The 144179-nt window shown below is 46.4% G+C and overlaps 4 protein-coding genes across 4 annotated transcripts; 3 read left to right on the top strand and 1 right to left on the bottom strand.

Moving 5' to 3' along the window:
- Positions 1-46670: 46670 nt before the first annotated feature.
- LOC131281598 (ficolin-1-like) lies at positions 46671-47360 on the top strand. Its single transcript, XM_058310944.1, has one exon. The coding sequence runs from the start codon at positions 46671-46673 to the stop codon at positions 47358-47360; it is 690 nt and encodes a 229-aa protein (XP_058166927.1).
- Positions 47361-51466: 4106 nt separating this feature from the next.
- LOC131282865 (uncharacterized) lies at positions 51467-59214 on the top strand. Its single transcript, XM_058312409.1, has 3 exons — positions 51467-51686; positions 52075-52185; positions 56624-59214. Exons 1-3 carry the CDS (start codon positions 51621-51623, stop codon positions 57722-57724), a joined length of 1278 nt encoding a protein of 425 aa, XP_058168392.1. The 5' UTR covers positions 51467-51620; the 3' UTR covers positions 57725-59214.
- Positions 59215-61538: 2324 nt separating this feature from the next.
- Positions 61539-66605, top strand: LOC131281576 (ficolin-1-like). Its single transcript, XM_058310922.1, has 3 exons — positions 61539-61646; positions 61737-61745; positions 65760-66605. The coding sequence occupies exons 1-3, from the start codon at positions 61539-61541 to the stop codon at positions 66603-66605; spliced, it is 963 nt and encodes a 320-aa protein (XP_058166905.1).
- A 6100-nt stretch (positions 66606-72705) lies between these two features.
- LOC131281555 (uncharacterized) lies at positions 72706-141765 on the bottom strand. Its single transcript, XM_058310900.1, has 9 exons — positions 141450-141765; positions 141161-141347; positions 125618-130964; positions 80906-81510; positions 80605-80838; positions 80364-80539; positions 76958-77089; positions 73155-74045; positions 72706-73106 (listed from the first exon to the last, which is right to left on the bottom strand). Exons 1-9 carry the CDS (start codon positions 141763-141765, stop codon positions 72706-72708), a joined length of 8289 nt encoding a protein of 2762 aa, XP_058166883.1.
- Positions 141766-144179: the final 2414 nt, after the last annotated feature.

Genomic DNA, 144179 nt, shown 5'->3' with positions numbered 1-144179 from the left:
TCCGAAGCATCGAGCGGAAAGCCCTAAACGATCTGTTGCCAGGGCTACGGCCAAAGTCGAGTGAGTGAAGACGCATCGCAGGCGCAAAATAGTGAGATCGCAGTGAGCTGAGGAAAGTGCGCGGAAGTAAAAGAGTTGAGTCAAGAAAAGAAATCGTTTAAAACCAAACCAGGCACGGCCATAGTATCGGGCCATCTTGAAAGCAGCCAACCAGCAGTGAAGAATAACCCTGTTGTGCTGTGTGTGCGGTGCGTACAAAGTTTGTGTGCCGCCGGGTGCAAAGAATAGGGGTGAAAGCAACCGAAAGCTGAAACGGAAGAGAACGGAAAATGTGTCCCCGCCATTCTGCCCGTGTCTGACTTTCTTCCAAAGCGGCCGACGAAGGGTGTCGACGGAAGCCACGGTGGTTTCCTCCAAACGGCGGTTCTGGTTGGGCTTCTGGTATTCTCGAATTCTCCCCATCAGCCTTCGCAATTTCGCCGTTATCGCACCGAACCGGCGCCGTTCGTCAACGGTTTCATTTCCGAGGATATCACCCTCTCGTCACCACCCGTCCCCGCGGGCAGGCGGAAGGGTTTGCTTTCACCTGTTCGGATGCGGAATAAAGTGAGAACCGGCTCGCGTATACATAAATAAAGGCGAAATTAAATAACTTCTTCCCGGAGAGACGGAAACCCCTACCCGAATAAAGCCATCGCGGGCTCCCGGTGGAAGGACCTCCTGTGGATCGTTGTTGATTTTTGTGCGTTGTTTGAAAACAAGCGGAGTGTTTGGTTCGTGTTGATTGGCGTTGCCCTGGACGCGGCAACCAACGGGCGTTTTCGGTGTCTTCTGGCGGTTTTGTGAGGGATCCTTGGGGCACGCGAACGTTTGGTGAAGACACGCGCCAACCTTGGACCAGGTCGAAAGCGGACGCTTTGCGTAAAGGTGAGTCAATCCTTGTCTAATTTAAATGTTATGGCTCGTTTCATCATCATTTGGGCAATGCTCGTTCCTTGCGGAGTTGGCAATCGTCGTCCACGATATAGAAGGCACCCGGGTTCCTTTTGTTCCGTTGTGGAAAGGATCGGCAAACTGAGCCTTGATGATGATCGGTAGGAAAGAAGGCCACCGAGCCTCCGACCATCGCAAATTGTTTCATAACTGATTCGGGTTGCTTTCTACCTCTACATACTGAGAAGGAACGACAAGATGAGACGCACAAACAGATAAACAACATATGACACGGTTTTTGTGCGAGTCTTTCGTCACGATTAGCATTCGCATGCATGCGTTCCCAAAAAAAACAGATGCATTATGCAACAGGCTTTGAATAGCACGAAAAAAATCCAACAAACCGAATTAACGGGAGTCCCGATGTGCAAATACCTGAGATGAGCACGACGATGGCGTTGCGTGCAATCAAGTTGGTCAAGATAGTGCTTAAAGTTCACACCTTATGCCATCGGTGTAGGCTTGTTTTTCCTTGCTTCTCTTATGTTTCGTGGCTTAATGTCTGCATTCTTTCGCTTCCCGCTAGGCCACGAATCTCTTGTGCGTATCTTTTTTTTTTGTTTGTCCGCTGCTAAATCGACAACGGCTCGTTGGGATTGTAAATGGTTGGGAAAGAAATCTTGTTAATTTTGCCGAAACGATTGTGGTTTGTGCAGTTGATAGAGTGTTTTGATAGCTACACGTCGGTAACGATGGGCAATGATGTAACATCTTGTCGGGGTAGCTGATGCTTAATCGCACCCTAATTTAAGTTTGACGAGAACAGATAAGAATGGAATGGTTTTTGGCATAATTTGCAGTTTTTATTGATGTTGTTAACACAAGTTGTCATCAATCAAATATTAATTTCACTGGCAGTTGAAACTTCATTTTGGTTTCTCATGTTTAAAACATACCTGCGAAACATTCCCTTTTGAAAGTCAACATTTTTTGGATAAACCCAGAAACTGCGAATGTTGTTGAAACCCCACAAAGAACAGTGATCAATGACAAAATGGGCTCTCTAGAACACGAATGTTCCATTTATCCATCTCGAAAATGATGGGGGGGTCGCATAAAACGCAGCACAAAGAAGCCATTTAATACTGTGACAGTTTCGCAGGAAGCACCACGAATGTACTTAACCCACGAATGTATGCAAATGTATGCAGCGTTGGCAGCAAAAGGAATAAACTGACACTAAAAGATGAGCGAAATAACCGTCACGGGTGATCAGTTGCAGCTGCTCGATCATGCGCTCTGGGAAAAAGTGGAACAGAATATAGCGAAATTGTAATATTTTCATAACGACTCAAACTGAGGTGCAGGGTTGAGCTTCTCGGGATGATTCGATTAACATTGTAGGGAGCTAAAATGTAGTTAATCGAATTCTTGATTGAAACTATGGGTACAATGTGAGGAAGATTGTGTAAAGTTATAGCCGTACCGGAGAAGTGAAGCTATAAACCGTACCATAATGTGATCCAACACTGTCTACTTGCCCGGCCAACGTTGGTTCCCCTCCTGGGCTCATTTGCCCACGCGGTGTTTAATGTTTTCGTTGTTTTCCACTCTTCGGCGGTGTCCAAATCCGCCACACTTGGCGTCCCCATTCTCATGCGACACTTGCCAGGCCTTACGTGAGTCACACGAGCATTATGTCGTTCGTATGCGCATATGTTTATATGCTCTCCGTTTTGGCCCCGTGCTGCAACTGCTGTATGTGTTTCGAGTTTACCCTTGGCTGATTTACCCCGTTGCCCCCCTTTTTGTTGTCCCAGGTGCAAGCAGTTGTATTCTCTCTCTCGATGCTTCGATGCCCGTTTGGGGTTGTGTCCCGAAGCCCGCACATTGACATTGGTCAACTTCTGCGGGTCGCCGTTGGCACGATACGATCGTATTTGGGTATGATTTTTACGACTGTTTTATTATCCACCGTTTTCCGCTCGGGGCGACACCTTTCCCTCCAGGCCAAAAATAGGTTGGAGCTTCAATCTGGGCCTTGACAGTGTTTGGGGTTACTTGGAGCTTTATTTTCGTCGTAAGATGAGCGAGACTACGCATCACGAAGTAACCGCTATGTGTCGGCATGTCAAACAGTATGGTCAGCTAATGGTGGTACGCAACATATAAGCTCGCGGGAACGTACGAGCACGTTTTCGCGTGCGTGTGTGTGCGAGTTTGATCGACTCACCTATCTCGGAGCAAGAAAAGAAAAACGACCGGCTCCACACTTGGACCGCCGAGTGCCAAAAACCGTTTGGGAGCAAACCGGGCGGCGGCGGCGGCGCTGTTCTGTTGGAGTTGGTCCAGAAAGTAGGCCAACTCCGCGTTTAATCGAACGCTCGTTTGAAGCAATTGGTAGCGTTGCGCTCGTGGATAGGAACGCACCCGTTGATAGGGCCACATCGCGCATACGGGAGAAAGGGAATCCGGAGAGTGGGTTTGCGGGAGAGGAAAAGCGGTATCCATCGCGATTGCCGTTTTTCCTCCACCGGTTAGGGACCTACCGGAGGTTGTTGGGTATTTTTACCTTCGCTGTTTACTTTCATCACTGGATGTCTGCTTACGAGAGGGCTTTCGGATGGTTTGGGAGTTTTCGCCCAAAGCCTCCCCACCTTTCCCCGCCTCCTTACTCCTCCTTCTTGTTTGCTTGACGGAAGGTTTTGCTCTCGAACGGTTCAGAAAGGTTCAGTTGATGGCCAGTTTCGGTAACGGACGTTCCTCGGAGGGAAGTTGAAAAAAAAACAAACTTTTTGGGAAAATTTCCCCAAAAAGCTCTCTCACCCAAGCACGCCGGTTTGATACCGGTGCTTGTTAGGTTTTTTTTTTGTTTCGTTCGGCACTTCCCAACGCTGAAGAACTTCTGCAAAAGTTACTGATTGTTTCTTTTTTTGTTGGCGTTTTGTTGGTCGAAGCTATTTATTATTCACTCGAAAGGTGCTCGATTTCAGATCGATCTCTAACGAACCACCAAGAGCCGTACAAAACCACTCCTACCTAAGGGGGAAAGCCCTGATGGAAAGCGGCGCTTTTCCCGGGTGGCCACCGAGGGAATTGGGGAATACTTCACGCAAGCCGTGTTATTGTTATTACGCGCAAATGGAGAGAATTTTATTCGGAAAAAACCACTCGCCATCCCATCGGTAATGGGGTCGCCTTGGAGAGATTGCTTGAGATTTGCTCGAGGGGCTTTGTTGAGAATCTGCCTTCAAGATTTCCTTCCACAATGGGGCACAATGAAAAGACGAGATCTCGCCGTACACGCCGTTGCACCGTCGAAAGGAAACCTGTTGAGTTACGAGAATCATCCGATTTCCGCCGGTTTTCTAAGGGAACTTTTCCCCGTCCGGAGTTTGTTGATTCTAGGCGAACTTCAGCCGAGCGGTTTATGGCATACCGATGGGATGGGGGGGATCTATCTGGCGATGGGGAATGGCATGCTACCGCTCGCATTTCCATGCTTCTTAGGGGATTAAGACCCACTCTCCATCCGTCTTTCCCTTCAGCTCCTTTGAGGTTTAGTGTTTATTTTACCTTTATAGTGCGGTTGATTGATCGGAAACTTACCTCGTCCGGTCGAACCATGCGGCCAAAGCCAGTGTGAGCCATGAACTGGAGGTATCGGATTAAATCTTCCCAGCCTCACCAAAAACCGCCCATTCATCGGCATCGTCTTCGCCTGGTGGCTTATGATCTTGCCACCAAAAGTTGCTAATTAATTTTTGATGTGCGATGATACTTTGGTCTGGTCAGCTCGGGGACTTGTAAAAGAGAGAGATTATGCCCAGCCTACAAAAGTTATGGCCAGGGCTTCTAGCTTCTCACGGGTGTTCGGTATAAGTTAATCCGTCATTGGGAGGATTTAGTTTTTTTCGTAAAAGAAGTTATTTTTTCTTTCCCAGCCGGTTTCATCAGTTCTCCAGCTTCGAAGGCAGTTCGACACAAAAGAACGGCGCTTCAATAGCCCGTCTTCCCTGGCCGGAAATGGGATAAGTCTCCGGTTATAACTAATGGGTAGTAAAAAATCAGCACGGTCAATCCCGTCACGATCGCACGCGAGGCAAAGCTGAAAGCTGGAGAAATGGGGGAAGAAAAACGGTTGCCACCCAAAACGGTAGAAAGGTTCGTTGCTTACGCCTTCCCACTCCCCGGTAATTGGACGGCCAAACCGGTCCAGTTCTGTGCACCGGTAATAATGGCAACGTTTGGGAGTTGGCAAAGGTAACGTTTGAATTGACCTTAAAAAAGTAAACTCAGAACGGGCGCGCACAGAATTTCTTAGGTACTTAGGCGTGGCGTGGCTTCTGTTGATACAGTTTTTCTTCTGGCGTGCTTTCCCAAAGACCGATGCGGCACTCATTGCTCTGGCATCCTAACGGAATCCGCCCATCAATTGTGTCGGAGTGGGAAGAAAAGAAAGAAAAGAAAAACCCGTGCGGTAGTCACATATTGGGGTCGATGAGAGAGTACTTGCGCTGAAGAGATGATGATTGGTAAAGCATGTTGAACTTTTCGTGCAATCGCTTACCACCGATCCCACCCGAGGGGGAGGGGCCGGGTAGCTAGAGGCTCCGATGATGATGTTGATGATACAGTGCAGTTTCGGTCCTCCAAAACACCACCGTCACCGTCGGAAATCAGCAAGGGCAACGCGTAACCGGGTCGAAGATACCAACGCCGCAACGGATGGTTACCTTCTGAGAGGCTGTGGGGGCTTTCCCCCCCGAAACGGATCTTCTCGCTTTGATGTCGATAGCGTGGAGTTCTACTTTCCCAACTGGGAAGGAACCGACGGAGACTCACGGAAGCAACGGAAGCGACGACCAATCAAGTAGGAAAACCCAGAGTTTGCTACCGGAGCGCAAAAACCCAGCCTCCAATAAGACGGCACGATGTGGTTATGATGTCCCGCCACCCTCCCCCGTATTTCCTCCCTGATGACATAATGGTGGCCGACGTCGACGAGGTCTTTTTATCGGAGGCAGCTATGGTCCATTTCGATCCAGCCTTGCGATGACGATGACGTCTCTAACGATGATGGCGGTGGTAGAACGTCGGGTGGCTTCACCCGATCAGTGTTAATGATGTTTGTAACACCCATGCCTGGTTTATGTGCCACCCGCTCTTTCCCTCAGTGGAAGTCACAAGTTGCTTTCTTCACTGGCAGAGGGTGGAAGAAAAATCCCAACCACGAGAGCTTCGTTGGGTTCGCTACCGCACCGCTGATGGATGGTTAATTAAACTATTTTTTGGGATGAATGCCCACCGCAAGTTCTGCTGATCGTTATCAGATTAGTTTTGATGCCGGTGTTGTGGAAGCGTGAAACGAGATTGTTGACTTAGGGCTGGCATGTTGTTTTTGAAGGCTTCGATAGGGCGTCGTTAAGGATTTTATCAAATAACCGCAGGACTCGATACGTTCGCCGTTTAGGAATCAAAATGTGTACCGTTTATGTTTATTTTTAGGTTAATAAGTCTTTCAATTGGTTCTCTTGCGTTGGGTACATAATTTATATGAAGAATAATATTTGCTTTTTCTCTTTCAACACTTTTAATACCTAAATAAGTTTCTAGAATGTTATACTACTCGTTTTAAAATACTTTTGATTGGTGCATTTAATAAAAGTAGTGGAAGCAGGTCTGAATGATTAGAAATATTAGTCGAGTAAGATATAAATTCTATTACTAGAATATTTATTAATTATAAACAAACGGTTTGGTAGATTAATATAGCATGTTTCATTGTTACTTTATTGATTTATTTTAATGTGTTAAAACTCGTGTCCGGTTGTTATTAAAATGATTAGTACACAATAATGCATTCCTTAGCATTTTCAATAACTTGTCAAAGTTAATCCATATTCAGGGTTCGCGCAATAGACCAAAAAGTAAACTTTCCTCGAACTTCTATCCGACGGTAGATCGATCAAGCTTAATTTGACATATCGTTTTCTTGCTCTTTTATGTGCACTTAAGCAGTAACATGGTTCAATGGCAACAAATGGTTCAGGATCCACTTCATCTTACGTTAGTGACGCAAGTAGCAAGAACTTTTCCATTTTCACATTCTGTACGCGGATCTTTTCATACGAGAGTGTGTTTCCAAAATCAGACATAATTCTCCTGACAGCCGTCGACGGCTTTGATTTGATGGAGCATATTATCGATTATGTGTTTTATTTAACACCCCACGTTCGGTGATTGCCATCGGGATGATGGATCGAGGTTGGGCATTCGGGATAAATCCCCGTTTACGAAGGATTAATTGTACCAAAGGACGCATAAAGCGTGAACTGATATTGGATTTGTAGATTACGATCCCTGGCGGAGGTCGTACCCTTGAAGCCCTGGAACTCCGGAATGCTACTTGCGGGTTAGGCAATGGTCGTTCGGAAACCCGTGAAATAACCTCCGGGTATCGCGACGGATCGGCGCAACAGGAGAGTAATTTGTTTGATGACACCGATCGGCCTGCGCCAGGAAGGTGGCCAGCTGGTCCCGGACACGTATTTGCTCAGGATGTAACAAGAAACGACCGCTCGGGTCGTCGGTCCGATTGTAGTTGTTGTTTCCGCTCCCGTCCATCTCAGTCTCTTCCTTTGGCAGGTACCACATTTCTGGATCAATTCATCGTCGACTCCTTTAACAACGAGTGAGGAGCACTGGAAAACCCGGGATGGTACGCAAGCGATGTCGGGTCGGCAATGATACGGTGTCTTTTCCGCCCTCCCAGGAAGGGACGGAACCGCATCCCTCCGTGGCATTGTTTATTTAACACTTCAAACCAACTCGCCGTTGCATATTTTATGTCCCTCGGCGTTCTCCGAGGCCGCGGCCACGAGCCGTCGGCTCTTGTTGCATGCAGATATCCTGTCCGACCTCGAGCATGCTGTATTATGTTGCGGCGATGTTGTTGTGTTCGTTCGGCCGTTCCGACGTTCGGGAACCCATCATCAGACCAGGTCAGTTATGCGGCAATCCTTTGCGGCTCGACGTTTGGGTTTCGTTTTTCCCGTACCGCTGTTTATGTTTGCCTTCGCTTATTCTTATCGGTTCCATAAATGAAAATGAGATAAGTCTGCTGTCCGGGAAACATATTTCCAAGGGAAGCCTACACTGTTGCGCCAGAAGAATTCTCTGTCGACGAAGGATCCGAAATAAGAAATATCCAAGGGTATGCTGCAATGTTGGAATCATATTTATATTGACCTGACCTAAGAAGACCCCCGGTCCGTTCCATATTTTCGGCACATTTCGTGCAATAATATGATGCCCAACACCGAAGTGGTCGTGTTTTGGTGGCTTAGAGGTTCGCCGTGTTTTTCCTCTTCCCGCGTAGTTGGACGCTCGCATCAACCGCACCGTAAAAAGTATATGAAGGAAATGAGGGCCAATAAATCTTTCACAACCTCCACGATGTGTAGCCGTCCGTGCACCAAAGAGGGGTTTGATGTGGTCCCCATAACCACGACTTGATGGGGATATGCTTCCAGGCGAGTGCATGTCATCCGAGGGAGGGAAGCGATGTGGTCGGTGGAAGTAGAGGGTAATTGTTTTTTGTTGTTATCATTCATTCGATTTCTGCTGGAAAAGTGCGTTCGCGTCAGTACAGTGTTATTTTGCCTGTTTTGAAAATGGCGCAGTTTTCCACCGCCGTGGAAAAGCTCGCACAGGTGCGAATGATCCGATTTGTCACTTAAGCTGCAGTTGTGTTAAAGTTAAAATTATGTTGAGGCTTTAAAAAAAAATGTAGCTTCAAGTTATACGACCATTTAATTGAACAAGCAGTTTGAGGCTTCGGTAATAAGCCGGGTACAAAGTGGTCATAAATTAGTTATGATGATGCAAGCTATTAATCTTGCATTTAACTCGAACATTTAGCTGTATAATATTTATAGTGCTTCGATAAAAATCTCGATTTCATAACGCCAATCATAACGCCTCGTTGTTTCGTTAACATTTAACGATTGTAAATGGTTCGGTTTGTTAGTCTTCGATTCGAAGTGAGCCTGACACCATGATTTACTCTAGAGCATCCCATGTGTGCTTGAGTGCTAATTAAAAACGTTGTTTGTTCATCTTCCAGCAATACTTTGTCATCATGAGAACATCAAAAGCCTTGAAAAAAAAAATGCAATCAGTAGCACAATGTTTGTTTTGTTGTTTTATTTGCACATGCCTGGGATTGGTTTTAAGTTTGATCTTTTCATGCAACAATTTTTTTTATCTTCCCCCAGTTTGTGCGATGATAGCTTTTGGGGCTCCGTTTGCTTTTGTGTCTAAAAGTATCCCAGCCCCAAGTGTCCTGCTGCGCGTACAAAATCGATCACTGTTTGACACCGACCGGACCGCGTCCTGCGTCCTTGTGCGCTGATAAACTTGAAGGGGAAAAAAAATGTATAAATAACGTTCACCGTGCAATAATAAGCGATAAAAAACCAGGAGTTGAGCGTAAGTAACTAGACCGCAAAGTCATTTTTCTCACGGAACTGGGTAGTTTAAATTGACAAAAAACCACGAAAAAAAAGAAAAGAAGAGAGGGAAAAAAATCCCATCCCAAACCTGTCAGCGCTCGCGCCGGTGCGCTGGTTCAAGGTTGGTGTTGATTGAGCTATTTTGGCTAGAGTAATAACTCAAGTTATTACGTTCCTACACCCCAATGGCGGTTCCCATGGTGCGGTTCTAAACCCGGTATCCACCCTTCCAAAACCTAAGAGAAGAAGACGAAAAAAAAACGGCGTCACCTTGTTCACCTCTTCTCGGTGAAGTAGTTGACCGGGAGTCAAAAAGAGCACAAAGTCAACGAGCTTCCATCGTTGCGACGTTGTCGCCGTCGCCGCGGACGTCATCGTGGTCGTGTTCGAGAGCTCAAGCCCATTCACCACGGTTCGGACCACCGCTGGGCTTGGCCGGATGCTGGGAACTTTTTTCGTCCGCGGTGGCTTGTTGGGCCGGTTCTTTTGTGCTTGTGCCTTATCTAAATCATCAACTCAGCTTGCGCGATTGCCATTCGAAGCTTTCCGCTAGACTGATTCTACCAAAATTAGTCCTCGGAAGAATGTAGAATGGGCTGGGCTGGCGGGGGAGATGGGTGGGGGTTTTCAATTTAAGCTAACGTGCCACTGCTTGCGGCACAAAGATCCTGGAGTGCAAAAAAGCCGGTTTGTGCGGAAACAAACTCCTACGCTTGACCACCCACAACCCGTCCGAGGAATGGATCATAAATTGACGCCTTTTTAACCTCCGTCCAATGCTCCTCCGCTCTACCCGGTGGGTAGGTGGAACAAGAACCTATCTCGAGCCCACGATCGGTTCCGGTAGAGAAAAGCCTTAAACAAGCTTTCGCCATTGCAAAAGGCACCGAAGCGGTTGCGTTATTTGTCTTTGCACAAAAGGAATCTTTGGGTAGTTATTTTTTTTTTTTTGGTGCGGATTGCTAAACCGAAGAACACCGAACGCAACTGCCGGCGACAATGGGGCTCTCGGGCTCGGGGAAAAGGCTCAATAAATAAATGTGTTTGTCCACTGAATTTATTATACGGATCGAGATTCGGATGTGCGCCCGGGAAGAACCTCCGCTGGAAGGCTACAAAAGAATGATAAATATCATTCAGCACGCACGGGTGGAAGGTGTGGCGAGGTGCGGAGGGGTGGGCCTTCTTGTGGCTCTGCACGTGGGGATGCCATAAATCACCGCACGCTCCGGCCGCTCGGATGCAGGCTGGTCTGGTGGTCTCCGTAGAACCGGAGCGATTCCTTTCCGCGACACACTCCGGCGTCGTGACTTCGAATTTTCCCGTTCAAACGGTAAAAGTTGCAAACGTTGATTCGACCAGTGCTTTGTTCTTGCGGCAACGCGGGGGAGGGGGGGGGGGGAAATTCTTTGACACCGAGGCCAAACCCTCGTGGAAAGCAAACGGAAAAACAGAAACACACGGACCAACGGTACATTTCGGAAGGTTACGGAATCAAACTGGGCAGCTAATGGCGAGGTCGTTCGAGCGTGGAAACCGGTGGAAAAGATTTCCACCGCACCGATAGTTGGGTTGTGTGTGTGTGTTGAAGTGGGGACATGTTTTCTTACCTGCCCGTGCCGGAGGATCTCGAGCAGTACGAACAAAACGGTACAACAAGTTGGAAGGGAAAACGCGTGACCCCGTGTACCGGCAGTTTGTACATTTTATGCAAATTTTCCTCCACCAACCGTGGGTTTGAACCGTTCGGTTCGTTTGCCATTTGGTCCCTGACAGTGGTTCGTGGAGGGTGGGGGGGGGGGGGAAAGGTTAACGATGAACGCCCCCTAGGACGCCGGGAAATGGATATTAAGCGACGGGATTAGACCGGTCGTAATGGCGGAGCTACATCCGTATTGTTTATTTTCGCTTTATCGTCCCCGATGGTTCGTTCGGAACGGAAGATGCTGGAAATCGAGCCGGAGGTCGAGTTGTTTTTCGTTTGATATTATGCTGCTCGTAAAGTGCTAGGAAAAATGTGCGCGTTCGCGAGTATAGGTAGTGCATAAACTACACGTTATGGAACGTTTACAAGGGGTTGTACGAAAATCTTACGTCCCCTTTGAGGAGACGAGCGAAAGAAAGGAAGGAGTCACATAATCATTGGGGAAAATGTGAATATTCTCATGTGAAAGAGAACCTTTCTACTGGACGATTATTTGTCCACGTTCGGTTCGATGCCCTCACAAATGAAGGGAGCAATATTTATTCATTTGAACCAACTTTTACGACAGTTCTTGCAACGCGACGTTGGGCGAATAGGATTTCTCAGAAAAAGGCACGCATTATTTTGATTAAAACCATCACCATCAAATGACAGAAGGAACTAGGAAGGAGAAATGTAAATGTGAAGGACATGTTTTGCACGAAGTCTTTGATCATTTCATTTGCTTGATGTTACGGATGTACCTTTTCTTTCATGTTTAATTCGAGGAAATGTATTTACAGTATGTAACCTGTATAGAGCATCTAATTGGATTCTGTTGGTCAAATCTCGATCCAATCATGATAAATTTAATTTGTATGACATAATGGGGATGAAGTTTTAGCTCACAGAATATTTAAGAATATTCTTTATGAACTTTTGGATGCATTATGACCAACGAACTATATAATTACTACAGTAGTACTTATTAAGCTATCAAATACCTCGCCAGTTAAATAGTTTTCTTCATGGGTCGTATTTTTTTTATAATATCTAAGCACCTTAAACATCGTTTGAAAATTCTGAAGAACAATGTGAATACGTTCGTGTGAATACATTTAAAATCTGTTAGCCGTCTATAATTAAACCATAATAAACCTGAGTTTATTAAACGCCAACATTGAAATACTTGCTCGGAAATGGGTACGTTTAACTCCGAACGAAATCCAATCCCAAACCTCTGACTAACCTCCTTTCCACGATCTTTCGAAGGTCATCTCTCGGAGTACGGAGTACGAAATAGAACACGGCTTTTGATCCCACCCTCGGATGGGTTTCACTTCCCACGGACGACGTTCCGGAATGTGTCGAGATTGTCTTCCGACACCGGGACTGATGTCTCCGACTGGGTCATTGCGTGCGACGTTGGAGGTAACGGTGTGATAATACAATATCTTACTCGGATTGAATGTCACCGTGGACGGACCTAGAGTTCGATTCCCGAAGGGCTTCTTCACTCCGTGATGGACGGTGTCGGTGATGAACCATTTCCGGGTTTTGCAGGAAAACACATGCCTCTCTTCCCTATCCCTGTTACTTCTCCCAATCTGTGGGGTGATTTGATATTTCCAACCGATTTCGTCAAGGATTGACGGGCGAGTTGATGGTACTTTCTGAGCTTTCCGAGGTGCCGCGTGAGTTCGGCCTCACAAATCGTTAAATGGTTCGAGACAGCGATGGGATTAAAATTTCAAATGGACCGACGGAAAAGTTGTGTTTTATTGCGTCTCATCGTCACGGGGCTCCGGGCCTTGTGGCGGTAGCCGGGCCCGTTGGATGTGGGTCACGATCTATGTCTTCATAAATTTTCCTCACAACCGACCACGAACAGAAAATGTAAGGTCTACCTTTCTAAGCTTCCGAGCCCAACGGCTGGCGAAATGGAGGACGGCGGTTGTAAAAGTTGTACCGGGGACGAGGATATTTTGAGGGCTTCAAACCATCAACCCATGGACTGACTTCTAACGCGGGCGGGGTGATACCGTGAACACGGTTACGGGTTGCCGCTGGATCATTCGATCCGACAACCTGGGCATCAATGTTCGACCGGGGCGGCAGAGAAAAAGGCAAATTGTGCGATGGCTGTTTGAAGTCGCTCCCACATCTGGCGCGCTTCCTCCCCGTTCCCTTCCAGAGCCCGAAGTGGATCGGACGACCACTCCGTGCTGCCGTTCCGCTTCTTTTTCAACGCGAAAGTCTTCGTCGAATGGAGCATCTCTCCAATGTGCGCAGCACAGCGGCTCGTCGGCAAGTAGCAGCATCTTAATAAGCATAAAAGAATGGAAGTTAAGCCATTAAAAGCGGCCAGCGTGAGTGAATGGGCACGGCAGCATTAACAACAACAACGACGACGATGAGCGCCCCCTCTGACGCCGAGCCTGGCAAAGAAGTCACGAAAAAGCGATGGCGCTCTTTCCGTTCCGGCGCGTCGTTACTTAACCGTGTGGATTTCGGGGCGTTCGAACCGTCCGGCGATGGAAGGCAAACGATGGAATTGGTTTTGTGCGTGGACGCACCAAGTCGTCTTCAAAGCTAGCTCTCGTGGCGAACAACAAATGGGAAAACAGCTCCACAATGTGGAAAAAATAAACCGAGTGCTTATGCGTGTACATTTGCCGTTTGGTCCAAGACCCCGATTGCTATCGTTCTGCTACTGTGCATCGCGTCCGAAGGAGTGCCGATGATGCCAATCGGGCGCCGCCAGCGTTGAAAGCGTTTTATATCCCCGGCTACATCTGGACACCTTCCATAGTAGGATGTTGGACAACACTTAAGTGCCTTTTTAACGGCATGTAGCGGGCCTATGTTACGAGCTCGGGCACAAGTGTGATTACTTGTCATTTTCGGCGTAAACGGCAGAAGTCGAGCCCGATGACAGGAGAATCTGTTTTGCGACAGGCTAATGAAGGACAAATATTTGTGCAAAGAGATTTTTGGCGAATGCATTAGGATGTAAATAATACCATTGGGGTCTGTTAGGTAGTTTAATGAATGTATTCTGAAAACACGGAGTTTGTTTAACCATCGAGATAAATGTAGATTCTTTAGTTATTCATAAAGTATCTATAGCCAAATTATACGTTTCATAACTAACCTCTAAAGTGGATAAATTGGCATACAGTTCAGAAATTTCAATCAATTTGGAAACAAATTATGCTGAAACTACCTGATACGACACAAATTGGATTCATGTCAATCTTGATAAGCAACGATTCAAACTCGGTTACTCGGTAATAATCTCGTAATTGCTCGTGGAAATGTGATACCCGCATGTAAAGCATGGGACTAACGGAACATTTCGTAGCGTTCGATATCGTACCGTTCCCGATGGCATATTCCACCACCGGCTGCCTATAATTAGCTGTTGAAGCTGGCGCACTGATTAGCGACCCGCTCGTTGGAGGGAGGATTTTTTCTTTTCCCAGCCCTGCCAAAAAAAAGGAAAAAAAACCGAAAGCCAAGCGAATGATCGGAATCCCGAGGCCGGAAGCAGAACAACATAATCATCATCAACGGCTTCATTTTGATTTAATTACAAAACTGTCCCATTTTGCCTGCATTAATCAAGCGAACTCCGACGCCTTGGTGGACCCGAAGGAAGGGAGAAAACCTCTAGGGGCCCTGGGATCGAGCTGCTGCTCCAACTCCATTCGGGTCCGTGTTTGGTGGTGAGCGAAAATGTGTGCCTTTTGGAACCGGTTTGACATTTAAATATAGGCCGCTTCCTCGGGCGTTCTGCGCCGTCTGTCGCGTGTTCCCTTGGTCGCGTGGTCTGGCGTGGGGCGAAGGGGTCCGGGGGTGGGGTTCGAGTCGGAGAAATGGTCGGTGGAGGTCTTGCAGTACTGGTTGCAGCGGGTAAGAACGAGTTTCAAGCCGTGTTTTTTTCACCCCTCCTGTAAGGTGAATCGAACGTTGGACTTTCGGGGCGATGTCTATTGCGGAGGACTACCTCAAACCCCTGGTGGATCAGGGGTGCCTGCTGCTGCCAAAGAAGGTCGGTACTCCTGCCTCATGGGTTCGCGTCCTTATGGGTCTGAGGAGACCCTTGGGTGTCTGGGTGGACTGCGCCATTGCATGCTCCGCAGCAGTGCGTATTACGCAACAAGAAGAAAGAAACCCGAAAGAGAACATAGCCATTGGGAGCTGCGTGCTAGGGGTTTTGGAGCGAAACACAATCCCATTTCGATCGATCGGGGGTCTGATGTTGGTTGTTTGTGCAGTTTGCTGTAGCTGTAAGCTGTAGCTCATCGGCATGAGGGCTATGAAGCTAATAAATTTGATGTCTACGCCAGTCGGTGACCAGGCGAGCCTCGGGTTTCTTCAGACTTCTTGTGGCAACGGCAGAATTAACCGTGGCAACGATAAAAAACATAAACATCCAAGTGGCTGCAGTTGTCCGCCAATGTCTGCCTCATTCGCTAACACGCGGGTCAGACATACGTAGTCAGTCAGTCAGTCAGTTGGGCAGTCAGTCAGTTGGGCAGTCAGTCAGTCAGTCTGTCAGACATGGTCACGACTCGGGCGTATTAGTGCGTCTAACAGGTATACGGACTGCCCTTGCAGATCGTGCGACCCACGGTACCTCATTTGCGCCAAACTGGATTTGGAGTCGTCTACACGCACGGGCCCATCAGAGGGGTCGTCTCCGGAGCCTCGGACGAAGAAGAAACTGGCGACACTATTTACCCAGTTTAATGCCTCGCCAGAAGATGTGGCAGGAGATGGAGATCGGTAACACCTCATGTGTCAACATTTGCCAGGAATATCCAACCAGTTGCCCGAGAGGCGTACTGGCTTTGCTTGATTGCCACCACCTCAAGGGGTTTCCTTCGTTGCACACGCGGGGATTCTGCGGACGTTGGATGATGATGATGATGATGAGCTGCGAGCATGAGCATGCGGGGAAAGATTTATTATGAAATCGCAAGTTACAAACCGGGTCAGTAGTAGTCGTAGTCGCCGTCTTGGTCGCCGACCGCCGTCTTCAGGGTGCCAAGGTGCGAGAGTGCCTACGGCCCCAACGGTTGGCTCGCAGCAGAAGGAGTAGCCCCACACTTCAGCGCAGCACTGATTGGCCATCTTCATCTCTCCATCCAGCCAGCGCCGTTTCGTAGCTTCCAGCGTAGCATGACTCGGTCGGCTCTAACTGGGTCGGGCAGGAAATGGGTAAAACACGCGCTGCACCCTACACTGCCTCGGATCGAGCGAGCTGGCGGAGATCGCCAACTATGTTGAGGGGTTTTACATCGTTGCTGTCCCTTCCCATTCGAGACTGTGCACGATCATCATCGTGATCGCGCTGGGCTGCGCGAAACGGAAAAAGGGATCGCCGTTCGCTTTGCATCTTTGGTACGGTAACTATGGATACTGAGGCGCTGTTGACTCTCCGCTTCACCTCACCATTATTCCCGCCGTCCGCACGGTGTGTTGTTTTTTTTTTGTTAAAATATTTGCCCGATCGATTGACTGATCGATTGCAACGCAAAAAAGTAGGCAATTGTGGGTCGTCGTCTGGCAACAGCGCGCGGTTCGTTTGGTCACGAGAAAATTTTAGCGGGTCGGGGATGGACTTGGACTGCCTCGAATATTGTTCGCTCCAGTATGGTTAGCTGGGAAAAAACTCCAGATTTCCACCCTGGAGTCCAGTATGGGAGATGTCAAGTTAGTTTTTTGGACAATAGAAATTGATTCGCCATTAGTCCAAACCATGGTCAAATTGGACCGAATAGTTATTGGGTATCTTTGTTGGAGTTGATCTTATTTTTTCCCCCACCAATTTCAACGTCGTTGTTTGATTTTTGTTATTCAAATAGAGTCTGTGGGAAAACGGACCGATTGTGTGCAGCATTTTGATTCGTTCGAAGAGTGTATTTCCATTTTCGCCCCGCCGCTCGATGGACGTTTATGGATGCGAAAGCTGCCGGGGAAACCCGCTCGTTTTTCCAATTAACAGCCCAACTAGACATCGGGCCCGTTTTGATCTCACTGCTCGGGCCGGCTTTATTTATCGTAACTCCCTCCCAAGCTGCAATTACCAACATGCCATGGAAAGCGATTTTGATTGACGGTATGATACCTACGCTCCGGCTACGGATTGGCCATACGCTGTACTACGTAATAGGTACCGGGGTTTGGTTGATATGCCGGCTCGAATTTAATTACGTATTCCATACGTCATGCGGGGAGCTCCCACTAAACCAGGCATGTATGGGATATTATGTTGCGTTTTGTCAAATAATCACGCTATCGTTGCGTATCCTGAATCTATCGTTTGGAGGATACTTCATAGATGACGATCGCCATGTTCACACACCAACAATGGAGGGTTTGTACATATGGTTAAATTTACTTCTGCTTATTGTTTCGTTCCAGGTAAGATTAGCTGGATACCCGACACACCACATTGATTGACTCCAGCAACATGGAGGAGCTGTGGAAGACTCTGATTACTTACGACTAATTTCGACAAATCACTCATTGCGGGCTCCCATTGCGTCATCACCCGGTATGTGTACGCGTGTGTGCAATATGGCAGACTGAAATATCAAATTCCCCTGCCCGAACATGTGAGTAATCTTTTCTTTGTCCCCCCCTAGCTGCCACATGCAGTGAACCAAATTAAGTTCCTTGGATGTGCCTCACTTGGAGCAGCATTCCTTTTTCATCTATGCAATGAAATACGATCCTGGACCCGACGTGGGCCACCATGTGCAGCTCCAGTAAGGAGTCACCTAACGCCGCATTGTGCTTCATGTGGGGCGTATTTTCCTTTTTCGTTTGCTGATTGACCCGAGGACTTTCGGCCCCGTGGGAGGATGCTTCGTAAAATATCACTTTGTTTGACTGTGGGCTGCCGATGGGGGCCCTGGCGAATGGTTCCCCTGGTTCAAATCTGGCCAACGCACCACGTTCGTGAGGTTACTGTACCTACCGTTAGGAAAAAAAAACTATCCACAGTGTTTCAGCAGAAGATCTAAAACAAAACACACAAAACGTGCAAAATAAATAGATCATCTTGATACGGCACCCAGCCGGGGTTGTTCCCACGTGAGGTTTGGAAAATTTGAAAAATGATCCTGCAAACATATCTTCTTCATCTTTCCGAGGTTTGCCTTGTACCTCTTTCCAGTTCCCCAGTCTCTCCCGCGAACCCTGCGTGAGATCTCCTTCTGTGGCGTCCGCGAGGCATGGAAAGGTGTGAAGTGAATAATTGGCTTTGTGGAGATGCTCTCTAAACTTGACTCCGAATGCCATCTCTTTGGCCATTTGAGGCTGCCTGCAGCGTGAAGGGAAAAGAAAATAAATCGCGAACGAAATTGGACGAACTTGGTTGCAAAGGAGTGATGAATTGGATAGGATATCTGATCCGGTGTGCCTTCCCGGGACCGGTGCTTTGACTGACTGACTGACTGACTGACTGGCTGACTGGCAGTTTGACTGGTGTCGCCTTTTTCTCGCTTGTTTCAAAGCTAAGAAGGCGAAAAAAAAACAAAGAAAATCCGTACCGAGAAGCAGATGGTTGAAGGACTTAATAAACTTAATACTTTCGCAACAACGTCGAGTGGAACATGAAACAAAAACCCGTTCCAACCGAAGGCACTGACACTGGTGGTGGACAGCAAGGAAAAAAAAGGAACTTAATAAGTAAATAAAACCTTTCCCTTACCAACACCAAGCGCTCAGCTGAACCCGCGTGGAGTCGGTCATCCATAGAGATCTCAAATGTCAATCGAACGGAGAGTGTACATATCTGTCGGATTGTAGTTTGCGCTCCTTCTTCGGTGGAAGGGTTTGATTTTTCTGGCCTTGTTTGCCCCGCGGAGGGAGGAAGGAAAGAGGGAGCGGAGGAAGAATCAACGATGGGCAGGTTGGGTGCAAGCTCCTACCTGCCGTTTTTTTTTTTTGCTGTCATGTTCCACTTCAGCGCATCCGCCCGGGCCCGCAAGGTGTTCGCCGTGTACGCCGCGGGAGCTCCGGAAGAACCTCGACAGCAGCCTGATTTGCATCTCGTTGTAGCGCGTCAATCATATGGCCGGTGTTCGGTCCACGGAGCGGCTCGATGAACCGTGTCGACCAAAGCCATAGGCCATCCGGAGTGCAACACTGTAGTGGGGCCGCTTTCGCCCCTTTTCGGCCGCGCGGGAGACACAATCTGGGTGGGATACCCCGGGGGAGGCTTAGGTTCTTTTTTATACTGTAGCTACTTCCTGGCAAGACGTGCGCTTCCCAGGAGGGCCCGCCCATCACTCCGAGGGCAACAACTCCACCGTTTGGGATGTCATGGACGGTTCTCTTCGCCTATCGACAGTTGTCGAGAACGTTCTAATATGCAACCTGCATGTTGTGACTTCGCTGAGCCGATGGGGGTCCTTTGGGGGTGGATTGAAAATAAACAAGAAATCATCAGACTTTTGTGAGTTCAGTCCATGTCGCTTCCTACCTGGACATTTGATACGGTTAGATCACTGCTTCCAGAGGCCGTTTTTTCCGGGTTGGTCTCAAATAGCGGACTATATCAACAGCCTCGGTACGGCTCGGTTGGATCACATGACCATCAGCCTTCAGGGCCTGCGCGTGATGAATGAGTTATGAGTTACTTTAGAGCACGTCCATCGCAAAAATGTTTGCCCACCAGTGGACCAGTTCCCCAGTTTTTGTACTCGTAATTGACGAGGCGAAGCATACTGAAATAAGTTTCAAGACTCCGTTAGTTTGGGTCAGATTTTTCACTTCCCTCGACCTTGCACGGTCCTCGGACCTCGGACTCAGCTATTGGGTTTAATTAGTTTCTTTTTTCCCGAACGTTCCCCGCCGAGAAGAACGGTTAAATTCCGGTGGTCATGTGTGCTGGAATGCCCCATGCACTTCTTCCGGGTCTCTCCGAGCTTTGATTGACCAAAGAAATAGAAAAGGAAAAACCCTTCCATCATGGGAGAAGGTGGCAAATTAAAATATTTCACGATCACCGTTTCGCGCAGGCAACGACAAGAATTAACGTTCGTCAAATTAACCGGCTCCGATCTGATTCCCGCTGGTTTATTTTTTTTTCGTTTTTCGAGTTCCAGTCCTCACTCCAGTGGATCATCGTTTCGGTTTGGGCACGTGGTCTCTAGCGGACGTTCACATCTCTCACACCGTGGAGCAGCTTTCTTTTCCTTCGCGCCTGATAAAAGCATTACGCCAACTGCGTCTAGCCAACCCGTTAGGAGGACGCCGTGGACTCCGGAATGTGGATGTGGTCGGGTGGATTTGTGTTGGAACCGGCGGCTCTCGGGTCCCGTTCGGTCGCGTATTAAAAAGTCGCAATGTCAATCATTGGCCCGGGTGCCGACCCGACCGCGGTGTATGACGACGAGCAGTTTGATTAAAGTGAGCTTTCATCCCGGGGTTCGCCTAAGCCGTCCCGCAAGCCGTAATCTACCGTGACGGATTGAGATGGCGTCTAATTAGGAGTCCGTCCGTTCTGGGCTGAAACGTGCTGACAAGAGCGTTATTGCGAAATGGTTGGGATGGATGTTTAGAACGGGAAGAAAGGAGGAGTTGGTGGTATGTTTGCTCCGGCCAGATTGTGGTATTGAAGGGTTATTTTAAATGAATTTTCCGAATCAACAGACGCGTGCCCTTTTCAGCGAAGCGAACTAATGTAAACAGAGCAGAATAAGGTCATCCAATGATCTGCGAAAGGTCTCGCTGGATGTTCTTTTCTTTCTTTTCGATTTTCCCAACGGTATGGGTGGAAAATCTCAACCAGCTCTCCAATGGATCCTCGGGGAGTAATTTAAACGGTTGCCTTTTCCCTTTTGCGATAAAATGCCCCGCTAGAGATTCGAGGTCGTTCGATCGGCCTGGGAGGTGAAGAGACCTCTCGCTCCTAGATAGCGGAAAAACCGGGCGTTCGGAAGCGAACGGAACCGGTTCGGTTCGCTGTCGACAACAATTAATCTATTATTTAACGGTAATTGGGCGATGGGGTGCAAAAGTCATGCATACGAATGCCGCGTCGGAGCGAGACTGTCTGGGACATCGCGTTGAGTGTAGGTCACGCTACAAGAAAAAAACGCCCGAGCGGGAAGAAAACTCGGGCGCGCGAAAAGAAAGTTGGCCAGCGTCGAGGTTGGTTTGGCCTTTGTTACCGGACCGGGAAACGCTCGTTGTCTTATCTTTTGGGCCCGTCCAAGCGGATTGTCTTTTTCACCCCGTACGGTTTGGGGAACGGGAGGGATCAGAACAGCGTGGGGAGGCTTTTATTGCCCGATCTTGGTGCGGGTCATGTTGGAACCGTTCCCGAGGGGGGAGCGAAAAGGGGGTTAGAGACAACACCAGGGCTACACCTGGGGGCCCGAGATCGATCCGCGCAGATAAGCCGTTGACTTTTATTAATGGTCTCGGAGACGTGCAAAATCGGGATCGTCGCGCAGATCGCGCGAACCCGGGAAGGGGCGGGAAGTGGAGGACGTTAGACGGGCAGGCGGCGAGGCGGTCGAGAAATTTGTTCGGTATGATACTCGTTGATTTATGTTCCGGGGTGCTTCGGCGAGGTAAACTTTATGACGCCGGGCAGGAGGGGGGGATCTTGCGTTCTTCATTTGCAGAGCGGTGTTGTCGCTTTGATTCTGCTCGCCCGCCATCTCGAATGGGGCGCGAGATGTTATGATTAGCATCGTCATTCTCCTCCAAAAGGATTAAACAGGGTGTTGGGGAGGGGGAGGTGAGTTCCCTTTCCGAGAAGGGGAGAAACAACGGACCCACCCGTACCTCTCGAGGAGATTTTGCAATCGATTCGCACGGGCTCGGGTTCGCGGTCCGAAGGGGAGACTAAGGATTTTGACATAAATTTTATGGACCACGCGGAAGAGGCTCGAATGCAAAGGACCACGGAACGCGTCGGATGATGACAAAAGGATTTTATCGCCGTCGGAGAGAAGACACGCTCACGGCCTGATTAGGTAACGGGGCGGACCGATGTTATGTTACCCCGAAACTCATAAAGATTATCGATAACCGATCGTTCGCTCATGGAGGTTATTTGGTTCTGCCCTCCGATGTGGAAGGGTGTGGAAGGGTCGCGGCATTAGCATTGGCTAAAGGGGCTTTGGACTTACCAGAATCGTGTTCGAGTGGACGGCCGTGCTTTATTGGAAGTGGGACTTTTAGAATCGAAACGAGATTGTGCTGTAAAGGTTAATCATCTTGAATCGGTTCCGAAGGTTAATGTCGTTTCTCCTTCTGGTGGATCATCAACTAATGAAGCAAAACGACCGACTTGAGTTCCACGCGTGGGTGGTTCACGGGGATAAACGACGATGCTCGAGCATAAAACGAACACAATGTCAATCGTTTAACTCGGTCGGGATCTGGTATTGATAAATGTGCCACCTGGAATTCAATATTGGCCCGCTTCGATCGTTTGGAGCGAACGTGAGAAAAATGCAATGTAATCTCTCGCCCACCGTTGCGGTGGAAGGTGGCTAAACTAGTTTCATTTTCCAATTTCCTCCCCCATCGGTGGCAAAGCACCAGGCGTTTCCGATGTAACGGTCGTTCGACCACTTTGACAGCGTTGAGTGCCACAGTTCGACGGGTTTATCAATGATGTTCTCAAAGTCTCTTCTGGTCGTGCTGCTGCAGGAAACGTTCCCGTGGTTTCGCCGGGCCAACCCGACTAAACGTTATGACGTTAGTGGATTTAATTAAATTTCAGCTTCACCGCGCTGTTCACTTCTCGGGCCGCGATAATAACGCGCCGTGAAGAATGTTCCTCCCGGTGCAGTGTTTCCACTTACAGTTTTCCTTCCGCTAAAGCCCAGCACGGAATGGGGCGTAAAAAGATGGTTCTGTCCTTGTAGCCGCCGTGTTCCCACGACAGTTTGATCCATTACCCGAGCCAGAGGAGTGGCAGGGGATAGAATTCCGTAGCGAATGGTATTTTGCTGCTTGCGTCGCTCGATGGAAGGATGGCACGTTTTATTGCTTCAAGGTGCGGTGGAAATCAAAGTTAGTTCGTTCGTACGCGGATCGAGTTTATCAACGGGCGGGGGTAACAGTTTGTAGCGAAAGATTTTCAACGGAAATTGTTCTTCGAAAAACTAAAAACAGAAAATCCCTTCCCACAGTTTTTAATGGCTTTGGCTCGTTCGAACGTAAAGAGTTTGGTACTTGAAGACAAGGGAAACCTTCTCGACTGGATGAGTTTTGTAAACAAAGAAAATTACATTTACAAAGCGACAAGAACATTCTTCAAATGCTTTATTCTTTGTCGATAATAGTTGTAGTTTGAGAGCTGATTTTAAGTTTTAAAATATTCCATTTCTAATTTAACCTACTTTAATGTTTTGTTTCAAATCAAATATAGATTTAGATAAGCGCCACAACAATGTGATGAGAGAAAACTAAAGTATGATCAACATCAAATGATTAAAACCTAGATTAAAAAACTGGCATCTCGCCACGTCACCTATCATTTTAATTCATTTAGGCGTGCCTCCCTTTCCGAACGACGTAATCATTTTAACAATAGGTTGCGGAAGTAAATATTGCTCATAATTTTAGCTCAAGTGATAGGCAACGGTTCGAAGTCAAGAAGAAAGAAAGAAAAAATGCTCCCTTGCCATAATATTATGCTAACGGAGTGGAAGGGCAAAGAAAATAGAACGTTTATCTGTTGAAAAGTATCCTCCATCTGCACGACCGTCGACTGTGTCGCACTTCCGCTTGGAAAACTCAATTAAATCCCTCCCCGCCATCCTCGTCCCAGTTCTGCCCCCCGAGTACATGACAGTCGTTCGTGTTCCGCAAACAATCGGATACTAAATCAGTTGCACAATCAGCGTGAGCCAAAGTCGCTCGACGTACTAATTTGTTTGAACGCGACGGTTGGCCGTATCGGGCGGTCGGGATCGGGGCCTTCCACAGATTTTCCTTCTGTCAGCAGAGTGTCAGCGATCGGCGAACCGATTGGCCCCAACCGGAATGAAGGTTAGCGGAGCTCATCCATCCGGCAGGGTCAGGAACGAAGCTGATCTGTATTATGCGCCAGAGAAGTGTTGTGTCGTGCGGTTGGAAGTATCCGTAAAATCGTGTCCCGCCATCAAAGACCGCAGGGTTCCAAAAGCGAAAGTTTTGCCTTCAAATGTTCCAACAGCACGTCGGCTCGGATCCGTTTCAAGCCCGAAACTTCGCTACCGACACGAGAATAGGGCACGTAGCGCGATTTGGGTTCAATTTAAAAGGTAACATCTACGGCAATGGACAAATAGAGCTGTTGGGGAGTAGAAAAAGTAATGCGATGTTCGAGAGGGACAGGAAGGGTTCATCTCGTCCGACGTAGTAAAGAGCGGCCGCGGGCTTATCCCGAGGAACCAGCCACGAAGTGGTTGCGGGAAAGTAAAACTAGAGCACTTCAGCGAAGTCTTCCTTCCTGTCTCGTGAATAATTTATTCGAAAAGGGCGAATCGTGCGGGGGAGGGCTGGCGTTTCGTGAGTGAAGCCCTCCGGAGTAGTCGCCCCTTTCACTGCGAGATGGGCTCGCTTCTGCTGAAGAAGTGCTGACCCTTGTTTGGCCACAAAAAGCGCTCGCAGGCGAAAGAAAGGAAAAGGGTTTGAGACACACAACACGCGGGTTCCATTACCAGATTTGTATCAACCACGAGTGAGGTTTGGATGTTTGTCCGGAGGACCGAGGCTCGGCTCGTGCTTCACACAACTGGCCTTCGATTGGTGGCCCTGGGAATAAAAGGTGAGAGAGCACGAGCATCCGGAACTCATTAAACGATTCCCGGGGAAATTGAGGCTCCCTGGGATTGTCGTCAACGCCGGTGGCAGGACGACGGTCGACAGGGCGCTCGTCCTTGCGGCGAACGACTTGACATCGCAGTGGGTCGCAGGAGTCTTTTTGCGCCTTTTGGCAGTTCTCCTGTCGTTCCGCCTGTTGAACCGTGAGGCAGTTTCTGAAGGTAGGGTAAACGGTGAGAGAGAGTTCACTTTTTGCGAGACGTGGAAAGTCCCAACTTCACCGAATTTTGCATGTTATCTACATAATAAGGAAAAGGACGATGCTTTGGTGGCAAGTTTTGTGTCCGTAAATAAACTGACAGTGATTACACGCACGGAATTTTGGCGCAAAAGTTGTCGTCAACATGTCTTGACGGAACTTTACTAAGAAATTGTCTTTAACATTGTTCTCTGAAGACGGCCCTTAACAGTTAACTATAACACAAAAGTCATAAAATGAAAGTTTAAATTAAGAGTAGGACACCAACATTGGAATTGATTCATTTTAGACTCTTTCAAAATTATAGAAAAAGGTTAAGTTCATCATATTTTTTATACTTTCTAGTAAAGTTAAAAAAATATGTTGTCATGAACGTATAATTTAAAAATAAATGTAAAAGAAGAATTGATAAACCGTTAACCAAAATTCCTTTCAATAGAAATTCATGGCAGAATGTGAAGGTGCGCTTGTAAACTTGAAAGGAAATCACATGAAAACAATAAACCGTATTACATACAGTTTGAGTTTATAAATGTTGAAAGTGAGTAAAATTTAGAATATATTTTAAATTGAATTGTGTCAAAAAATATTTTTATACAATTATTCTGGAATTTATTCTTACTTAAACAATCCCACTAAACTATTCGTAAGCTATGAATTTTTTCTTGACTTTTGAAGCGCTTGCGTCTTCTTGTTCCTTTCCTACACCATTCCCGAGCTTCCTTTCCGGCTCAAGTTGATTCGCACCTCTGGCGTCCGCCCGGTCCGGGTTTATCTTATGCCACATTTATGTCACACCCCCGGAGAGTGCTGGCCGTTTGCTGATGTTGCCTTTGCGGATGCTGATGCTAGCAAATGTGTGTGTGTGTGTGTGTTTGAGTGTTGTTGTTTTTCGCTTGTTCGGATCGGTTTTTTCGTGTGCACTCACTTTCTTCTACAGCCCACCTATCTACCTTTCTACCTACCTAGTTGACCGGGGGCGCAATTAAGGCATGTTAGTGTCGTCGGGCCGTTTTTCTCGGTACGCCTTAGGCCCGGGGATGGCAGCAATGTGTGGTAAAGCACAAGTACGGCCCCGTTTCTTCGGAGCCACACCCGAGATTCCCCGCGGTGGCCGGTCGCTACGGAGAGTGTGATGCTGGCGACTTCGACTGTCACGCTTAGTTAGGGAAATAATTAAGAAAAGTTGAAACGGAAAACAAAAAAAAAAAAAGAACGAAAAGCAAAGTTTATGTGTGTGTCAACCTTCGGCCCGGCAATCGGCCCCTGGTCGTCGGTGCGCTTGTCAGAGGCAGATAGCGCGCCAGACGATACGAAATGGATAAAGGACAATACGTCCTACGTGGCGTCTGCCAAACTGGCGAAGGTTTTTCATTCTACCGAAGCAATCTGGCGCTTTAATGTATGTTGTTTTTTATCGTTTAGTTTGCCCTATAGCGCACATAAGCTCGAAGGTGTTGCGGGCAGTTTAATCCGGCGACAGAAGTGAAATCGTCCAGATTGCATGGCGTTGTTGGCGGCCAGTCTTCGACTGGGTGACACTGATTGCTGGTGGTGCGGGGGATGGCCGCTCCAGAGGCAGTCCCTTGCGTTCGGACTTGCGAGTGGGATTTGTGCGGCTTGAAGGTAAAACCGTAGGAATAAAGTTATTTGTTATGTCTCGCTCGGGTGACCGCTGGAAGGGAAACGGTTGTGGCCCCGGACTTCGGGCGATAAACTCGCTTCGTGGAACAAACAAATAAAATTATTCACCAATCATCGTACCGCCACTGGGAAAACTGCACAAAATATTTTCGATGAAATTCGGGTCGAATTTAAATAATAAATTATATGCTTCCACCACTCGAGCGCTTCGGGCAGTAAATCGAGCAACGGGTATTTGCACATCGATCGTAAACAAACAACAGCATCATATACAACCAATACATCAGGGTTCACTTCCATGCGCAAAGCCATGAATATTTGAGAAACGCCACTTGTTTCTCCACACGATTTTCCAACCGTTCGTTCGGTGCTTCACGTTATCGCACGGTGAGCCGTTTTAACGGTAATAAATATTGACAATTGCCGCGAAGCACAGAAAAACATTTATCTTCGTTCGCAGAACCCTTGCGCCCGGAGATAGCGGTCGGTCTCTGCGGACCTTTCTTCCGATTCAAGCTCCTTCCGGTGTCTTAATCCTTACGAGAATCCTTTCCAATGCACTTGATCGAGTTACGTAGCTCTGGTTCGAATTCGTACCCAAAAATAACGCTGAACGCTTGTGCTTCATCCGATAGAAAAGGGTTACGAAAACTCCTAATGGTACTTTGCTGCAGCGAAGCCAAATGGAAGCGAAAGAAACTGAAGAGAAAAGAAACCCATAGGGTGCTAAGTAGCAAAGGGGTTTCGTCAGGGTCATCAAATATAGAGACCTTGAGAGGTTTCGGTACTGATTTATTTTCCACGAAGGAATCTTTATTTTGTTATTGATATTTCTGAATTCTATTCGTTTTATAAAGAAAACACGCTTTTGATTTTTGATAATTCTCAATTAATTAATCTTGCGTTCTAGTTTTCGTTTCATACCTACGCTTTATGATCTTTAAAAGACTATAAACATACAACATTATTTTATACGTCAAAGAAAAGGAAAAACAGAAAATGTTACTTATGCAAAAAGGCTGATGTAAAGGTGGCGCTCAAGGGTAAGGCAAACACTCGAGAGGAGCTAAAAATATCGGCTTATGCGACGTAAATGATCGATTTGTGGACGCCCTTGAGAAAATATAGGAGAAGGTTAGATCAAAGCACTGACCTGTCGATATGCTAATACCGTCCGGAAGGAGTACTAACTTCTAATAAGGCCTACGAGGGAGGAACATACTTTTACCTTAGTTTGTCAAAGTTGTTTAATCTAAGGGGTGCCTTAAAATCAAACATTTTAAACCAAAAGTTTCTGTGAAAAATAGACACACTTTTATGCCATTAGAAAATATTTTAGTATGATAAGCATCGGTGCTTTAGGAGATGAAGATATTCCACGATAAGACAAGACTGAGAAAAGAGACCAACATTTCGTTGTTTTTTATCATACTCTCGGGATCGCTGAAGAAGTTTTATTAACGCACCCTTGTGATTTAATAGCGCTCGTTGAAAGATTCTTAAAACATTCCGAACAGTTGACCAAATACTCCCGGGTAAAAGCTTTAAAAAGTTGGGCTAGGCATGTGTCGTTCAACCTGAAGAGGGGAATAAACTTTTTTTCGCTGTTTCAAAGTAAATGGCTTCTTTTGGTCGGCATTTGTTTGCGATGTTGTTATTCCTTTGCAGTGCAAATAAGAGTTTCCTTTTTCGTTCTCTCTCTTTTTTTTTGTGGCGGACGTAACGGCTGCTTTAATGTCCTGTTTATCTGGCCTTATTTTTTAATTTTAATCCCCTTGCAACCCTGCCTCGGTGTTTTTACGCAATCCTCACGCGACGATGGCGCATGGAATGGTTGGGGTCGGTATAAATTCCATGCCTTGGATAAGACGCAACACCTGGCGATGAATAATGCGCGGGATCCCGGCGTTAATTGCTGACCGCAACTGACAGCGGCTTCTTGCACATCCGGTGTAGGGGTCGGAAGATAGTCATCGCCAAGCCGTTTGGACAGGCTGGACGGTGCGAGAATGGGGCGTAACCGGTGGACACGCCAGGATAACTCTTTTTTCGAGCAAAGAAAGGGAAATGAAAAGCTTCACGAAGGGCTTCCGTCGGGTGTCGGCTGGACATCGCTATAGGGTTCCCGGATTTGGGTCACCTTAGCGTGCGGTGCCCTCCCCGTGTTACAACCCTTCAAGGATACAGGGAAACAATAAGCGGCCATACACATGCTTCGGGAAAGTTTCGTTTCCCCCCAACGGGCACTGCGTTGGGAAGTCGTTTCGCTTGCATTGTTGTACGTTATTAATATTTCATTTATACGGTATAAAATGAATAACTCACCGCAAACCGGGCCGGGCACGGGAAAGGAAGCATAGAAACCGGTGTTTCATTTTCCCCAGGAAATGTCTCCGGCGTGTAGAATCCGACAAACGGCCTTCCACAACCGTCGGACGTTCGTACTTCCTGAGGCTTCTATTTCTGGACCAATCTTTGGTGCCTGGGTAACGCACACCAACATAATGGATATTTTCCGAACTGGTAGGCCTTTTTTTTCGTTATCTTGTCTCCTGTTCGTTACTGTTTTTCATCATCGGCTGCCAAATAGCACAGCAGCTGAGCAAACATTTTGTTTTCTGAAGCAAAATATTAATTAGCTTTTTACGATTAGCATCCGTCACGTTTTGTGGGAGTTTCTCCTTTCTACCGACAGAAAGCGGTTGCGCAGATGTTTTTTTCTCACGTTTTTTTTCTAAATAAGCCTGTCAACCATTAATTGACGTTTTTGCTTACGATGGTCGGTTTTTTTTTGTAAAATCGTAAGGATTACCTTTTCAATATAGTAACAATTGGGACGGGCAGTTCTTTTTATGTATTTTTGAAGAATGTAACTTGTGTAGGTAAATGTTTCCAATAATCGGATTAATGTATTCCACTGCAATATCGTCATGTTAAACAATACAAGATGAAACCATCGCTTCGCATTTATGGAACAAACTTTATCATTCCAAACAATGAGACATTTGAGCTTCGATTTTATTGTTGGTGAAGTTCAGATCCAGCTGCACATGGCTGGTAGTTTCACATTTAATCACGTTAGTCGAATCATCATACTCCTTAACTGTGCAACGGTCGTTGCTGGTTTCTTGGGAAAACTATTCCCCGCAAACGTTGGGAAAGCTTGCAAAGGGAACCAAATGTCATAAGATTCTTATCACAAGAAACGACCGCATATGTAAATTAGTGCACGTTGCGATGGAAGCCAAATTAGTCATGCGTTTTCCTCCTCCATTGCAACGAACCGAAAACCAACGTGGGGATTTTCTCTTGCCAGTGTGAGATAATTATCTCACCGAGCCAGCAACAGTGCCATGTTAATTTTATTAAAAGCCCCATCACAATCATCTATATTTCTCGTTTTTCGTTTTGCTTGTCTGTTTTCGCCTATCGAGGGATCACGCTGCCGATTTCACGGCGTTAAAATTTTTCCCATTTTGGTAGAGTTTTTTTTTCCTCATTTGCATTTCCTTCTGGATAACGCACACCTGCGCACACCACCCGTTGGGAGGAAAATCGCGGTACGTTTGTTTCTCGGGGTTTTTCCCCTCCACAACCACAACACCCGGTGGTAGTAATTGGTGAAAAAGTAAGCTTTATGTTCACCCATCGGCTTGGGGCGCATGAATATCAATGTTGCGGGGTAAACAAAATACCACCGTTCGCCGCTGGTGGAGAAATGGAACTGAAAGTGGAAACAGAGCGTTTGCAACGGAAAGGAAAATGAGTACGCCGCGTGCCCCAAACGCGAGTTGTTTGGTGGAAGGAAGGCAAAGGAAGCCCGGTCAGTTCTCGCTGATTGTGGAGCAGTTTTCGCAAATAAGCTGCCTGACGGAAACGTGCCGACCGCAGGTTGTTTATTTGCTCCAGTTTTGTTGGTTTTTGGGCATACAATGGAAAAATAAACAATGGCCGTAACTTCGCTGTTACTCTTCTTTGTTTTTTTGCATGCGAATGCAATCCTTGATGATGTTGTTCTGGCATATTTCAATTTCAGTTTTGTGGTCTTCTATTTGAAGGATATGTTTTCTAGCATGAAGTGTGTAATTAATTAATAAGGGTATTTAAATTTGCCAAAAATGGTTTAAATGGTCGGTTTGAAGTTATGCTATCACACATTAAACTTCGAGATAACAACCAGTTCAATTCAACAGAAAAACATGCAACTCGTGTCAGGCTTCCATTTTCGAAACTTCGAGCCAATCAAATTAATTCCAATGTTTGCGAGTTTCCCCGTAGCCCCATTTCCGGCGAGAGAAAGAGCCCTCCAATAGCCATGTCAAAGGTCCTCAACGCAAGTTAATGAGGGCAATATTTTCGTTTCATTAACAGTTTGGAGCTTTTGCGGCAAAGTAAACACAATCCACTCCGGAACTAACTCACTCTCGCGGGTCGTGTTCGTGTGCGAAAGCTTTCGTCAAAAGTTTGTTCCGCGCGAAACGCAGACAACCGCCACCTCCCCGGTGGCCCCAACCACCACCACGTACACGGACCCTTTGGGTCTTGCCATGTCAATGTCTAATTAGCTGAAATTAATTGCATTATAAACTGTATTTACTTCTCTCTCTCCTTCTCTGTTGTTTCGCGTTTCCTCAGCATCTCGCCGGAGTGAGCAAATGGGGGTCATATTAGGTGTTTTTTGTTTCGGCCCCGTGAGCGAATCCTTAGCGAATTCTCACCCATCCGGTCCCCCCCCGAGGGGCGTCACCCGGCCTGGTGTTTATCTGACGGACGGGCGTTATTGCGTGATGGCGCTTTTTCATTAAAAGTTTTGCTGGCGCACGATGCGAAGAAAACATCGTTAGCTACCGATGGAAAGTTACGAGTTCCGCCGGGAAGAATGGAGGGAACTTGTTGTGAGGTGGGTGATTTTTTTATGAACCCTTCTTCCCGGACGCGGCCTTCGATGTTGGACAAACAAACCACTGGAAAGCTAGCGATGATAATGAAGATCACTCTGCTCCGCGTGGGAAATCTACCGGACCGTCTGGCAGGAAGATGTTCTTCTTTTCCTTACGCACCAGGGATTTGATTTTCAACGATTTCTAGCAAAGGAAAATCCAGCATACGGTTCCCTTAGTGATCCCCTTGGTGGCTCCAGTTTTCAAAGGTGGACGGACTCCGGACTGCTCCGGGCAACGAAAACCCGGCTGGCTCGATCAATCATTCGACGATGATGATGATGGCGTCTTCTTCGGGAGCAATAAAGTTCCGTTCCGTTTATAATCTCATTCCCTCCGTTTTATTGGTGGCAGTTAAGACGCTCCACTTCAGGCCGGGGGGACGCTGTTCTGGAAGATTTGTGCCGGTGGTCTCGCGTTACACACTACAAAGCGAACGCTTAAGGGCGTGCGTTACTTCAACGGACTGTTTACGGGAAACGATAGACAGTTGTGTGTTTGTTTGTTTGTTTTTTTTTATGGCTCGATTAGTGTGAATGGTTAAAACTTTTGTCGGTAACGGTAAAACTTTCGCCATCTACAAACCAGTTAATTTATCACGGAATACCAGTTGAGGGTGAGCAGAAAATTGACATTTTCCAATTGAAATGATTGCTTTTCGAGGCGTTGATTATTGCGTAATGTAACAAAACTTGGCTCGAACGTTTGGAAATTATTCCAAGTAGTATTGGTTATACTACTAAGCATATTTTTCTATCAAAAACAAACAAACGGAATCCTTGAGGCGAGGATTAAAATGATATTAACTTGAGCAAAAGGGTGGAATTTTTCTCTGGTTTATCATCATTCCAGTGTTTTCTGGTGTGCCATTTGACGATGAATGTTATGTTAGGTTGTGGTAACATTAATTTCATTCTTCATTCCTTTTGTTCCAACGGTCCATTTTCGTACTGCTAACGACGCTAAACTTTATTCAAAACAGCTCCCTTGTTAGCACGTTAATAGTGCCAAAGTAAGGCACATCTCGAACAACACTTCGCCAACCATCTCATTTCTTTCTTCCATGGTTTGGGCGCTCGATTTACGTACACGACCGTAAATGGTTGCCGCATAGTATTATGAGCCAGCGATGACGGGGTCGGTTGGTGCTCACACTCGCCGAGGAGAGAAAACCTCCTTTTAACCGGTCTCATCAATCACGCAAAAGCCTCGGTAATTAGCCCGTGGAAGTGGATTGTATTTTCGCGCCCTGGCGCGGGGGCCTCATCGACTCACGTGGCTCATTTATTATGCACCTTATTGGGCTTTGTGCAGCGCTTCAGGTTTGCGGTGGTGGTTGAAACATTTGAAGCTTTTGCTCCTCACTCGAAGGTGGGGCAATGGTGGACTGGTGAGGGGCAGGTCGTGCAAACGATAAATTTCAAGCATTGAGATCCACGAAAATTGAGAAAAACAACCGTCAAACAAAAGAGAAACACACTTCCAAACAAAAGTGTTGCATTAACAGTCCCATACCCGGTGTACATCGGTGGAATGCTGGCGATGTTTCCGTTACGGCGCCTCGGCACCGGTAGGCTTTTCTTTCCGCCGGCCACCCCCTTTGCTAATGGGCTCGATTTATGATCGCATACCGAAAATTGCCAATCAGAAAACGGTCCCATAAAAAGGCCTGGCGGGGCTGGGGGGTACGTAAGCCTGCGCAGCATAATAACTTTCCCCTTTTAATCGACACCTTTTTGTTCGTGGTGAAGCTAACGTTCCTGAAGCGGGAGGGAAAAAAAACATTGCAACTGGTTCATTAGCGGAGCTGCTTCATCCGGACCTCGGGTGCTTCTTTTTAATATAAGATTTCGAAATCAATGTTTTCTGATTCACAAACACACACACCCACCCGTACACACGACATGCGGATCGAACATCCTCCCATTCCCACGAGATGATGGTTCGACACGAGTTCATGCGACTAATCCTGAGTGCTGGTGCGACCGTCTGTCCACTATCGTCAGCCATGCCATGGGCAAGTTTTAATTGGGTAAATAAAATTTAATTTCTTTCTATATGTATTTTACCACGCCGAGCATGCCATCGGGAAGCTGCCGGTTCGGTTGGTCACTTAGCGGCGCGTGAAGAAGTCACTGCGGGTCCATTTCCCTCTCGGCACGCGGCACTCCTGGTGCGGATTAGTGGAAGCCGGAATGGGAATAAGGACGCGTTGGACGCTTACCGGTCACGATGAAGGCAGAGTTCGAGATCGAGGACATCGTACAGACTTTATTTATGGATTGCCTTTTCGTGTCAGCTTTTCCGTGAAGAGACAGGGAGCAAGTGAGGGTTTGCGAGGTTTCGTCCTCGTTCCATTTTCCGGTGGATATTAAATTATGCTTTAATTATGAAAAGTTTGACCACCTCACTGCACATCGGCACCGTTGACGATGTCGGTCTAGGTTGCAGTCCCATCTTCCATGCCCGATTTTATCTCCCTTTCTCACGTTTTCCCTTTCCACGACATCGCATCGAAATGGCAGACGTGCCGATTTTAGCTCTACGCGATGCGATAAAATCGTAATGATGGGGATTTTTCCGCTTCCAGGTACTTGTAATTGCACTCTTCTATTTGCTTTTCGTCGGCAAAACTGCATGCAAAATGGAATGCAGTTCACTTGCTAATGAATACATGCCACTCGAAATTAGGTCGATTGGAGCGATGACATTTCTGGTGGAATTTTTCCGTTCGATATTCTTCTTTTCCGGGAAGGTTATTTTCGAATCACGATACACATTTCGATTCTGATGAAGGTATTACATTTACGAACATAGTTTTATTTACAAATATTTCCCGACGTTCGCTGAATGAATTGGTAAGCGTTGTCGAATCGAATTAAGCGTGTCGAAAACATTTTTCCAACGAAGCGAAATGTGATGATTCTAAAAAAGTAAGTGGTTACCCGTCAGCAATCGGACACAGTTACAGCGGGCCGAAACTAATTTAGCTACGCTCGCAACTCCACACATTTTCCTCTTCAATGGAACCGTATGCAAAGCAATACATAAAAAAAGAAGACTCCATATTGAACGTTGGGGCTGCAAAAAAAACGTAAAAAAACCGAGATGCATTCGTTGCAGTAAAATGGTTTAGGCCTCCATGTTTGCAGCACACACACATTCCACATTCCACTCGAAACCGTTGTTTGGTGGAGCGCCGAGCAAACGGAAAAAAATGTTACCACACTCAGCGAAAAGGAAACTGTACTTTTCCGTGAAGGTCGTTCGCATCGACACAAGCGTCAGGTGTCTTCCGAACCGCATGCCACCGTTGCATGAATGAACGTGAAGCACGGGGTTCGCAAATGCGCCAACTTTTGCACACACATACTTTAGTTTTCCGCTTTGTACCCTTTTTTTTCGACTGCGAAATCATCCCGGTAGATGGAAATGGTATGCGAGCAAAGGCATCGGTTTGATTTACCGATAGTGTTCCGGTGGCCCGTTGGCAGGATGTTTCCGTTTCCGATGGTGGCGATGTCATCCCGCCGGCAGGAAATAATGGAAGAAAGGTGTATAATACTGTCAAGTGTAGTAGAATGTGTCGTGCGCCATTTTCGCGCACCATCTTCTATACGCCACATTTCTCGTTCGTCGTTGTCACAATAAAATGGTACCGGGTTTTAGTTGAAGCTCTTCAGCATTCTACCGAGGAGCTTGAGATTAAAGCCTGGATCAGCTCGGGATGGCACATTTTCTCAGCCACACAATGCCACCGTGCGCGGGTGAAAAGATTTTCCTCCCGATTTTTTGCTCAAGCCCCGCTCTGGCTTGAGTTGAAGGTAGGAACTGCCAACAATAAATCACACACCATTACTGGCTTTTGCAAATGGCGGCAGTGAGCTGTCCTTTACGGTTTGTCTCCGGTGAGATTCCTTGCAAGATCCATTTACTTTCCCGGTGGCCGGGAATGATGCCGACCGGGAAAAGCTCCCGCATCGTGATGCTATTTTTATCTCCCGCCCGTATCGGTGTATTGTGCAACAGAATGGTTCCTGGCTGTATTTTTTTTTGCTGCGGTGAAAAGGCTTTTTTCACATTTGTTTGCCGGATTAGAATGGAGCTTTACAATGAAGTTAAATTTAATCCTTGAAACGGTAGCTAGAAGTAGCAGCTTGCCACTTACTGTCCGCTTTGGAAGCATATTTTATGCTGAAGCCCGACCACCAGTAGCAACTTTCGATGCGAAGTTCCTTAAGTCCGACTATGACGGGTCTTGAATATTATTTTGGGATTAGATAGACCGTTCTTGGAACCGGTTGGAAAGTTTCTAATTCCCGTTTGAGGTGGCTTAGAGAAGAAGCCGCAAAAAAAAACGAATGCTCGTTTATCTCCGGTCTTTCGGAAAACTTTAATTTGTCTCGCCAATTTCTCGATAAGACTTTCCGCCCCCCCCCTCAAGGTGTCCCTGTAAAATCATTACAGTCTTATATGGTTTCATCAGACAGTTGTATAAAAGTATTCTATTGTTGACGGCGTAAACGGCATGTAATTTATTCATTACGGCACAATATTCATTATCTCTCTGTTTTTTGCCCGCTTTCTTTTTCCCCTCATCAGCACAGAAAACAAAGCTCGCGCCCTGCAGAAGCTCGGCAGGTCCATCCCTGAGGCCAAAGGGAGGAAGAAAACAACCCCGTGGCGAGGAAGCAGCAGATTAAAGTCAGCAGAAGAAGAGGCGGTTGTACGGAGTTTGGCGTTTTTTTTTCTTCCTACCCTCCCGCCCCATCCCCGGCAGAAGCTTTCTTTCAAACGAGCGAGCTGCCGAGACGACGCCGGTAAACACGGGAACATTATCCGTAAGTAAAATGTGTCATTTTTGTTATTATGCTGCCTGTCTGCCGGCCCGCGCAGGTGGCGGAGGAGTCGGCCGTCTTGAGACGGTTCGTTTTGGACGGTGTCGGTTGGGTTCGTTTTGTTTTTCTTATTTTTTTTATAACATCTTCCGTCTTGATGATTGTGCAAATGCGTGTGAGCAAAGTTGACAAACTGCGTCCAGCGCGAGGGCAGACACCCTTCCCGGAGGATGGCACGGGGAGGACGGCGTCGGTGGCGACGACCCGTTCCGGTCCGACGATTTTTCCGGCGTGGTTCCGCGTGACTCGCACCGACAAACGCGGCCCGGTGTGTGTGTGTGTGCCAGCGCGATGTTTGCGACCCAACATACATGTTGAGTGCGTACGCCGGGACGTTCGGAGGACGGCAGCATTCTTTAATGGCATTCAGTTTAGGTCGTGTTCCACCAGGCTGGGTTCCCAATCCGATTAGTACCTTCTGCCGGGAGGGGATCCCGGAAAGGCCGACGTGCACCACGCGCACGTGTACGGTGGTGTGGTTTACGGGTTTGGGTTTACCAGGGAAAACCACCCCTGGGTAAAGAGAGACATAGAGAGAGTGAAAGAAAAGGTTGTGGCTTGTGCTGGATGTGTCTTCAGGCCGGCGGAACTGCGCGGTTCTGTGTCCGGGCCTAATGAAAGTGGAAGATTTTTTGGTCTAACTCTCTTTCTTCGTGTGTTTTCGTTGCGTCCAACTCCGACCGCGCTGGATAATTGGGTATGTTTGCACTTTCCGTTAGAACACCGGTTCCTCCCCCCGGGCGAGCGTCGTCGAGCTGAACAGAACGCAGCACTTTTGGGCCCGTCATCTTCACTCCCCACGTTCGGTGTCACGGTCCGTTTGCCTCCGTGCGTTGCCATCTTCGTCCGTCCGTGTTCTTCGGAAATCCCTCCCCCCATTCGGGTCAATGAGCCAACGATGCGGCACTCTTATGCTCATGAACTTATGCTCATCCAAGGCTCGTGAAGCTAAAAACTCGAACGTCAAACAACACGCACAATACTGCTCCCCAAGGGACATCGTTCCGATCACGATTTCGGACTCTCCAAACGAAAACACGTTTGATCGGTCAGTTAGACTCTCTGCCTCGGCGTGGCTAGAAAATCGAGTGCATCGGGCGTGCTTGTTTGCCCAGCCGCCGGAATGCAAATGTTTGCCCGAAGGCAGAAGTCACCGAAGTGGCAGTCAAAGCAATGATGCTGGATTCCAGCATTCCAACCTTTTCCCAACACTATTTGGAGATGGGCTTTCAATGCCGTCGAGTGTAAATTGATTTGTGAAAAGCATCTGAAGGGCATTGGAATGTAAAAAGCAAACGTATCAATAGGAACCGTCCGTGAGGAAAATATGACAACAGTGAACGTATCTCCGATGGTTTTTGTGTCAAATTTACATGTATTTCTCTCCATGTTGTTGTATGCTAAAGGAACTAAAGGCACGCAATGCTCAAAACAGCAGAAATAATCGATCGTGTATAAGAATATCGTGATGAGTACCGTTTATGAGATTAATGCATAGGAAAATATTGTTTGCATGAATGTTGAGTCCGATGTTTCGTTTCGTGACCTTCGAGCCGTTAAATGCTGTGGAATTTTGATAAAGCTTAGCTTAAAACTGTGTTTACAACATTTGTTTAAATTTAAAAACAATCTATAACCATTTGCTCTGACTGTTTCTATTTTATTAGGTGAAAATTGTACAAGGAGAAACGCTCAGTATGTAAAAAAATAGAGCCAGAAAGGTGAACCTTCTTTCCTTTAATAAAGCCAAAGAAAAAGAGCTAAAGAACTCAAAGAGATTATTACCATTCACATCAAAAATAAGTTTGAGTAATTTAAGTACAGATTAACATATCTAATAGAAAGATGAGTCTCTAATAAAAGTTTGTTAATTACTTAATTTTTTTTTCCTTAAATCGAGTGAGCAGAACAACTTTGTGGCAGAACTTGCAGTAAAGAAGCAAGAACATAGTTTTGTAAAATCTATCTAATCACCTATTACCTCCTTTTACTGATTGCTGTGATTTTCTTCTGCAAAAAAAGGCAGACTGAAAACAAAGATAATAGGAAAAAGTGTCAATTTGTCACACATTCAGTCACCTCCAGTGCGGAATCCAACCATTCTGCCGTCCGTTCACCGGGGGCTAAAATGTCTTAGTCATCTCTTAAGCGCTCAGCAGGACCACTTCGGCGGTTTGCGATGCGATCTTCAGTTTAACCCTCGGTCCGATTAATCTATCGTCCCCTGCCAGCGTGCCTTTGACCTGTCCGTTCGTTGCTTCCGGTCAGCCGGCATGGAATGGGAAAAACTTTTCCAGCCACCCACTTTCAGGTGCTCCACCATCGTCCATCCTTCGGACGGTGGGACAGACATAAAAAACCATCAAAGCTATGCGTGGGAATGAATGGCTTTGGTCATTCGACCACACGCACAAAATCAAGATCACAGAGTGGAACTAAGCTTTGGCATTTCTTGTCATGCAAGGTTCTTCGTGGAAGGATACATTTAGACGGTTCATGGAGCGAGAGGATTTGAGGAAGGATTGCAATTTGTTTCAAAGTCTTACGAAGCATCTGTTGACATACTTGTGGAAAAAACGCCGGTTCAAATCGTTTGTTCTTTCTGTAAGCCATACAACAACTCCGAAAAGCTGATGATTTCACGCTGTACCGAGGATTTCATTTAGATTCCGAATGAAAAGCCATCCCACGCAGAAAAAAAGTTTGATCCTTTGAGAAAACAAAAAGCGACAGAGGACCATTGTTTGGGTATGTTGAGACAATATCGTCAGCCACAGGCTCGCATTGTGCCGTGCGTGCTCCTTCGAAACGGAACAGGATCTACGGAATGGCGTTGGAAAGCGGCGCATGTTTATGTTAGGCGTAGACAATGGTGCACTGTTCATGAAAGGAAATTCAAACAACAGGTCCCCTGCTGGAGAGTATTTTAATTGTTTTTCATCAAGCAACAGGATATCTAGTTCAGCACAGTTCTGTTGACTTTTATTCAGTTAGGTGCTTCTTTTTTGATTAACATATTTCGAGGGAGGACACTAAAACATAGAAGATATTCTGTTTCATTCTCGCAGGAGGGATTTTCTTGGAAAGAAGCCCAAGAAATCAAAACCATAAACGTTGTCACTTTCGCTAATGCGCTTTTACTACATACTTCAAGTCGACGGCTGCCATTACTGTTATCGTAAATCCTAGCGGCTTAAAGTAAGGTTTCTCCCAATTTGTCCACTTTGCGTTATCATAAATCCATCATAAAACGTTAAAGCCCACTCAAACTTTTTCTGCGTTCTTTCGATTGGAGTCGTTGTTTAAAGGGGTGTGCACACGTCGTCTGCGCGTTCTTCGGGCGCGGCTAACGCGCAGACGAGGTGTGCGGATTAGCTTCGGCAAAATGCGAAAAAAACTACTGCAGCGAGAGTGAGCAGCAATATACTGCTTTCCTTTGCAACCGTACAGGAGGCAAGGTAAATTTGGAATATTTACGCATACTACCTTATAAGTAACGTACATCCCTAGATGCGCATCTTTGGTTTTTCTTTAATTGTTTGACCATGAAGGAAATTTAATCATTTTGGTTGCTGTTTTCTCATGAAGAACTACAATGTCGGACACAAGTTGTACACCACATCCATTTCTCATTTTTGAGCCTCTGTATTTCCCATTGCACGGCTTATAGTGCATATTTCATTAAATTTCGTCAAAGCCGCTTAGCTAAAGGTAAAGGTAAAGGTCCTACACTCTAACCCGTAAAGCAGTCCTAGATCATGATATACAAACTGTGCCGACGGGTAGCTCAAATCGTAGGTCATATAGCTTGTTCCGGAGCTGTCTCACATATGTCATACCTTGAGTTCATCACTGAACAGCACATTTCGCTAATGGACTACACCTTAGTGAGCAAATTCAAGCCGAGCCTGGCAATGCTGCACGCTGAGCTTCGACTGTTGCTAGAAGGAAGCTGCTTGATTCGGTAACCTCTGACCGATGTTCTCAGTGACGGACAACTGCAGTTCCATTATGACTCGCGCAGCTGAGGAATATGGTTCCGTTCTATGATCAATGCTGTCTTCTGAGTATTATAAGCAACACTGCGTAGGGATTCAAGAAATATAAATTTTATGTCATGTAAATCTTTTGTCTAAAACTGTTGCAGTCTTAAGAACAAACGTTTTGTAGCTAGGACATTTTAAAGAGCTAACGAAAATAGGCGCTCTTCTAAACTCATAGCAGCAAAATAATAGCCGCGGTGCTATAACACAACGGTTCCAACAGATCACGTGCCAACTGCAAAGTCGCACTTCGAATTAAGACCCCTTGGAGTACGAAAGGCCGACTACGGTATCTTTTTAACGAACTTTCTAAGAAAGGGACATACTAGGAGACCCATAATTTAGCGACATATCATGAGAAACAATTATAATACTCTTTCCTTTCCTGCTCCTCCAACAGTAACAGAAAAAAACTGGCAGCAGCGGGAATGGGAACTCCGAAAACCCGAACATTTTCTTATCCTGTCGCTCTTCTGGTAGGCAATGAATAACACGAAGGTTGCCGAAACCGGCGCGAAAGGTTCCGAGCAATTTTTTTCACTACCACTGCTTTGATTTGTGTACGTACACGAAATGCCGAAATCGTTACTTCTCTCTTTATCCTATGGCAATTTTTGTTCTTCCATCTTCCTCCGATGTATGTTCGGCACATGCAAAAAGAACGAAGTACTGAGAAAAATGCCGATGAAACAGTTTCGAGAGAGAAGGAAGAACAAAAATGATTATATGAAAAAGGGGGACGCAATGAGTTCGGTGTTTCGTATACGTACACAAATCAAAGCAGTGGTAGTGAAAAAAATTGTTCGGAACCTTTCGGGCCGGTTTCGGTAACCTTCGTCTTTTCCATTGGCTACCAGAAGAGCGACAGGATAAGAAAATGTTCGGGTTTTCTGAACTCTCACTTCCGCTGCAGACAAGATTTTCTGTTACTGTTGGAGGACCCGGAAAGGAATGAGTATTACAATTGTTTCTTTTTTGGCGCTAAAGTTGCTGGTTGCTGTTGTTATCTGACGGTGTATGCAAACTTTTGAATGGCCTCTCGTACTCCCGTGGGTCTCAAGTTGCAAGTCTGCCCTATTTTGACATGACCTTCAGAGGACTTTTTGTATGAGTACGAAACGGCTCACACCAAACTAGACTAACGCTAGAGCAAAATGCCTCAATTTTGTATCAGCCGCAAGGTCATACAGAACGATATAATTGGTAAAAATAGCGCTATCTTGCGATGTAGGATAACCAAAACAAACATTCGTAATAAACTTATAAATTCCGTTCTTTAACGAGAAAACAATAGAACTAAGGAATAAAACACATTTATATTGATTTACAGTTACCGACCATACGATTCCTGTATCGGAAAACCTGTTTGATTGGTATTCTAATGAATACTTTTATCTGTGTATCTATATCAACTTCAAAATTTATTCATTTTTGTACCCACTATCATCTAAGTAATATACATGAAAAGCTGAGGCGATCCAACTTGTAGTTGCAGTAATGTAGGCCAGCCGTTTCGGGCTCATACAAAAAGTCCTCTGAAAGTGATATGAAAAAAGGGCATTTGAGAAGATTGGTTGCACGAATGTCTGAAGGGCTCAACCTCTCGGTATTGTCCTCCAACCATAATGTTATGAGCCCAATTATTTTTATTTTACAGCAATGAACTCATGACAGTGCTTATGTTTTTCGATAACGCTTTCAAATGCCCTTTTCTTAAAATGTTTTTCATTGGTCTGTTAGCTCTACAAGAAATAACAGCTACCAAAATAATTAAAATTTCTCCATGGCTAAGCCACTAGAGAAAACCCAAAGCTGCGCATCTAGGGATGTAAGGCGTTTTTAAGATTGTGTGCGTAAACATCCTAAAATCCGGAGTGCAGCTCAGATTTTACGTTGCTTTCTGTACGGTTGCAAAGGAAAGCAGTATATTGCTGCTCACTCTCGCTGCAGGAGTTTTTTTCGGGGAGGAGTTTCGCTAACCCGCGCACTTCGTCTGCGCGTTCTTCGGACCCGAAGAACGCGCACACGTCGTCTGCACCCCCGGTAACACTTCAATCTGTAAACGTTCGCCAATAATCGTCTCTCTCTCTGATTTTGTGGGCTTTTCCTTGAAAGGAGTTCTTCTTGACCGCGTGCATTAGTTTCAGGTTTGGTGTTGCTTTATTTCTTTGCATTATAGGTTTTTTTTATTACCTTCCTTTGGGTGTACAGATTTGAGTTGCTTGCTTGAGGTGGGTGTGTTTTTCGTTTGTTATTTCCAAATAAAAATAATGGTCCTTCAGAAAGTGAAACGATTCGGTGGAAGCTGTGGTAGGACATAATGTTTGATTTTGATTGTTAATCTCTTCGTGCAGGAGTAACATCGGTTCGGAGGCAGGCTTCAGTTTGATTAATACCCTTCGGATACACCTTATCGCCGGTGGAACCATAAATCACCACCCAAACGCGGTGCGGAGATTTGCGCCCACAGTCTTCTTCGCGAAAATGGGCTGTGTCCTACACGGGTTTGCGGTTAAGGTTCTTTTTCTCTCGCCGATCTTCTCCGTGTCAGTGGAAGGAAACCTCGCACGGATTACGTGCCGCTTAAAGTTACCGTTCCGAGGCGGACGAGGGAATAAATATGACATTCGGTACTTTACGCCGCGTGCAAATAGTATCACGCACGGTCGGGGAAGGAAATGGTTAGCAATTTTTCATCTTGCCATAGCCTTCCCGGTGGCTTGACGGAGGCTGGTCGTGTCGGAATTTGGACCGCGCGTGGGGTCAAATTATCCGGGCACGTGTTCCGAATCATTATCCGGTAATAGATGAAAAATTAAGCACACAGCATTCCGAATCGTTCCGAAAAGGGGAATTTGTTGCCCGTGTTTGAAATGTTTTCCATCGGATCGTTTAATGAAGGCTTTGGAAGTGGAAGAATGTTTTCTCTTTCGTCCCATGTAATTAAATTTACTAAAATTGGAGATGTACCCAACTTTTTTCCTGCGTTACAAACACTCAATATTATTTTCACAAAAAAAACATGCACGTCAGAAATGCACAAGTAATATTTAGCATCCACCTATCCCTTTCTTTCTCCATTGGAAGCCCCCCTGAATTGGACGTTTCGATTTACAATGAGAGCACAAATCGTTTGACAGATGCATGGCGACGTTCCGGGCCGGCATAATTGCACCGATTATGTTACGAATGCATCCACGACGCCGAAGCACATTGTCATGCCGGAGTTGGAGTGCTGTCACACTCGTTACCGTAACTGCTGAGCCCCGGGAACCTCACACACTAAGGCACTCCGCCTCAACTCCCTGTTATCTCATCGTGCATCGTGGTGGATTGTGTTACTGCCGGTAACAACTGCGACGTATGAAATATGTCACGTCAAATTAGATGATGAAACAGCCACCCGGTGGCATTTGGTTCTTCCCTCCCTCCCAGTCGATGGTCGGCACTCATCTGCACCGGAGTTACTGCACAGCTTTGGCCCAAAAGTCGCTAGCTTTCCGTAGAAGAAAGGCGGAACCAACGCAATGTCCAATATCAGTCGTAGAAAATCACTTTGCGTACCGTTCGGGGAAATAGGGCAAAAGCTTTGGGAAAATTTCCATCTCACTGCCGGGCCCGGCCGGGTGGGGGTGTTTGGGGGCGAGGACGCTACCATTTCACTGCACCATTTGTCGAGTGGAATAAAAATACAAAACGAAACACGGTAACTGCCTCCAAACGGGCCCTGGTGCAAGGTGCCGAATGTTATTAGTACAGTCCAACCTGGGGGCTGCCGGAGGATGCTGGAAGCGGGGGGTTGGGGTGTCGGCGGGTGGGAAGAGCGAAATAATGACCGCTAATGCAATGTATGATTGCAGCTAATTGAGGCTCGGACGTTGCGCAACCGCGGGCCAGTGAAAGCGAGCTTTACCGGGCGCGAGATGATGGCCCGTCGACGGATATGTGTGTGTGTGTGTGTGTGTAAAGGAGCTTCTGGAAAGGGGGCTCGTTGTTGCCACTGTTATTGTTAGGGGAAATTGTTACTGAAAAGCGTCGCTCGCTCGAAGCCGAATCGTTAAAACGAAACAATTTTAAGTCCGGCGTTTCTCCATAGTTCTTGTGTGCTTTGGTATGCACCGATCGAAAGTTTCTGTTATTGCCGGCTTCCCGCTAACTGCGTGGAAAACATAGTATTAGAGAAGAGTTAGTGAATCTGCAGGGACGATGCTGGGGTGTATACATGGTGGATGCAGCATCACGGTTTACATTAGTTTTGATGATCACTTGCCGTCTGGTTTAATTCATGGTTTTACATGAATTCAAACGGATGCTGCAGAGTGATTCACTGCGTCGATGGTTTTAAGCTGAATACATAATAGCTCCGATTAGTTCGGATGAAGAAAGTCACTTTTCTCGCTTGTACATGTTTGAGCGAATGCATCCAATGGATTTCACAACCACGCTAATTCTAACAATATTTAAAATTTTGAACAAAAAACTAAAAATTATGCAACAGGATTTTAATCATCATTCGATGCAGTGCTTGCTAATGATAAAAATATTAGTTGAAGCAAACTTTGATTAAATAGCTGATATGATAAAAGTTTATACAGGTTTTTTCAGTTTTCATGGTTGGCTGAGATAAACCATTCGGCTTTAGACGCAATCAAACCTAACAATCCATGCATGTAAATATTTTGGTGAATTTTCTTTGGTGAAGTAACGATCGTCGTCTATTAATATCGTTAAGTTCTCTCGTACCAGATCTCGGTTAGGAATCGGACCCAAGTCGTCCAAAAATCTAGCGACAAATTCATGTCACGAAAGATACTTATTCAATTTCTGCTTTCAATGCTTCGAAATTAGGTGTGTATGAGAAGACCATCGATGTTATAATAATTATCAAACGGCAATGTGAACGTACACGCATACGCCTTGCACATGATTAATTGTGAGTAAAAGAATAGAGAAACCATAATCGAAAAAAAGAAAACGCAAATCTGTTTGTGGAGTCAGAAAGTGAAGCTGGGAATAACCGTTCGAGATAACGTTTAGCATAATGAGATCATTCGGGTTTTTGGTATGAGCCAATGTGTATGTACCACAAATACTGTAAAATGATGATAACAAAACAAATGCGGGGAACAATAATGACTTACTTGCCGTATGACCAAGAACATGGTTTTGCAAAAATCTCGGTCGCGTTTATTTTTGTTCAGTGTTGGGAACAACATTGGGTTATCACTTAAAACAGATGTTCAACAATCGTTCCTTGTTCTTTCTTGCCATTTCGAACCAAACGAGTGCAGTTCAGCCTCAGTCGTCTTCCATCATTCGTTCTGGTCGTCTGTTTAAGACCTTCCAAAACAACCTGAAAATCATGAATAATTATAGTTATATGTTAGTGCTGTGTTTTGGTGTAGTTTTATCAGCCCGGCTGACAATGGCAATAGGAGGTTTCGAGATGGAGCTTTTGATGACAAAGCTGGACTACTTGCAAGACAAACAGCAAGAGATAGAGCAAACTATGCAGGCAGCAATGGAGGTGATAGTTAAACTTTCAACTTAAGTTAAGTGAATACCAGAAATTAAGAAGAAATATGACGATATTTTTCAGAGAATGGAACAACGTCTTGTAGAGAAGCTAACCAAAAAAATCGAGATGATGGATAATAAATTTCAGTCAAAAATGATCACAATGGAAGACTCTTTGAAAAAGGTGAGGAAGCGTGCAATTGATGTTGTAAATTCAGTTATGAAGTTCAAGCTGGTGGTGTTTTTTTATTGATCTTTGCTTCTTTTGCAGAGTGTGAAGACAAGCGAAGAAGAAGTGAAGAATCAGTTGATTTCCAGGATAGACAATATGCAGCAGCAACTGTTGACTGAAAGAAAAACCATCCTGGAAAAGACCCAAACTGAGCTCAAGCAACTTGGAGAGAACAAAAAAACTCTTGATATCTTGGTACATTCAGTACGAAATATGAGTACACTGACGGAAAAAAGCAATAAGATACTCGAGGCTTACTTTTTATATGCTGGTTCTTCATGTCGTCATTTGGGTAAACTATCCCACCGACACATGATCCATGTAGCGGAAAATTCAGAACCATTTGAGGTACTTTGCGAACAAACTAAGTTCGGAGGTGGCTGGACCGTGATCCAGCATAGGTATGACGGTTCAGTCGATTTTTATAAGAACTGGAAGGAGTACCGCAACGGATTCGGGAATTTGGATGGCGAGTTCTGGCTCGGGCTAGAATACCTGCATCAAATTACCAAAAACCGACCCCATGAACTGCTGGTGGAAATGAAAGATTTCCATGGAAACTACGGATACGCTAAGTATGGAGAATTTGAGATAGGCAGGGAATCTGAGTTGTATGTGTTGAAGAAGTTAGGGACATACTCAGGGTCAGCAGGAGATTCAATGCAGAACCACAAGAATAAAAAGTTTAGCACATTCGATCGCGACAATGACGAATCGGATAAAGGGAATTGTGCTGATCGTTGGCACGGAGCCTGGTGGTACTATAAGTGCCACGTTTCCAATTTGAATGGACGTTATCAGAACACAACAGACGATGGTAGTGCGATGGTGTGGGCCTATTTAAAAAACGACAGGCGTGGTATGTCTTACTCGCGAATGATGATTCGCGACATCATTAATTAACACAAACATAAAACGATTACCTCACCAGTGATCAGCTGCATGTTCATCAGCTGCAGCAACTTTGTTCCTCCTCCCCCTCCTCTTCTACCAAATTAAAGTAATAACACAGAATTTGATACAAGCATTACTATGCACATCAATTGTTTATAAATAAAAACAGATCATTTTATAGGAAAATGTTTGTTTTCATTCAAGGATGGAAAAGAACAAAAAAGATCAAAACAAGGATGAAAGAAATTTAACCAAATAAAATGATTGGGGTAAATTGGAAAGACATTTTACATTGGAGGAATGGCTTTATTCCGTGACATTTTGTTTCTTAATAAACTAAAGTGGAAAAAGTACATGATAGCAAATATTGGTGTCAGCCCAATTTGTCACAACACATAACCCTTTCATGAAAACCCCGTAGACAAGAGCATTCGACGAATCAGAATGCAAAGTCGGGAATCACCGTCCGAGATAACATAATCAGTTCACGCTCTCGCCTTAGTTTGTGGTATAAGATGAGGTGTACCATAAAGTTATTGGTCACACAGGAAGAATGTGTGTTTGCCAACATATGTTCGCGATCAGTTGGCTCAGTGTTGGTGATAATAGTGCACGAGGCTCAGAACACATTAAACTCATTACCCTTTTTTGATTCATGTAAGTTAAGCCAACTTATTGGAACACATTTCCTTTTACTTTCAAACCAAAGTCTTCAACTTGTTGCAGTTCCCAGTGAACAAAGTTTATTACTCACCTCTCCCATTCTGAAAGCGATGAGTTCTTCCACTACAAATAACAATTCCACTTGACTGCCCGAATCGGGTTTACTTTGCTTTATGAGCTTTCGGACGTCCGTTCCCTTTCCTCCACCACCATGCGCAACGAGACTGAAATTGGTTCGAGCGATGCAAAACCGTAGCTATCGTTTCGAAAGGCGTATGCCGTAAGTCAAAAATCGGAAGAAAAGTCATAAGTTTTCTTTCTTGCATACTTTTGCCGCATTTGTCCCGGGCGTCGGACGTTGGCCGACGAGGAGAGGTGGAAGGCTGGGGTAAAAAATAACATCCCAACTCGTTAGGGGTATTTCTAGAGAATGGAAATGGTACAATTTTAATGAACAAAATTCCATCTGGCCATTCTACCTCTGTATTTTTCCCTCCACTACCGCTCCGGGAACGAGCAACAGGACCTTCGGCGAGGAAAAGGTATGAAAATCTCACCATGTGCAACAGTCACGGTAGCCGATTTGCGAAAGGCAGCTGGAGTTTTCCGGAATCCCCGACCGCAGTGCAGCCAAGCAAGCGCCGCCGGATTTGGCTTTGCGAGAAAAACGAGAACGAGGGGAAAAGTAAATAATGGAAATGGTTTGGTGATTTTCCCGAACAAAACGTCAACGGAAGCGAAACGGGTTCGGGCAGCCTCTCCGCGTTCGGTTGAAGTTGATCGGGAAAGGCTGAAGCTCGAAGGAAGGAACGTCTTGCACTCGAATGGCTCGGCCCCTCTTGCGTCGAATTTCCCGGCGAGTTTTTCCCCCCTGTTTCTGCTTGATCGGGCGCATTGGAAATGAAAGGGCAGTGTGTTGATGTTATTCGTTCGGACGCATTCGTATGGAATTTGTTTGTTCGAAAGGCAAATGTTTTGAGAGCGGGAAATCATAAGCCAAGCTTTTCCACTCGGTACACATTTCATTCGCTGTAAGGTACATTGTTTATCAAAGGTGAACGTTTCATTTCTTGTATAACAGAAGCAGAACGGTTTAATTTAAATCCGAAAGATCTTAAAATATTTTTTCTCAGTTTGTGAATCTATTTGACAGCTTTATTTATGTACTTCTCATGAATTCAATCATGAACATATTATCACAATCAACACTCGAAGGTTTTTCCTCCCTCCGTTCGAAAGCTGCACGGGGTCATTAAAATCCAATAATTGTTGCTGGTTGCTGGGAGGGGAAAGCTGTGGTTCGAAACAGTTTGCGCTTTCGGGCATTGAACAAAGCGTGTGTGTGTGTGTCCAACCACGTCAATCGATAATGTCCCGTCTGGAAGCTTCGAGAGGAACTTTGCGGTGCGGAGAGTCCTACAGAATTTTGTTCCACCATCGTTCCGCTATTTGCAGATCGTTGCGAGTGCTCCACACTATTAAAAGGATGCATGGAGGCACCCGGGACGCTGTAGGACGAAAGGCCACCCCCTGACAACTGATGGAAAATCAATCGAGAGTCCTCGTTTGCGTGGCGAACGAAAAGCAACTCGCAAGCCGGGGAAAAGAACCATAAATATCAACGCCACCCCGTTGTCGCGTGCTCCGGAACGGTCGTTCTCGCTCGGGGGTGACAGTTGGAATACGACGGCTGTTCAAGGTAACTGATAAATGGTTGTATGAGGATATTGATCGCCGTTGGAGGCAGGTATTGAAAAGCACTTGTGCGAAACCGTGCGCGAGTGCAGTGAATTTCCACATAATTGACATGTTTATCTTTGGGGGATTCCTTTGAGAGATTTTCTATCGTCTCACTTGAGCATGGTCGTGTCGTTAGCGTGTATGTAAATGTGCCAAACAATGCCGACGCCCTGAGGACGAGCATAAGAACGACGGTTGGAACGGGTGGGTGGTAAAGAACAGCTTCATTCCTTTCCAGGGCGAACCGCGACTCGTCGAGATGCCACCGGATCATGGCGATATTGTTTGCGCTTTCGTGCCACCGCGCCCCGGCCGATGAAGGTTAACAGCCTGGCAGAATGTCATGACTTTATTCGATAACGCTACTCCACTCGGGACGCTAGAGGGAGGCGGGGCATTTACCTACACCGAGGAAGAAGAACGAATGGCTTCACGATTCGATGAAAAACGAACATAATGTCACGTTATGGTGCGTTTATTTGGAACGCCATCGTTGATATTCCAGCGTGATCTTCCGGTTGATGATACATGCTTTAGAATCGTTACCAGCGTCAGATTGTACATTATCGCGGCGTTGTCGATGTGCTGCTGTCGTCCGCATTTTCCGGCACGAACTGAGCAATGGGAGCAATATTTGTCTTCCCTCGTGCGGTCGTTCGGAGCTTCAATACCCTCTAGCTTTTCTCGTGCAATCTGCTTAGGTTACAAGAAATATTCTTTGAAAGAAAACATCCCTATGTGCAACGCACGTTTTCACCATAGAATTTCCTTTTTCTTTTTGGGGCGGCAAAGAAAATTACACATCCGATCAACCGGAATTCCGTCGAGCGGGGATTTGGTGGCACGTGGGTTTACTTTTGAGATTGTGTTCAAATTGTCCCATCCCCCCCCCCCCCCCCCATATTCATGTGTATGTTTTATTTTTGATCGAGTGAGCGTCATTAATTTTGTATCCGATTTGCCGTGGTTCCGCGGAAAAAGGGCTGACTTTGCACCGGCATGCGTGCTCGTGTATGATGGATTGAATTTCTAATGAAAGACCGCTGCGTATTCTTTATTGAAATCATTTCCTCCCGGGAGCTGCAGTAGAAGAACGATTCTGCGAAGGACGGCTGTGAGAGTCGTACACAGTACAATTCGCAGAAGAGGAATTGTAGGAATTCGGCATTTATAATCCCGTGTGCGGCGTAAAAAAAAGTGGGACCATTTGGTGAAGCACAACCAGTTGCGCAAGTATGATAAAGAAAATGAAATAAAAAGAAACAAAACGACCCAATAAAATCAGAATAAAAGATGTCAACTCGAACCGGTCCCTTACTCTCTCTGTATATCTTCTATTTTATTAGGCAATTTAGGGCGAGTGGGCCACATCATCATTTCACCCGGCCCTAGACACTTGTAATTAATTTTCCCTTCATTTATCTATATTTCCTTGCAGCACCGGTTCGCATTTATCATATCTTTCCGTTGTTTTTGCCACTATGCGCCACCGGCTGCCGACGCCGGAACACGGGATGATTGATAGTGCGGCCTGGAAGATCATGACCAGCGGTTCCAGCGGCAACAGAGGCAGCAGCGCAGCAGCAACAACCGATGCGGACTTGAAATCGGAACGAACGTAGAGCAAAAAACCACTCGAGAGCGCGGCAAAAGCGGCAACAAGTGAAACCGGCACGACACCGGGGTTCGGGGAGCTTTTTGGGAGAGTGGTTTGGAGAAATTTGGCAGGCTAACGGTGACACCATTTCACGGCAGGGGCACTGGAAGTGGTGGGCCCCGGGGAGGCGCACGGAAGAGATCGCTTGCGCGACGCAAGCGAACCGCAAAAGAAATCAATCATCGACGGAGTGTCCCCTGAGGAGCAAGATGCCGGCGACTACCGTGAAGAGTAGTGAGGCGACTGACCAGCAAAACAACTGTGATAACGAGGAGGTAGGTACGCGGTTTAAAGTGAGTGGCAACGGGGGGCGAATCGGCGGTCCTTAATTAGTGTGGAATATTTGATTAGCCATAAGGATGGATGTATCGAGATAAGCCTGTGTTTAAAAATGGATGTATACTATCGACCACTTTCTACGGAAAGGATTAAACCCCGGGGCGCAACCGAAACGCGGGAAACCCATCTTCTAAGCCTATGAACTCGTTAGAACCACTTGACTGGGTTTTCCTGCTGCTCAAGTCACCTCAGCAGATAATCCAATTAGGCGTTTGTTTACTTGTTTCGTAGCAGAAGTCAAGCATTAGTAGCACAAAGCTACTTATCCTTTTCCAACTCTTCTAACTTTTACTTCGCTGTTCTACTTTATTTCCCTTTTCGCAGGAGGAACCAAAAGACATGAAAAATGCGCATCTCATTATCAACGAGCTTCGCACTCGGTGCCGGAATCAATCGGAGCAAATCATGGCCTGGAAGAAGGCCTACTCGCTGCAGGTACGGAGGAAAAACCCGGTGGCGGGAAGGTGACGCCGCGGACAGGAACTCCCTTCGGTTCCGGAAGGAGCGGAGTGTTAACGAGGGTTTCGTTTTGCGGCGAAAGGGATTCTATTTGCCGCCAGTACTTCATATCATTACGTTAGCCTGGATGCGCTCAATTTAACGCAGGAGGACCGAATTAATCCATCAACGCCATTATCATCATCCGGCATCGTTCCGGAGGTTATCGTTAATGGTCGCCTAAGGACCTCCGGCCCGTTTTCCAATCGGGTTGACACCTCCGGCAACGTTGTTTGGAGCCGCAAGATGGAGATACAAAAATCGCTCAAAGAAGATCCGAATGTGACACCATCTCTTCCCATGGTTTCCAGGTCGGAAAAACCCGCTTTCCACGATTCGCACTCTCCACACTCTTTGAGGCGGGGGGAAGTAAAAAAGTCAAAGGTTTTTCCTGCCCATGGTCGCATGTGTGTTTGTTGCGAATGGGCATGATAAATTATTCCCAACGACAACCGGCACCCGCTTTTCCACCGCCATCTAATACGATTACCTCCGACCGGGGTTCGAAGGTTGATTGGGAGGTGACACCTGCTGTTCCGGTGTCACTCTGTCCGTGAGCAAGCCGTGCGTGTTATACAATGGGTGTTTTTCCACATATACGAGAGGCGATAATCGTAGATCGGTTGCATAGTGGAAAGGTTTTTCTTTTTGCTCGTACCGTGTCTTCATTATATCTTCCGGTACTCCATTGTAGTACAGGTTTCTCTTGTATGGTCTTACAATTCTATTTTCAATCCTTTTCAAATCAGTTTAACCATTGTAAGGTAAATCTTTTATTCCAGTTTTCAAGTTGGTTTTTAAAGTTAAATTGTTGTAGAGAAAAACTTTTATGATCTCAGTTTTTTTTAAATTATTTTTGTATAAAATCGAAGACTGTGTCATAAAAAGATTTGAGGATTTAAAACCTTACTTTTTGGGTTTAAAAACATAAAAAGAAAGAACGTGAAAGGTGCGTTTCCTACACAAGAATATACTGTATTACAAAGCAAAGAAATCCATCTTACCTAAGTCAATTACGTCATAAAGTTTATTCAATGTTTGTTTTTTATTTGAATTCCCTCTTTTTTCGAAAAATATTACTATTGATCATTTTCTATCTTCAATATGATATTTCTATTGAATTGAACATATCTGTTAGGCAATGAGTAGTTTTTAATTTGAAAGTTAATTCAAAAACAGCGGAGGAATACATCACATCAAAAGAAAAAAAATTTTAAAGAGAAATATAATTCGTATCTTCGAGAACATCATCTTCGATTGTAGAAAAATGTTCGTCACGTTGGAATTTGTACAACTTATCAGAACGACGACGTACGGTGTAATAAAACTGCTCGCAGACTCCCACGAGCAATCAAATGGTTTGGAAACATAATGTTTTCTCCCGTGGGGGGCTTACGGTTTCCGAACGTATGTTACCAAGCAAAAACACACACCAGACACCCACCCACACACCGGCATAGCGTAATACAACATAACTAAATAAAATACTGAACAAATGCTTCCGAGCGAAAGGTAAATCCAATCAATTTTTCTAACCCCATCAGCAAATCTCTGACATCCCGACGCGGCTGATGGGTTATGATGTTGGTGGGTTTTTATTTTTCCTTAAACACAGTTTGAGTGCTCTCTTGTTTTTCACCTTGGAGCGTGTACCGGTGTTCTCACTCCTTTGGGAAAATCGCCCGGGACGTGGGAGGTGTGGGTGGTTTGGAAGGAATTGGTAACATTTCGAGGGTTTTGGTTTCGTTTTGTTTCTTCATGGAACTCAATATAAAATCCCACGCTGGGCGACCTTTTTCCCATTTCTCTCGCTTCTGCCGGAGCTAATCCTCGGCTGAGCGTAGCGTTAGGTTTTTTTCCCTCCCCTCCACCGCCAAGCCATCGAAAGCATATTTCTGACATGAAAATGCCACAACATTCGAACATGGAGCGAGCTGTGTTCTGCAACGGTCGTGTGTCGTTGGATGAGCTGGGGCTGAGGACGGTCGCGGATCGTGCGGTTGAATGGATGGGTTCTTGTGCGCCCAATTTCGCTAGTTTTAAACCGCTCGTAAGTATTCGGCAACAGGAGGATTACAGACCGTGCTCGAACCGCACCACGCAACCCGAGTCAAAGGATTGTGGTTTTTGGACCGTGAGGCGATGACGGCCGATTTTGGGGGGGCGAGCACGCGTGTAAGGGTTTTCGCTATTTGTTCACGCCCGGCACGTGGTTGATGTGGGAAAATTAAATTTTACACTTTGACACCCCACTGTCAGTCGACTTCATCGTCTCCCGTCGGGTCGCAGGTGATTAATAAAGCTCGGGAAAAAGGCACCGTCGACACGTTTGAGGGTTAAATAAAAGCACTATAAAGCTCGTCGACGTCTTACTTGCTCGCAACAGGTCAATCAGGCAAATGGTGACGAAAGTGTGGTGGTGGTGGTGGAAACTTTCTTCGTTTGTCGTTCTTGGACCTGAAGCATAAGAAGTAAACGATAAGACTCCACCGGGAAAAGGTTGGGGCTTGGAAGAAAAACTTTTGTTCGCCGATAATTTGGTTAACTCCTTGAACACTCACAAACCAACCTTGGGTTTGGAATGTTTCATGGTTCTGAGAAATGGTTCGACTATTAGCGAAAGCAAGACTTAGATTGGAACCGGCCGGCTGAGATGGAGGCTGTTTTTTTTCTTTTAGGTGAGGTTCACATCTCTTCCACCCCCTACCGGGGCCACCGTCGCTCACTTCCAGACGGGTTTGCCACCAACGACAACGCATCTGCCAAATTGTGCCTCATTAATTTTTTCCTCACCTCCGACGGTGCGCTGACTTTCGCCATAAATCAGTGCCGATCGGCTTTGGAAGTCACCTGGAAACTGTGTTTTTCCCAACCGACCCTACCCGGGCTCCCGGATCGCTTATCACAAGTCAAACACGTCTCGCCAAAGGTTCTGCCGATCGATCCACAAAGGCCGGGAGAACGATTTCATGACTAAAACAAACGGTTCGCCAAAACAGAAAGAGAAAAAAAACTACGGAAAACAGTAAACTGGACAGAACGAGTCACAAATTAGATTTTGGAATAAGCCAGGGTAAATACGGTGGCTGGGGGTTGCGCGAAGACTTGGGTTCTCTCTTGAGTAATTCGTTACAACCGGTTCGATACGACCGAGGTGGAAGGTTTTTGTTTAGCTTTTCCAAACGTCAAACGGAACAGAGTCACGCCGGCCAAACGTGCTGGGAAATGTGTTTTTCCTCGCTGTTCCGGGTTTGGAAAACGAGTTAACGAATGGTAATTTAGAAAACGTGGATTGATTGCCATCGGCTCGGGGGAACGCTCCGAGCCTCCGGGAAGCGGTTATAGCGGTTCTCATCTGTTCCGAACGAGGTCGATCTATCAAGCGTTAATCGAAGGTAAAATCGGGTTGTGTTTTTTTGTGTGTTTCGGTAGCCTTACCAAACCTTCGCACTGGCCGGTATTTTTGAGTCACTTATTTGTCATAGTTTTTTGTTTAAAATTGTTGTACAATTATAGCCATTTATCGCTAATTATGTTAATTAATGAAAGTTAGTAGAGTTTTTTGTGCGATAGAGATGTTTTTACAAGGTTTTTTTTCATTCATTACTTTCCCATTGTTTTTAAGGCATCCTTAAAAAAGGGGTCAGCTTAAACATTTCAAAGAAATACCCCTTCAAAAATGGTATTATCTCAACCTCTGTTCGTTATTCGACGCGGTTGCACTGGGAATCCCTCATCAAACGTGCTTATCGACAACGTTCTGAAAGGTATTACAAACCGATTGGATGAAGCTACTGAAAAGTTTACGCTTGAAGGAGGAGGAGGAAAAGGCATAAACATGGAACATGCTGCTCGTGACCCCGGACGAGTTTCCATTAGCCAGGAAAATCCCCGGTGTGCTTGGGGTAATCTATTTATTTCGTTACTTGCCCTCGCAAGTATGGAAGGAGCAAGAAAAAGAATGGCAAAACTCTATGGCTACTTTGGTCGACAGAAAAGTACAAGAATCGATCGTGCTTTTTCTAATGCGCCTCACGTGGCGTTTGGTGGAAATTGCAAAGCGCGGAGAAAGCGAACAAGCTGTACATACATTTTAAACGAGATGACTTATTTTGCAGAAGGTGCTTCATTAGAGGAAATGTAAAGAAAATTCCATGAACAAAGGTGGAAGTATATCGTGGGTACAATTTATTAGCTCTCTCTGGTTTACGAACCACGAAAGCTTTTCTCCTACGATCTATAATGAGGTTAACTGTGTTTTGTTAGTGGGGAATGCTACATAAAATAAAAGAAAGGATAGTTTAAGGTTCTTTGTGAGATTTCAAGTAACTCCTTTGACTAATGGATTTTATTCTCGGTTTTCTTCAACAAACAGCAAGAACAAACCCACCGAATGCAGAAGGAAAAGGCGGAGCAGCTGAACTATCTCACCAGTCAGCTGCTGCTGCTGGAGTCTCGTATCATGCGCAAGCAGAAGCAGGTTTCGAACGTCATCTACCAGCGCGAGCTGACGATCTACCGGCAGCAGAAGATCATCGAGGCGCTCACCAGCCGGCTGATCGACCACGGCATCATGGACGTGGGCATGGACGCGCCGATGCACAGCGGAGGCAACAGCAACGACCTGGACTCGCTCAACGACTCCGATTCGGCGGTGGTGCTCGAGGACGTCGATTCGGACTGCAACAGCTCGATCTACTTCGGTGGCGGCGGAAGCATCATCAGCGGCGGAGGCAGCCTCAAGTCCCGCTGCGGCTCGAACAAGATGTCGAACGACGTCACGATCGTGCGCTCGATCTCGGACGCGATCGAGACGAACCTGAAGTACAACAACACCCGGCGCTCGAACTGCTTCCTGCGCCGACCGGAGATCCTCGAGACCGTGTACAGCGTGGAGGAGGACCCGGAACCGCAGAACGCGGCCGCATCGCAGGCCTCGACGGGTGTGTCGCCCACGACGGCAACGTCGGCGTCGTCGGGGCCCGCTTCGCCGAAGCCGGATGCGGTCACCGAGAAGCGGGACAAGTTTAAGAACCGCACGGAAAAGTGCATCTCGACGGATCAGCCCGAGCAGCAGACGACGACAGCGCCGGTGATCATCACCAGCAGCAGCTGCGACGTCGACTCGGACCGGGACTGCGATACGCCGTCGGCGTTGGTCGGCGGCGGCTGCAAGGGCCAGGGAGCCGTCACCAACTTCAACCGCGTCATGTCGAACCACCGATCGGTCACGAAGCCGAAGGACGTCAAGTACAAGCGCATCAACAAGGCCAAATCGAAGAGTCTGGAGGAGCTGCGCGGCCGGCTGAAGCACTGGGTCGAGCGGGGTACCTGCAACGTGAACCTCACGCTCGAGGGCAGCGGTGGCGGGGGGCCGCACCATCTCAGTGGCCACCTGGCGGAGCACTGTGGCGCCGGAACGCTTCAGCAGGCGCAGGCGCAACAGCAGCCCAACTATGCCCAGAGCTACGCGTGACCGGAGCCGACGGCCCGCGTTCGGGGCAGCATTTAATAGGAGTGCGCGTGGTCGGTGGTTCCAGCGGAAGTGCCCCGCGACCGCCACCACCTTTCCCCGGTCCGATCCCGTGTGGTCGGCGTTTGTATAGTTCTGGTGGCGATCCTCTGGATCGTCTCGAGTTCCATCGTGGCCGCTATCTTTCGCTTCCTGAAGCCGACATTTCGTGGGCGGCCGCAGTAGCTGGCCTCTCGCCTCCCCTCCCCTTCCCTCCCAGCACAACGGTGACAAATGTATAAAATCAATTGGAACGATCCAATGCTCTGTGCTCCCGTACGGCTGGAACGCTATTTATTGTGCTTGCTTAATTAGAGTTTAAGGGATCTCGAACGTCACTCGAAAGCGGCCGTTGTAATGTATTCGAAATGAATTTTCTGACTGAGTCAGGTCGTACCTAAGAAAACACTAGAGCAGAAACAAAAAAACAGATAGAAGCGACAGACGATGCTGTCCAAAAATCGCGCGACGCGGGACGGTCGAATCAAAACAACTGAACAATGATGTAACGAAGGAATTGCGCCATCGACTAGCGATGTCGGCAGAGGAGCGAGTACCATCCCGTCGGCAAATCATTGATTGATTGCTCGCCCGGATGCGCACGAGTTATCACTACAACTGTTCTTAGTATTAAGACGCGTGTCGATACGCAACAATTGGCTGCTTCAAGCCCTCTTGAAGTAAGCAAGTAGCTGATGTTAGATGGTAGACACTTTTTGTACACCATTCGAATCGAAAGTGGCTCAATAAGCTAGGCAGTGGAGGTGGAGTTGGAATTGAATTCACGTGTGGAAAAGAAAACTCTCTTGTGTATAGTAGTAGCAGCCTCTCCTAGTAGCACCTACTTAGAACTACTCGATGCGTTTAGTGATGTGGTAGTTGTTAGTGATCTTCCCTCCCAAAGTAAAACTAGAGAGTGTATGTTATACCTATCCTAGGGTATGATCGAGAAAAAGAATTACATCAGAACATTATATACTTGATATCGAGAAAGAGAGAGAGAGGGAGAGAGATGATAGAAAATATTTAACAATGAAATCTTTGCACCAATCTCAGGTTGCAAAACGAATGTTCCTTTCCCGAAAGGAGTCGAGTTTCCGATCTCCTTTTTACATTCCCCGAACACTCATCGTGTGCATCATCCTATCGTATCCATCGTTCACTCATCGTGCACAGGTTTCCTCCCTTGAACGTTTGAGCTTTTCTCACCCGAAAGACTTTTTCCGCTGGTTTCACTAGAACTGTAGCTCCGTTTTTAACTGCACCCTTTTACAAACAACTCTCTAGAGCTGGCAGATTCAGTTCACCACTCTATACTTCCCTTTCTTTCCCTTCAGGGACTTACCCTTCAGCGTAGCTCGTAAGGCTTGTACATAAAACCAATCGAATTATGAAAAAAAAACATCGATTGCAAAGTAAAAATCAAAGTCCGCGATCCTCAGCAGCGAGGAAAAGATTATGAACAATTAATTGTAAGTGAGACCGGCCTGCGCACCGTGTACCGCACGTTCCCGGTGCCCCCCTCGGATCGTTGCGTCCGGAGTGAGCACTTTTAACGTGCGGGATCACGAGGGCAACAGCCAGCAGGGTGGAGTTAGCGATACGAAGAGAAGTTAAAAGATTAGAAACGGGGCAAATTAGGAGTCGCTTACCGCGAAGGGCGGGATTTTTGGAAGAAGCCAGGAGCTTCGAGCGTAAAAGAAACGTATACCAGGCGGTATTTAGAGTAATGGATAGGTATAAGTGCAGTAAGTAATTCAAGTAAGTCAAGCTTATCTTCTGTGGAGACACCAGGCAAAGAATACAAACAAGAACTCACCATTTTAAGCTAGCAAAACTCCGCAAGCAGCAAAACAAAACGCGTAATGCTGGAACATAATTCGCATAATTTCTGTAATTATTGCTTGAAATATAAAAAGTGCGATTCACAATTTTCAACACTAAAATCTACGTGATGTTGTGCGGTTGAATGTTTTATTTCTGATGCTTTCGAAAGAAATATGGTGGAATGATTCGATTTACGCACAGCTCAAAGATAGAATCAATTTTTCGACTACAATTAAATAAATATTTTACAAGTTCAACTGTTTTGCTTGTTGAGCAACAACCAATTCACCCCGCACCAACACATAATTTAACTTCGACTTATAAAACTGTTTTTGCAAAAAGTTGTTTCCCCTCACTTTGCAGTTGGTGTTACCGATATTTTAAACTTTTATGGCATCATTATCGTAACGAGAACGCGAATCGTCGAGAACGACGCATCAACCGAATACTGGTAAGAAGGGTGTTGAGTGTCACAGGAAGTGTTGTCACTACTGCGAAACTTTTCCTACGATGGCGCCGGCAGTCACTCGTCATTGTTCGTTTGTCAATTGTGTCCCGGGCAATAGAGCTGCCCTTTGAGAAAGTTTCCGTTGGTAAGTAACTTTGCTTGTTGCTACCTGATGTAGTGCTATTTTTACATGTAGTTTTGTAGCCGTGCAGGATGATTTCGACTATTAAAATTTTTAATGAAAATGCATTCTTTTAACAGTTTGAATGGATGTATGAGACAGATTTCTCTTCTTATTTTGAAAGATAATTTTTCAACCCGTAGGATGAACAAATCAACCTGTTTTTACAAAGCTAAATTTAAATTACCGGCGAGAATTGGTTGCAAATTTTAGTTTAAAAAAAAGTTTACACACTTTTCTTCGTTAAATAACACATGTTTTAATTGACTTTGGCTGGCTACCGAGAAAATGAAGTACGAAATTCTCTTTTGCAAATAAACTTACTCAAATGCAAAATGCTAATAAATTGAGAACATCTTAGTTTACTCACACATCGAATTGCAACCTTTCGCCATTATCATCTGGTTGTTTGGTTGCACTATGGCCGGGTTTTTTGCTTCTTGTTTTTGCGAAATTAAAAATAGCGATAGCATGCGATCTTGTAAAAAAACAAACACGTGCGTTTGTTGAGTCGGAAAGAGAAGCCGCGAATAGCCATACGAGATAACGTCCAACATTGCCTATTCTTTTTCTTGACTCAGATTGTGATATGAACTCACGAGCATGCTCCACAGGGTGGTGCAATACAAGCGACGCAATGTTGGAGCCTGCAGAAAATTGCATTTAAATTGTGTAAAGATTCGTAAATTGGAGAGACCAAAATTTGTTTTTGAAGAGTGGAGTAATTTAATGCGAATGATAGCAATTTTAGCTTTATGCTAAAAAACAAGCCATTTAAAGCAATAGAGATCATCAATTTATGATTTTGAAATCCACAAATTGAAGAGAATATGACTAATCACAAGGCAGAAATATATTTCTGACAAAATGAGGTTCCGAATATTTTTAGCCTGTGTTGGTGGTTACCGACTAACCGTTATCGCTTAGAACACATGTTCAATAAACGTTCTTTGTTCTTTCTTGCTTCTCTGAACCAAACGAATCCTCACGATCCTCAGTCGTTTACCATCTGTCGTTGGGACTGTGTGTTTTAGTGCAATAAGCCAATTTGAAAGACATGAATAATAGTAGTTATATGTTGGTGCTGTGCTTTGGTGTAGTTTTATCAGCCAGGCTGGCAATGGCAATAGGTGGTTTTGAGATCGAGCTTTTGATAACAAAGCTGGACGTCTTGCAAGACAAATTGCAAGACAAATTGCAAGAGATGGAGCACACTATGAAGACAGCTATGGAGAGTTCGATGAAGGTGAATCTAAATTCCCAGCACAACTTAAGTGAAAACACGATGATAAAGAAAGAAAAATATCGATTCTTTGTAGGAAATGGAGCATCGTCTACAGGAGAGGTTAACCAAGCACGAAAATAATATCAACGAAAAGATCGAGACGATCGAGGCCAGAATGCATGCAATGGAAGAATCTTTTATCAAGGTAAGAAAGTGTGCAGTAGGCGTTGGTGTTACAATCTTGAAAATCATACCAGTTCAATTTTGTAAAATTCTTAATTTGGCTCGTTTGCAGAGTGTGAAGGTAAGCGAAGAAGAAGTGAAGAATCAGTTGATTTCCAGGATAGACAATACGCAGCTACAACTGACGACTGAAACAAAAATCATCCAGGAAAAGATTAAAACTGAGCTGAAGCATTTTGGACAGAACAAAAAAACTCTTGACATGTTGACACATTCGGTACGAAATATGAGTACTCTGACGGAAATAAGCAATAAGATACTCGAGGCTTCCTTTTTATATGCTGGTTCTTCATGTCGTCATGTGAGTAAACCCTCCCACAGACGCATGATCCATGTAGAGGAAAATTCAGAACCATTTGAGGTACTTTGCGAACAAACTAAGTTTGGAGGTGGCTGGATTGTGATCCAGTATAGGTTCAACGGTTCAGTCGATTTTTATAGGAACTGGACGGAGTACCGCAACGGATTCGGGAATTTGGTTGGCGAGTTCTGGCTCGGGCTAGAATACCTGCATCAAATTACCAAAAACCGACCCCATGAACTGCTGGTGGAGATGAAAGATTTCCATGGAAACTACGGATACGCCAAGTATGGCGAGTTTGAGATAGGGAACGAATCAGAGTTGTATGCGTTGAAGAAGTTAGGGACATACTCAGGGACAGCAGGAGATTCGATGCGAGTCCACAAGTATGAAAAATTTACCACATTCGATCGAGATAATGACAGATTGACAGATTGGATCTCAGTAAAATTAATATAAAATACCGTATAATATTGCATAAAAAAATTCCTACAACAAAAGACACAAAATAGTTCAAATTCAATGTGCAAAAACGATCGGACGACATGCAGAAATAACATTTTTCTATTTAATAGTTCATTTAACCAACTGTATTAGTAATGTGTATGTCCTCCTATGTTCTTAATAACTTCCGCCAAGAGTTTTGGCATGGATGCGACCAAGTTGTTAGTTGTTTCTGGACGTAGACAGTTCCATACAGCTTCGATCTCCTGCATCAATTGTTTTCTGTTGGGGATTTGTTTGTTTTGCAGTTCTCGTCCAATTTTATCCCATAGATGCTCGATTGGGTTTAAATCTTGGCTTTGGGGAGGGTGATTCAGCACAGTGATGTTTTTTTGGGCTAAATACTCCGTCACATGCTTCGGCTTATGCTTAGGGTCATTGTCGTGCATAAACACAAAGTGGCTGCCCAACCGAATTTCCTGGTAGATTTAGAGATATTACGTTCCACAATATCTTTGTAGTCTTCTTTGAACATAATCGCTTCAATGAACTCCAAGGTGGCCACTCCAGCATAGAACATACCACCCCATACCATAACTGATCCGCCGCCATGCTTAACAGTTCCACGCATATTCTTTTTTTCTAGAGAGCTACCGTCAGTTATCCAAACTGTAACACGTCCATCTGAAGCTCTCACGTTGAACTTACTTTCATCAGTTCATAGTACTTTTTTCCAGAATGACATTGGTTTGTTTACGTGCTCCTTGGCGTAGGCCAAACGCTTCATTATGTTCTGCTCACTTATGAATAGTTTTCCCCGAGGTGTACGACTCTTGATTCCTATTTCATTCAAGTCTCTGCTGATGGTGAACCGGCTTAGAGGTTTTCCGAAGATGGATTCCAGATCGGCAGCCAACTTTTCGCCACTAATGACGGATCTTTTTTAACAGAATGTGCCGAATACCGCTTGTTTTGTTGTGAAAGAACCGGTGGACGCCCACATCTGGGGCGATTTTCGATCCCACCAGTGGTTTTTTGGCGGGAAATGATGTTCGATACCATTGACTTTGAAATATCAAGATATTCAGCAATTTTACGAATAGTTTCACCGCGTTTGTGAAGTGAAATAACATTACTTCGTTGAATGACCGATGTTTTCTTCCTTTCGGCCATTGTGAGCTTTCAACTATTGTCAAAAATAAGGACTAATGTTTTGTAGTAGTATTAGTGACATTAAAATTCATTTATGCATCAATTCATACACTGAAACTAGTTTAATCATTATTATCGTTTGTTTGTGTGATGGTTTCAATGGGTGTCCGGTGACTTATGCACAGCGGTTTTCAAAGCTTCGTTGAAAAAAATTTTTTAGCAAAATATTACACATTATAAAAAATTGATTAATGATGAACATTAATGTATCGAAGGAAAACGAATATTTAAAAAATATAAATTGGAGGGAAACAATTATAAAACAAGTTTAACGAGCGAATCAACGAAGCTATCAGATGTGTCCGATCAATTTTGCACCACAGTGTATCTAAGAAAATTGGTCCCCTTCATGGCTAAGGTAAATAAAACACGCAACCCAGGAGTACTTTTATTTGAATAGCGAAGGTAAGTAATGTTCAACATAATCAGCTCACGGACTGGACGCTGTTTGTGACATAAAATCAAGTATATTCAACAGCGTGATCCATTGAAAGTTGTGTTTTTGAGATGTTTCAACTAACGAAAAAAGATTTCTATTAAATTCTTTGATGCTTTGTTTGAAAATCTAATAAATAACGCAAAGAATGAAACATTCGACAAGCTGAACCGACTGCTGGTGTTATGATTCCCGTTTATGAAACAATAATATTATGTTGAAACAAAAACATTACAAGTGAAATCATAATCACTTATGAGTCACCCAGTGAGAACATGTTTTTGTCAAAATAGAGTGTATTTTGGTTCGCGTAATCGCGTTTGGTTCAGTGTTGGTGATAATATTTGAACCATAGCTAAGAACATGAGTTCATCATTCGTTTCCTGTAAATTCGGCTGCAGTCGTATTTCATCACTCAATTCGATTGTGTGTGCAAGTATAACAAGAGCCATGAATATTTGCGGTTACCTCGTGGGTTTGTGTTTAGGTGTTGTTTTGTTAGCTCGAGCTACCACGGCTATAAATAGTATTGAGTTATATAAACTAGTGAGCAAACTAGATAGTTTCGAGGACAAACTGCAAGGTGTAGAGCAAAATTTGATTGCAACCATGGAGAGTTCGCTGAAGGTAGTTGACTTACATCGTCAAAATAACTTTATTGAAGATGACTGACAATTAAGTCTTTTTGCAGAAAATGGAACAACGTCTGCAGGAAAACATGCTCATGCACTTCGAGACAAGAATGCAGGCAATGGAGGATTCTTGGAAAAAGGTAAGTTGACACGAAATAACAGTGGATGAAACAATCTTTCGAAAACAAGCTGCTCAACTATGGAATACTGTTCGAATGCTGCGATATTGATGTTTTCTTCTTTGTAGAGTGTGAAGGCAAACAAAAACAATATAGCGAACCTTACTGTGTTCAAAAAGTGAGGTGAAATTGGTGCTCAAACTGTGCGCAGGTATTGGCGGATTGTTATTTTGTTTATTGTTGATAGTTGTGTTTTTGACTTCTCCGGCAAGTTTCATGTCAAAATATTCATCCGGATAGCAGATACGAAATATGCTTACAACCCTAAAACAATCGATCAATCGAGTAAATACCGTGCCAGGAAAGAGCCAGGACCAACAAAATTTAAAGTAGAAGAGTTTACGTGTAGAAGCTTATAAAATAAATCGCATCTGCTATCCGGAAGAATATTTTGACATTAAACTTGCCGGAGAAGTCAAAAACACAACTATCGACAGTTACAAAATAACAATCCGCCAATCATTTTGACGCACACAAGATGGAACAAATTCAGCAACAACAGTATGCTCAAGGCAAAACATTCCAGAAAATGTCGTACCGTAAGCTCATAAAGTTAGGAGAGAATATGGATAATAAGGTATAGTATAGTAAGTATAGGTACATACTCAGGGACAGCAGGAGATTCAATGATGAAAAAACAACTCTTTTAAATTCATTCAAGCCCTGTTTGAAAATCTAGTTTATGAAATAAAGAACGCAAAGAATGAAACATTCGACAAGCTGAAGCGACTGCTGGTGTTATGGTTCCAGTTTATGAAACAAATTTCAAATTGTTTAACTGAATATTGTTCGGTACAAACAATAATATTATGCTGAAAAAACATTTTTGTTTGTTTCGATTGTATTACATTTATGTTTGTTTCATTTGCAGAGTATGGAAGCATCGAACGAGAATACCCGAACCAAATTGGAGGCGTTGAAGAATCATGTGATACCCAAGATGGAGCATATCCAAGAAACGTCGGATTCTGAGCTTAAGAAAATAGGTGAATACAAGAATACTCTCGACATGCTTATCGATACGGTACAAAATATTAGTATGCAAGCAAAATTTAACACTAGGTTATTTAAGTTTTTGTATCCAGTAAGTTCATGTCGGCAAGCTCTCAGTGTATCGGATACTTACATGATCAAAATTGAGGTAAACACCGAACCATTCGAGGTCTTTTGTGAGCAAAATAAGTTCGATGGCGGCTGGATTGTTATTCAGCATAGGTATGACGGTTCGGTAGACTTTTATACGAATTGGACGGAGTACCGAAATGGATTCGGAAGTTTGGATGGGGAATTCTGGCTTGGGCTAGAATACGTGCATCAAATTACCAAAAACCGAGCGCATGAACTGCTGGTGGAAATGAAAGATTTTCATGGAAACTACGGATACGCTAAGTATGGAGAGTTTGAGATAGGGAACGAATCGGAGTTGTATGTGTTGAAGAAGTTAGGGACATACTCAGGGACAGCAGGAGATTCGATGAAGAACCACAAGGATCAAAAGTTTACTACTTTCGATCGCGACAATGACGAAGCGGATAAAGGGAATTGTGCTAAGGCATATCACGGAGCCTGGTGGTACTATAACTGCTACCGTTCCAATTTGAACGCGCGTTATATGAACGCAACAAATGATCTTACTACGATGTCGTGGAAATATTTCAAAAACGACAGGCGTGGTTTGTCTTACACGCGAATGATGATCCGTGATATCGTCGATTAACACAAACATAAAGCGATTACCTCACCAGTGAAGATGTTCATAGTATCTTTGTTTCCTCTCTCTCTTCACTTCTACCAAATTAAAGTAATAACAGAACATTTGATATAAGCATTACTATGCACAGCAATTGCTTTTGAATAAAACCAGATCGTTTTATTGTAAAATGTTCGTTGTCATTCAAGGAGGAAAAAGAACCATAAAGAAAGAAACAAAGGTGAAATAGATGCAACCAAATAAAATGGTTGGAGTTATCTTATGAGGTTGGTATCTTATGAACGAAACTACTCCAATTGTGCTTTTGGAATGAAAAATATATTGTTGTGATTCCGTTTCCCTCTGCTATAGTTCTTTTACGGTGTAAGAACAATCTATTCTTTTAAGCATCGCTGGTAAACACAAACACATTAATAGGAACTAGTAGTACATTAAAACTTAAATGATGTCAATCTTACGTTCACCCTCCTTCGAAGGGTCCGTCACATATTTTACTCGTGGAAAAAACTATATAACTGATTGTTCATCCTGCGTTAAATGGAACAAGAGGAACACAAAATCAACATCGATAGAGAAGCATCGAAACCAAAAAATTTTGTTTCGACTTTTTTTATGTATTGAAATTCATGTTTAGCTTTCGTCCTTCCCTCGTTCTGTTTCGGTTGATGAAAATATAGTGATATTCATTACAAGACACTTTAATGTACACTGTTTCATCCGATGAGTGTGTACTTTGGCGTGATTTAGTAGAATTGATGGTAGAAAGCGGATGTTAGAAAACGACTCCGATTTGTGGCTTGTGTTTCATTCACATTTTGGTGCCGGTGAAATACGGTATGCTGATTGGGAAGCTGAAGGTGAATAGATGGTTCCAATGGTCTAGGTTTTATGTAAAAGATAATCGGATGCTGAGAATATTTTAACAATCAACCTAATTAAGCACAATCAGAAGCTTTGTTTACAAAATATAACGTTTATGAAATGTAATAGCAATCGAAAGTAGTTGATATTGGCGATTTAAATAATATACCATGAAGAATCGTCGATTTTGTTCTACCATACTTTTATAAGTGAATTAATTGGTTGAATAATTGATTTCTTTCAAATAACTTATAAAGCTGGCGGATAAAATGATTAGCTAATAATAAAAATTAAAGAAGGTTTCAAGCCATTTGTTGCCTGTAGGGTTTAAAAATAGTAGCAACTAGAGAAAAACTAATGCTTATGAAAACCCATATTACCGATGTGCAATTTTTAACAAGTATTATATTTTGTCCGGTTTCCTTATTCATTAGGTAATAGTAAAATACAATATATCTTAATATATAATGGTTTGTTGCTGGGTTTATTTGCTCTTCTTCTATTTATACTCGCGATTTTCAACATGCCTCGGGCCTCCTTTCCTCTCTGGCTAGCAATCCTTTCGACTGTGAGTTTTCCATTGCTGGCGATTTCATTTTATTTTCTTTGCTTCCTTCTGCATCATCCCACATGTTGCACTTTTAGCTGGCGTAGTTTATCTAGCTTAGAATACAACGGACCGTGAAGCATCGATTTCCGGTCCGGAATGTCCTGTTTACTGAGGGCCAAAGGGGGGGGGGGGGGGGGGGGGGGAGATTCGTGGGACGTTATGTACGAGTCTATTATGTTGAATGCAGAGTTGGTTGACTTTTAATATTTGTTGCCTTCATTCGCTTAGTTATGGAGAATTTCGTTTAAAGTTTTCAAGATTTATTGCTAAATGTGTAACGAGTTACCGTTGATGCGTTTCCGCGTCATCTCATATCCTCCTCGTCTTACCACAAATGCCAACAGTTGAATGTATTTTTATGTCTTTTAGAAAATATTAAATAAGCTTTCGACTTTCACTTTCACGTGCCTTTGCTTAAAGCAACTCTTCTTCCTAGCCTGACGAATAATTTTAGTTATTGGATTCTCAACTATCGCAATGACCTTACTCTGAAAAACAATGCAACAAAGTTTTATGAACCCTGAAATGGACTGACGAGGACAAACGACTTGAGAATGTGAATTTGTTTCAAAAAGTTTCGTTTTTCATGTAGAGCAGTCTCCTACCGGAATGCTAAACTTGTTTAGTTCATAGATTTACAAAATATTTCGGCTTACAGTTGTGATGTGTAACGAAAAACGGAAGCATATCGAGATTCTTTGTTTCGTGTAAGCATCGATTAAAGCTAGGCGATGGAATTGAATATTCTGAACAAACACACGAAAAACACGTGGGTTTTTCGATCTCTCGTTAAGGTTGTTACTGATGTGTTGTTTACATGTTCGTTATTCTAAAGCATGGCATGGGTAACTAAATTCAATAGTTTCATTTGATATATAGCTGTTGTGCTCGATACGATGCAATCAAGGTAAAATGAGAGGAATGTTTGATAATTTACATTAAAGAAAAATGTACATTTTATCACGAAAAGGATATTGTTCGCGTCGTACATCGTTTTTATTCATTCGGCATGAACGGATGTATTTTGTATGCATCTTTACTTATTGTCTAACTCGAGTTAATGTTTTTTTGATTAGTTTTCCATTTTGAACTGAATATGTTTAGTTTTCCGTTTTCATGTTTTGTCTTAGTTTTGTGTGATTAATGCCTTATTTATTTTGTTTGATTCCTTTCCTTCCGTGGTAAAACTAAAAGAAAATGCTTTCCCTCACAGGCTCGTAACCGCGTGACTGGTATCACAGCCGATGTAACGAATGTTTGAGGAAAGCTTTGGCTAGCTGTTGTGTTATCTTAAGCTGATTTCGCGCGCCCCGGTTTTTCTTCATCGTTAAGAAACAATGCTTCACACGTAGTAACATTTGGTTGGTTAGGTTTCGCGTCTACTCGAACCACTTTTCTTGTGTTAGCTGCTGCAACTTGCACCTTTTTTCCCTTTTCTGGTGTTTCTTCCCTTCCTATCCGAATAATAATGCTTCTTACACACGGTTGTTGTGCGCGAGCTGGTTGAGGCTGCTCCCATCTGGTACTGCGTTCGTTGCAAAAGCGGAGTGTTTCATTTTCGATCTCGTCTACACCGATGCTTTCAGCGGACACGGTGATAAGAGGGGCCCAAACCGGGACCTCACATTCCAGTGTTGCAACGTACATTCATGTTGAGCTTGAGGGGGGTTACACCGCGAGAACTTCCCATGACTCGCGCTGAAATGTCCCACCACTGCACCGAAACAAGCCAAACCGGTGCGTCCTTCGCCCGCGAGGATAAGGAAGGGAAAATAAAAACAAAAACAAGAAGGGGATGAAAGTGGCCGGGGACTAGCTTAGGTCGCCGTGAAGGATGTGTTGTTGGAATAGCGCATATAAAAGCTGTGAATCGTGGAATGGGTTAGTTTGTGGTATTTGAATGCTGTTGTTCCGGCGTTCGAGCCTGATGGCGCAATTTCTGCAACCTTTCGTTCGCCCATTGCCATCGAAACGGGCTGCAAAAACAGGGAGGATGGGTTCACCCTTCGTGTCAATCAAAAAGAATTTCAATGCCTTTCGGAGGTGCGGTTCGTTTGCTGGGAGGTGCCAGGGTTGGGTGTCATAAAGTTGTTGGTGGTCACGTTCCTTTCATTTCAAAGATGTTAAGAAAGGATGACATAAAGAGAGAGTGAGAAATTAAAATATAAAACATTCTATCCCATAGTTTATTTATAATTATTTCCCGTTCCGTAAAGTATCAGACAGTTTTTCTTATTTGTTTGCTTCCTTCATTCTTCAGTTTTCAGTAAAATTGTATTTTGTTTTGTTTTTGTCTTTCATCATCTTTGTTGTTATTTTTATGCCAAGCAGTATGTTTTGAGTATAATAAAAACAAGACTTACGCTTGGATGTAAATTGGTTCGTTGGCTTAGGGCTGCGCAATTTTTCTTGGTTTAAAAAAACCTTAAAAATAAGTATCATTGCAAGCAAAAGCAATAACAAAAGTTTCATTGTTGAAGGTGTTAAAAAACTATTTTTGAATCGCCAAATATTGTTCATCCTTCCTTTCCTTTATGTCGTTTCTCTGTTTCTGTCCCGGAATAAGCTCACAACTGCCTGCACTTACTCACTAGAACACACGTAGAAAGATATAAAATTGGTTTTATTTATGTCTGCTGCGCGTTTTCCTTTTACTTGCTATGCTCTTGCACATTCTGCACTATTTTCTTTATAACTATGTAAGATGAGAAAAAACGGTTTCCAATTACTAGCCACTAGCGGATGGGGAGGGGGCATTCACTAGAACCCTTCCGAGCAGCAACATCAGAAAGTTAGAGATAGAGTAACAGAGAGAGAGAGAGAGAGAGAGAGAGAGGTCGAGAGTATGAGTTCAGTCAATATCATTACGGGGTTCGTTTTGCTGCGACGAGCTTTAAAGCCATTCGAACGAGAAAAATGGAGCGAGATGGGAAAATGGAACGTAAAGTTTCCACGCGGCAAGATTCCCAAGCGACAGGCGGAAAAAGGGTAGAGGAATGATTTTTGGTTGGTTTTTTATTAAGTTAATGTTAAGAAGACATCGTTACCGACCGAACAGTGGCTTGTTTGCCACGATACTAACGACACCGGAGGGCCGTTTTGTTATTCGTTTCATTACTTGTTATTTTTTGCTAGTGTTTGTTTGGTTTATATGTTTCTAAGCTACAGAATTCGGTTTATCCTACTTCCGCTAGGTATAAAAAACTGGTTTCTCTCTTTTTTGGCGTTTAGTGTCGATTTTATTGAGGGGTTTCTTGCTTTCTTTCGCTATTCTTTTTTAACTTTTTTTTTAAACTTCCACCTACCTTTGACTAGCTACAATACAGCCACACACTACACACGTAACGCGGTTTTCTGTTTGCTCATCGTTCGGTTTGTCACTTTGTTTTTCGTTATTATCCTTTGTTCTTTATAATATAGTCCTTTTTTTTAACATGTAGCTCTAATCGTGCGTCCATTGGTTTTAGAAAATATGAAATCAAAAAACCTGAAAACAAACTACCACTGTAACATTCGTATTCGGCAACAAACGAATGTCACTTATCGGTAACGAAATTGGCTATCTATTGGCAAAACTCGTCCCGAACCGCTTGGCACTGGCCGATGGCCTTCGATTTCAATGGCGGGCGAGTTCGTTGTGCCTGCGTACTAAGGATATGTGTTCGAATGTACTAAAAGTTTCCAAAGGTACTGGGAGTGTTTGCAAACTAATACACACTAGGTTTTGTCCCCCCGAGTTGAGGTACAATAGCGATAGATGATAGATAGCAACGATACTAAATAATCTAACATGGCTACACCTTTCGTACACCGAAGATAATGGAACAATGTGTACAAAACGTGTTGGTACAGAATTCGATAACTAATTCGAATGTAGGATACGAATTCGGTTTTGCACACACGATGAATATGGTTTTAAAGAGTCTTACAATAGACATGTTTGTAAGGTCCAATCGATAAATCAAACTATTGTTTATACTTATCAAGTATTGAACTAGGTTAGATAACCCTGACTTCAGACATTAGATCAGGATCTTATCAGGTTAGGTTAAAAATAGGCAAAAAGGAGACCTGAAGAATGCTGTATCCTACCTCTCAAGGTTGCTCGACATAACTGTTTCAAAATGTGGAGGAATTTTCCAAAAGTTACTCATTAACCCACATCTGCGAGAACAATATGTCGAACACAATTTTATGAGAGATATATGAGACTTTAAAAACTTTAAACATGAAAGTATCTTTGACTGTTGATGGAATTGACACGAGGCTCTATAAGGAAATCAGCCTGCATGATGAGGAGAGAAGATCCAGTAGGAGACCTGAAGGCATCGCTCTCCTTAGTTTAGAATTTATGCCTTGAGAAGAAGGCTTCGGGACAACTTGTGTAAAGTAAGATGACCAATGTAGCTTACAAAGTCTTCTCAAGCGGTTCTCCAACTAAAAATGAATATAGAGAAGCTTCTAGAGTTAAGAACTTTGTTTGAAAAGACGCTACCAAAGGCCTACAACGTAGGTTCTCTAAGCAACCGATCTGTCTCCTCTTGTGGCCCTTGACCGTCGGGAGCCGCTGTCTATGTTGACCCTACTGTACTTACCTGTCATCCGAGTGTGCAAAACGGAGGAAAAAGGGAATGTTTAAAGTTTGCTAGTGAGATCGTCGCCCAGATCGGAGGCCCCCACGTCGATGGTGATGACGCGATCGTCGCTGTTCTCCGACACCGGGAACTGGACGCGATCGGAGTCGCCGTAGTTGGGCATGATGATGCACACGAACGACCGGCCACTGACGGCGTCGCGCGGGTGCAGCGTCACCGGCAGGAAGCGGTCGGTGGAGCCCTCGACAAAGGTGGCCAACCGCTGCGACACCTCCGGGTAGTGCTTCCGCAGGTGCACCCCCCGCTGCCGCAGCACCGCCTGTATGTTCCGCGACACCTGCTCGCGCGCCTTCGGCGTCGTCTGGGCGAGAATGTTGAAGGCCAGCACCAGCACGTCGCCCACCGTGTCCTTGCGCCGGCCCTCGCTAACCCCCCCTCCACCTCCGGTGGGGCCCGTCCCCGTGCCCGCCCCCGCTCCCCCCGTCCCACCCGAGCCCAGCTCGCCCACGACGGAGCGGCAGAGCTTGAGCTTGGCGCAGCGCGACACCAGCTGGCGCTCCCACTTGACCGCGCCGGCCGTCGCGCTGCCCGGCGCCTCCGACACCACGCAGATCGCCACGTACAGCAGCATCTTGGAGTCGGGCTTGTACTCGGTGGCGAGCTTCAGCAGCTCCGAGTAGAGCTCCGGGCCCATCTCGGCCGGCAGCAGGTCCGGCCAGCGCACGTACGACACCTCGCCCAGGCACTGGAAGCCCTGCTTGATGAACGAGTCGGCCGCCTCCGGGCTGCGGAACAGTATTCTAACAACACCTCGCCCCTGCGACAAGTAGCCCCGGCGGGCGAGCGCGCTCAGGTGGCGCAGCGAGTCCGCGTCGTCCTTGCACGTCGACAGCACCAGCCGGCACAGGGCGGACACCCGCGAGTGCAGGCAAGCCTTCCGGTGCCGCTCCCAGTGCGCCCGCCGGCACTCCCGCGAGCAGTACAGATGGGAGCAGTTGTGGCAGCTCTTGTAGCTCCGGCGCGCCTCCGCCAGCGTGGCCGACGCGTCGCACCGCGGGTTGCGGCACTTCAGCAGCTGGCCCCCGCCGGCGCCCCCACCGTGGCCCCCGTGCGCCCCATGGCCCCCGTGGCCGGCCGCTTCCGCCGAGTCGAGCGAGACGCGTCGGGCGATGCGCGAATCCAGCGATGCGCTGAGTAGATCCCGACCACCACCGCCACTCTGGTTCGTGCTGCCGCTTGTCGTCGTGATGCTGCTGATGGCCACCGAGCCGCCGCTGTCGTTGCGCTTCCGGGTCGCCGCGTCGCCCTCACTGCGACGCCTCGCCACCACCGGCTCGATCTGCAGCGTGTGGTTAGTGCTGTTGGCCGCCGCCGCCGCCGCTGCTGCTGCTGTTGGCATGAGACACGGCGGTTAGCCACACGGCGAAGGAGGGTGAGTTGTACGGGGAGTTTGGAGCACGTTACGAAAAGAAATAAAACCCGCAGCCAACCGAGTGGCCCGGAACGAGGAAGCGTAACAACGAGGTGAGGTAGGGATAGGTTGCATATCGACAAACACAAGCGTTTACAGGGAAGGGGATATCGGACACACCGTATTGCGCGTACAAAACACACACACACGCACACAATGGTAGCATAGGAAAAGGGAAGGAAAAGGAATGGAAGGAGAGGGTTGGTAAAAGAGATGGATTTATTTTCGTAAGAAGGAAAACGACGGAAGCGCAGCACAGGACACGAGAAGAGCGAGAGAAAGAGAAAGAAAGCAAAGAGCGTAACATGAAAGCGACGTATTTTTGTTAGGCTTGTCCGATGCAATCGATCGTTTCACAGTCGAAAAACATTCAAACAATTTCATACATTCTATCAATCAAGCGTTTAGTGAGAAATTGAAAATGGTTTAGGCGAAAAATTTGCCAAAGGAACAAATTCTAACTCCTCACATCCAAGTAAGCACGCGGTTGAAGTACGGACAGTGATTCTCAAGGTGATTAAAATCAATCTAAATGGGCCTTTAGCTTATGCTAATTAGTGTGTGGCAAATTTTGTAGAACATTTATTGATGTAGTTCTGTTAAATCCTCATTATCGTAGCTTAAAATACACAACAGTTTTATATTTTGCACAAACAATTGCACGAAACCTTTACATCCAGACGATTGTAATGGAACATTAGAATACTTTTACTAATTGGAAAACAACTTATTTGAATTATGCATTTGATATTTACGTCAACTTTTATGATTTTTAATTTATTTTAAAGTTCTATCCTACATAAACTGGATATTTGATAATTATTCCCCTCACGAGCTCACGATGGAGGCGCATGGTACTTGATGATGTTATGGAGGCGCCTGGTGTTTTGATTTTCAAACGCTTTTTTCCGGCATGTCAAACCTCAGTTTTTAACGATCCGTTTTGTTAAATTTCTCACCAAACGCTTTTGCTAAAGTAAACAACACCGATACAGGGCATGGAATGAAAGTTAATAGTAACAAATAAAATTCAAGCATCTAGCTAGAAACAATGGTATTGTAAAGGACTACACTTGCTTGATACTAACTATGGAGTTGATGTACTAGGACAGACACACAAATGCACACAAGAGAAAAAAACTGATATGAAAATACAAAACCAAAATGGCTCTCTACTTGTCGCGTAGTGGCAGGAAGGTTTCTTCAGAAGGTTTAACAAAATTAATGAAAGTTCAAACCATAAATTTTGAAAATTACCAAAATTAATCTTATCAGTACGAGTAAAAAGAAAATTAACAAAAATATACATAACATACCAATTGCAGAAACAAAATACAAAAAAGGGAATTAAAACAAATTAATTCGTTCAATTAATTTTCCTCTCAAAAACACATTTCCGTTTACAGACACAGTATAGGCAGATTTTCTTCGCGGGCAGGAATTTTTCATTCCACCTGCTTCGGCTTGGTTCAGGGGTTAGTTGGAAGGTTACGATGGAAATGAAATGCTCGTTTCGACAATATTTAGCTGGTATTTCATGTAAGTCATCTATAATTTATCGATACGTACTGTTCACGTGTTTGGCTTCGCAAACCGGCGCTGACGGGCGGCTTTTGGGGCGGCTCTAAAGGTTTGCTCTACGGGGCTTTACGGAGCGGCTGGTGGCTCGAAACTAAGGCAAACCGCAACTAACACAAACTAGCGCTGGGTCGGGAGAGAGGCCCCTCCCTGGCCACCCTAAAACACGCCGCCATTTCGACAACGCACATTATCGCACTTTCTGCTAACTGCTACGTTTCGTCCGTGGGACGGTTATAAAGTTGAAACACAACACAACACACACACATACCCAGAGGTAAAACAAACAGAAGAGAATGAAAAAAAGTACAATAAAACAAGTTAGATTATGTAATGGAAGTAACCGCACAAACACAAATCCTTTAGTCGCCGTGAGCGTCCAACTTTAGGGGTAACAACTCGCTAGTGTTTCAAAGTAACCCATTCACACTTAAAACTATCCAACGAAACAACCAACATTTTTTCATGGAAGTATATTCCCTTAAAGGACACACAAGTGGGATAGTCTTTTTAGTACACAAAACGTTTTCGGAAAGGTCTAATGGCAGGCAGGCAGTACATAAGAACACACGGGTAAGAATAAAAACCACGGTTAACGAATAAACAAGACACAAGCAGAGAAGACACCGGGCTAAGCAAAAAACACGAAACGAATGCGCAACAAGCCAGTTCCGGAACCCGTTTTTCTTGAGCAGAGCGAATGGGAAAGCACTTTGAAAAGGCACGTTAAATATCCAAACTCGAACGTAAGCGTTATTAAATTCGAACTTGCAAATTGATTGAGTTGGGAAATAGTTTAAGGTAAAGAGCTTAAAAACTTGCAAACGGAACAATGGAGCCGTTTCGAGAGGGAAAGCAACGAGAAACAAACACACAAGCAAACACACTAGCAACGTGTAACACTGGACTGAGAAAAAACAAAAACCCGGATCCGAGAACCGGTTCGATTCGCAAAGCAAAGAATTCCGAAGAATAGAAACAGAAAGAGCGAGCTCTAGTAGGGGTCGGATCGGAAAACATCGAACACGGCATTCAACTAGTTTGGCTTCGGGGGCGGTTTTGATGTTTTTGGCCCCACCGGAAGCCACTAGACTATATAGCATAGACCATCGACATACGGCGCACGGAGCACACGGAGTGGCAGTAGTTGGAGTAGTTGGAGGGCGAAATGTTCTTTTTTTGTTTTCTTTGAGGTTTTTGCTTTGTTCCGGTATGTATTGGAGTAAAACTTACAGGTTCATACCTGAGGACCTGTGGGAGTCGGCCGGCAAGCCGAGCAACGAGGCGAGCACATCCTCGAGGGTGGCCGATCCGGGCGACTGGTGCTCGGGCGGAAGCGAGAACGTCGGAACTGCGGCCGCCCCCGTTGCCGACCCTGCGTGTTTTATTTTGCGACCGATCGCGTGCGATGTGGATTGGGTTAGTGGATTGATCAGTCGGGCGGGTTAGTGGATTAGAGTTACGTATAGTGTGTGTGCGTGTGTAGGTGTGTAAGTGTGTGTGTAAGTGTGACAAAACACCAACGCCAACGACCCAACATCATCGACATCACGACATCCGTTTTTTCGCGCAAACCACCCGCGGGAAAGAGACAGAGAAAGAAAAGAAAAAAGAGAAAACATTGGAAAAATGCAAAACGGATCACTTCAAAACGTGTGTGCGGGGTGGAACGGATCGTTCCGGCGGGATGGCAGCTCAGTGTAAATCCTTGTTTTAAGTATTGCGCCAAAGGGCGACGTTATTTAGAGGTTGCGTGAAGAAAACAGAAACGAATGCTTTCACCAAGCGTTGGATGATTGTAACTGAAAGAAAGAAACTTGATGACAAAAGCGCAAACGAAGCAAAGGGAGGAAGAAAGAGAGCTGAATGTAACGTTCAGCATATCCCGACGATAGGTTCAACATTTGCCACGTGAACTATTCGAAACCGCACTCGTTTTCCCATTGGATTTACATTTTTATATTTACAGCACTTTGCACCATCACTTTGCAGGTAAACCAATGGAGAGGCTATGTTCATCGATGGAATAAAAGCAAAATATTCACACACGCTACAGAACCAACATTAAGAAAGTCTTCATGCCAACGAACTGTTATGTAAACCACGCATAACTGAGCTAAAAACAAAACAAAAAAGAAAACGTGTACAGAAACCTTCAACATATGATCAAGAATCAATTAACGAAACGTAAAACCGATGGATTTTGGGGAAGCAGGAAGAAACCATAACACTAAATAAACAAAACAGCACCGCGTTCTCTTTATCATGGATATATTGCAGCTGAAAAGGTTTTTGTTTATTGTAAACGATAATAATACTTTTACAAACTATCCAAAGTTTAAATAATAATAATTATCATACGATGAAAGTTATACAAGTTAAAACTTATCAACTAAAAGCCCAAACAAAACAAAGGTGTCGTTTCGTATCGTTTGCACTTGTGTGTAATCGCTACTTGTTTGATCAAACTAAACAAAAGAAAGCATCTACAGTTACACAGGTTTCGTCGTCGTTCGATCGTGTTCGTTACTTCCATCGTGGACTACATTAAAACCGCACTACTCGGTTCGTTCTATCATCGCGTATTCCAAAAAAAAAAAAAACGTTAGAAAAGAGCGCGTCAGAGAGTATGTGGAGTGTTGTCACTATTATGTTTTGCTCCATTGAAAATTTAACGAAGATATGCTTTGCTACTTGTGTAGCATTATGTTTTGTTTGTATGTTATTGTGATAGAATTCCTCGTCCTTCTTGTTGGGGAAAGTTTTTCTACTGTGTTTGATACTAAATAAAATTCGAAGGAAAAAGATAAGCACCTCAAGCGAAACCTAACTTAATGTTGGCACTGTCAAACAAAAAAACGGATTTGAATCCCTTGCAGGAAAGAAAAAAATTTCAGAGAAAAATTATTTTTGAGTAAAAATCATTGAAGAAACAACTCGAGAAGAAAAGATTAATATCGTTGCAATTTTGAGGCACCTTAAAATTTATCACAAAATCAAAGCACGCGCGTGACGATGGCGTACAATCTTGCATCCAACGCACCACCCACGCAAACACCACTAGCGCCAATGTGCAACGCAGCGGAGGCTACGGCAACTACACGTTTCCTGTCCTTTGCTTCGCATCACCGCGTCGTCGTTGCTCAAGATGGACTTTTTGGAGAGTCCTGAATTGATCCTGAAGTTGTCGTACCTTTGCGTGTACCTAACGCCGCAAATCAAAACACTCCTTAATTTAATGTAAATTTTAAATAAGAGGAGGTGATCGGTGGCATTTCGTTCCCTGCAATACACGTTTGCGGTTTCGGTGTCGGTGCCGGTGCAATAATTTCCCGTTTCGGCGCTTCCAGTGTCTTTTGCTTTCGAGTGTAGTTAATCTATTTTGGACCAATCACTTTACATCAAACAAGAACCGTAAGGGGATACGCGCCCTCCCCAACTAGCTTGCCAGTGTTCCGTAAGTTTTCGTTCGATTTTGGTGGACAATTTTTTTCCGCTGCCTGATAAATATTCCTTTTTACAATGGCTATGTTTTTCGTAAAAAATACAATACTTGCAAAACAAACCGTACCGTGCCTTAACCGTCGGGGACAAAATGCGTTTCGTATGCAGACAAAAATTCTGCTCTTCATTACGTTCAAACAACACTTCGGTAGTTGTTCGCTTCCTCACTCGCTAACCGTTGCGCCGTCTGCTTTTGCTTGCCGGAGAGTAAACGTGTCTCACGAACCGATATTGCAATAGCAATAGGTATAAGATTATCCGCTGTATTATTGTACTGCTTTAGTTTGGTTTCTTTTTCAAAAAATCTTTCTCCAAAAACACTGATCTCTGAATGGTAAAAGTGAAACACGATTAGTTTCTCTTGCTTTGCGCTCCCTTTTTCCTCGTTTTCTCTATATACTGTGTCTCAAAACTGGAATTCGAATTTGCAAGCAACTAAAAAGTTAAAAAAAAAACACATAACCGAAACTATTGGACAATGGACGGCAAGAACCGCAAACTGACCGAATTGTAGAGAGTGCACCTTCAGTTTCTTGGTCGCTGAGCCGCTAAAGCTCACTTATCTAATAGAACTAATAGACAGCATTTGAAAGGATTTGTTTCCTTATTTAGCTTTTTCCTCCCATTCGGGGATCGCTCGTCCCCCGTGTCTCTCGCTCGATTTTGTATATGTCGTACAAAGATTACAATCTAAAACCTAACAATAGAGCCAAATATGGACCTATAAAGGGGGGTCGCTCGAACGGAGAAAACAAAAAATACAAAACTCGTCACCCCGGTTTTTCTACACGCGCGGTTTTTACATCGGTTTTTTTTCGAATCGGTCCGTCAGTAAAGATCATCGAATTCACAACACACTGCTCTCGAGGCAACGGACGGTGAGTGAACATAACAAAAAAAAGAAGAATGTCATATAATATTAATAGCACTTGTGTAGTGGTATGTAGAGTACGACGAGGGTGATAATGACGCTTAATGGGTGATACATAGAAGAAAAAAAAAACACAAATCATATACAAAACGTAACGCAACGTAAGTTCGTACCGAAGAGCGACATAGACAAAGGTGAACCGAAGGTGGGTGTTGGGCGGGGCAGGAATAAAACACAAGATACGAGCACAAGTTCTAGATCAGGGTCGACTCACCGACGCCATTCATCCCGGCGTTAAACCGATAGTGGTCACCGGCCGTTTGTTGCTGCTGTTGCTGCTGCTGATGCTGCTTCTGGTGGCTGGATCCTAGAACGGAACTATTCTCGATCATCGGCGTTTGCGGGGAGTCGAGAGGCCGGGTGCCAACAAATGAACTTTCTAGCCAACATCTAAAACGGGAGATCGAGAGTTGATTTGGTTGCTGCGGAGTCGAGTGGGGTGCGATCGGTCGTACCTTTGGCTTGGACTAGTGGATCTACTGCGTGAGTGTCGATTTGTTTGGTCATTTACATAATGTACAATCGCTGACGTTACTTCTATGATGGATGATTGAATCTCTGGTGTCACGACGGACTCCTCCTTCTGCTGTTGGTGCTGCCGGTTGCCCTTCTGCTGCTCTTTCAGCTGTTGGTGCTGTTCCTTCTGTTTGTTGCTGTTGCCCTGTTGCTGCAAAAGTGATGATGCCAGTCTGCAAAAAGAACATAGGGTCAGTCAAATGGCGTCCAAAGCGTGGGAGATCGACTAGAGTGCACTACCTTTCCGCTGGTGTCCTCGGCTGGGACAGCTTTTCTTGGCTTCTCCAGCCCAGGTAGGGCTGTCGGAAGGAGTTCCGGATGGTGCTGGGACCGCCGCCGGGGCCGCTATTGACACCCGCGCCGGTCGTGGTGGACGCGGTCGAGTAGCCGGAGATGACGCTCGCGTTGAGGCCGCCCCGGGTGAACGAGCCGCGCGTCGATACGCTCGGCGACGTCTGGTTCGAGTTCAGGTGCGACGTGGACCACCGCGAGAACCCGGTCTGACCGTGGTGACTGTGTGCGGAGGGACTCAGCATCACCGGACTACGGTCCGACCGGTGCGATCCGAGCGAGCTGAGCGAAGTGGTCTTCGAGCTCAGCCCGGTCCAGCGGCCGACGTCGCTGTTGCGCTTCCGCAGAATGCCGCCGCCGGCGCCGGCGCCCGGTGCACCGGGGGTGTTCGAGGCCGGCGAGCCGGTCACCTGGCCGGCCGGCCCGTCCTTGCCGGAGTATTGCTTGTACCAGTCGGGGATGTTCAGCCGCTGCAGGGACGCCTGCACGCGCAGCTGATGTTCGCTCAGGTTGGTGCCCGTTTCGTGCGACTTCTGCAGCTCGTTCTCCGGAGGCTAAAAAAGAAGACGAGAGGGAGCGAAATTAGTAGACATTCGAAAGAATTTTCCGACTTCCTTTGGAGTGATGAATGACAGAACCAATAAGTAAATTAGTTTACTTTAACTGGCCTCCACTTCTCTCGTTTAAATTCAATTCAGAGCAAAAGTCAAATGCAATCTAGCACGGTTGGAGAAACACACACACACAACCCCTCCCCTCTAATATGCCATACAGAATCGCTTCATGAGTATAAATTGATTGAAACGAAGCAGAACCAACTGGATGGAAGATAATGCCGCCCGGGAAGATACCCACATGTTCTCTTCAGATGATGAGGCCTTGCGATGTAGATTAATAAGATCATCTCATCATTCCCATTTTGACAACCAACTTGACTTTCGAGTGTGCTGGTGGTTTGGAATGTCATACCATCCAAAAGAAAGAGATCAAACCTCGACAACAACGAACTGTACGAACCCTTGGGGAGGAAAAATAAAGGAACACCAGCGTTGTTGTTTAGTTTGAAATCTTTTTATTTTATACTACTACTAAAATGGCGCTATTTACAATTGAATACTGTCGGTCGCTATGTACAAAAGAGCGTAAGGGTGTACGAAACTAAAACACCCAACGGTTAGATGATTTTACTGTTCAGCAAATGCCACCACCTGCGGTAACTGTTGCGCTTCGGGACGGGAAACGCCCGGACAGCTTCGATCGCGGCACACTTGCACGTCTTCACAAAGTCGGACACACGCCGCAGCTGCTCGCGGAAGAGCGGTCCGCAGTGGAACCGTTTGCTATTTACCTCGAACACCATGCGCACCACGAAGTGGAACTCGTCGACGTTGTTCACCTTGCGGGAGCGCACGCAGGTCAGCTTGTCGGCGACGTCGATCACGAACTCGACCGTGATCTTCAGCATCCGCCCGGTCGGTTCGTCGACGGCCAGCACCTCCAGCTCGACGCAGTTGTCGCCGGTCGCGTTGGTGGTCATGGCGTCGATCCGGTAGCATCCGCCGGCGATGGTGTCGACGAAGCGGTTGCTGACCGCGCTCGGCACCGGCCCGTTGATGCTGGCCTCCAGCAGGACTTGGTCGCCTTTGCCGATGTTCTCCTGCAGCAACGCGAGCACGGTGTGGATGAGGCTCAGGTGCGACCGGTTGAAGATGGTGTCGAGCAGGTAGAGGCGACTTCGGTCCGGTCCGCTCATCCGCACAAATTGCTCCGTCTCGATCAGCCGGTTCATCTGAAGCCGGTAGGTGTCATGCCGTAGCCGGTAGTGCATGTCGAGGGCGGATGGCTTCTGAGGTTCGACCTCGACCGTCATCTCACTGTGAGCCTCGGGCGTGACAGATTCAACCTGCGCAGGGCACTCTGCACTGCTGATGACGCTTGGTTCCGGGTCGGTTTTGTTTACCACGACGACATCGAACGCATGCTTCCCCAGAACCGACCGGACGTGGCTCTCCTCGAGCTTCTCTATCTGCTCGATCGCCTCGCGGACGTGCTGGTTGAAGTCGTTCCGCGTCCCATGCTCCGACCGCTCCCGGCTTCGGTACTGCAGGAACAGATCGTTGATGTTCCGCACGTAGCACTTGTCCCGCTCCGGCCCCGTTCCGCTCGTGTCCTTCAGATTGCGCTGGCTGGGTGCGCTGGCTTTGCTCAACACTTGCTGGATCTTGGGGGCCGCGTTCACGATCTTCACCACCGAGTCCGCGTGGTTCACCTGCCGGTGCGCTTCTGACGCGTCGCACGCACGCACCACGTTCGCCACCGGCCGGTTTGTCGTCTTCTTGGTGGCTTCATCTTGATTCTGCCGCTTCCCACCGGTGGCCAACTTTTTCCCGAGCGCATTACGGTGATGCGGCACCAGCGGTACTTTCGCGCCTGCCGTGATGTTCGCCTTTCCACCGTCGGTCCCGCGACGTCCCCAAACCGGGAGGCTGTTGTTTGGGCACGGAGCCTCACTTTCGAACACTCTCAGCAGCCGCTCGTTGAGCCGGCCAACGTGCCGCCGCTCCAGATCGCGGCCAGCCGGAGGTCGCACTTCCTTCGCGCGCTCCACATTCGTGTCCCACTCTCGCAGCACCAATTTGTTGCTCTTCTTCGGCTTCTCTACGATCGGCTCCACCGACGAATAGCTGCCGGACTCCTCCGAGGTGCCATCTTCCTCCAGCAGATCCCGATCGAGAGTGACGTCTTGGTCGAAGTACTGGAAGATGTTGAGGAAACTGTTGCGCTTCACGAGGGACGACGTCCCTTGCAGTCGGGTGTTGTGCGGCGCGTCCAGCTCGGCCAGCGATTCCAAGGAGCTCAACGACGACACGCTGGACGGCGTACCACCGTAACTGCTGACCAACGCCTCCGTCCCGGCGTACTGCGATAGCGACTGATAGGTACCGTACTCTTCCTCATCATAATCATCTTCCTCCTCACGCTGCTCCGTCGCTTTCGATTCCGGCCGAAGGTGCACGGTGTACGACTCTTCCAGCGAGTTGATGAACCGATCGAAGTCGGCCGCGCTGAACGAGTTCGTGTCGATGTAGTAGCTGCTGTTCTCGTCAATCATCTCGTCCAATTTGCTCTCCTCCATCCGAACGCTGCAGGCTAGACGTGCCGAGGCCATCAGTATCACTGTACAATTTTCGTGCCTCTTTCCACACGCAAAGTTCAACGCCGCACACGATTTGTTTTTCACCACCGAAAACCGAACTTTCACCGGAATGTTCCACAAACGCCTGGCGTTCCTTTTTGGAGTGTGTGTGTTTCTTCTAAAATCGCGAATAATTATGGCCAATTGTTATCGGAAAGGGTACTCCTCCTCTTCGACGTTTCGTTGGTTCGAAATTTCACTTTAATTTTGGAAATCAGTGCCTGCTTGACGCATTGCAGTTGCACGTTTGGCTTGCGAACGATTACTGAGCCGTTCGGGTGCTCGCAGTTCGTGAGGAAAGCGACTAATTTGGAGTTTCCAAACCATGCAGGTAAGTGTGGGTCACTACCCTACCACCCTGCGTACCTGCGTAGGGATTTTTTCTCTTGGACATAAGAATTCTAAACACACGGGTAGTTTTCCAAATCAGGTAATAGCACCAACCATTTTCGTTACAAATTACAGTTCCAAACCTTACCCAACTTATTTAATTCTACACAGAGGAGTTTACCAAGAATTAGCTCTCAGGTAGGGTATTCAAATGTTAAATTTCAACTCAATGATTACCTGAGGCCTCTAGTTACAGAATTGACTACTTTGGAGGTTGGATTGCTCGCTTTCATTTCAATGTGAATTTTTGAAATTATGACTTTCCTTTACCCATATTGAATTTCGGTGCTTCACTGCAACCTTTTCACTTTGCCTTGTCAATAATTTAATTTAATTCATCTGCTTTAGAATCTTTTTTGGTGAGATTTTATTTTCCAAAGCGGTAACATTTGTTTTGCCTTATTTTATAAATATTATTGTACACGCTATTTAGGGTGTCCTCGATTGGGAACAATTTTCCCCTTTAATGACCACTTTCTTTATCTCTTTTAGATTGAAAATAGCTTCGTGGTTATCGAACATAATAAACAAATATTTAAGTTTGTAGGAACGAGGAAAGGAAAACCGATTCGACATGAAAATTAGTCAACAAAAGCCATAGTTGCTACGTGTCAATTCGGCATATGGTCGAAAATCGGTGCCCAAACCAGGTCAAACAATAAATCAACCAATTTGCCATATTTTTTTTACCGAAAACCGAAACATAAATCAGTCCACGATCGATCGCACCGGTTCCCCATCAATATGGCCGCCGGAAAGGTCAACGGTTTAAACGAAGCGATCCATCACGGATCCACCCCGGAACCATTTTTCCCTTCGGCCCTCCACAGAACAACGGATTGATAAGGTGCAGCAAGGTGGTCGTATCATCTTGGGCCGATCCGGCGTGAAAAAAAGGTTCGCCGATCGGACGATTGGATTGATTGTGAGCAAAACAAAAAAAAACGAAAGGGAAAAGCATCGGGGAAACTAGGACATTCCATGAGCCTTCCGATGGGTGCGTGCAGGCCCCATCCATCGATCGATATTCGACTTTTTACTGCTTTCGGTCGGTTGTTGCACGTCCACTTGGGTGAAGTGTAAATGCTTTCCCGGATGGACGTTCCCGTGGACATTATAGTGTGACGTGATCCATCGGTTTATGGTACGAGTGGCGTTAAAAAAGAAGGAAAAGGTAGAGAGAAACGCACACTCTGAACAGCAGAATGCACCAGTGAGTCGAAAGCATCGTAATAAACCGTCTGGAAAGACTCAGGGAGTCGTTTCTGGAAAGAACCTAGAAGCGAACGCATCGGTTTAGTTCTTTTTCCATAAAGGACGATGTTGGTTCTGCAACAACGTCGCAAAACATGGCGTATACCACGCTCCGACGCTAGTGCGCCATCAGTAGTTCGCCAGACATTCTGTCGCATAAGCAAAAAGGGAGCAAAAACAAAAACCCCGTGACTACAATCTCGAACACTAACACGCAATGTATATATCTCGGTACATTTCGGAGGGCACCATCAAAAGCATCATGGCTTCGCAGCTCGAAACAAATTACTCGCAAATTGCCTCGGTGTCCTGCGCCTCGGAGGATCCGCCGATATACAGGGGAGTTGTAAACACGCTCTCCATCCGGCCGTCTTGTCGTCCTATGTATATGACGTACATGTAAAACCCGATCTGCTCCGCATTCGGGTGTCGAGTGAAATTATATTATTCTTGATTATCGTACGCTCGCAACGGCTCGTGTCCAATTTGTGTGCAACACCTTCCGCACGATACAGGGGGAAAAACAGCTGAAGCCGAAGGGAAACTTTCCGGCCGACCAGCGTGACAGTTTGACATGGCCGTCCATTTAAACGTCCACCTGGCTGGCTGGCTGGCTCGAACGGGCGGGCGGGCGGGCTGTAAATGTTCACGATGTAATTTAAATGTACCTCAGGGGCGTATAATTTTCCATCTTCCAGCGGCGTCGGAAAAAATAAATAAAACACACAACAACTCGTCGGGTGATCATCCTCCAGCATCCAGCAGCAACTTGGCAAAAGCGGACCTCATGGATGTTGTGAAACATATGTGCACCAGATTCCGCCATTGTTTTCCACCGACAATGGGTTTGCTCATTAGGTCTGACACATTTTCCTCTGTTTACAGAAGTCGCAGCCGAGCAGCGATGCTTTGCGCGTTTGCTTTCCCAAGCCATTACCAGCAGGCCCGGCCTACGGGGCGCACATTACCCTTTGCTGTTGCTACTATTTTTGTTTCTATTGACAAAAACTGAGCGAGAAAAAAAAACTACAAGAACCGGGACGACAGAAGGATGGCCCGAGACTTTTCCAGCGTCTGCTCTTTTGGACGGCGCCCGGCCGATCGTTCCGGTTGGCAGTCGTTTTCCATTTTAATGTACCTCGGGTTTTGTGGCGACTCCAGTGTTCCAGAGTCGGGTAGAACCCGGTGATCCAGGACATCGGGTGTATCCCGCGGGGTAAGAAGCTTGCTTACGTCACTGGTAAAGGAGTGCCCTTAAAGGGGGAAAAGCACGCCTGTTTTTCCATCGGGAACGCACCACTTGAGCCCGGGTTATAGTTTATGGTGCGTTTTTATGGCAGCAACGGAAAAGAAACCCTCCAGGGGTAGAGAGATTGTAATGTGCAGATTCCCCGGAGCGATTGAATAAAGAGACCCGCTGTGGGGATTGGTTTGTTCCTTTGGGCAAGTCGTCAACCTCGGGTCTTGCTTTTCTGGCGCTACACTGAACCGGCAGTTAAATTTTCCTGGACAAAACCGACACTTGCGGATTCGATAATACTTTTACCACACAATTTTTGTTTCCTCCGACAGTTTTACTACAGATTGGGCTCGTCACACTCGATCGTTCCAGCCTTTGCAAAACCGCGGTACTCACCTAAAACGAAACAAGAGAGAGAGAGAAAATCGAAACGTAAACATTAGCTCGTTTTGGTACCGCAAAGCATATTGCACACGAGAACGGAAAGGAAAAATCCTACATTAACTTCATTACTGTACGGTCCAGCATAAATTATTTACAAACAACGGCGGCGTCGGGGCCGGCCGGGCGGGAAATACCAAGAATTCCGCCCCATTGCCAACCGCAACGATGGAGGTCCACACTGGGAAAAAAAAGGCATCCCCCGAAAGTTGGGCGTTGTAAACAGTCTGGCGTCAAACATCCGTCCGGGAGTTTTCTTCACGCTGATGGGGGTTTTTTTTTGCTTCCGTGCCACACCAAGAGACGTGGTTTACACACGCTCGCTTAAGCATTAGTTGGCCGTCGTGAACGCATACACGGAAAAGAACAACCCGGACGATGTTTCGCCTTCCGATTTATGTAATCCGGGCCCTGCGTGTCAAAGGGTGAGAGCATGGACGATACAATTGCATTCGAGAATTGGATAGAAAAGGGTCGAACCAAGGGTTGTGGCATATTTATGACTCGAATTTCCATTGCAATGAACCCAGCAAAACATCAAGGGTACATTTTACAGAAGTAGAAAGTGAAAATTGGTCAATTGTGCAACGAAGAACCCGCTTGAATTAAAGAAAACTAGCCAACTCCATTGTGTAACGGTTGACGCCGGTACTGTTTGGCTCTGAACATTTTCAACTTTAGCAACTTTCACTGCAACGCAACTGAGAAAAAAACAACCCAAACCCAAAACCCAAAGCCCTTCGAAGACAGATATCATTGATCGGTTCGGAAACATTATTCAACAATGCGCCAAAAGCAAACTAGACGGGCGTGAAGAAAACCACGCGGGCAATCACGTAACCGACCGAGTTTTCCCCGCCCCCCGGGTGCCGGGTGGAAAACCTTCAACCACCTTCTCTACCAACCCACCGCCCAACGATTAAGGGGGATGATTTATTAATTACACGCGAAACACGCGCGCTCATCTTGGCGTGCTCGCTTCTTCGACGCCGAAAAAGGTGACGTACACGACCGGGCGCAACACACGCAAGCTGAACCGAGGTTCGTCGGCATAGAGCAACCCCCCCTTTTGCGACCGGCTTCATCCCTTTGGGGTTCCACCCGGTTCGGGGAAAATGCAGCCGGATGGTTGCATAAACGATTACAAGTGCTCCGAATCACGCTAGCGATCGCCAAGAATTCGTTGAAAGACGTTGGAAGCGTGGCACGGATGACCATCAGAATAGTTTCTCGTTGTGATTTTAGTTGGAATTAGATGAACCGATCAATCATGTAAAGTATTGTTCTTCAATCTTTTAGAACATTCCGTTGGAAAGGTCTTGTTTGTTTTGGTGGATAGTACTAAGATTTATGATAGACAATTATACAAAAATCTAGAAACTTTTAGGTGTTTCTTACTTAGTGGGGATAAGTTTCCAACCGTAGCTGTTGTGTTTCATAGGTAATATATTTTATTTAATTTTAACTGATATAAAAATATATAATAGAAAAAAGGTTTTAGACTTAAACATTTTTGTTCAACTTTTTTTTTAAGAAAAAGAAATAAAAGAAGATTTGAATTAGCTGACTCAAGAGTGTGATTCTTCTGTCTAATAACACCTTCTAAAAAATGACAAACCTCGATTCAGGGCATCAAATTTAGGTACCATCATGAAGTAATCGAGCAAGCTATTAAGATCAGGCGAAATGAGGACGTTTTCCATCTTCCTTTCCTTCGAAGAAAAACCAATGGAAGAAGTAAAAAGCAAACTCATTTCAACAGCCCATGAAAGCGAGCACGGGTTGGTGGTGGCCACCACGGAAAAGCATGTTGTGCGGAGCATGATCTATTACGGCGCGCGCAAACCCAACCACACGTGATGGCGGTTAATGTTCCCTTCTCAATGGTTGCTTTGTTTTTGCTTCACCCCTGCTGTTCGGGCTAGATTATTCGTTGCATCGTTTATTCGTCCGTCCGTTCGTTTACGTTACATAACGGGTGAACCTAAAAGGCCACCGGAGCTGCACTGGGGGCTGCGTTTGTGTGCATTTCGGGCCAACGTTTGGAACGTTGGAAGCAGAACCGTTCTGTTTGTTTACACCAGTGCCACGTAGGGAAAGGAAACCCCTGGTCACACATAGACACACGTACGTACGGAGCCGCACACTAGAGGCTTCCTGTTGCGCGTTCCTGTTCCGCTTCCGGGAGCACGTAAATCATTTCCAACTTTGCAGTGGCTTTTCTCGAGGCCGCTGCAGGTGCGCCATCGATAGCACCGGAAGCGAAGAGAAGGTGTTCATCTAAAAATAGCACACTACCTCTTGTTTGATGTTTGAACTAATCATCCTTCCCGCCGCCTACCACCTCCCGCCCTCAGCCGGAGAGGTTCGTCTGATGGCGAAGCTTTCGAGGGGTGTGTGGAGGCAAACGGGTGAGGGGGGGGATCCTTCAGCAACGTGCCGTCGTCCGGAGGACTTTCCTGGTCGTGGTAGACGTCGTCACGCGTGACAGCTGAGCGTGCTTTGGTGTGCGTCGGAGTATCCGGTGGAAATACTAGATATCCTCAGAAGGACGTCTCACACAACTGCCTTTTTCTCTTGCGCTCTCCCTCTCTCTCTCCCTCTTTTTCACTGTCCTTTCACACAAACGCACACACATACAAACACACACACACACTTTCACACAAACACCAGAGCACACACGCACGCCCACAAACACACTCGAGAGCGCACACGCGCGAGACGCGTATCTCAGTTATCGGTATCGGGCGAACATGCTTCGATGACGTTTCGCGATTGCTACGATGGACCGCTCTTCGCCCGCAGGACGACTTTGACACAAAGGCAGCCTAGCAACTGGCATCGTCGTTCGGTTGATGGACTACTTCGACGGTTTCGTTCGCCCTATCGCACTGTAAAGGATTTCCAGTTTCGACCGAGTGCATCACCTTCACTGCATCCTTTGGCTCCTCTTGCTACCACAAACGTTTACAGCCCCGGTACTGAATTCTTTTTTATCTTCACTCACGCCTCACGTGAGCTCTTCCCGACTTTTCACAACAACTTCACCAAAAACGCTGTATCGTACGCCTTCTTCTTGAAAGTTGGGCCCGCTTATTTTTCCACACACAAGCAAAACGATGGGACGATGATGGTAGTAGAGACGAGCGAGGGAGAGAGGGAGGAAAAGTGCATGAAAAATACGAAGAAAAGTGGGAAACGTAGTAGAACCGCCCCGCGGGGGTGAATCGGTCAATCAGTAGTAACGGAAAGAAGTCGCCAAAGGACTTTAAGAGCAATGGGAATACAATACCGATTGGTACGCGTGACTTGCAGTCCTCTCGGCAGCTGGTAGAACTTAGTTGAACGGAAGGAGTCCTCTTCATAACATCACATTAACGGATAGACAAGTATTGCTAAATAGCGAAAAGCGAGTGGTGGGAAATATCAAACGCAAAACGAAACAAGCAAGTGTCGAACGAAAGTCCTTGAGAGAGAGGGAGAGATTACAGCGAACTGGGGGAAGATGTAAAGGAAAATTTACCTCTTACGGCAAAAGTGATCCTAATGAAAAGGTTATACACTGGCAAATCATAAATCGACGATGAGAAAAATGGCGTGTAGTTGAAGGCTTGGTTGGAAGAGAAAGGAGTTGCAGAAATAGTGGAATCAGAATCAACGGAACAGTGGAAGAAATAGTAGAGACATCGGAACAGACGGAACCAATTTCGCTCGTGCTGTGGTTTGGGAGCAGTTTGGGGTGTCCTTTGGTCGTTCTGCGAGGGGGGGGTGGAAGGGTAAGACTTTCACTGGCAGCCGTAGGTTGCACAACCGCACTAGGGAGCACCAGCCTGAGGGTCGTAGACAAAAACCAGTTCACATATTTTCCTGCTGGCCGGAGGGCCCCCCCACTGAACGCAGTCCTGGACCCCGCGAAAAGCACACTCGCGAACGGAAACACACGGCCACACCACCGTACGACGATGGCGAAGAACTACGGGCCCACTGTACGACTGGCAGCGATGGCGGCTGCTGAAAGGCCACTTCCACTCACGGACGACGACTCGTGACGTTTGAATGACCTCGAGGAAAAAGTGACTACACGGCGGTGGAGGCGCACAACGGCGAAAAGGGAAAAAAAGAACCACAAGGGAAGCCAACAAGCAGGCGAGTAAGAAGCTAAGAAAAAAAAGCGAGGCCCCAATACTCGTGAGAGCGCCTGCGATGTTCCTTTGCCGGCGCCAGAGCGGGCGTACGGAGAACGTTTTGGCCGTCGTAAGCAAAGGATATGCCGTAGTCGTGGAGGTGGTCGAGCCTTCGCACGCTTTCGACCGTACTCTCACTGGATTCAACTGGAGGTTTTCGCGATTTTTTCTCTCTCGCCCAGCAGAAGTCCTGCGTTGTATTCCTCCGCGGTACGTTTGACATTGACTCAGCACTCACTCCAGCAGCTGTCACTGGGCTGGCATATAATTTATTTCTCCTGACCTCCCTTTGTATGTGTGTGTGTGGCCCGTTTTGGGGGGTGTGTACTTTTGACGCCAGCAACCAAAAATGGGGGGCACTGGATTCGAAAAGCCCTGACATACGTCACAACAACGCCAACTAATCCCGAGTGCTCCGAAGGATTTCGAACCGCGAGCTTTCATCGAGAGCTTTCACTGGAAGCTTTCAGGATCCAAAAAGGAAAAACAACAGCATGGAGTTGTTGTTCATATTTTTAAATGGTGTAATAATTAAGGAGAACTTCATGATAATTTGCCAACTCTTTTAAGAAGTTTCTAAAACCTATTAATTAAATTCAATAGAGCTAAATATGTCTTTTTAATTAAAGGTTAAATTCCATTAAGCTTCCTCCCGCCAGATGGCACCACGCGACCCCAAAACTGTCTACTAAAACAGTGTCCTGTCAAACTGACACTGCTCCCCTATATGCTGCTCCTTTTCAAGAGCTCCATCGAGGCATTGTGTACTACACAACAGCAAACCTTTATCACCGGTCGAGCCTTTTGACACAGATCTGTGCGTCGGTGGTGAGTGCCCGAGTTGCCAAATTCCCCTCACACACGAAAGGGAACGCGTCCCGCTAACCTAGTTTTCCACGGCGCAAGCGTGCACCGAAGGACTGTAGAACCTACGAGTTCCACCATCCAAGCGTCCCAGGGTGGGGAAAACCCGTTTTCCCCAATGCAAACAGGACCGATGGCCGTAAACAGGCCGATCTTTGAAGCCGTGCTGTGTTCGTGCGCACGGAAGTACAGACAAATGGTTCCGACGACGTGGAGTCTGTCGCGTCTGCAGCGTTCCGTTTTCCCCTCACGCTCCAGCCAGTCCGGGGGTTTTCCACGAGCAGGTTCTTTGTGGTAGCATCAAAGCCAATGTCAACAGACAACGTCAGTCGCAGCGAAGAAGGTTACCGAAGGGTGGAGCACTGGTTTGGGATGCGAGGATTTATGCAACTTTAGTAGAACTTTTACACGATTATGGTGCCCCGAGGTGGGTGAGCTTTCCCTACCCCGAAGCGGAAGCGGAAAAACGTTACCATACACATACACATTTCCTTAAGGAGTGGAATTAAATAACATTATTTACTTTGCATCTGTGCGGCGCAGGTGATTTAATCTTTAAACCAACAACTTCCCTTTCGTATTCGTCTTCGGTGGGTGACGGAAGTGAAGTTTCATAAAGTTCTACCGCAGTTACTTGACCTAGTACGTGACACTTGGAGTAATTGAACACAAATGCCACGGAAAAAACTGAACCACCATTATAATCGAACTGCAGCATACTCTTGCACAAGAGCGCAATCAATTTCCTCTTGGCGCGACCCCTTTTCTTCCGTGAGGTCATGGGTATTTTCTTCCAGAGTTTCAACCTTTTTATGCAACTGGTTCCACTTTCCATCCGGCCGGGCCCATCATTAGCGGTAGCGTAAATTAAACAACAGGGTGGCATCATTAATCGCTGGAACTCGATCGACCCTGCCGTCTCTGCAGGAAGATATCAATCAGGCCACAGGTTTGGGACATCGTCGCTTGTGTTTTTTTTTTCTCCCTCCCGTCACCGAACACAGGAGCAGCCCAAGCCGTGGTTTGGGCGAAGCTCTCACGCTGGATCCATGCATAATTTAAAGGTAATAAAAGTGCAGGCCACTCCAGACCGCAGACCGAGGGTCGTGTGAAGATAAATGAAACGCCTTCATGTGCCTTCCGATGGGAGAAAAAAATAATGTGCCACAACGAACCCCCGAGCTGGGCGATTGGGCTCCGACGGAATAGCTGAAAGTTTTATGACCCCTGGGAAATGCACAGAGACACCATCAATTATGGTGCAGCGCCATGCAGCAGGCTTTGTGGCGGTCAGTTCTACCTTTTGTTTTTTGTATGACGGACTATAAATATTTACTGCGATCCTATGATATCAATCGCAGCAATGGCGATGTGAACTATGTGTTTGGAAAACAAAAAACATTTCTGCCTGAAAAACATGAAACCTTCTGTTTCTATGAACAATAGAGATTTCGGTTTCGAAAATTTTAACTGCCACTAAATTCTCTACCAATTGCCAAAAAAAAATGTGTGTGCCGTTTGTGTGTTTGCAAACAAAAATTAAATCAGTTCAGTACCTTGGACAAGTGCGCATTGTGCCCATTGTGTTTTCAAAACATAAGTCAACCCCAAAACTCACCTACAACGCAACGACTCCACTTTCGCAACATCGGTGTCGATTGCACGAAAAGTTAGATGAAAAGCTCTAAGGCCTTTTTCATTAAGCATAATTGTAGAACATAAAAATAATAAATCTACTGGAGTCGCATCTTCGCGAACTTTACTGACCATAAATTCAAAGGAAAATGTCTCAACCATTGCACGCAGGCAGTAAACAAGGTGCTCTACAATCCACTTTCGGGAATAAAGTTTAAAAGAACGTTGCCCGGAAGGAAAAAGTTGCCCGAGAAAGGTCAAGAGGGAAAATGTCGTGCCATTAACGCGCCTGATCCCGTAGGGGGGAAAAATTCACCCAACCGGACAGAGACTCTTTTCAGGGAAGCGAACAGCACAATTAACTGTTTGGCAACCGAAACCGGTGCCTTTGGCAGGAAGATAACAAACAGGGAAGCGAAAGACAGAGGTGAAAACTTTCAACCCCCTTCCTCCTCCCGCTCCTCAGTTCATTTCCCGAGTGACAGAGATTGGTTTTTGAAAACCCCTGGCACAGCATGATCTTGCAGGATACATTACAAGGAAGTTGTTACTAAAAGGAGGAAATCAAACAGTGCCTCAAAAAGCAAAACCCACTTCCGCTATCTTGATTACCCTTTTTGCTCCATTTTGCTATCTTCGTTTTGGGAGCATCCTGAGTTCCGTGTTTTCGAAAGACGAGGTTGACACTCCCATTCTCCCCCTTTTTGCATAAATCTTTTTCCGAAACGTCATCGTGATATATCGAGTTCGCAGCTTTCATCGTCATGTGGCCGCCCGCTTCGGTTTCGCCACCGAAAAACTGATGACGACGACGAGCGAGATCCGCTTCACAAAATAGCAGTCACTTTGAAATGTTATTATTCAATTGAAGCTGAAACGTGCGACCCACATCCCGACCGGGGCGCGCGGCTGGCTGCGGAGGGGTGGGGGCAGCAAATGGAAGCCACCGCTCCTCCGGAGCCGACTGTCTGCTGTCGATGTGTGTGGGAGTTTGCATATGGATGATGCAGCTGTAACGACATTCTTCGCCGATGCAATTACTGCCTTTCGGTCGCCACACAACGCGGAGGGTTGGGGGAAAGGGAAGGGACAGAAGTGTGGAGGAAACGTGGTGGAAAAGTGCTATCGACCCATCGCAGCAAATGGCCCCGATGGAAATCGTGCGGGAAACATTTGTTGGCGGGGTTTATATATAGAAATCCACCCAAACACCATCGTCATCATCATCATCGGCGTTTGTCGTTTTTGTCGTGCTTTGCCGCGAGGAGTTTGGCACGTTAGTTGCGCTGTTTGGATGGAAACATGGCACGCGGAAATGCAAACCGGCCACAGCCCTATTTTGTGTACCCATGCCTGTGTGTGTGTGTGTGTGTGGTTGTGGTCCACTCGAAATGCAACAAACTAGCGCTAGCGAAAGGCGAAAAATAATCAACCCACGATCATCCACCATTTGTTACCGGGGGGGTTTTCCATCGAGGCGGGAAAGAGAAAATATTCTGTGCGCCGAGAATCACGCGAAAAGCCATCGATTTGACGATCGATAAATGAGTGGACAGGCACGATATCGAAAAAAAACGTCTACGGGACGACGACGACCAAATTGGAGTTTCGAGAGTCTCACGTTTTTTTTTTTTTGAATGGCACGACATCCCCTAGTGGGACAAGGCCTCTCTCCGAAGAGAGTTTGTGTGACCGAAAGACGGTATATTATAGATCGGTGGTCAGCCGTTCGTAATACCGGGGGGTGCCAGACTCGAGATTCGATCCCACACCTGTGGCGTGGTGTTTCCTCGCGCTACCGCTGCGCCATGGGCCCCCAGTCTCACGTTTAAAGCCCGATAAACGATCCCATCGGGAAGATAATGCCAGCGTTCCAAAGGGAAACCCACCGCCTTCTTTTGGCGGGAAGAAATTCTTCTTCGCCGGGGAAAACTTCCGCCCCCTCACCGAACAATGTCGAGAGGAAAATCCACAAATTCTAGGTCATCCGCAGACTCCCAGCGTGAAGCTGGTGGTAACCCACTTACAGCGCAACATTCTCAAAAAACAAAAAAAATGGTTGCCACCTTTTGAAAATGAGTTAAACCAGGGTGGAGGGCCAAGATGGAAAAGGGTGGAAGACAACAAAACACAAAAAATGTATGTATGAGGCACAAAAAGGGTACACCGGCGTGGAAAAGCACTCGCGGTTTACCCGAAACGGTTTCGGGGGGTTGCAGACTTCATAGCGGCGCAACTTTCTTCGCTAGCGGTAATCTTAATCCGCTTTAGGTGTGTGTGTTTTTTTTTCACCCACCCCGGGGAAAACAAAAAAACCAAAAAGGGAAAAAACACAACCGAGAAGGCACATTGGAGGAAGAAAAACAGCCGACCGAGCTGGCGCGTTGTACGCAATCGATTTTGTAACGGAAACCCACATCATCTGGGTGCGGACTCCACACGTCCAAACGGGGACCGCACACACCACCACTCGCGCTAATCTGCATGCAAATGATTGTGTTTCGGATGGCGAAACCGTTTTCCCGTTGCTTGTCGTGCAATGCGCAACGACGAGGGCGCTTAAAACCTGTGCTGGATAATGTCCAAATAAAAACCCTTGTGAGGGCACGACGTGGTATTGATTTCTTTTCCGACAATCGATACCGAAAGACGCGCTTTGGGTGAATGGAAAAGCGGCTCGGGGAACCATTCGGTAGACCTGTTGATGAATGAAAAATGTCCCGTATGCAGATGAGCCCCCCGGAAGACAAACGCAACGCCGGTTGAGGAATGCATTTTAAGTGACGAATTTCCATGCGGGCTCCATATTAAAACCGACTGTCATCGAGGAAAACCGTTTCAACACGCTTGATTGGCACTTGCCTGCGTTGGTGAAATGAAAATCTCATCGCTTTCCGCAAACGGCAAGTCACACTGTTTTGGTTCTATTTCCCAACACCGCTTCAACATTTCCCAAGCAAGCAAGTACTTCCCACCGAAAAAAAAAAAATTGGAAAATAACACGGACGACACTTTTCCTATCCACTGACTCGGCAGATCAAAGTCAACCTGTCAGCCGAGAGTGAGGACACGGCGCTCTTCTAGACCGTTGTTTGCGGTCATTCATTAATTCGTTCGTGTCTCACATGTCACTCCAGTGTGTGTGTGTTTTCCGGCGCGCTTTTCGTCGGACAAGTCGAGCATCCGGTGACGCCAACATCGGTCACCGAACGTGACTTGCCTCACGATGGGCTCGCGAACTCTCTGTATTGACGGAACCCGACGAACCCAATCACGGGATTACGTAAAGTCCCGGACGGTCGCTGTTTGATTAATGGTCGTCGGCACTGTTTATCTGTGCTAGTGAACCTTCCCGTGTTTCGACGTGTTTTCTTACTCGCGATTAAGTGTAAGCACACCCGTTTTCCGCGCTAGATCAGATTTCGAAGACAGTTCAATGTTGTCCTTGGGGGGGCGAAACACCAGAGCACACTGCAACATTATTTCTTTCTTCTTTTGCCCGGGGTTGCACGGGGAAACACACTTCGCGTAGGGCGTGAGAAGAAAAACATGTGCAAACTTTCCGGAGGTACCAAACATATCCGATCCACCCAGCATAAACCCGATGGCCAAGGGAACAATCGTATTTTTAGATCCCGGTTGTGCATCCCTGGCGGCCTTACGCTGCTTGGATTCGGGATCAGTTCCTCGAGCAGTCGGAGGGAAGTGTCTTGCATCGTCGTCGTCGTTCGAACGCGTTCACCGATCATTGCACGCGGTTCAGATTTCACGCCCTGCGAAGCGCACCAACCATAACGACGACCGAACAGCGAAGGGGTGTGCCTTTTTCCTTACGGGACCAAAAATAGACTCCGAGAAGATGTTGCTGGATTACATTGCATACCACCGGCGGAGAAATTCGACATTATTGTCCACTGGAAGAGGAATAACACTGGTCCAACCCAAGATGGGAAAAACTGTTTGTAGATGAGAAGTCGTAAAAGGATTCGGGAGGATTTTTTGATTGCATTTCCACTTGCATTTCCACTCCAAACGAACCTTTGCAGTACTATTTTCCATTATTTCGCAATGGTTAAGGATTTTGGTGAATCCTCCAAATAAAATGAATGTTTGTTTTACCCGACCACAACGTAGCAAACCGTTCGCCGAATAATGCTTTTGTATGGCATCCAGGAAAATCTCCGTCACCGGAGCTCGGTGTTGCGTCAAAACCCCCACCCAAGGAAGCAACCACCCTTCGACATTTTCTCGGTGGGCCACGAAAATGATTTTCCAAGAGGTCGCCACGCTGCCGCAGCTATCAGATCCATCTCATAAATCATCCGGTCTAACGAGTAGCGCAACAGAGCCGCGTCAGCAGACTCCACCGAGCGGCGGACTCCGCCTGCTGGAAGCGGTGTGGGGGAGGTGTACAGATTTGAAAAGTTCTACGAATAAATCACAACATAATGTGGGCTCGCGTGTACATTGCGTGTGGCGTTGAGTGGGACGTACCGCCTTCGGTGGGCAAATGGGATTCTGTCTTCGGAGTCGGGTGATTTGCTTGGTGAAGCAATGAAACCAATGTGTCGCAATGATGAGAACCCGACGTCCAACGTCGAGACATCATGCTGCAAGATATCTCTATCCGCAACAGGATAATCCTGGTTCTGAATGAACGCTGCTAAGCGAACAATATTCTTGCTGAAGATGAAACAGCGCCAAAGGAAATTGCTACAAATCGTGTCGCTAATGGAATTAATACTCCCATGATGGCCACTTTCGCGCAAGGAGGGTCTACCCTCCAAGATGCGCAGACTCATATACGTTCGTATGAATTATTAAATTTCCTTCGAAGAAATGCCAGAGGCAGACAAGGAAGATCTTGGAGTTGCGACAAAGTTGCTCGAACCTGACAACGATGAACTAAAACAGATCGAATGTCCGACGTTGGAAAAGTCAATCAGTTGAAGGTTTGATTTCCGCTACTTGGCATTACGGTCGCAATCGATCAATCATATCCAACTCCAACGATGGGAAGTCACTTTGTGAAGGTGGTATTTAAGGAACTACATATTGCTTCCTCCGATCCGAAACCACATCGGTGTGGTGTATGTGTGTTCTTCACTGCAACATTCCGGTCTCTTTTCCTTCACTCTATTGACAGCCTTGAAAAGGGTTTAATGTCAAGTTGTGGCAGGAAAGGATGTCCTTACCAGCGACGTCGACAACGACATCGCCATCGTCGTCATCATCATCATCAGCTGGGGACATTGTTTCGCAGAACCACTTCGAGGAATCTGACGACAAGTTCGTGTCATTCCGTTTTCAAGTGAAACAACTCTCTAACCTAGGGAGAGTGACTAGGCAGCAATTGCTCTCGTCGTGCTGATTGTGCCTTTCCAATTGTGCCTCGACAACCGCGAAGGGGGCAGGGGAGATGGGGGCCGAGGTAGGCAGGCGAGAGGGGTAGGCGTATGCGCCGGAAGGATGCACTTTATGCTCGTCAAGCGCACCACCCACGGTGACATAACAGACCGTGACCAGATGTGCGCTCATGAAGGCAGGGGCAGGTGACTCTAGAAAGTCTAGATTCTCTAGGGAATAGTTGTGTGAATTGGAGTTCAGGAACACTACACACCGTGATTGTTAAAAGGTAAGACTTGGTTGAAACAGTAGGAACTAGAATTTACTCTAAACATTCTAAGTTGAAGCTTACAAAACTAACAGAATTTAATTTACAGTCAGTTTCATCAAAGGCTTATCCGTTCCGCTTAAAATCACACTTCAAAAAACTTGAACGATTGGTATTCCCGTTCCGGAAACATTTCTCCCGAAACCTACAGCATCATTAAGGAAACGGGTTTACTTCCCGTTCCAAGTGTACATCCTGCCACATTCTATACAACGGAACACTAAACCACAAAACATCCTTTTCAACGAGCGAAACACCCAACGTACGGCTGGACCCGACGCTGGCGACGAGCCTTGCCATGAAAGGAACAATTTCCCGTTCATTTACTGCCTTCTGTTGTTCTGGGTTGTTGGCTCTCTCAAAGTCCGACCGACCGCGACACAATGTACACGCGTTAAATGACGCCCATTTGTGGCTCCTTTTCATCTCGTTTCCGGTTAATGAGCTCCTTCCGTCCCCCGGCGGGGCTTGCCGGTTGAATGCACCACCGATTGGCAACAGGTGTGGATGAGAGGGTATTTGACGACACGTGCCTGGCGTACGTCGCCGGAAAACCCCACTGCTACGTAATCAAACAAACACACACACACACACACACCCCATGCAGTTTAGGATACTGGAGGGTAATCGAAGGATTTGTCACCTTTAAACGCTCGCATGAAGGCAGTGAAGCTAGTGCTAAGAAGCTTTCGATGTCAGCCAAAGGGGCTTCAATCACTTTGCAGAACAATTTAGCGATACCATTATGTCACGGATTTTTCCTACGGCAATGCTTAAGCATTGCTTCACCTCTCTTGGTGCAGAGCTCCATTGGATCAATTGGACTAATTTAATTACCTCGGATAAATTCCCACACCTGACATAACATCGTCAAGGGCGTAGATTGCTTTGGTGGGTGGAACCTCCTTCACAATGGAGCTTCTCATATTCTCATGCAGATTAAGCATATCCTCTAAACAATCTTCCATTTCTCACATTCTCTCCTCTTGAAGTGTGTTGAGGAAATTCCAGAGAGCCCTGGACAGCGATGGTTCATTAGCGAAGTGACACCAACGGGAGGTCCAGAAGTACACCCGAGAAACAATTATTTTCATCATGAGCTGGACCGATTACGTAGAATCGAGGGAAACCCGGGAGGGAAAATCATCATCTTTCGCATCGTCTACGGTGGAGGGAGAAGGAGTCGGAGGGAGACGTCAAACTGATGAAGCCCATGGAGCCCGTTGTTGTGGTAAAAGTGAGCAATATCCGACATCCGACAGCAATTAAATTTACTTCCGTAGCAACTGATGGGGAATCGGGTTGCTTCTCCCTCTGGTTCCCCTGCTTGGCCGCGCAAAGCGTTAGTACGACGAATGATTTAATATAACGATCGCTATGCCATCCCCTCACTAGGCAACCGGGTTGGAGCAAAGGGTGAGCTTTTCCATCCCCATTTATCGCTTCCGAAAAGTGTTCCGGAAAAAAAGGAACCCACAAAGATTTAATTGTCCGAACGTCCATGAATATGAGCGCGGCGTAGTGCGTGGTTTCGCAATATGTGTGCCACATCGACCACGTCACGGAGCGTTACAAGGCTGGTACAGTACATTAGCTCTGCCGAATGGTGCTTACTTACTTATGGACGAATGTAAATCACCGGGATTAGGGAGGTCAGTTTACTCACCTGTAAAAATAGAGCAGAACAAAATGGAATACATTAGAATTGTTATTTAGATCATTCGTTAAGGTGAAATATTATAAAATGTTGTGCTTTATTAATCCTATTAAAAATCAGTTTATGCAGTCAAACCCAAATCCCCAATTTTTATAATTTACAACAAACTAGAGTTGTGTAAATCTGATTCAGATTCATGAATCTGAATGAATCTCTGCCTTATAAGGGATTCATGAATCTTTCGTCGAGAGATTCATGAATCCTGAAGACACACCAACTGATGAAAAGTCACCAGCCAAAAATGGAAGAATTGGGGAGATTCGTGACAGATCCATGAAAGATTCATGAATCAATCTGAATGAATCTTAGGTGAAAGATTCATATAAATGAATCTCGCGAAAAGATTCATTAAGCACAACACAACGTTAAACTCCAACGCTGTATGGTCATATTAAATCTATTCGAAAAGTTCCATTTGTCATCTGCAAAAAAACAACCATAAATTCCCTATGAATAACGTTATATATATATACACGTAAGACTTATTATCCAATTAAGAACTGTCCCAATTTTACTAGAATTGATATTCCAACTATCCAGTTTAATCAGCGACAAGGCCAAGAGTATTTCATATGTATCGCTATTATAAGTGGCGTCGTCTAAATACCATTTTATGATAGAAGCTCTGTTGATTTAGTCATTCAACTCATCGCAACTCAACTCCACTAACCTCGTCTATTCGAAGCGCGGAAGCTGCTTGAAACATTCTGCGCATTAATTTAATCTTCTCTGTTCCATCAGCCGAGAGGTCGCCCTTTCCAGAGTTGATTGTAGTAGTCTTCCCTTGCCATCCGCCATGTTGTGGCAGCATGTGTGCGCCCCCCTCCCAACCAATGCACTTAAAAATCATCGATGTCGGGTGTGTGCTTACTATTTCACCGTGTGGCTCGCGATTATTCACAATTAGCGTCCGACCGTGCGGTAGCATTCTTCCAAACCTCCCTCCATCCACCTTGCCTTCCCTTGAGTGTGCGAGTGTCCGGCACTAATTTGTGCACGAGCGAAATAATCCAAACATTCCACCGTGCATACACACACAGAGATCAAACCACCGTAATGGGGTGGCCCTTTGTGATGGTTACACGCTTGTTTTTTTTTTGTTGTTGGTTGGTTGGTTCATGAAAAACCTCCCGCCGCAAAAACCAGCACGACAAAAGGCATTTTCCCGAGCAGCTGAAAGGAATCATCCTCGGTACCGATCGCTCGCTAGCGAACGCAACCGCGAAACGCATGATCTCATGAAGGTATTTTTAAAACAACCCACCCTTCCCACCCCCCCAGGAAAATGGAGAGAGGGAGATCCACTAGGCACTTGCTGTTTGAAACGCTGCGCGAAAACTCCAGCCGCCAGTGCAAACACCCGTCGTCGGTTGTTGGGAAACACGAGGAACAAGAGAATGCTGCCGATGATCATTAGCGGCGGCGTCGCACGCGGGGCCAAACCCGATCCACGCCAGGGCAGTATGCATTATTCGCGGCCATTTTGAAACAGCACTCGCAGCGCAAAACACTTGCTGGAAGCATCCACACTTGAAAGTTTTCCGAGCCGGGCTAATTTCGCGGAAGGAAGGAAAATGAAAATTCGCCTTTTCACTCGTGCTTGAAGGAAACTTTGCAAGGATGAGTATCTGCGGGAAAACGGGCTAGCAACCAACAATGGGGAGAAACTTCCGACGGTTGCCTATCCCGTTGACGAAGTTTTAATATTCAATACCCTACGATGGCGTTCGTTCGAGCTATTCATCAATACAACTCCCAACACTTTGGACACTTCATCAACGCACCTGATACAAGAAGTGGCAACACAAAAAAGGCAAGGAAGTAAGGTGAAACATAAAGCAATCATCCAGCAGTGTCGAGAAAAGGCATGAATGGGGCGCGAGCGATAATGATTCTGCGGGAAAAAAGTTTTCCCAAAAGGCCGAAAAAGACCGCCGCTCTCCAGTGACGCCCGGAAGGATGTATTTAAATATGCAAAGTATACTGCACACCCCCAGACGCCGCGCAATACGCAGCGATGAAAAAGCCGGTTTCTTTTATCTTGTCCACCAGAAGAAAGAGGCATCCGCGCAACATCTTGCGAAAAATTTTCACTAGCGGCCGGATTTTCTCTCGTTACGCCGAAACGCAAAATTTGCCAAACAGTGGCAAAAACATTCTCCTGCCAAGATTCGGCAAAACGCCCAACAACAACGTACGCTTAATTTTCTCGAGGTGTTTTTCCTCCTACTTTCCCCACCCCGGCACTTGCTTCTTCTCGCACCGGTTCAATTGAGTGTAATTTTCAAAAATCAAACCAAATCATCAGCTTTCGCCACGGCGAGGAGTTCGTGAATCACGCCAATCGGATGGAAAGTTCGTCAATTTCGTGCTTCCAGACAACCCGCGCGTTCCCGGGTTCGGGCCGGCGTCTTTACTGGTCCACGGACCACCAATCACTCACTCCGGCGGCTTCCGATTGGGTCGATTGGAAAGATTGTGTAGAAAATTTAGAGTGAAGAAAAAAAAACAAGGTAATGGAAGTGATGAAGTTCAATCGATGAGCGATGAATGGGTTGGAAAGGAAAAGAACCTTTAGCGATGATTGGCGGGGAAAGTTTGAACTATCACTAGAAAATTGCCACACACACACACTGTTCGGTTTCTCTGAGGTACATTGAAGAGCATCCATTTCGGTTTCTTGCTAACATTTAATAAACGAAACTGTTATTGCTTTAGTGCCTAAAAAAGCCTCTTGATCTCTAAAGACAAATAAAAAGTAACACAAACATTGGCTTATCGATCGATCGATAGACATCCAACCAATTCCCCTCTATTCGTTTCATCGATAAACAGAACCACAAACGGAAGGAAAAGTAAGTCAATCAACGATTATTGAGTCAATTGAAATTACTCTATTACTTCCCAGGTTCTACTTCTTCTCCTAAGACCGGTCGCAACCACGAGATGCGTTCCGTGGAATGCCATGAAAGAATAATTAAATTCCCCAGCTCCTGCGACGAATAAACGCCGAGCGTCGTTTAGGATTCGATTTTTCCGCTATGGGCAGTTTTCCACGTCGTCCACCCTCGGCCATCGATACTTTCTTCGTTTATCTTGAAATACGGTAGAAAAAAAGCTTATTAATAGTCCCGGCAGGTCGTTTCGTCGTTCTTTTGGAGTTTCCCAAAGGCACGCGACCTTTCCGCCTGTGTTGGTGTCGATGAATCGGTAAAGCGAGCCTTCGATGGCGTACTCTGCCGTGTGACCTCAGGAAGTAAGGAAATATCGTTCTTCCTTTTCAATGATGGCATTCAAGGTGGGCATAGAAGGCTACTTTAAGACGACATTTAAGGCCAAGTAACACCAGCTGGCCAAGTAACACCAGCGCGGGGGTCCGCGACAGCCGAGCGGTAGCGCCGGTTAGAAAATCGGCCCATGAGCGCCGGGGCTCACCACCTCGACGGCGTGGGTTCGAATCCCAACCGAGACCGGACCCTCCCCTGTACGAGAGGACTGACTATCCACGTACACATAGGGTAAAAAGTCTCGTAAGCCCTTTACAGGGCAGGCATGACCAACAAGGTCGTTACGCCAAGAAGAAGAAGAAGAAGAAGAACACCAGCTGACGGATTTCAACCTTGTTTAGGTTGAACGCGTGGTACATAATTTTAATCGAGCACGAACCGTTTGTTGATACTCTGCCTGCAACGGGGGAGGAAGTACTAAACAATGTCCAGAAAAACAGCCCACTCAACCCCGTTCCATCCGAACGTCGTCTAGTTACAAGGCTGCGGTAAGATCATGGCTTGGTTGAACGATTAAGTTGGGCCACTGTAAACAAACGAATTCAATACGCTGGGGGAGGAGGTTTGCGAAATAATTTTGAAAATTAAATGTAAACATTTCAATATTTAGCATGGTATGAAGGGGAACATTTTGCAAACAAATGAAAATTGTAATGCAATAATACAAAAGGGCTAACATAAAGCTTACTGGTAATATGTTCGTCTTGTTTTTGTTTCAATCTAGCATACTCGTGGGTTGTAATTTAAAACTTTATTTATGAAACCCACAGCAAACACAACGTGCCTAAGCTTGAGTTAATGCATAAATACTAGTGTTGTGCTTAATGAATCTTTTGGCGAGATTCATTCATATGAATCTTTTACCTAAGATTCATTCAGATGGATTCATGAATCTTTGCGGATTCGAATATTCAAAGCTTAATGAATTTTTCGAAACCTTAATGAATCTTCATGAATCTTTCATGGTTCTGTCATGAATCTCCCCGATTCTGTCATAGGCGTGGACAATGAGACCAAAAAAAAAAAAAAAAAAGGTGGTCCCTCAACCGACTTTTGGTTGGTGACTTTACATCATTTGGTGTGTCTTTGGGATTCATGAATCTCGCGGCGAAAGATTCATGAATCCCTTATACGGCAGAGATTCATTCAGATTCATGAATCTGAATCCGATTTACACAACTCTAATAAATACATATTTGAGGAGTTCATTGGGCGGAAACCATAAGATTGATGATGAGTAGCAGCGAAAGAAGCTCAATGGCCAGTATCTAGAAGGGTCTATTGGAACGAAATGCCGACCATTTTCCTTTTCCGCACCACTTTTCCTTCCCAGCAACACCAGAAAGTCGAATTGATTGGACCATTCGCGTTGAGGCACTGAATATTCGAGCACGCTCGCAAGGCGGAAAGCAAAAATCAATGCAACCCCCTTCGGTTCAAACGTTCGGTTCCATTTAAGATTCTGCTTCCCTCCACTCCACCGGCAGCTAGAGTTTGTATTCAAATCAAAAATTTGCATTGAATATACTATTGGCCGACTTGGCCGAATGGCCCTTCGAGCCAGTTGGGCGAAGAATAACATTACAATCGGCTGCGGCCCGTACACAAATTGAGAATCGAAACCCGGGCGCATTTGTTGCACACGACAAGGCATTTCTTTTCTAATGTAACGTGGAAAGTTTTCTTTTCCTTCCTTCACTTCACTCGTTTTATTTAAATACAAACCGAAGACAACAATACGCACAATGTACAACTTTCTTTTCCCCGGTTTATGAGAATGACAAGTGATCGCACACTGTAGTCGACCCAACCCGTGGCTGGTGATAATTCTTTCACGAAAATTAGACACTCAATCCATCAAAATACTGCGGCTTTGCAAGAGCGTGTCAAACATTTTCCCAGCATTACTTCCGTCGATTTTCACAACGCAGTTCCGCAAGCCAACCCAACTTCAGCCGGTTACATTAATGGCGGCCGTGATGCTTAGCGCTTTAATGAATGAACGAACAATGTTTCATGTTTTCCAATGATTTTTACGGGATTCCCAAGCCGGAAGTGAATGGTGTTTGGTGCTAAGCCTTACTTTATTTCGGGTTTTATTACTCGCACACTCGTCCCTCGGTGCGTTGGGCCGAGGTTTGGGGCGATCAAAACATTGGAATAAAACACCGAATAAGGAGAACGAAGAGAACGATAGACCCGTCTGGGTGAATGTTTATACAGTGATTACTGAGGAGCAAGCGGTACGCAGTGAGATAAAAAAAAGAACAATCGGGTCCCTCTATCTCCGATGCTGGAAAATGGCCAGACGTAAACATCGAGCCGAGGAAACATGATTCCTTTCATCTGCTGGGCTGAAAATAAAATCATGCTGTAACACACACAACGCAGCGCACGGGGAAAGTGGAAGTGGACGTAACGTTGGGCGTGATCAGCCACGTTCATGTTGATGAGCAATCGACAGTTCCTGCTTCCCCATCGCGAGCGTCACCTTGAGGAAGAGTAACGAAGCGAATTTCCTTGGAAGCGTTTCTCTGTGCAAACAATCATCTTCGTCCTTCTGGTACTTGATCCAAAAAAAAAACGTAATAAAAACACGAGTCAACAAACTCATCCAGGGCACGGCAGGGCTTCGCGGAATGGCAAACAAACAGAAAACAACGGCAGCACAGCGCAGCACATGCCAGCACGTGGAACACAGAAACCCAAACACGCGCATAAAAATGTGCTCACGGGAAACATTGAACAATCTCGAGAAGAAGAAAAAACAACAACAGTGTGTATATATCACAACAAAACTTCAGAGAAACACGTAACATGGACCGAGAGGAACGCAAGATCGTTCAACCTTCTCGGGGGACGGAATTCGAACACATCAAGTACCAATTTGACCAAATTGCCGCCACATCAACACCGCGATTACAGCGATTGCTTATCGGAAGAGTTTAATAGTCGGACCAAATATCAAGTACTTTCACCCAAAAGTTGTTTCAACAGAGAGACATACTTTTCAAACATGCACAAAAAAAAGGTTCAACCTATACATCACCGAATCGAAATTTCAAAACCTGCTAAAGAATGCGTCGCGCCTTCCCTAAACTTGCGATGCGAAGTGAAAGGCGTGGAGTTACTACAAGCGAAATAATAAAATTAGTCCCATCACCACACACACACACTCCTTCTCGCTCGAGACAACACCACTGACGAAACACATAATAATTTATGTCCCTTCCAGTACATCGCGATCGTAAAAATGCCGCTGGATCCCGCGCATTTCTGCACACCCTCCCCCGGTGCTACTGCAGTTGGAAACATTCCCCCAAGAACACAATCCCATCGGATGTAACAGAATGTAGGAGGATAAACTTCGCTCCGGGCCGGCAACAAACAGCATTTCCCGGGGCCAAAAAACTACCCTCAAAGTACATTAATTTTGCCTGCCTATTCGTTCGGCATTCCACACCACCACGCAGATGTTTGCACGTTGCGCAAGCGGAGGAAGAAGTCATGTTTGATTGACTTCTAAAGCCCAAGTGGAGGTGGAAGAAGCCATACTCGAAAGAAAGTACCATGAGAAGATCGGGTCGAAAAAGTGAAAAAAAACATGCTCGCCGGTAAAAACCCGTCTTGTCCCGTGGTCGGGATGGTTTCGCAAGACGGTGGTCACCAGGTAAGGAAGGTGTGTATGTGTGTGGGGTGAACATGTGCACCTGAGTTGCTGGCAAGTTTTGGTGTATTTTGGTGGAAGTTAAATACAACAAAAAATAAATTTCCACCGAAGCGTGAAGATGGAAGCCGTGCGACCGAGGGAGGGGGAAAATGTTGCACAAGGGAATACATGTTGAAAGATAATCCCGGACAGTGTTCGGTGGGAAACTTTAAACAGAATGCACGGAATACCAATGTTGGATGACCTCGGACCATTTTAAAGTACACTGGTAGTGTTTCGGCTTTAAAATAGCCTTCATTTGCCTGCAACAGCCAGGCGATGGAGTAGAATATTGTAGAAACAAATTGGTAACATGTAAAAATGTGTTCTTTTGGTATGTATGTAATCGATCTGGTTTCAACCAAATATCCAATATACAAATGGCATTTACATGATGAACAAATGTAGATCTAAGATATTAAGTTGGTAAATGTTCTCATAACTCCACGACCCTCGTGTATGCGGTACCGGTTCCCGAGAAACACCCCCGCCAACCGAATGCTGTTCATTAATTATGCTCAAAGCAATCATGCTACTAATTATCGACCCCCCGACCCGACCGCTGACGGCTGACAAAAGAAGAACGAACAACGGCGCACGCATACATAACGCGGGGGGCTAAAATGTGTTTTATCGGTGAAAACGCCCCGAAGCCACGACGAATTTCCGTTTCGATGCGCACCAACCAGCAGCACACCCACCGGAGCAGGAAAAACAAGCACCAAACCAAACCCTCATCCCTAGGCGGCGGACGAGAGCTCGCGAAATCGTATATCAGCCGACGCTGGGACCAACCAGCCGACCATTAATTGTCTCCCAACACTTCGGTGACGCACCCAGAAGAACGCATCCGGATGCTCCGAAACTGCCCGGTGTCTCTTTCACGGTCCTCGTCACGCTGGTTGGGTATTTTTTCGATAGTTCCGGTGCTGAAGTTCTGGTGCGTGTGGAACAGAGGACGCAACCATCTAAATGTCGGCCCGAGGCACTCATTACCGGTGGTTAGGTGTAGGAAAAAGTTGGTATAGAGTTTTTTTTTTAAATAAAAACAAAACATCAATTGATGGAAACCAAATGCACAAAACAATGTCATTACTTATCACAATGTTTGCTTCATAAATTATTAGAATAAGCAAAACAAACCACATTAACAACCAATGACTTCTCGCGTAACCTCAACACAATCGTGAAAGTTATCCAAAGTAATCAACCCCCTCCGAACCGAAGCGAGCAAGGGGCTTATGTCAAGAGCACTATCGGTTGTATGCGTCCTCAGCCAAAGTGGTCACGATGGGGATGGTACCGAAATACATGAAAAGTACCACCCATTCCCTCGTTCGAACCATTGACATTGACATTAAATACTACCTCACACTGGCGCTGGCTGATAATAGTGTTGCCTTGTGGCCATTCATGAACATCCTCTCGGTAACACCCTTCCATCCCAAAGCCCAACACGGAACGGAGAAATGTAATTTTACTGCCACCGATAAAAGTGGCTCCTATTGTAACAATTATGTCACCGATCGCTTAGTAACATATAGGAGTGCCGAGGCAGCAAGTTTATTTTTATCTCACACAGGCCCATTGGAAAAAAAGAAGATAGGGTGACATCGGTATGGAATGTAATTAATCAAGTTTTCTGTCCCAACGGTTGAGCGGTAGCTGTAGTTGTAAGCTTGTCACTCGGCGAAACAGGCTTCCGTGTAGGGTAGAGTGGCCCTGAAAGCTCCTTGTATGAGCTTGACCTTTAAAGGACTGAGTTCGCGTGGAGTTGGACATCCAATATATCCGCTATTGGAAGTCGCATCCTTCACAGACCTGAATAGATTTATCAATTAAATCAACAAGCATGCGCCGTCAATCGTTACATCAGAAGGGCCTCGGTGAACTTCCGAGAAGAAGACTTCTCGGTGAAAGCCAACGATGCGACAAATCTGACAAGCAAAATTGCCCCCACTAATACCGTAAGTAATCCTGAGTGGTTAAATTGCGAATTGGAAGTACATTAATTTGGCAACCAGTCGAGTACCTGACTGGTTCTTAAGAACTCCTCCAAGAAGAAAAGCAATCTACTTCGGAGACGCAAGCCGTTCGCAATATACAACGAACGACTTGACACAATAAACCCCTTGATTGAAGGAATCGCGTTGAAAGACATCTCGCCGCAAACGAACTACCGAATGCCGATGTCGGCGTTATCTGTCATCCGTGGTCGTCGCTCGTCAACTTTCCTCTCGCGTGGGCAACACCGGGGCATGTATTTATAACACCCCATGTGCCCACCGACCCATCAATTCGTCGAATCCTTCTGAGAACCTCAAGACCGAACTTGTTTGGTGGATCGTTCTCGGCGTGGATAACGATATCGTACGCCCTCGTGACTCAATTACGTCAATTGGGCGGGAGGAGAATTTTGATTCGTGTCTGTCGCGTTAAGTATGAGTGTGATACGCGCAAAAAGGGAAGCAAAAGAGATCCAAAGACTGGTCTGAGGATGGTGCGTCGATACGCGCACGGGCGCATTTCGGTGGCATCGACAAACCGAATAATGAAGGCTATTATTTGGGGCTCAATTGCGCTCTTGTTGGGCGACGTAAGCGAGAGCCGTTGATCGATTTATTTTTGGCCCGGAAACCGGGCACGACGAGATGACGATGCACGGGAAGCTTGATCAACACCAATCCGTTGCAATCTGCCCCTCGCCAGGGGGGAAGGAGGATATAGTTTCGGGAAGATGAAAGGCACGGTTGCTTTACTTCCTTCCCTCCGGTGAGGCGAGGATTTAGTACCAGTCGAAATTCCCGACAAATAAAAATAAACACATCGGCAGACATCGAATAAGAAACATTGGAAACGTCGAGTCCATCGAAGGAGGATAGCATCTGGAGGAAAACCGATCCGATCGAATCCGGCATCGGTGATGTGTTGGGCCCACATCGCTTTCCTTTGCCGACTGGTTCGATTCGTTTAGTCATCGCATGTGGACGTCGTCGATGGGCGAACTAAAAATAGCGTCTCACGCGCCCCAAGAAGTCGGTCGAATTTCGAACGCATTAATTGCACGGCGACAATTGACATGTGACTAAGGCTCGAAGCAATGCCGAGAACCCCTTTTCTGCGATCGGCGATCAGGGCGCCAGCTTGTTTTACTTCCATTAAGCGTTTTTTCCCTGGGAACGGAATATGTTTAGATAAATAGAAGTAGAACACACTTCAATGGCCCCCCCCTGAAACGGGTTGTGTGTTGTGCCCAATTACTCCACACGGATAAGGAAACCGCTTAGCACAAATTCACACACCATTGTCCATGGTCATGGCCTCGTTCTCGGGTTGGAGCCGCCATGACAGGTCTCACGGTCGCGTGCTTTTGTTTCTTCCGCGACAAACTATTCTTATCGTATTCACTTCCTCGCCAGCTGAACCGGATGGAGCGGGCCTTGCTGGTTGTTTTACTTATCTATTTTATAGCCTTTTCCACACTCTTGTATGTAAATTAACATGTAACTGTCCAAACGACACACCACTGTGACACCGAGTGTGTTGGTGCTAGAAAATGGCCGCAATCACTCTAATGAAATTTGCGTTCTATTTTCGCCAGCTCTTGACTCACCGACTGGATGACATAAGGTTTATTGATGCAAAGTGACTCACCTGCGGAAAAGAGAAAAGGGAAACAATCATCATTAGTACATCACGTTCTTATAAATACTCTATAACTTTTCCTGTACTCAGACCCAAATGAACAACAATTACAATTACGAAAAGTAAAAACCCACGACCCTCTAACAATCCAAAAACGAGCTCTTATCACATGGCTCACCGAATTAAATCGAACCGAAAATAATCCGCACGCCCCAAAAGTACTGCCTACACTGGGCCTCCACACCATCGGGAAAATTATCTTTGGCATTTTCATGGCGCATAATTATCCAACGATCAAAAAGGCATTAGGCAGACCATTCAGTCAAACAAATTTTAAAACTTTCTAATACACCATCATCCGCACCAAGCCGTCGCTGGTAATGGGAGGTGCAATTAGTTTAATCACGAGAAGTAGTAACACTTATTCAGAAGGCCCCATCCTCTTCCCTCGCCCTCCAGTGCAAATTTCCATGGAATTCATTTGGGGTGGGAGAGCCAACCCATCCTACTTCCAAGTCATACGGACATCCAACATTGAACGCCGTCGGGTCTGTGTGCGCTCGAATGGAATCCCATTTGGAGAATGTTCATCCGCGCGACGAAAGTCAACCAATGAGCCACGGTCGGGTCGTTTGATGCCCTGTTATGCTGGATGTGCAGCGCATATTCCGTCTGATGCTCCGAAGCAAAACGGATAACTGACCCGAGCAGCGCACAATCAAAGAGTTGTCCGATCGGGAGAAAAGACCATCCTCTGGTGAAGTAGCAAATAAAAAGAATTACTCTCTGGTCGGAAAGGGATCAAGGGACCGAGGGGGGAGGGGGGGGAGGGATATTTTAAAGAAAGTATCATCCGACTGAAGCTGTGACCGATAGAAATGCCACCCGAGCGCCGCGAGTTCGTTGCGTGATGCGTGCTTAATTGACGAATTGAAAAAGAAATGATGCCACAACCGAAAGAGGAGCAGAGGGTAAAGGGACTGGGAATCCGGCGTTGGGGGATTTTTTTTTAAGGAACAGAGAACATGATTGTCCGTCTTCGGGTTGGACGCAAATGTTGGCCCGTTGACAAATCGAGAGGAAATAGGAAAAAAAACACAGTCACAGAGGAAACGCATGATAGGTCTCATTTTGAATTGGATGATTAAGGCTGTGTTACTTCGCTCGAGTACGCGCATTTTGCGTCGTAACCTCAAAGACGGTTCAGCACAACTTCCAATTCCAATTCGATCCTCTTATTTTCTTCAATGAATGATGAAAATTTCTTCACAGAAGGGAAGGAAAAAAAAGAAAAGGACGAAAGAACCGCAACCCCGTTGAACCGGGTTTACTAACTGTTCGCCATTTTCCGCAGTTTCGCCACAAGAAAGGCGGCGAGCACGAGAACCAGCTCGGTCCAGGCTGTGAGGGAAACGTATACGAATTGGGTAAAAACTTCGGTCGGATAAGAATAATGGAAACGCACGCGACCTCACAACTGGCACCGGAAGCTGTCGAAACCGGTTCCCACGAGCGGCGAGATACGCGCCATTCGCGAGGCCGAATCCCGGCAAATAGCACACACACACACACACCAATCCGTTCGTTCGATGAGCTCCAGTTCAACTTGGATTGCTACTTTAGTTTTTTTTTGTTCCCACAAAATAGCACCACTTTTTATTGCTCACGGTTCGTTCCGAGCGATAGCGATAGCGGGACTAACGAATTCATGGTTTTCAAGGGGGTAAGAGTGGACAAAACCAAGTCCTCGAAGGTTGAGTCGAGTGGTGGTGGGATAAAAAATTAAATACGACTGGTACGCCTTGACCTTTGGCGCCCTTCCCGCGCCTTGTCCCACCTAGTATTGTTCCAATCAGCTGTAAAGAAGTCGCTACAATCAGCATCATGCTTGAGCGCAACATAAGCATTTATAGAAAGGAGTTCCCAAAAGTGGCACACTGGGTTGGTGGTTCAATAGCAAAACGATCCCGGGGCTGTCACTCCGGCGGACGACGACGACAGACACAATAACCCATATCTTGTGATGAGTCATGCAAAAATCATCTTTAACGTTTCGGGTTTCATATTTTTGTAGCCGGTTTTTATTCGTCGCCATTTGGATTATCACCTTCTCAGTCCGGTCGCCAGTCGGCCATTATCGAAGACCTGTTTTACGACAGCTGCCCGGGAATGAGCCATAATGTTGTACTATCTGCGCAGTAAACATGTTTTTCCGTCTGCCAAGTGTTGGAGTGTGTGTGTGGTTCCGAACCCTCAGACAAGATCATTGCTTACTTTGTGCAGCATTCCATCGTAGTTGCACAATACTAATTGGGACAAATCAAACAGCGAGTGGAGAATGAAAAAATAAAACTGGAATAATACGGGGGGCGAAGAGGCACAGATGCACTGGTCTAGATAACCCCCACGCGCCCGGGGGTCGACCCACTGGGCCACGGATGATAATGTGTTCTCCAGAGCAGAGCACTAACAGCTCGTACACACAGAGACAGTTGCATCCAATTTGTGGCGCACCACCATGGTGACTAGTCAAACTCGCGCGGCATCAACCTTCAACCAACCACCCCGGGGACGGACCCACGACCGAGGATCGTCGATGATGTCACTCCGGGCGATGATGTTGATGATTTTGTATTAAAAAGTCCACCGCCTTACCTCACCGAACGTGCACGAATCGCTGCGCCCAAGGTGTTCGTCAGTGTTGTGATGCCATTTTAGTCGCTTTTTCTCGCTGCCGAGAGATCTGTGTGGGCCAGCCAGCTCGAGAGAGCTCACGGACGCGATCGTTTTAATATGCACGGCGACACCCATTGCGGGCCGAACTGAAAGCGGTTTTGCATACATCGTACCCCACACAAGCCGGAAGGGCCCCACCTCCAAGAAGTTCGGGTGGGGGTCAGGGTGGGTCCTGGGAAGTGGTTTTGTTTTTGTAAACAGACGGAACACACATGGAAGCCGTTAGTACCATCATGGGTTCGTGGAACGATTCGGGGCTGTTAGTGCCGTTCCTGGGGAGCTTCCGTGACCCAACGGGTTCACGGATGACGATGTGGTCGCGGGTCTACTTTACTTTAATTAGTAAACTGAAAGCCAAGTCCAAACGGAAAAGCAGCAATTCCAGGGGGAGATTAAACCTGTCATTACGACCTTTACGACACCTTTACCAGAGATTCCGTATCCAAACACCTAGACACGGGTTCCACACGGTGGAACAAACACGTATTCACCTAATAAAGCCGTGTCGAACATGGATGCCGAATAGTTTGCCATCGACCTTGCCGATCGATAGCCAATCCAACTCCGAGCGGATAAACTAAACCGTTTACCGGAGCTGCCAAAACCCGGAGAAAGGACCGTAACTCCTGGTAACCCTGGAACCCGTGATGTCCGTCTCTCGCCACCAAAACCGCCGGACGGCTAATGAGAGCATAAGGTCACTCCCATCAACGTGCCAATGCCCCTGCTGATAAATGATGCGATGAAGCCGAGCTGCTGCTGCTGATGCTGTTGGGATCAGGGTAAAGGTAATGGTCAAACTTTCTCGGAAAACTTTTAATTGAATCCAACACCAGCAGCGGACGGTGTGTGCGTGTTAGATCGGGGCCACGGGGTGAAAGTTGAATCGACCAACATAAACCCAACTCCGGTGCGGAGAGGATAGGGATGCTGGAGCTGAACCAGCCGAAACCACCGGGCAACATAAATAAAACACGTGCAACGTTCCTCTCGAGTGGATTCGCGGAATAAAGGTCGACATTATTGCGTTTGTCGGTGACACCTCATAATCAGCTAACCGTCGCTGAAACCGGTCTTCGTGAAAACGGTGGACATTCGTTGGCGACACTTTGGGTCTTGCCCGAAAAGCGAAAGGAGTGACATACGAATTTAATGGCAAATGGAACAAAACGAAATTGCTGAAGGCAAATTTAAATTCATGAACTTTAGTATTACGTAGATGAAGCACTTTTGGAGGAGGAAGTTAAGAGGGAACAAAAGCACATGTCCGTCGGTATAGGTCACTTTCACCGAACGTAAGGTTCAACGTGCAAAACCGACCAGGAACTTCCGCAAACTTTCCTTGTGAGAAAATTAAACAACACACACAATTATTCACTTAAACTCCAACTGCCCAGGGACACGGTTGTTCCGGAGTGACATTTGCGGAATTCTTCCACATGCCGCATATGCCCTGCGCTACGAGCCCTCAAAACCCAAGCCCGGGTCTGACATGTCGCTCTGTAATACAATTAGAAAACTTTGTTCACCCACGAGCCGACGACCAACGTCACCGGTCCGAAATGTCACTCCAAACCGGATGTCTGGGGAGCAGAAACTCGCTCATATCTCGAAAAACCCTTCTGACGTATGCACAGCACTAACCAACATTCACCTCAGAATGCCAACTTCTAGACTCCCTCCCGGGTCGGGGACGCCAGGTACCTGCGTGGGTGGTGAAGTATATATTGGCCGTTTTATGAACCGAGAGTTTGTCGGATCGAACTCCGGCGCTGCATGGAGGAGAAAAATGTGTAATAAAAATAATAGAAACGAACAGACAAATATTTGCCTTTTGTGGAATGTTTACGTCTCGGATGTTCTTCTGAGGGTGGAAGCGGAAAAGCTTCACCACAAATGGAGATTTCTATCGGATGCGTGTTCGTGGTGCTCGTTTGTTGCCCATTGTGATTCAATTTTCCAACCCCCGAGTCGTGTTCGATGTCCTCTCAAATTTCGACCACATACGTGAACCAGTTCCACCTACCCCACCTCTACCTGTACGTCAGGATATCCGGGAGGTACCCCGACCCCAACGCCGTCATCCATCCGTGAAGCGATTGATCAATTCAGCATCGTTGGATTCTTGGGAGAGAGAAATTCGAATCGTACGGACGAGCGCTCGAAGTCGAGCGGCAAATAATTGAACGACCTCACCCGTCGGCAGGCCTATCCGAGGTGAATTCCAACCGCTTTCGTCCCGATATGGAAATGATTCACACAAGAAGGGAACCCAGGACCATCACTCCCATACGTTCAGTCTCAATCTTCGATCTCCTTTTACCAGCGGCATCCGGTGTTGGGATCCGGCTAGAAAAGTGCGTTCTCTTTCTCAGGACAGATGTTGCGGACACGGACGGATCACACAAAAAGTCACAGCCAAACAGCGACGCGCCACAAAGGGCACCGGGTTTTTGACTTCTCAAGACAGTCCCGAGACCGGGACGCGGAGGGCGGATGCGAAGGATAACCGAAAAACGGAAAAAGCGACGCCGTGAAACAAGAACCAGCCAGCAGGCAAGCGGATGCGAGCTCAACCGGGAAGCTGGTGTGTACACATGGGTCGAAACGCGCCCGGAGGAGATCACAACATCGCACATCCCGCGGCGCAGCTGGTGTCTCGGCGACGTGCTCTACCGATGTGTTCCGTTTTACGACCCGCCGCATTTCAGCGTTCCCTCCAATCGCTCCAGATCTTGGGAACGGATTCCTTACAACCGACCGGCTGCCATCGGATGACGGACTGCCAGCCGGGTCGACACGGATCTTGGGACGGGTTTTTGGGGGCCTTTTTGCTCCCACCGCGACTCCAACGCGACAACCAGTCTAACCCAACCAAAGCCGGGAGTCAACGAAGCCAATCATGCGGAGGAAAAAATAAATTTCAGCCCCCCAAGACAGTCAGTGTCGCGTGAGGATATATGTTTCACAAACGGTAACAAAGGAGTGAAAGCAACACTCATGCAAAATTCACACTCTTTGGCATTCTTATGCCGTCTTGTGCCTTAGACGTTGATGGAAAAAAATGGTCCCTTACCCGGGAGCTAAGAAAAGCCCAGTGAAAGAATGTAAAAGGTTGCCTCTGTAAAAAAAAATCTCTCTTTTAACATTATTATTAATTTATAAACCAATTGAGAATGGCAACATTTGAAGCAATATTTTATCAAACAAAGCATTGCATTGTATTTTAAAATGTGAGATAAAACGTTTTCCATGAAACTAATATTTTGTTTTATCGTGCAGTACTACTCAACAACCTATCGATAATTTCTTTACACAAAACAGACGATATATTTGAAATTAGAACAAAAATTAGCAATAAGGAAAACTTCTACAAAACAAACCACAAATATTACAGAACCACCACAAAATAGTTGGTTCAGGCAAAGTATTTCACGTCCCAAAGGGTGGACGCAAACTTTGCTACATTCATCTTCATCTCGCCCGAGATGCTCAACTTCCTTTTAGCAGAGAAAACAAGGAAAGAAAAGAAAAACTACACCTTTTCTGCTATCGTAGCGGACGAATGGAGGGTGCTTAAAATAGCATACAACTTAACAACATCTTAGCGCCATAATGAGAATTAATTTGTTTATGCGCTCGATTGTTTCTTGCATCTTCGTTTCGCCGGATCCGGTGGACAGACGCGACTGGACAAACGCGAGGAGTGCACTTTTGTTGTATGGTATTTGTCACTCCCTCTTCTTCTCTCTCTCTCTATCTCTCTTTCGAGAAACACCGGGTGCACTTGAGCAAGGTGAAAAACGGGGGGAAGTGCAACAAAACAACGCCAATGAAATGAATGCAATTTGTTTCGCCATCGTTGCGCACCGAGTGGACAAGGGGCTTTCGCGTGGCAGAGACGGTGCCCTTGACGCTTGCAGTTGCACTTGCCGGCCGGGGGTTCGGAATGCATCTCATCGAACAGCTGAACGCGCCCGTATTGGTTCGGGCGTGCACACCGTCACACACCTGGGGGGATTGTTACTAAATTTGCGTTACGTTCCACATGTGGAACCATTTGGTGTTCACGTGAGACCGTACTCCGCCAAAAGGCAGGCCAAGGGTAACCAGGTACGGGACGGGACACCGTGTCACCGGGGGATTATGTGTTAGATTTTTCCGTGGGTTGACAAATGGGTTGCAATAAAATTGTACGACTTGCGTTTCCACAATGCATATCGAACCATAAATCCTTCGGTTTACATGTTTCAATCCCATTTTCGGCTTGTCCGCGGTTGTTTTGCAACAAGATTAGAAGCGTTTAAGTGAATAAAGTAAACCATATTTACTCCACTGCTTACTTCCCCAACGTCTCGGTGTAATATTTCCACATTAAAGAATCAACTAGTGGCGGCGAAAAGTTGCCTCGCTTGCGGGAATGATTTATTAAGTTAATTTTTAACAGTCCACCATCGTCCTTCAGACGACCGCGTACCCACGAAGGCGGACCACATTCCCCGTAGCATGGAAGCATCCTCGTGGAATTTGTGTTTCTCTTTGCTTACGGTTTTCTTTGCTTAGTTTTCCTTTCGCTTTCCATCATTGCGCCACCGCCCATTCCGGGCACGATGGTTGGCTCGTGGCAGGGCGGAATTTCATCTGCCTTCTTGGCACTTGCCTTTGCGTAAACGAAAGACACCACCCCCACCCACCACCCACCGCCAAGGTGCTACGAGTGATGAGAAGGATTATTCACTTCGAGATGATGTATTGAGGGCACCGAAGGGAGGGAAGAAAAAATTACACAAAATTAAATCCCTCAAACGCGGCCTCCCCTGTTTTCGTGGTGTCCTTGGACTTACCCCAAAAACATATGTATAGATGTGAGTGCTTTTTTTTTTATTTTCTCCAACGTGCCCCAAAGGTTGGTCGAATAAATCAAAAACAAAAGCGTCAGCATAGATCGCAGCAAAAAAGCGAGCGGGTCACGCTGCACAAGGTTAAAGTAATATGATTCCAAACGCCACTGGATCCGAAATGGAGTGGATGTTGACAACCGAGAGATAAAGAGAGGGAAGAAAAAACCGCCGCTTAACCTGCCGAGAAACAAACACATACAACCCCGTGCGCTATCGGATCGTCTTGAAGACATTCACGATGTCAAAGAATTCATGTTTGCCTGAAGAAAGTTGTTTATCGCGATAAGACGCAGTACGGTGTACGAACTCGGGCAGGTTAACACACAACAATTCAACGGAAGAGTCGGTAAACGTTTTACTAGAACTGGCCAAATTGAAGGGAAACATAAAAGAGTATGTTTTATTTAAAAAAAATCTAGAAAATGAAATGTGATTTCATGTGGATTAAACAAAGGCAGAAATCTGTCAATTTGTGTGAAATTTAAATCAAATGAAGCTAGAAAATTATAACCCACAAAAAGCAAAGAATGAATATTGAAACACATATCAATTAAGAAGTTGCATTGAAATATATTGTTCATAATTTCAATTTCAATTATTTGTGTACCCTTGTAAGCCTCGAACTTTGTTCTCAAAGGGCAAATAGAATGAAGCGATTCGTAGAATTTGCAAACCTTTCTCCATCGAATCGAAAGCCTCAAAGCTTCCTCGAACTTATAACCCCAGAGGAGAACGCATTATCTATTCCTAACGCGTCCGAAGATTCTATTATGTCGAGTGGGATTTCCGTACTTTCCGTTTCGATTCCGCACGCCCCGAGCACCGAACCGGTTCCGGTTTGGGAATCATTATTAACTTTTCACCGACCGATCTAACCGCACATCCTGTTTCCGGCCGCGTCCATACGAACACAAATCATCATCGTCGCCAGTCAATAAGTGAATGAATGAATGAATGAATGGCACAACGCTCTAAACATGAAGCCGAAGCGCGTGCAAAAATCATGTCGGAGTCAAACGGGCCCTGGCCCCTCGGGCGATGGGTGTGGCCCCCCCAACATCGACGCGTACGATGTAAATACGATGTCGCGCTATTTGTACTTGTCGAGCATAAAGCGGCGCATAAAGTGGCTGAATGTCAGTAGCATCATTTGCGCGAGCAAACAAATATTGCTAACGAAATAAAGTCATGCCGACGACGGGAGCGCGCGCGACCGTAAATATTTGGTATCGACCGTCCGCGGTCTAGTCACCCCCCCTCTAGCCCTAGAAAGCCCTTATCCCACACATACACACACTGTTGCGCAGCCATCCGAGAGTGAACGAAATTTGCTCCACGCTTCCCGGAGACAGTTTTCGGGATCACGTGAAGGGAGGGAACGGGGGGAAAGGGGCGCGAGAAGAAAGCGCGGTAAATTTATGCCAGCACGCGCATAAATCGTCCGGCACATCGCACCATCGCGACGACGCATGCAAAAGGCCGTACGCGAACGGGGGTCCCGTTTTCCAGAATCGGCGCCGGACGTGGAAACGAACGTGGATGACGCGCTTTTCCCAACCGCCAAAGGGCATCCGCCCTCTTTCCCTCGCGGGACTCAATTTAGTAGCGAGGAAGAAAACATATTTCATAGAAAGAGGCAACTCTTTTCCTTCCCCCCGTCCCGTTCTCCACTTTGTTTGTTAACTTTCCACTCGCATCCGGTCGATGATCGGGGGGAAGAAAAAACTCAATCAACGCTGGTGTGAAAATAATGAAACGTTCGCCATTCACCGTCAAGAACGGAGATTGGAAAGCGCATTCTTAGCCGCTTCCTTTTTGGTAGTTAAAAATTTAATTGTCTATCAAACTTTCATCCATCGTCGGGGGCAATAAAATATTAATCCCCAAACGAGCGTATCTCCCCTGAATGCTTCAACCTCGAAAACCGTACGGGTTTTCATCGTCGTTGTGCAGAACAGAAGGACTCCCATTTTCTCCTCTATCGGATACGCTCCATCCATCCGGGATAAACCGAACCAGCTCTGGCGGAAATAATTTTCATACACCGCAGGCCCAAACTCAAAGCCTTTGGACTCTTCTTCTGCCTCTCACTTTGTCAATAATTAGATTCAAGTCACACAAATCCTCACCGGGACTTTCGTTCCTTCACGGAAAGGGAGGCTCCAAAATCAACCACTCGGAATATTGGCCGGTTCAGCTCGGACACACTTCAGGTCACACACACACACACACACCGGATTGCACCGGAGTCGACGTCGACATGCAACTGTCGAGCCTTATTGCCATTGCAGCCCGACCCTAACGGATCGATTTTCTCATCCTTTTCGACCCCCGAAAGCCTCGCCTCGCAAAAAGACTCGTTCTTTTCGGGGGAAGGCCATCGTCAGCCGTTGGTTTTCATCCCGCTTGTCTGCCACGGAACGATGGCCATTCGGTGGGCCTATCGGTTTTCCCGGGTCGGGCCGGGTCGTTGTCGTTGAGAAAACACACGCCGTCCACCGTTCGGTCGAAACTTTTGCGACAGAGAAGCTTTCCATCGACGGTTTCGTGGAACCGAGCGCATGAAAACCGACCCCCAGGGCGGAAGTCTACCGATAACCAAAACTCGCCCCGAGAAATGGGAAAGCGGAAGGGTTTGAGCCGACTTAAAAACTTGTGCCGCCACGAACCTTTTTTTCTGAACGGTTTCACAACGGCGGCGAGGCCATTGTGCGAGGTCGGAACTACAACAGGCTGAAGACGAACTATGGAACGAAAACAAAAAATAACGATCCATCAACCAACCGCGCGCACTATGCAGAAAACAGATGAACTTCCTCCAGGGGGGGGGGGAAACCGAACCGGCGGAAGGTGAAAACGCTGGCCCCGCAATCCCGTTACACACTGAGGGGCACATTAATTCAATTAGTTCCGTTCCAGCCCTCCGAAAGCCGCGCGCCAACGGAAGCTAGCGCTCCGGCGGGTTCGTGCCGGAGGGGAGGTGAAACCCGTGCGGAACACCCAAGCCGGCGACGGTTGGGCCAAACGGGAAGGCGGCGGACGTGGACGTGGCCCGGACGTTCATGGTTCCCGTTTTTCCACTCGTCGTAAATAACGTCCCTTTCCCTCGGTTCGCGTGCTAGACGATAGAGTTCACGCTCCAAGTGTGGAACCGTATCGGGACTGCACGGGGTGGGGGGGGGGGGGAAGTCCACTGAACCTTGGGCGTTTCCAGCTAGCTAAGGAACCAGCCACCTTCCACCAAGCGACAGCTTTAAGCCAACCTTGACGGCGACCGTGGGCAAATGATAAAGGTTTTCTGGAGCAGACACATAATACCTCACCCGTTTTCTCTCCTTGGTCCAAGTTCCCTACGAGACGGTGGCCACTCGCTTTGATGTACTTTGTTGCGTTCAACACCGAGGGCTTGGGGAAGTTAATTTCCAGATACCCAACGCCCAAACCCCCGTTTCAGGAATTATCTGATTTGCTTCATCCAGCGGAGTTGGAGATAAGACGGAGATCCTTCCTTTTGCGGTTTCAAGCGTTGAATCCGAATCCTTCGCTAATATACACATGTAAAACTCCAGGTAAACCGATGATTAAATAATCCATTTAAAACCGAAACAAACGGCCGGAAAAGTTATTATCGTTAAAATTCATCCTGGGTAGGGAAACGGACATATGTTCGATGCTTGCAAAGCTTTGTGTACCTTGGAACATTTCCCTCTACCCCCATGCTAACTTCTAACCGACATTTTAATCCTACCCCTCTCGTACCTACCTCGACCTTCTCCACTTTTACTTTAAGTCAAACCTGCCAGAACCAACGGTAGGCGAAATAAAACAAACCTACCCCAAAAAATATACCCCAAACGGAATGGAAATATCGAGGGAGTAAAGGTAGACACAACCATCCAGCAGCGTGCATCATTTCACGCAAGTATCGAAGAGAAAAAAAAAGCTTGTGTAAAAATATGCTACACCTCCTCCAACACGCCCTCATGCGCCACATATGGACAGTGTAGTAATGGCCCATTTCTCCCTCCATTCCTTCCCGGTGTTATGCTTTGCGCTTCGCTGACCACACAAACTCCGGCCAACGTTCGGGCCAGAAACAGATGTTGAGGCGGCAAAGGCTACCAAAACAAAAACATTACCTTTTTCGTCATTTTTAGTCGAACCGTCGTGAGCTCGTGAGCCTCGGCCGGGGGCATAAATGGGGAAGGGTTTCGGAGGGGAACGGAACGGAAAAAATGGATCGTTCATAGATCCTGCCGAGAGTGTTGCCATAAAGTGTGCCCTTTTATAGTTCGCCCATAAATCTGCTCGATTATGACCGTATCCTTTCGCTTGCTCGAGCGCCGAGCGCGTGTGTGTGTGTGTGTTTTTATTTCGATAAACCAACCGATTCTCTTCAATACCATCGATTACCATCGGATCGATTCCTTCCGCTTGGGGAAGCAAAAACACGCGATTCCGAAACGAAACGTAGCTAAATTTAACCCTGTCTGCTAATCTTGGCGAGATTATTAAAGCCCCGCATCGGAACAACCGAACCCGTAAAAGAACCCCAAAACGGAGTTGGCCATCATATTTACGAGGCCGAAATAAACACCCCCTAAAACAAAAGGCCTCAAACTCCTGCCCGTCGCTGGTCAACTCCGGAACGGACCTCATCTGTTTTAGCACGACAGAACTTTCCTGCTTTTTCCCCATCCTTACCTTAATTTGGCACATTGTTTGCACGGCGCTGACTTTCCCCCCCGGTCCCTATCAGTATCTCACCTGATTTACAAAGTAACTACAACTGAACAACCCACAAGTGGACACACAAATGCACCGACTCACACACGCATAGTAATCACGGCTAATGGAACACACTACAATGTGTCCCGCGGATTGGCCAGATTCACAAAACATTCCATTTGTTGCTGCAAAGTACTTTCTCTCTCGTCCTTCTTCCCCGGGTTTGTGTGTGTGTCTGTTTGCGTCCATTTTTTTTTTATCTTCTCTACATTCCACAATTTATTATGCTGCTTTTTTCCAGTACGTACTCATAAGGCACCTGCTCTTGCTGCTGACCGGTGTTGCCGGAAAGGGAAGGGAAAGACACTACAACTATCACACAAAAGGGAAAAATTATCACCGGATGCATACCGCTTGTAGTTTTTTTTCACAAACGAACTTGGTCCTTCCATCCAAAAACCCCAGCGCCAACAATGGGCAAGCCCGCGAAGGGATGGAATTTCGAGGATGGATTTTTCATACATTTTTTTTCTTCTTCTTATCACTATCTTCTTCTTCAGGCCTTCCTACGGTTTTTTTTAAAACCTTTCTCCTAACAACAACCCTCCGGTCGCTTTTTGTCGCGTTACTGAAGCGAACGAAATGAACATTCTTTTCAGGAAACGATCCTTCGATGGAACGAAACTAATCATCGCCCGAACGAACGAGGCGTTTTGGGGGGCCGCTGGGATGGTAGGAAAGGGAAGGGAAAAGGAATTTCAAACATCATCCCAATCGCTTGTCCGGGTGCTTGTCGTTCACTTCTGGTTTATTATATATCCTGACAATAACGCTTCCTAATACTAATGGTCCCGACGCGGGACGATGTTTGGACAATCCAATATATATCCACAACTGGAAATGCCGGATGCCGATGGTTGGCCCGATGATTAACGATTGCTATGGACACTGGACACACCACTTCCCCCCCTCCCCTCCCCCCGTGCGCCTCTTATCACAAACTCTGATCGAGCCGGTGGCTGACGAAAAAGCAAAGAAACCGCTTCAGGAAGAGACTCACCAGAACGTTCCGTTGGTTTTCCTTGTCCAGCAGAAACTCCATGCTTTTGTGCGGCCTGGTGCGCTGTTCGCCCGGTCCGCCCGGTCCGCCACCCTGTCCGTTCATCTGCCCGCCGACACCGCCGATGGTGCGCCGCTGGCCCGGAGCACCGCCGGCCGAGGGGTCGTGCACCGATAGCTGGTGGCCTCCGACCTGGCCCGGATGGTGGCCCCGGTAGTGGGGCCCGCCGGCACCGAGCTCCATGAGCGAACGCGTCTTGCCCGAGATGACGGTCTCGTGCGTGTCGAGGTTGGTCTCGATGAGACCGATCTTCTGCTCGCTGCCCATGATGGTGCTCCGATGGTGGCCGTAGTAGAACCGCTGCTGGCCGTCCTCGTCCTCGTCCTCGTACTCGTCGCCGTAGTCGGCGTAGTGCGACCGTAGCAGAGCCGCGGAAGGAAGCGTTCCTTCGACGCTCACCGTGTCAGCGCCACTGTACGAACTGCCGTTGGCCGCGTACTGCGATGGGCTTCGGCGATAGTAGCTGCCGCTGCCTCCGACGGAGGCGCAGTCGGGCTCGTCGTCATCGATTTCTCTCGGTGGCGTCGACGAGGCGCGCTGCGCATGTGCGTGCTTCGCCGAAGCCGGGGAGGTGCTGGACCGCTTCGCACACACGCCCACGACCCTCGGCGGTTGCTTCGGGAGCGGTGGCTTGGAGCTCAACACGTGGTTGGTGCCCGCGCGCTGCTGGTTTCCGGGTCCCGCGCGCGACGACCCGTGGCCATGGTGGAAGCCATTTCCGCCGCCCTCTCCATTGAGCGCCGTGCTCGAGTCGGACCGGTACGGGGCGGCACCGGGTGGCCGCGTTACCGCGATCTCGCAATCGTCCGGTTCATCCTCGGCCCCGGTGAAGCTGTCGTCGACCGTCACGCCGGACGTGTTCATCTGGCGGAGGTAGGCCGCCGACTCGTCGGTCCTGCGGGGATCCTTCAGCGGGATGTAGATAAAGTCGGCCGACGCACTGTCATTACCCCGAGCGCTCGGCATCGTCGACGCCTTGCCAGGCTTTCCTTTGACGTTGTTATTGTTGTTGTACGTGGCACCATTGTTGGCCGACCCGGCCAACGGTGGAAGCCCATGGCTGACGTTCGCGCCCGATCCCGTCACCCCGAAGGTGGTCTCCTTCAGCCCGGCACCTTTCTTCGATTTGTTGCGGAACGAAAAGCGAAAACCGGACGAAATGCGCGACAGGAACGTTTTGCCCTTCTTCTCCGCTTTGCCGTTCTTGAAGTTCTTGATCAGATTGCTGTTGTTGTACTGACTCGGGAGCGTGGAGCCCGCACCGACCGGCGGGGGCAGTCCCTTTTCGACACTTTCACTCGCGATGAGATTCTTGCTCGCCATTGCACTGCCAGCGCTATTATTGCCACCATTCTTTCTGTGCCCTTCTACGTCACCACCACCAACACCACCACCACTTGCGTCCGCCGCTAAAGCAGCGGATTGCAGCAGGAACCGATCTTCACTGCTCCCGTAACCACTACGCTCATCGGCACCGTTACTGCGCGCCGCGGACATGACGGTTGAGGTCATCACTGCACAACCACCACTAACGAAATCACTGCCTGCTTCGACCGCCGTACCATTAGACACCGAATGTCGCGGATGCTGCTGTGGCTGCTGTTGATGCTGTGGCTGCTGCGTTCGTTGCTGCCCGTTCACTTCTGACCGACCGTTCTCGATACCGATCATCGCTCGACTGATCGACCCGTCGTCCGCTGCGCTTTCCAGCTGACTCACGCGACTCGGGTAATCGACGGTGCACGAGCTGCCGTCCCGCTCTAGCGCCCCGTCACTGCGCGCTCTCACTCGCTGCTGCTCGCGATCGTCTCGCTGCGTGCTGTGATCGTTGTTACCCGTCACCGCCTCGAGCGAGGAGGAAGCGTTACGCGTTACGACCATTCCAGCACTGCTCGACGAGCCGACGGGCGCGTACGCAGCCAGCTGCTCGAACTGCTCGACACTGTTTGAATTGATCAGCGTGTTCGTTTGCGTCAGCAGGTACGCGTGCTCGTAGTCGTCCGCATCGAAGTCTTCGTCCCCAATATCGATCTCAAAGTCCTGATTCGAAATGATACTCCCATTGTCGTCCGGCTCGATGTCGGACGCACTGTTGCTCTTCCAGATGATCTCGGACACGATCGGGCAGAAGCTGACACCCTTCGAGAGGCCACAGCGCGACGAGCTGGTTGTGGTGGCCGCCGTCGTTAGGATCCCGGCCGAGCGGCAGGAGGAAACGTTCCGCAGCGAGTTGTGATGGTCCGGCACGCTCAGAGCGGACGATCCGCGGAGCCGCCTCGCGTCACTCTCGCCCGCCCCATCGGCCCCACCGCGACCTCCACCGACACCTCCACCACCATCGCCGCCGTGGTAGTAGTTAAGGTTGGGCGTACTGGCAACGAATTCACGCTTCACCGTCGAATAGCGCGACGCTCCAACGGCACGATTAGTATGCAGATCACTCGACTGGCTCTGGCCGGCGCCCACAAATGGGCAGAGGTTGCTCGTCGACTCGGTCGGATCGAAGGTGCACCGTTCGAGGCTGGCGGCGTAGCAGGTGACCAAATTGGTCGGGTCCTGGTCGAAGGTTCGCTTTTGGCCACCCGCTTCCGTCACACTGGTCGCCAGCGACACTGGGAACGCGGAAGTGACAACCGGTGCGGAAGGAACACTGCCGGACGCCTTAGGGGGCGACAGCGCGCCCGTCGCACACGTTGCGTTCTGTTGTTGGTGATGTGGGTTTGTTTTGATTTGCGTTCGTCGTGGTGGTGCTTGTGGTGTGGAGGAAACGACCGCGGAGGAAGAGGGTCCCGGCCCAGTGCCACTCAGCGACGTCTGCAGCCGTTTGGCCCCGGCGAGGGACTTCTGTTCGAGCAGGAACGCGGCGATCGGCTCGTACGCCTCCGCCTGATCGTTGATGATCGACAGATTGCGGTCAAAGTGTGCCGAGATCTCCTCCAGCAGCGAGTTGAACACGCTCTTTTCGTCCCGATCGAGGGGAAATATTCGGCTCTCCTCGTCACCGTCGTCCGCGTCGTCGTTCTGCACCCCACCATCGTAACCCTCTTGTTCTTTTTTCAGCTCCTCGTGCTTCTTCCTTTCATCCCCCGGCAGGAAGTTACCGACCGGACGGGAGTTCATCGTGGACGGCGGTTTTCCTGTCGCTCCTCTTGCCCCGCCCAACTTCGTGCCACTGCTCGTGCGGAACGTGTTACGGCTCAGATAGTACTCATGTCCTCGTGGTCGCCCACCACCACTACCGTACACCGGATGGCCACCGTCCTCGAACTCGTCGTCGTCGCTGTAGTTGAGGGCGGTGAGGTTTGCGTAACTGGCACGAATGTTCTGCTTCGGGCGGGCCGGACTCGCGATGCTCCCTCCCGAACCCGTTTGGAACGTGACCGTTTTCGTGCACCTTCCTTCCGCGCGCCCGATCGTCACCACCGGTGAATGGTGTTGCTGCTGATGCTGCTGCAGATCGTAGAGGTTAAAGTTCTTGCTCGCGACCGACGAGGGCGGCAGCGAACCACCGTAACCGTAGCTGCCACTATGACACACACTGGAACTGTCGCTGCCGAGCGAATGGTCACTGCCGTTCGAATCGCGCACCCCACCGTACAGGTTGAGACACTCCGGCACGCTGGACACGGTGAAACTGATCGGGTCGTACAGACCGGCGCGAGCCGATGGTCCGCCGCCACCGTACGACGATGCTGACGATCGTTCGGTTGCGCGCCGCCGGTACCGATCCGCCACCCCGCCGAACAGCACCAGATCCGGCGAGCTGAACGACAGCGGGATGCGGCGGCGCGGCTTGCTACGCGCGCGACGTCCACCGACGTCGGGCGGACTATTTTTAGTCGCCTCGGATGAATGCGACGCCATCAGCGTTGTCACCATCGGTGCGCGAGAGAGCGATTCCGCCGACGACGATGAAGAAGAAGCACTGGCAGACCCCGAGGAGCAGCAGCTTCGACCGCTGCAGGACGCCAACGACGCTTCGCCACTGCTGTCCGGGGGTGTCGGTGGGGTGAGGAGGGTCGTGACCGGCGGATGGTGCTGTTGCCTCTGCCTCGGTTGCGATTCGCTGGCCGATTGTTGTTTACACAGATCGTGCTCTATTTTTGTACCATTATTAATATTCGTCCAACACGTACGGTGGCCATCATCGCCGTTCGCTTGATTCCGTTCGATTGTTGTCCTCCCGTCTCCCGTCGTCCCCACCGTTTCCTCGTCCTCCATCTCCTCCTCCTCCTCCTCGTCCACGTCGCACACGGTAGAGAGACGATTTTCGCTAAACGATACATGCCTCGGTTCCACCGGGATGTAATCCATACTGAGCGGTTGCTGCTGGTGATGGTGTGGCTGCGTCATCGAGTGCGATCCACGACCCGCTGCCGGGATCAACGCCGCCGGCGGGTCAAACAAACCGCCCCCACCGTTGCCACAGATAAACGTGATGTTTTCGGCCGAACCGAAGTTCGTCAGGCTCTTCGACCTCACGCGCATCCCGCTCATGCTCACGTGCAGATGGTCGCAGTAGCCACTGTCCTCGCTAAGGCTCTCGATCGAGTTCTTGTTGCGCGCGGTGCTGCCCCGGCACGCCGAGTGCTGCCGCCGTTCGGAGCACCGGGCCGCGCCGCAACCCCGCACCGTCGCACTCAGCAGCTCCTCCTCGGTGTCGCCCGTGTCCTCCGGGGATTCCGTCGTGGTTCGCGCCGAAGAACTGTCGCGTGCTGCAGCACGTGCCACGTGGCACTCGTCACTGGCGTACCGGTAGCCGCTGCTTCCGGTCGAGCTCGCGTTACTGCTACTACTGTCCCCGCGGCCACTCACACCACTGGCGCCACTTCCACAGCTTCCACCGCTACTGCTGCTGCTACTGCTCACACTGGACGACGTCGAGTACAGCTCCGAGTCACTAATGTTCAGTGCCGTCGACTGGCCGATGCTCTTCTGAATGAGGTTCGAAGTCGTCAGCAGATTGCTACCCTGCCCAACGGTGCTGGCCCCCTTCGGCATCCGCGCACCCGAAGGCACCCCGTAGAAGCTGAGTGCATCCGCAGTCCGCGCTGCACCCGGCCCCGTCGTGTCGCCACCGCTTCCCGGCACCACCAGCGAGTTCGATTCGCTCGAGTAGAGGGACGGGGAGGACCCGGACAGTGGATGCTGGCTCACCGCCGACTCATTCTGCAGCTGGCGCTCCAACGATTCGAACTGGATCAGCGAGGAGGAGCGGCTCAGCGACGCGTACGATAGACTATCGGAGTCCGTAAATAGATCATGTCCAATCTCGTCGAATCGTAACCTACCGGGATGGCAAAGAAAGGTAATGTGATACACCGAATGGATTAGTGACGGTACTGGTGGGTCTTAATTTAGGGAAAATTGGTTCACTGCAGCAGTACCCCGGGCTAACGAGCCGCCACCGCTCGCGTTCGTCAAAGATAAATCCGATCGTGTGGAACTCTTGCAATTGACTGCCGACTCGAGCGACTCGAGCCGGACCGAACACAGGCGCGCGTTCGCTTACCTTAACCTTAAAACGCAGCGCCGCCAGCAACCTACGTACGTTACCCCCGAAGTGCAATAATTAAAGTATCGACCAGCGATTAAAACCCGGCCCGATCCAGTCGTCCTGGCCTACCGCTCGCCCGCTCGAATGTCCCGCTGGTATGGATGGATTGCGCCCGCGCGCTCGCACACACGCTTACTCCCGTCAATCTCTACCGCGTGACTGTGCGCGCTATCCAAGCGGTGCGATCGCGCGGGGCCGTCGGGTTTGGCTTCTCTGGCGTCGTCGTTAATGCCGCGAGTGACGACGTGCTTGCGCGGGCCCCGTCACCAACACGCCCAAGCCGGATACTGCCCTCTTGTGCCACACTCGCACACTGGGAGGAAGTGCGGAGATTGGCCGACGCGAAACACTCAAACAGCAGGGATGGCAAAGCCGCCGTGGAATAGATTCAAAGGATTTACTGTGCTTGTTTTCTAAGTCGGATTTCGGACAGCCATATCTGCTAACTCTGTGTACTATGTACATCAGGTACAATTCATGCCAAATGGTTTATGCAAAAGATCCCTTCGGGATTTATCAGTTTTCCTTTTCATTTAAAAGATTTGTCAGTTGTTTTTTTTTCGATTCCATAGACGAAATACTAACTCTGTCTGCTTGCTCCTGTAATGGTGATGTTTAGTGAAAAAAACAGTGATTTTTGACAACGTCTGTGAAGAGGTCGTTTTAAAACCATCACTGTTTTAATCCACGTAAATGCAGGATGAATGAAACTGACCAATAATGCAACAATTATCTACACATATGCAGATGCATTGTGACATTCCCTGTGTCATTCAGAGCACACAACTAATTGTGTTAATGTTGTAAATTAGAGATGAGTTGAAGAAGTTTGTAAAGTTTAAAAAATGGCCCTTTTAATGAGATATAGTTTGGTCTTCCTCAACCCCAGACAAGAATTTATAGAGGAGTAACTAAACAGCGTTTATGAAAATTGATTTTGTAAGTTAATTAACATCGATGCTGTCAAACCTTCATCACTTTATTACATTTGTTTTAGAAAATTTATCTCATCTCAATAATTTTCTCATAACATCAATTGTGTTTGACACTCCTGCCTGAGAGCAAACAGAGGCATTTTGCTGTGTGTGCCTTTTTCCACCAACCAGCCGAGGCATTCACTTGCGGGACGATCACATCCACGGACTCAACGATCGTTCCAATTGCTTCCTAACGGCGTCCAGGTCCCCAACCCGCCGATATCATCTTGCCTTCCTGAGGATGGAGTTGGATTGGTTCAAGTAACATCTATACGTGCGTCTCCGCGGGGCAGAGAACGGAGAGAAACACTGTATCCGCACCCCGCGGTTGTCCAACACAGTCTCACGCTGGAGCTGGCTCGGAGCTGTACGTGCCGTGATCGATGTATCGGCTACGATGTAAACAACGGCCACAACAGTAGCCACTCGCTAATGGACCTTCTCCTGGCGGGGAGAAGGAATCGGGGAGCTAGCAGTGGCAAAAAAAAACACGCACGAAAACAACCTCTCGAAAAATGCTCTCGGCTGCCAAATTGCCGCCATCCCCCGACGTCAACACGGCCGATCGAGACGGTTTTCTTAAGACGTTTCACGGTTTGTATTGTTTGTCTCCCGTCTCAGCTGTCTCTTTCTGCCTTGGTTTCAGGAACAAGGCAATCCAATTACTCGCCGATTTTGACATACTTCGCGGGGGGACGCGGTAGGAAGGGCAGGTGGGACGCCCCTCAACAACGGCACTTGAATCGGGTCTCTTTGTCTAGGGGTGGATCGGGCTACCGAGCAACGCCATTCCCAAGAAATGTCGGGACCGTTTCTGTCGCGATCACTATCTTGCACTCTCCGATCGTACCGAGACTTGGGTCGGGTATCAAGATTTTCTAATCCTTTCCACTGCTCCAAATGAACTCCGGACTACGCCACGCCACACTAGGAATACATATCCCGCGAAACGCACTTGAAGCGTGTTTTTTGTGTGAAAATACCAGACGAAACAGTTGCCAGACGAGCCGTCGAGCACCAAAACCGAACGACCTCGAACTCCCAAGCTAAAACCCCATCGAGATCGCGGGAAGGCGTGCGTTAGGGTCCGAAGCTGTTAAAACATGAAGCACACAACGCGCTGGAGAACCGGGCACTTTGCAGCACTTGATTCAGGGAGATCATTAGGATCGGCTTCAGCATCGGTTACAAAGCCATCTGTAGCTTCGTACAGCGATCCCGTTGCGAGAGGGCCACCATGGTCAGGGAAGTGTCATGACAAAATGTCAAACACACGTGTTCCCTGAAACATTATCTAGTGTACTTGTTTGGCATACTAAGGCCACTAAACTGCTTTCTGCCAGCTCGCATTTGAAAGTACCCACATGGATATACATATTCGTGCTCACACCTTGCCTCTACGTGGGATGAAGAAAGCTATAAACCAACGGCAAACAATCTAATTTGCGTAACACCAACCCCCTTCGTTTGGGGCATCGGAAACTGCCCTCTATTCCGAGTTGGTGTTATCATTCCGAGGGCATAGATGTTTAGCCTCGATGCTAATATTCACGGGCGTTCGATGCGACATTCCAAGCTGTACAAATACTCGACGGAATGGCGCGAAGTAACGCGTAGTAGCACGTGATTTGCATACTGCAACGATCGGGGTCGGGCCATGAGGCACAAAACCAGATGCTCCCAGCTGTGGGGTGGTTCATCCGCAAATGAAACCGTTTGTTTGAAAGATGATTAACGATATTATCTGGGGGATTTTATAGATACCGTCTTGGCAACGCCTCTTCCAAACACCATTCCTTTTCTTTGCGCATTAAAAGCTGGGCATTCTTGGTGACTCAGAAAGATCGTCGTTCGTACAACCAACAATTGTTTAATGTGCTCGTGATGTTTAGAGGCAACTTCACGAGGGGAGGATCCCGCATCGAAAACCGTCCACATTACGCATCAGCCAATTAAGAAAGGTGACAGTGGTCAAAGAGAGGGAATGAGTTGACTATTAGGCGGTTGCGTACGGCCATTCCTTACAACGATCAGTCTGGCCCAGTGTGAGGGAAGTTATCTAGCGGTTTCCCTTGGGAGTCAACGATCGAGTGTATCGGAAGAAAGAAAGAACATTCCTATGCTTTCGTTGCACACAAAGCACTTTCAAGTCGGGTCGCTACCGGCATCCATTGCATCTATGCAGCTGTGTCTCGTCTAGTCGGGCCGTAGTTTATGTTCGTTCGCGCCAGAATCGGGGACATTACTGTCATGGTGCCACGGTGGTATAGCTGTAATAACTGCTGACAGTTGGCATCTTCCGTTCCGTTAGGGTCGACCAAAGGCTGCGCGTGCGTTGTTTCCGTACGTCCGACACACCAACGTACTTCAAATGGAGATACCCACAAACACGTGTGTGGCAAAACGATTCCTCCCTCCAGTAGGACGGAAAACATATTTCGTGCTTCATTCACAACATACCAGCTAACGTCGAACGCGATCTGCGTTCCCCCATGGCCAAGGTCTTCGGGCGTGCGGAAGCGGTTAACGACCTGATTATGCATTTTATCTCTGACCGGAACACACATCATTCACGGCGACAAAGGGAGGGTGAAATTGTGGAACGACCATCGTATTAGGTGTGATCTAGGTGAACCCTTTCACTGGTATGTTTGGTACACGATCAGCGTATCGGACTCAGGCTGGAGGCTGCGTTTTGAGTTGGAATGGGTTTTTAGTCAGATGAATGGACTATGATGGTAAATTATATTGCACAGATATTGCCATAATAATTAAATCAAATCATTAACGATGTTTTTAAACCCGTATTTTGCTAAATTCTCAAAAACAAATATTGGCTGTATTTAATGAGATCGTTAACATTTTGGATTCAATTATATATATGAATTGTACAATTCATGAAGAACTGTTGGGACACTTTTGGGAACTTTTTTCGCAAAAAATAAAAAGAAAAATACATGATTTCGTTTATTTATTTAAAAATATATTAACGAGTCTCACAAATTGCCAGCAGAGGGCACTCACAACTGTTGCACTTTTTTATCAATAGATGTCGCTAGCAAACCTGTCGGTTACTAGCGCCACCTAGCCGCAAAACTAGCTTCATTTGCGAGACATCTACTGGAGATTCAGATCAGCTTTGATTCAAAATTAATTCGTTAAAATAACGGAAAAATAATTTCTGTATCATTAACCATTTCAATTGCACAATGGCTTCTGTATTTTATATCACATTATGAGCTTTGCGCAGATTAGATTAGAATTCACGCCAGAAGAAATAAAATTAGAAATTTACATGAGCAAAGACAGATATTTCGTATCTGAGCTCCAAACGCTACGTTATTAGATGTGTGTGATAAGAACAACTTATTTGGCCACTCTTCGAATTGAAACTTTCGGTTGTCGAACGTTCTTTTCTCCATTATCAACTGGTGCCAACTTAGGCAGTCATTCACCAGGTCACACGCCTTGCGTATAATTAATTGAGAAGAAAAGAATAGCAAAAACATAATCTTTTCAAGAAAAACAACGAAGAAAAGAGCGTTTGACGAGTCAGAAAGAGACACCGGAAATTACCGCCCGAGATAACATTATCAGTTCACGCTCCCGACTCTGTTTGTGGTACGGGCTGATGTGTACCATAAAGTTGTGGTACATGGAAGAACATATTTTTGCCAATATATAGTTACGGTATGCACCAAACAATAACTGCATGGCAAGCAGTTCATCGACACCGCATGACCACATGGCAACGAACAACCGTACCAGCGCCAAGCAGCGTCAGCAACGCAACGCCAGCCGAGGGCACCGTACTTGCAAAGCAGAGTCAGCGGAAAAGCGACCAACAACGACCAGCTGAGCGACCAGCCGATGCAGCACGTGCAGGAAGAAAAGAAATAAGAATAGGAGATACGGAGGCTAGCTCCAGCACCTAGTTAATAAGAATCGATTAGTTTTAATTCAGACTTTGGAGACGACAGGTTCACCTGATCGGAATAAATTTATTTTTTTAGGATAACTCCCTAACACTTAACGTTTTTATATGTTCGCCATTAATTGGCTCAGTGTTAGTGATAATTGTGCACGCGTTATCGCTCAGAACACATTATCAACATTAGTTCTTTGTATTCCTTGCCTTTCCGAGCCAAACGAATCCGAACGATCCTCAGTCGTGTTTCATGTTTCGTTCGTTTCGTCAGATTATGTGTTTAAGTGCTTTGAAATACAGCGATTTGAAAGTCATGAGTAATTGTAATATTATGTTGGTGCTGTGTTTTGGTGTAGTTTTGTCAGCTCGGCTCACAATGGCGATAGGAGGTTTCGAGATGGAGCTTTTAATGACAAAGTTGGACTACTTGCAAGATAAACTGCAAGAGGTGGAGCAAACTATGAAGACAGCTATGGAGGTGATAGTTAAACTTTCAACTCAAGTTAAGTGAGTGCCGGAAATTAAGGAGAAATATGACGAATTTTTTCAGAGAATGGAACAACGTCTGCAAGAGAAGCTAAACAAGCAAGAAAATAGTATCGAGACGATCGAGGTCAAAATGCATGCAATGGAAGACTCTTTGAAAAAGGTAAGGAAGTGTGCAATGGGTGTTACAGTCTTCAAATTTATACGAATATAATTTTGTGAAATTAATGATTGCCTCTTTTGCAGAGTGTGAAGACAAACGAAGAGAACACACGGAGCAAATTGGAGGAATTATCGCAAACTGGGCTCAAGAAACTGAGAGAAAATAAGGAAATTCTTGACATGCTAACAAGTTCGATTCATAATTTAACTACCAATGTAGAAACACGCAGTAAGACATTGGAAGACCACTTAATAACTCCTATCCGTTCATGTCGTCAAGTTACCGGAGAATCCGGAACGTATCTGTTCCGTTTGTGGGAAAAATCTAAGCCTTTCGAAGTCTTTTGCGAACAAAATAAGTTCGAAGGCGGCTGGATAGTAATCCAGCACAGATTCGACGGTTCAGTTGACTTTTATAGGAACTGGACGGAGTACCGAAATGGATTTGGGAATGTTGATGGCGAATTCTGGCTCGGGCTGGAATACGTGCATCAAATTACCAAAAACCGACCGCATGAACTGCTGGTGGAAATGAAAGATTTCCATGGAAACTACAAATACGCAAAGTACGACGAATTTGAGATAGGGAACGAATCGGAGTTGTATGTGTTGAGGAAGTTAGGGAGATACTCAGGGACAGCAGGAGATGCGTTACGAAGCAACAAGAATAAAAAGTTTAGCACATTCGATCGAGACAATGATAAGTCGAAGGACGGTAATTGTGCTAAGGATTTTCACGCAGCCTGGTGGTACAATTACTGTATCCATTCCAATTTGAACGGGCCTTATCAGAACACAACAGGTGATTTGCGTGCGATGGTGTGGATAAATTTAAAAGACGACTGGCGTAGTATGTCTTACTCGCGAATGATGATTCGTGATATAATTAATTAACACAAACATAAAGCGATTACCTCACCAGCGAAGGTTCATTAGCTGCAGCATCTTTGCTTTCTCTCTCCCTTCTCTTCTACTAAATTAAAGGAATCAACAGAAAACCTGATACAAGCATTACTATGCACAGCAATTGTTTCTGCATGAAAATAGTATTCAAACATTGGTTAAAAGTAAAATGTTCGTTTTCATTCAAAGAGAAAAATAGATAGAAATAAGAGTGAAATAGATTTAACCATTTAATTGGTAAGAGTGAATTGGAAAGAAAGTTTACTTTGGAGAAATATTCGCGTCGAGCACGGACTACGATCGAAAAATATACGTTCGAATCGAGTTGTCAAAGGTCACTCAAGTGAAAAAGCGCGGGAAAAATTTCACTCATCTCCCCTTAAATATGTTCATTTTACCTGCCATTTTGAATGTCAACGAAATGAACTCTTTGGGCAAATCCGTTCGTTCCCGTTTGTATGGGAAGAAATCCGCGAGGTTTTAAGCCGCGGATTCTCAACGAATTCGAAAATTTCAGGGTTCTTATTTATAAAAAGAGTGTTAATCGCATTTCTGAGGATCCTATTTGTAGTTTTTATGAATTAATTATTGAAATGATAACCAACGACTTCGTTTGAAAAGAAACAATCATCCATTACATTGAAACACTTCAACGCCTTAGGTATAAACGAAGTTGGAGGCTTCAAAGGAACCTTTGAACATGTAAGGTATAAACGCACAGAGTTCATTTTTCACCGACCGTCGAACGGATTTTATCCGATCGTAGTCCATGCTGTACCCGATTAGCTGTTATCGTATATCGTATGTATGTTATGAACTTTTGTTTTTTTTAAATAAATAGTAGTGGAAAACTACATGGTAGTAAATATCGATTTCAGCACAATTTGTCGCAATACATTTTCTTTTCGAGAGCACCAGCATTTCACGAGTCTGAAAGCGAAGCCGGGAATCTTCGAGATAACATAACCAGTTCACGCTCTCGGCTTTGTTTGTGGTATCCGCTTTTGTGTAGCTATGGGTCACCCAGAAAGAACAAGTTTTTCTCAAAATATGTTCTCGATCAGTTGGCTCAACACATACTCAGAAGAAGTTCTTTATATTTCTTGCCTTTCCGAGCCAAAAAGAAATCGCATGATCTTCAGTCGTTTACCACCTTTTGTTCTGACTGTGTGTTAAAGTGCTTTCAACTAATTCTAAAGTCATGAATAAATGTAGCTATGGCTTGGTGCTGTGTTTTAGTGTAGTTTTATCAGCCCGGCTCACAATGGCGATAGGAGGTTTCGTGATGGAGCTTTTGATGACAAAGCTGGACTACTTGCAAGACAAGCTGCAAGAGGTCGAGCAAACTATGAAGAGTTCGCTGAAGGTGAATCTAAATTCCCAGCACAAGTTAAGTGAAAACACGATGATAAAGAAGAAAAATATCGACTCTTTGTAGGAAACGGAGCATCGTTTACAAGAGAAGCTAACCAAGCAAGAAAATAGTATCAACGAAAAGATCGAGACGATCGAGTCCAAAATTAATGAAATGGAAGACTCTTTGAAACAGGTAAGGAAGCATGCAATAGGTAGTGGAGATCCGGCTCAGAAAATCAAGCTGGTCAATTTTTGTTTTTAAATTATGTCTGCTTCTTTTGCAGGGTGTGACTGAGCTCAAGAAACTTGGAGAAAGCAAAAAAACCCCTGACATTTTAACAAATTCGGTAAGAAATATTAGTGTGCAATCCCCAGCACAAGTTAAGTGAAAACACGATGATAACAGAGAAATTTTTTGACTCTTTCTAGGAAACGGAGCATCGTCTACACGAGAAGCTAAACAAACACGAAAATAATATCGACGAAAAGATCGAGACGATCGAGGAAATGATGAATGAAATGGAAGACTCTTTGGAAAAGGTAAAGAATCATACAATAGTGGTAGCAATCGGGTTCAGAAAATCAAGTTGGTTGATTTTTTTAAAAATTGATGTCTGCTTCTTTTGCAGGGTGTGACTGAGCTTAAGAAACTTGGAGAGAACAAAAAAACCCTTGATATTTTAACAAATTCGGTACGAAATATTGGTATGCAAGCAACATTACACACTACGTTGCTTCACTTTATCCGTAGGTTCGGAGGCGGCTGGATTGTGATTCAGCACAGGTTCGACGGTTCGGTCGATTTTTATAGAAACTGGACCGAGTACCGTAATGGATTCGGAAACGCAATGGATATTAATGCCGAATTCTGGCTTGGGCTGGAAAACGTGCATCATATTACTAAAAACCGACCGCTTGAACTGTTGGTGGAATTGAAAGATTTCTACGGAAACTACAAATTCGCTAAGTACGACGGGTTTGAGATAGGGAGCGAATCGGAAAAGTATGCGTTGAAAAAGTTAGGGAAATACATTGGGATAGCAGGAGATGCGATGGGAATCCACTTGAATCAAAAGTTTAGCACATTCGATCGCGACAATGACGTAGATAATCGTAATTGTGCTAAGGAATTTCACGGAGCCTGGTGGTACGTGAACTGCCACCGTTCCAATTTAAACGGCCGATATCAGAACACACAAAATGATGGTAGTGCGATGATGTGGTACTATTTCAAGAACGACTTGCGTGGTTTGTCTTACTCGCGAATGATGATTCGCGCGTACATTAATTAACACAAACATAAAGCGATTACCTCACCAATGAAGATGTTCATTAGCTGCAGCATCTTTTGATACAAGCATTACTCTGCACAGCAACTGCTTTTGAATAAAAACAGATCGTTTGATAGTAAAATATTTGTCTTCATTCAAAGAGACAAAAACAAAAAAGAAAGATACAACGGTGAAATAGATTCTACTAAATAAAACAGTTGTAGTGAATTGGAAAGAAAGTTTACTTTGGAGAAATGACATCTATCTTCAAATAAAGTAGGTATCTTGTGAACGAAAAACGTCTTTAGTGCGTTGACGTTTTTTTTTAAATGGAAAAGGTTTTTTTTAGTGGAAAAAGTACATGATAGTAAATATTGGTTTCACCACAATTTGTCACACGAAAGATTCTCTTGGTTAAAAATTTGTCAAGCTGCCGTCCAACTTAAAACTGTGCCATTCAATCGTTTTTAAATCCATTGTCACGTTGTTCCACCTGCTAATTATTTTTCTATCAGTTTTCCATGCCTTCTTCCACCCGTAAGTGATGAGAAAGTGAAGGTATTTGATCAGTCCATTGCCAGGCGCGAGCTGTTAAACAAGCATTTTTGTCAAAATGTCAAGTCCCGCGGATAGTGGCTTTTAAATTAATACTCCCGCTCTCGTTGTAACACGAACCCCGTAAACTAATCACAATGGTACATGGCCACTAAATGTCACCCAGCTAAATACAGCACCAAAAACTGTTCCACCGAACGCATTTATCTTTTTCGCTCGAGCTAGCGAGATCTTAAAAAAACATGCCTAGAGGAACCAAGGAGAAGACGCGGGCAGAAAACTACGTACCTTTGTTCATTGTGTCGCTTCATGAAATATTCATTCGTTTCCAGGCCGTCGGATTCGACGCAAATGCGCGGCCGCCGGCCGTAGATGGCTAGATCGGAAGAAAGGAACTCGTCACCGAACGTTGGCGTCTCCTGCTTCCGACGCTTCGGAGGGCAGATGAAATCGCGCTCCGACATTGTGTCTTGGTCTACGCCGGGAAACGGAGGAGAAAAACATCCCAAACAAAACGAGGCCGTAAGAAATGGAGCACCTTCAGCGCTAGCGAGCAGGAACATTGAACTTATCTTACCGGAAGGTGTCTCGACGCGGATCACCGATTCCGCATCCGAACCACCGGAACTCCAGACGTGATCGTACTGGGACCAACTGAGTGGTTGCTGCTGCTGCTGCTGTTGCTGCTGATCGTCATCACCATCATCGTCGCTGTCATCCTTGTCCCGGTCCTTCTCGCGGCCATCGTCGTCGTCGGACGTTTCCTCGACGATCGTCTCCAGCATCCGGCTGCCGGTGGTGCCATTGAGTGGATTCGCTTCCGTCGCCTCGGCGTACGCCGGCAACCAGGGGAACGAAATGTCATCCGAGACGTCGAAAATGTTTTGCTCCATCACTGTCCACACTACATTTTCCGCGTCCGCACCCTGGAAGAAGCAAAGAGCGAGAGAAGGGAAAGGATAAATGAAACACATTTCATGAATGAACACTCGTAAAAAGGGAAATACAGTTTTTGACTCCAGAACCCATTCCTATAACTTTCAAGCAGATTTGTTGTATGTTCCATGAGGGTTTAAACTATTTTTGTGCTTTAAAAGTCTAAGCACGTAAAAGTATTGGGTTAACAAAATAATAATAATTATCAATGCCTCATCATCATCATCATGATTATCATTTCCATAAGCATTCACGCTACCATTTTGCAAGTTTGCTTTATGTCCCAAAACTCGTCCTGCCTTTTGGTGCGAAAAAGTTGACACAGTTTCTTTGCTCCTCGTCTAGTTTACCACTCCCTTCATCGAAATCATGTCAATTGCATACCGGAAAAGGTGGAATGTTGCCATTTGAAGGATCCCCAAACACTCCAAACCGATCGCTTATCCCTCGGAGAACGCTTCGTTTGTTTTTTGCTCGATCTTGGCATTTCGATTATCGAAAGTTGGCCAAATTCTTCATCTCTTGCCGGAGGAGCATCGCCACAGTCGCAGTCGTTCGTGCTCGTCTCAACAAACCATGTTTTTCTTCCCTTCCCTTTCGAAACTCTACAGGTTTGAGTGTTGCTGCGTTTTACCGAAGCCTTTTCTTCAGTGCTGCTCCTCTTTGAAGGTTTCTCCTTCTCGAGCGATGGGTAAATATCAGCCAATCCTCTGTGGGCTGCATATTTCATAACCTACCGATTTTGCGCCAGGTTTCTTCTACGCCATCCTTTTCTTTGTTCTGCCACATCTTGAAACACCAAAAAAAAACGATGGTACGACGGTGAAGCACGGCACATTTAAGTTTACTTCAACCACCGGCAGGTCCGCGCGACGAAACGTAGTCGATAGGAAGTTCGAAGCGAAACAACCACCTGGACTTCAGCAGCCACTTTAGGCGAGCCCGATTAGAAACGTGGCATTTGGTAGGGCTAACTAAGATGAAGCCAACTAAGACCCCATTATCCATTCCGCGATCAATCTCTTGCAAGGGGCGTTTCACGGGGCGATCGAAAGCCGGGAAGAAGATCTCGAAACGGAATGGAGATCGACGAAAACGATCGCAAACTGGATCGAATTGATACATTTGATTTCAGTAGATGCCGAGGGCGAAAACGTAGAGAAAACCTCGTCGGATTTAGTCAGAGAGTAAATAGAAATAGAAAGAAAAAATGACTGCAATATACTCATTGATTGACTTTCAACGCGAGACATTAGCATTTGAATTAGAAATGAGATGTATACCAATAAACTTGGCTTGGCTATGGAGGTAGTTTGAAGTAATCCTTCCATAAAACAATCGCTTCATTATTCAAATCCCAGAGAGATTGTTTTTTGTATTGCAACTTTTTATAGTTTGATTGCTTTTTGTTACATTTTTAAACGCTTGTAATAGTTTCATTTCTGTGCCATTTTATCCTCTCCCAGGTTCGCTAGCATTTTTTAAATAAAAATAGTTTCAAAATTAACTTTTATACCTATTTTATTTTTTTATTTGATTTATTGGTAAAAACTGATCGTTGAAACCCCGTTTTTCAACCCCGTCGTGAATGTTTTGAATGTAACAATTTAAATATGGTTAAATTAATTTGAAAAAATGATGAAAACTACTACATTACTTTACAAATTTAACAAGTTTAAAATTTAAAAAACACGTTACAAAATTTCTAGAAATTATTTCTATTAGTTTCAATATCTTGATGTACCGAACAATGAAATCTAATTGACTGAATCATAGCAAAACAACTCAATTGTAATTGTTTTATGAACCATGCATGATTGCAAAAGTTGGACACCTAAACAAATCATGTCATGTCAATTAATCTTGACCATGTCCTACAAACGTTAAATGCCCCCGTTCAGAGGCATGGCATTTCTGAATGGAATCGTTTCCGACACTTAAGGGACTCTGCTGGCTGTGTTTTGAAGTTTGGAGAAGAATAATGCATTCAAGACCGTGTCGTTCCGTTACGCAAAAGGTACACAACAAACAGTATGTTGGGGCGCTGGAAAACGATCGTCCCATGGTTCTATGTTTTGCTTGACAGTGTGGCATTATCACCCTTTGTTTTGGGTTGTTGAGTTGAATAATAATTAGAAACACGGTAACCATATGTAGAACACGGACTGACAGAACCATCCGGTCGTCGAAAGTCGCGTGGACCGAACGGAACATCGCGTTGGTGGGAAAAAAACATCCCATGGAGAATGGCGCTCCGAACGGTAACCGTTGTAAGCGGCTTTAAACACAACGTGAGACGACGCACCCGAGTGGACAAAAACACGTTATGTCGCGGACACCAGTAGCATCATCGGTGATCAACGTGTTACCG

The sequence above is a fragment of the Anopheles ziemanni genome, chromosome 2 (assembly GCF_943734765.1).
Source record: "Anopheles ziemanni chromosome 2, idAnoZiCoDA_A2_x.2, whole genome shotgun sequence".
In the NCBI taxonomy this organism is placed as follows: Eukaryota; Metazoa; Arthropoda; class Insecta; order Diptera; family Culicidae; genus Anopheles; species Anopheles ziemanni.
The sequence above is the reverse complement of the archived record's forward strand: the minus strand, read 5'-3'. Positions and strand labels throughout refer to the sequence as shown.

Coding starts and splice junctions, on each gene's coding strand:
- LOC131281598 (XM_058310944.1), top strand. CDS start 46,671: ATGAGTACACTGACGGAAAAAAGCAATAAGATACTCGAGGCTTACTTT.
- LOC131282865 (XM_058312409.1), top strand. CDS start 51,621: ATGCCGGCGACTACCGTGAAGAGTAGTGAGGCGACTGACCAGCAAAAC. Junction 51,687..52,074: donor ACAACTGTGATAACGAGGAG/GTAGGTACGCGG, acceptor CCCTTTTCGCAG/GAGGAACCAAAAGACATGAA. Junction 52,186..56,623: donor AGAAGGCCTACTCGCTGCAG/GTACGGAGGAAA, acceptor TTCAACAAACAG/CAAGAACAAACCCACCGAAT.
- LOC131281576 (XM_058310922.1), top strand. CDS start 61,539: ATGGAGCATCGTCTACAGGAGAGGTTAACCAAGCACGAAAATAATATC.
- LOC131281555 (XM_058310900.1), bottom strand. CDS start 141,765: ATGGAGCAAAACATTTTCGACGTCTCGGATGACATTTCGTTCCCCTGG. Junction 130,965..141,160: donor AAGCGACACAATGAACAAAG/GTACGTAGTTTT, acceptor CCATCCCGGTAG/GTTACGATTCGACGAGATTG. Junction 80,540..80,604: donor TCCACTAGTCCAAGCCAAAG/GTACGACCGATC, acceptor CTCCCGTTTTAG/ATGTTGGCTAGAAAGTTCAT.